The sequence below is a fragment of the Telopea speciosissima genome, chromosome 5, assembly GCF_018873765.1.
Source record: "Telopea speciosissima isolate NSW1024214 ecotype Mountain lineage chromosome 5, Tspe_v1, whole genome shotgun sequence".
Lineage (NCBI taxonomy): Eukaryota > Viridiplantae > Streptophyta > Magnoliopsida > Proteales > Proteaceae > Telopea > Telopea speciosissima.
This window is the reverse complement of record NC_057920.1, coordinates 46259859-46404037: the sequence shown is the minus strand read 5'-3', so window position 1 is coordinate 46404037 and position 144179 is coordinate 46259859. Positions and strand designations below refer to the sequence as shown.

Below are 144179 nucleotides of genomic sequence, written 5' to 3'. Positions count from 1 at the left end.
GGTAATTCTTTTTATGCTCTTTCAACTACCTAGAAGCGTAGGGAACCACCTTGCCCTTTTAAATTAACACACAACCCAAACCCATTTTGCATGCATCTGTGTATACTCCATGCCACCTGTGCCATCTGGGATGGTTAAGACTGGAGCCGTCACCAACCGATTCCTCAACTCTAGAAAGCTTCTTTCACAAGCATCAGACCGTAAAAATTTCTCATCCTTTCTTGTTAATAGGGTCATTGGTGCTGATATGCGGAAAAAATTTTCTATAAAACGCCGGTAGTAACTAGCCAAGCCCAGAAAGCTAAGGATCTTCGTGGCACTCTTTGGAGTGTACCACTCAAGTATTGCCCTTACTTTTCCTGGATCAACTTCAATGTCCTTCTCTATAACTACGTGACCCAATAACCCTATTTAACAGAGCCAAAACTCACATTTACTAAATTTGGGAAATAACTGGTGTTCTCTCAAGCTCTGCAGTACCAATCTCAAGTGTTGGGCATGCTCTTCTTCACTCTTGGAGTGGACTAGGATGTCATCAATGAAGATGATGACATACGTATCTAGCATATCATGGAACACTCTGTTCACCATATCCATGAATGCGGCTGGTGCATTGGTTAAGCCAAAGGATAGTACCAGAAACTCGTAATGTCCGTATCTGGTCTTGAGTGTCGTCTTGTGGATGTCACTGTCTTTGATCTTCAGCTAGTAATAACCAGATCTAAGATCAATCTTGGAGAATACTCTTGCACCTTACAATTGATCGAATAGATTATCAATGTGTGGCAATGGATATCGATTTTTTATTGTAAGCTTATTCAGCTCCCAATAATCAATGCACTTATGCATGCTTTCATCCTTCTTCTTCACAAAGAGCACAGGTGCTCCCCACGGAGATACATTGGGCCGGATGAAACTTTCTTTCACAAGTCTTGCAATTGAGTTTGCAACTCCTTCAATTTTGTAGGTCCCATTCTATATGGTGCCTTTGACACTGAAGCTGCCCTAGGATCAAGTCTATCATGAACTCTGTTTCCCGATCTGGAGGTAGTTGAGTTAGGTCCTTGGGAAACACATCCAAAAATTCCCTGACTACATCCAACTCTGCCAATGGTCTGATCTTCGCCTCAATGTCTGTTACTGTCGCCAAGTATCCTTGACATCCTTCATCTTTCAACTTCTTCTCTTGAAGGGCTGATATTGTTATCTTCTTGTGCTTCTTTAGCTATTCACTCTTATAAATAAACTCATCATCATCCTTTAGCTTGACTAAAATCTTCTTTTCTGCAAACATAACATTGGATCCATTGGTGGACAACCAATCCATGCCCAGGATCACGTTGAAATCTTTCATGTCAAACTTGATCAGATGTGCTATTAAGTTTCGCCCATAGATTTCAATTGGACAAGGTTCATATATATCATTCAAACTCACAATGCTTCCAGATGGAGTGCTAACCACTAACTTGTGCCCTATGTTCTTCAGGGGTACATTCATCTTGACAACAAATGCAGTTGAAACAAATGAATGAGATGCTCCAGAATTGAATAATACTCAAGCAGGTGAGGATGATATAACTAAGGTACCTAACGATTTAGTACAAGATAATGATTCAGTCAAATCTCTCACATGCTAGAGTTATAATACAATCATGTATGCTATGCGATAAATTACTAATTAGGTACTTGTCATCACTTATGGGTTTGGCTCAGCTTCTTCTTCAGTCAAGGCATATACTTTCCCTTGAACTCTATTATCCTGGGACTAAAATGGCCGGGCAGCAGATTGGTATTGTGGAGGCGTACCGAATCCACGACAAGTACAATCTTTAGCCATTTGTCCAGGTAGGTTACACATGAACCATCGGAGGTCCAAAGGGTCAAAGAGTAGGCGTGGGATGAATAGGCAGAGAAGAGGCTTGACTTGCTTGACTTGTTGCTGGTCGAGGAAGCTGAGCACTTGATGCAACTTGACTTGGAGCTGAGTGGGTGTACTAAGTAGACTAATTGAATACTTGGCGGAAGAGTTGAGAAGCTTGTCCAATTTCTTGCTTACGGTATTGTGCGGGGATAGTGCTGAAGTTAGGTACCCTGAAAGACTTGTTGGGCCACCTATAATCTTGGAATGTTTTAAGCCTCTTGCCAAACCCTTACTATACAATAGTTTTCTCCTTCAGTCGATCTTCAACCGTCTTGGCTTTCTGAACCATCTAAGCATTTGTTTGAAAATCATGAGCTGCTAGCATGGTTCCGAGCTCAGGTTTAAGACCTTGTCCTCAAACTTCTTGGCTTTGCTTGCATCATCTCTCATATGTTAAGGTGTAAAGTAGAACATGTCTTCAAAATAGTGCTGGTAATCCAACACTGACTTAGTTCCTTGTGTGAGAGCCAAGAACTCTGCTTCTTTCTTTCTTCTTAAGCTCTCGGAAAAATAGTTTCCAAAGTAGATTTCCTTGAATTGTTCCCAATTAGGGTTGGGATGTGTTGCTTCCAGGATAGACTTTGTTGACTGCCACCAGGTATATGCTTCATTTTGTAATTGATAACCAACACAAATCAACTTCTATGCATCAGTGCATTCTAGAACCTCAAATGCCTTCTACATTGCGCTAATCCACCTTTTAGGTTGTAGTTGATCTATGTCAATCTTAGAGAAAGAAGGTGGTGTTGAGGAAAAGACCTCATACACTCCAAGTCATCCATCATGATGACATAAAGGTTTTGATGATAACAAATAAAACCACTTTTGGACTAACTCTTATTTAAGTTGTTTAGATAAAAGCGTAGCACCAAGTGAGGGGGAGTAAGCACTCAATTGGAGCACGCACACAATTCAAGTGATTGATGCTCAAAGTTAATTTCAAGGACATGAAATGAAGAATTAAGTCTTGAAGATAAAGACCAAGTCAAAATAGAAGTGTCTACATTGAAGACTGTTAAGTTTAAGTCTTGAAGATTTTTTAAGTTGTACTACTTTGTAAAATTATTTGTTTAAAGTCACAATTAATATAATGCATACACACACGCATACATTCATATAGAATGACTTTAGGAGGTTAAAACAACCCCAATTCATGTGATTTGATTTAGAAACCCCCAAGGTGGTCAAAGGACTTAGTTTATTTCAGTAGAAATCAACTAATCCGGCATACTAGATCCTTAAACGGCATACCAGATCAGTATGGATCTCAGGAAATAGCCTACAATAGCTTTCAAGCCCACGCTGGATAGTGATCCAGCATACCGGATAAAAGCTGGCTATATTTTACCTTGAACCGGCATACCGGATTATGATCCAGCATACCGGATCAGTTATGACTATTGGAATTTAACCGTTATACCTTAGATCATATAAGGAAATTTGGTGAATCGGCATATCGGATTAGGAATCGATATACCGGACTATTACTGTCTAATTCAATCTGATCTTAAGACAGTTTCTATAATTATTAGAGCTATCTAGCCTATAAATAGACTCTTGTTCAAGGCTCTAATCACTACTACTAATCACAATTAAGAGCCTTCATCACAAGATCCATTGCAATAGCATCAAGTGAGCTATTTATTGATTGTAAGTATCAATTCATCATAAAGCTCACACATTCAAGCTCCTCTACCTCACTTAACTTCAAGCTCCAAGGGTGGAAGGTAGCTTACACACGGGGGGGACATATCTACCTTACCCTAACCCAACGTATAAAGTACTCTCCTCTCCTCTCTTCTCTATCCCACCCTTACAATGATTTGGAACTGACAAAAAAACCCAAAGAAAAGGCAAGACAGACCTAAAAATGTAGAATTGGGAAACCCAATCTATCCTCCCAAAGGATTCTACTAAGCTCCCTGGGGAGCGCACTTTCCTCCTAAAATGTGAAGCTAGAGTAAGTTTGACAAGCCTAGTTAGCGAGATAATCTGCTGCCTTGTTACTTTCCTTGTATGCAAAGCCTATGTTTGCCCTGGCCATTGTGCAATACTGGATGATTTCTTTGAATAAATACCAACCCCTCCATAGGGTGCATTTTCCTTTTGTGGCCATTAAAGCCAACATGGCTGAGTCTGTATTTACCACCACATCAGTCAGACCCAACTCCACACACCATTTTAGACCATCTTACAAGGCTCTCAATTCCGCAATCGAATTAGTACATTCCCCGTAAAAATTAGCTAAAGTCACTATCATCCTCACTTCCTTGTCCCTAAGGATTCCCCCACCCCTCCTCCTATCCCAGGGTTACCCTTGCATGCACCAGCAACATTGAGCTTGACTGAAATAAACGAGGGAACCAATAGACTGGTTGAGGCCTCAAAACTGTAGCTGCGCTGTTTCTAATCTCAAAGCAATCAAGAATCAATTCCTCCCTGGCATTCCTTGAGTGCTTGAGATTAGCAAGGAGACAAAGGCTGTTTACCCATCTTTTAACTGTCCAAATTATAGTCCCTGAGGTTCTTGTTCCTTCATTGTGCCTTCGATTATTTCTTTCATGCCAGAGTTCCCAAATGATTAGAGAGGGGGTCAGCCCCATTATGAAACCGCAAAGTTTGCTTCGGCTTGCCAGCCCCTGCCATTAGCACAACCTGCTTCTAACGTCCTGGGCCTGCACCAAAGTAACATCGAAAACCATAGCAAAGTGAGACCACACCTTTCGTGCCACTACCCCCTCAACCAGACAGTAATCCATCAATTCAACATTGGGACTTCCACGGCACACGCACTTGTAGGCCAATGGGATGCCCAATGACATCAGTGCATCTTCGGTGGGAATTCTTCTACTGAAGACCTACCAAGTAAAGAAGCCGATCTTGGTTGCAAAGCCTGGTTCCATGTCCAGTGAGCATAACAAAATAGAGGAGACCGAGTTCTAATCTCATTCCAAGCTGCCTTAGCAAAAAATTGCCCATCACTGACCGAGGTCCATATCAGCCTAGCCTCCATATTTGTGAATTCTATTTCCCAATTTGCAATGCTTTCCCGATCTCCATGTTGTCAATTCTATTCAAGATGTCCATATTCTAGCCCCCATTATGCAGGGCCACTTCTTTGACTGTCATTGTGGAGTCCACCTATAAGGCATTATCAACCAGATCAATGAGAGGGTACTCATCGAATCAATTATCCAGCAAAAGTTGGCGTTTCCATTGTTTATCCACCACCTTGAATGAGTCAGGAGGAACTCCTTAAAGCTTAGGGTGTTTCTCCAGGACTTCGACCCTACTTTCTTTTGGTCACTTAGAACCCAATGAGAACCTTCAAAAAAGCTTTGCTTTAAAGAAACTGCTCAACAAGGAATTCTCAAAAATAATGCGCCATAGACCTTTTAATCTCAACTATAGGCCTACTTCCTCCAATCTTCTTACACCCAAACCCCCCTCATTCTCTGGCCTGCACACCTTGGCCCAACTTACCCAGTGACAGCGTTTACCCCACTCAGAGTGTCCCCAGAGAAAATCAGCACATGTACTTGAGAAAGCTCTTGTTACGGCTTTAGGTAGAGACAGTGTTGAGATCACATGTAGCAGGATTGAGGCCAACACATGTTTGAGTAAAGTAAGTCTTCCCCCAGTCGAATGCAATTTACCTTTCCAGCCTGCTATTTTAGCCCTGACTTTACCAAGGAGATCATCGAAAAAACTTACCTTGAGTCTTCCTGCAACCAGTGGCTCCCCCAAGTAAGTAAGGGGAAGATGTCTCCTGGAAAAATCAGTTACACTCCCCACCAAAGCAGCCCTAGCCTCAGAGGCCTTGGCGCTTATGACGAAGCAGCTCTTTTGTTTGTTAACCTGCTATCCAGAGAACCTTTCATGTTTGTCAATAAAACCAAGAATCTATTTGAGAGATCTCTTCAGTCCCTTGGTGAAAATAATGGTGTCATCGACAAATAAAGAATGGGACACACCCGGGCAACCTCTAGGAAGCTGGAAAAACTTAGCCCTGCCTTCCATAAAAAGGTTTTTTAAACCTCTATTGAGCACCTCCTCCGCAAGAATGAACAAGGCTGGGGAGAGGGGGTCTCTTTGCCTTAACCCCCTGGTGGATTTAAAGAAACCCATAGGCTGCCCTCCACAAACGACAGAGAACCAACAATTCTCCATAATCTTTTTAATTAACAACACCCACTCTTTAGCAAAGCCAAACTTTTCCAACACTACATACAGGAAGCCCCACTCCATACGATCATAGGCTTTGGCCATGTCTAGTTTCAAGATAACATTTCCCCCTCTTGTGGCTCTATTCAGATCCTGCACAACCTCTTGCACCAAAGCTATGTTGTCATGGATGCTCCTACCTTGGACAAACGCCCCTTGTTCCTCTGCAATCAATTCAGGTAACAGGGTAGCCAATCTATTAGTAATGATTTTTGCAATGATCTTGAAAGAAAAATTACAAAGACTTATAGGTCTGAAGTCAGTCATAGTCTCTGGGTTGTCCTTCTTAGGAATGAGGACCAGGTTTGCAGAAGTATAGCTTTTTGGCAGAAAACCCCCAGTGAAAAAATCTTTAACCGCAACCTAGGTTGTCAAACCCTGCTCTGACTGGTTGGATTTTTGATTGAAGGGCAGGAACCCCTATCCAGGCAACCAGGTTCACTGTGGAGCATCATTCCACTCAATGAGATCAATGAGAATACTTTGAACAGGTTTTCCTATATACCTGTCAGAAGATGGATAGCAGACCCCTGCAACTGTGCAGCTCACAGCTTGATATATGGTTTGGATCCTAGGTAATCTCTCTCCTTTTTATAATGGTGGGACCCACCTCTGAAAAAATGTGTAAAATCCCCTATGTGGCATGTGGGGACAAAGCCCTGACCAAGGGTCAAACCCCTGTGCAAGCCCCATTGAATTTCAGCTTGTTGGAATTCTCTGGGCAATGGCACTGGGCGATAGAACAAGGCCCAGTGACATCGCCCAGTGGCTGTTTCTGTATATTTTATTGATTTTTAATTATGGAGACCACTCCACATGGACATGGGTACCCTCCACTGATAGAGGGAAGTCTGAGGGACCACCTCATACCCTTGGTTCACTGTGGACCCCACCAGTGTGCCCAGAATCAGTCAGAATCAATTTAAAAACTGATTTTTAAAAGAGGCCTTCCCAGGCAAACAAGCCTCAGCAAGGGCTGAGCCTATAAATAGCTGGCCTTGGGCTCATTTTAGAGCCCTTGACAAATCTGAAATCCATGGGAGAGAAGAGAGGAAAGAAAGGAGAAAAGAAGGAGAAAAAGAAGAGAGGAAGAAGAGGAAGGAAGGGGAAAGAAGGAGGGAAGCTTGGCTGCCATCCATCTCAGCTGGAACCGAGCTTCTTCAAACCATTTTAGGTATAAAAATACCTATGCACCTCTGCTGTCCCCATCTCTCCTCTACATTTGATATGATTCTGCTCCCTGGGCATCCCTGAACAGCTAGGGTTTGCCCAGAACCGCTCTAGATCTGCCATGCTAGCCTTAAGCATGGAAGATCTGTGATTTTTGAACAAAAATATAATTCTGATTTGTTGTTCTTGTGAGCCGATTCTGGCTATGCACAGCTGCACTGCCCAGAATCCCTCCTGGTTGACTGATTGAAGCCCTGGATGCAAGCCATGGCTGCAGAGATCAAACCCTAGGTGGTTGCAGCCTTGAACCACTATCTTACATCCATTTCCAGCCCTGCATGTGGCTGGAATCGAATTCCAAGTTTAGAGAAAACCCTATGACACTATTCACTAGGCTGTCTGGGCAGCCTCTGGCAGCCTGATGGATGATCCATTTGGATCAAGAGGTAGGTCACCCCAGGGGCTACCTGATCCCCCAAACATGTAGAGGATCAGGTTTGGGCATAACCTGAAAAGCCCAGCCTTGGAATCTCAACCCATTATCGATTTGCAGCCTCTAAGCGATGCACTGGGCGATGCAGACATCGCCCAGAGCCAACGCTTAGTGAATGGAAAGTTGTTGTATTGCTGATCTGACTTTGGGGAATCTCACCCTTTGGCTTTTGGACACTGTGGGAGGTTGGGAAATGACCAAAAATCCCTTCCCCACATCTGTCCTTAATTGGAGAATGCTTGGGAACCTTAGTGGGTCCTGCAGGTGAAAGAAACCCTGCTGTGCTTGGTTCTACAACACAGACAAGCTGTGGACAGCACTGTGGACTTGATCTGACCTAGGGTCAGGTACAACCATTGAAATGACTATTTTACCCTTTGTGCCACTAACACTGGTTGAGGCACTGGGACATGAGCCTAAGGCCCAGTGATCCCAAATGAGTACCAACCAAGTACCGGGTCAACCCAGTAAGATTAGGTTAACCCTAGGAGTACCAGTGATAGACTGAAACCCTAATATAACAACTTTTGATTTACATCTAGGAATTGATCCCGTGCTCGAGGACAACAATCAAACTGCTGTTGGAACTGAGTTTGCTAACGAGTATCTAGAACCCAACTCAGGTGAGTGAATAATACTATCATATGTGCATGTGTAATTATGATTCTATGCCTGCTAATAAGAATTGAATTATATATGTTGTGTTATTTACTTCTGTTCAAATTACTCAAATCACTACATAATGACTGTCTGTTGATCAACACTGTGAATTCTTATATGATGATTTTGATTGTTAGACTAGATGTCGTAGTCGGCTTGGAAATGAGGCCTGTGGTAGCCCATAGAATGGGATGCGGTTGACACCACCTGACTCATACAATGCCATATAGACATGGGGCTAGAGTTTCATCACCCGTGCTATGCACCTTTGCCAATAGGGGTTTAGGTGTTGGATGCTTGTGGGGGCGACCATCAGAAAATGAGAAAAGAGAAAAATGAATGAAAGAACACCGGAATGGTGCATGAATGAAAGAACACTGGAATGGTGATATTGAGCTATATGCCAGGCTATAAGCCATAAAAGAAAAGAAAAGAGAAAAGAAATGGATTGTCCCACAGGTTAATCACAGAGGGCTGGTCGGGCTGACCTTGGTGATTGATGGGGGAGCTGACTGGTCCTCTCCGACAACTCAATGAGTGTATAGCGAGAAGGGGTTAGAAGCCCACACCAGGGATACATGTATTGGGGATTGTAGTAGCACAGACCTGACTTAGTTGTATTGTTAGGTGGCTAATAAATAATCTAGACTTGCACATCATGTAGGATCATATGAACTATGAATTATGATTGCATGTGCATGCATGATTGATGTTATTTGCTCACGAGCTCGGTAGGGCTCACACTCTGTTGTATAATGCTTTTCTTAGATGATTTTGCAAACCGATGCCAGTATGGCATGGAGGCTTATCTCGAGGAGGAGAATCCTGGTTGTTACGATGATATTGGTGTGGACCCCGACGGAGGCCATACCGATCCTGCATACCTTATCGGTGGTCGTGGATGAAGACCATTGAGGAGTGCTTCTGATGTTTTGTTGTGGGAACTCCTTTTTGTTTTGCTAGGAGTTTTCCCCATTCTGACTATGGATCAGTTGTAGTTTCTTTTTACTTCTTTTTGGGGTTGAGTATGCTCACCCTGTATATGTCTATGTATGTAGTTCTGTACTTATTAGTTTGGTTTCTTTGTTTATGGGTGGAGGGAAATGTACAAACTATCTTATGTATATATTATCACCATTTCCCCGTATCGCTATGCTTCCTTTTATTATTGAATTGTAGTTTATTCTGCTGCACTCTGATCTTGCCTATGGTAAAGTGATGGTTGTGGTTCCATGATCGTAAGCACAGCTTCTTGATCCGTGGGATTTGGCGGATTGTTGTTATGCAATTTGGGTCACCTACCCAATCCTCCTAGGGGTGGTTTGGGGTGTGACATAGGTATCCCCTCCAACCATCTCCCAACATGATGTGAAAAAATATCCTGAAAAACCATCCGGTCCAGGGGCGCTGTCACAAAACAAGGAGAAAACTGCATCTTTCACCTTTTCTAGAGTGGGTACCATAAGTAGCCTTAAGTTGGCCTCCGGGGCCTCCAGCTGAGGAATGCAGTCAAGCAAGGATTCATCCACTTCACTTCCTTGGGAAGCAAACAGGTTGGCAAAGTGTCGAACTACCTCTCCCCTAATCTCTTCGGGTTCTTCCAACCACACCCCCTCTGCTGATTATATTCTGTTGATTACTGCCTTTTGTCTTCGGACCTGTACCATGGAGTGAAAAAAATTTATGTTTCGATCTCCCTCTTTTAACCAGGTTATCCTTGATTTCTGTTTCCAAAAGATCTCCTCCTGTAAAAGAACCTCTCTGAGCCTTTCCTTAGCCTCCTGTAGATTGACCTTGTTATGGGGGTTGGGAAGTTGGTCAAAAGCTGCCTCTGCTCTACTGACCTCGTATTCTGCATTCCTCACATTTTGGTGTATGTTGCCAAACACCTCTCTGTTCCAAGTGCGCAAGCCTGACCGGAGATCCTTCAGTTTCAAGTGGAGCACCAGGCACGGAGACCCATCAACCTATTTTCTCCAAATCTCCTTAACTTTGGCATGAAACCCAGGGTGATGTAGCCACATCTATTGCAATTTAAAAGGGACTGCAAAGGAGGCACCAGCTAAAGAGGAACTGAAAAAAAAAGGGGAGTGATCCGAACAGTCTCTGTTTAAGTGACTAACCTAGACTGATTGGACCGCCGCCATCCAAGTTATGTTGACCAAGAATCTATCTAGCTGTGCCATGATTTTGGCAGCCCCCTCCTGCTGGTTGGACCACGTATATATGTTGCCCACATACCCCGCATCCATGAGGGCCATATGATTGACACAATCTCCAAACTCCCAGAGTGATAGGGAGCATGCAGGCATACCCCCCACTTTCTCTGTAGGTGACAATATAGCATTAAAATCTCCTCCCACTGCCCAGGGTAGGGTGCAGGAGCTAGAAAACCTTTCTAATTTCTCCCACAACTCCATCCTTATAGCTAGCTGACAGTCTCCATGTACAAAGGTGAAAAAGCATAAAGGACTTGGCGGCATCAATGCATTCAGCTATAATAAATTGATGGTGTGTTTCAATCACCACCACTTGGATTTCACTCTTCCAACACACCCACACCCTATCCCCAAAATCTGCACCATTAGAGCATACACAACCATGCCTAACCTCCTCATCATTTTTGTAGCTTTGACAAACCCAACTTTTAGTTCTGCAATCCCCACCAGTTTGACCTTATGTGAGAGCACAAGAGCTTTCAAACACTTAGAAGAAGGCATGTTCCCTATGCCGTGGGCGTTCCAAAATAAACAATTCATTTGGGAACAGCTTTAGCAGTTCTTTTAGGATCCATTGATCTAGTGAAGGGCCGCTGCTTTCCCTATTTCTGCCTATAACCCATCAAGGTTTGCTTCTGGTTTCCATCTTCCTAACCAAGTCCTTCACCCCAAACGTCTACAGAATTCTCTCTACAAGGGTTCCATGGAAATCCTTGAGATGTTCCTTACATGCATTAAACTCCAATTCCTCCTCAGCCCTAATAAGGCTACTATCATCCATAGCTCTGTAACCAAAAGAGGATGGCTGAAAATATGGCTTTGGCGAGCCTCCTACCGATCATGCGCCCATCTCCAACCTAGCTAATCTCTGTCTAAACTCTTCTTCACCCAAGCATGACCCCGAGACTCCCCTCGAACTCATTACAGTGGGCAACCCCACCAGTTCTACCATTATCGTATGTGATGGAGACTGAAGGTCCCCCTCCTCGGCTTCCAAGTCAACGTCCTTGCCCCCCTCATGGAGCCCTGCAATCATCAAACTCATCCTTGCAGCGCTTGGATCAATCTCGACTGCCTCTTTCTCCAAGGCAGCTTCCACTTCTATGATCGCATGTGGGTGCACCTCACCTGCTTCTTGTGCAGCATGGTGCTCTCTCAGAGCATTGCCCTCTCGTGCTACCTGTGTTGCATGGTGCTCTATCAAAATGTTGCCCTCTTCTGGGTTTGAAACAATAGCCTGGGCGTCACCTAGTTCCTGTCTGCGACGTGCCTGCGTCCAACGTCCTCCCCTTCTTCGGCCATGAATCACGGGGTGCCAAGTAGCGTCGCTCCCCTCCATAGTTGTGCCTTCAATACTATGATCCTGTGATCTAGTTAAGCCCCCCCCCCTCTGAGTGTAGCCTTACCCTACCAGCCTTCTCCACGATCCCCTCCTACGGTTGTACTGTCTTCCCTAGGGCCTTCTTGCAGGCCTCAATGGTGTGCCCTAATTTGGAGTAATAAATGCAGTAGACAGGGAGCCTTTCATACACAGCCTTTTGATAGAAACCCTCTCCCCCGCATTCTATCCAAACCTTAGAGGGAGGGTGATCTCAAATGTCCAACTCCACGTAAACTCTTGCCACTGTAGTACGAGTGCAGTTTAAAGTCACTCCATCAACACGTAAAACCCTTCCAATGGCCCCTACTATGGACAGCAACAGGTTTCCCTGATAAAAATTCACTGGGAGGCCTGGGAAGGATACCCAAATAGGAGCGAATGGGGATTCCCAACCAGGCTTAAAACCCGAGGTCCACTTCATGAACCGAAATAGAAATCCTTGAATATACACCTGGTCCCTCATCCAAACCCCAACATAGTCTTCATGGGATGCAAACCTGAGGAGAACGTGCCTTTGATCGTGGGTGGAGACCACAACCTCTCCCTAGATGAATAACCGCTTCTGAAGGTAAGTCTTGATATCGAAGAGGGAAGGCCTTCCATAACTACACTTTGCTATGAGGCACGATCTGAAAACCTCTTCTGACTTCGCTATGTCCTCCTTGGTGAAAAAAACTTCCGGATCACCAAAGAAGGACGAAGGCTTTTTGAGCTCAACCTCGACTTTATCCAACCCTAGAGAAGATGCTCCAGAGACTACCGTAGCAAAAGATCGAGGCAAGGCAGACCCACCTGCCGACGGCAGGTCCAGCGGCTTCGATCCTCCTAGGGGTTCCTCTATGAACCCGAAACCAAGGAAACCCTAGCAGGTTGCTAACATGCACCTCTAGAGCACTGCGCTGCTAACATGCACCCACCGTAGATCTTGATAACAACCACGACCCACAAAAGGAAAATGCTTGAGGTAATCCTTTTCTTAGTAAATTTTCATTATATATGTTAATTGAGTCCTCTTGCTCGGAATCAAGATTGGTTGAATCCTCTTGCTCCAAATCAAGAGTAGTTATTAATGTTGAGTTCTCTTGCTCTCAATCAAGATTTGTACAAGTTCTCTTGCTCATTCTCAAGATTCTTTTTAGTGGAATTCTCTCTAAGGTGAGAGGAGTGGACGTAGGTAAGTTTTGGCCGAACCACTATAAATCTTTATATTATCTTTGTAATTTACGTGTCTTTTATTGATAACATTTTTATTTTCGTAATATTTTTTATATTCCACTACCTTCACCTATTCACCCCCCCTCTAGGTGATTTCACATTTGATATCAAAGCAGGAGCTCAAGACCTTGATTGTTTTTAGTCTAATTAAGAGCTAAAGATCATGAGATCCTCTGTCAATCGAAAGATTGAAGGATACAATATTACCCGATCACCCTTCTTTGAAGGTGAAGGATTTTCTTATTGGAAAAATCATTTCAAAAAATTTGTTTCTGCCAATAACATTGATGCTTGGGAAGTTATTGAGAATGGACCAAATACCATAGACAAACCCAAAGAAGAATGGACTACTGCTGATAAAGCAAAAATTCAACTTAACTATGTAGCAATAAGTTACATTTCATGTGCTTTTGGAGAAAAAGAGTACAATAGAACTTGTATGTATGACTCAGCTAAGGAGATGCTTGACAAACTCGTTATAACCTATTAAGGTACCTCGGAGGTCAAACAATCCAAGATAGATATGCTTGTTAATGAATATGAATTGTTTAAAATGAAGAATGATGAGGATATATATGCTATGTTTATACGTTTCACTAACATTGTAAACAAGTTGAAAGATTTAGGTAAGATCTATTCAAACGGAGAAAACGTACAAAAGATCTTGAGATCTCTATCAAAGAAATGGAGACCCAAAACTACGACAATCAATGAATCAAAAGACATCAACAAGTTGAGCCTAGATGAGCTTTTGGGATCACTCCAAACCCATGAAATGGAACTCAAACTGGACACCAAGAAAGATGAACCAAAAAAACCTAAGAAGAAGATCGTAGCTTTCAAATTATGCTACGAAATCAGTGATGATGAAGAAGAACTTTCTAATGACGAGATCGCCTATCTCTTCAAGAAGTTTTCAAGATTCCTGAAGAACAAGGGCAAAACCTCATTCAGTAAAAGGAGAATCTCTAAGGACCAGAAAGGTAAGAGCATTTTCAAAGATAATACTGATTCCTCTTCAAAAGACGTTATTTGCTTTGAGATTAGGAAACCAGGACACTATAAGGGAGACTATCCAAAAATGATGAAATATAAAAAAGCATACAAAGTCGAACATTCATTCGATTCAAGTAATGAAGAAGAGGAAGATGAAGAATCGCAAGAAGAAGAGCAAACCAACCTTGCACTTATGGCTCTTGAAGATGAAGAAAATCAAAATGAGGTAACCCCCACATCTCCATCTCATAAGGATAAAGATTTTTTAGAATTAGAAGAAGCATTTGAAGACTTTTATCAAAGTAGCATAGAATTAGCAACCACTAAAAAGAATCTCTTAAAAGAGATCAATATCCTTAAAGACCAAAATATGACTTTAACCTCTCAAGTTAACGATTTGGAAGAAGAGAAAGAAAAATAGTGTAAAGCTTTAGAATCTTTTACTAATGGTAAAAAGACTCTTGACATTTTACTTAGATCTTCATCCAAAGCACATTTTAACAAGGAAGGGCTAGGCTATGATGTGAACAAAAGTTCAAATCAAAACAAAGAGCCAAGTACAAGTAAAATGGCAAGTAAGAAAGTGAAGAAGAACAAATACTATAATTATTGTAGGAAGAAAGGACATTCTATTGAGGAATGCTATTCCAAGAAAAAAAATTCCTCAAGTTAACAACCCCAATCCCAAAGGGAAGACTCAAAACCTAAATACCCCTCAAATTATTGTATGCAATAACTATAACAAAAAGGGACATACAATTTGAGAATGCTATCATATAAACCAAGCATTCTATCATCCTAGAAGACCTTATAATGGTCAAAATAGGAGAAGTCTTCCAAAAATTCAAAGACCAACTAGAATTCCTCTAAAGGAGCAAAGACCACCAAAGAACCAAAGATCATATAGAGTACCCCAAAACAAAAGACGTTGGAATCCCCAATTATACACAAATTGGTATGGCAACCAAAAGATAAATGGTAGCCAAATGGTTTAGAGACCAAGAGGAATGTATGATATTAACAATGACGGACCCAACACACAATGGGGACCAAAATTTTATTAAGTGTTATTGTTTTGTAGGTGCACAAGAGTAACATGGAATGGTACATCGATAGTGGCTGCTCAAAACACATGACATCCAATCCAAAGCTGTTTTTTGAGCTCAAGAAACAAAAAGGAGGATGGGTATCCTTTGGAGACAACAGCAAAGGAAGAATCATTGGAAATGGATCAATCAAATTTGGAGGTACAGTAATCTCTAATGTTAGCCTTGTTGATAACCTTAAGTATAATCTACTTAGTGCAAGTCAACTATGCAACAATGGATATTTTGTAAATTTTAATGCCTCTAAATGTATAATTAAAGATTTTGATGATAATGTGATTCTTGAAGGAAGTAGAAGAAATAATGTTTATACTTGCATATTTAGTGTAAACTAACATAATGCATGCCTTATTTCAAAATTTGATGATGTTATCTTATGGCATAGGAAATTGAGACATATAAATACTAAAATAATTAGATCCCTATCCTCAAAGAATTTGGTGAGAAATCTACCTAAGTTGAACTTCGATAAGCAACACACTTGTGGAGCATGTAAAAGAAGTAAACTTATAAATGTTTCTCACAAGGCCATAAACTCTGTTGCTAATTCTAGATCTTTGCAACTAATCCACCTTGACTTATTTGGACCTATCCAATCCATAAGCTTAGGAGAAAAAAAATACACATTTATTATTGTAGATGACTACTCCCAATTCACTTGGACCCTCTTTCTCAAGCATAAAATGATGTATTTGAGGAATTTGTATCTCTTTGTAAGAGAATACAAAATCAGAAGGGTTATTTGATCACTTCTATCAAAAGTGACCATGGTGGTAAATTTGACAACATAGATGAATTTGGAGACTTTTGCAAAAAATAAGGTATAACCCATAACTTTTCGGCTCCTAAAACATCACAATCAAATGGTGTGGTTGAAAGAAAAAATAGAACCATCTAAGAAACTGCAAGGACAATGCTCAATGAGTACTCTTTGCCAAAGTATTTTTGGGTCGAAGCTGTTCATACGGCATGTTATGTGTTGAACCGGATTTTGATAAGACCTATACTTTTGAAAACTCCTTATGAACTTTTTCATAATAAGCTTCCTAAAGTTGATTACTTTAAAGTCTTTGATTGTGCATGTTTTATTCTTAACACAAATGACAACTTAGGAAAGTTTGAAGAAAAGTCTGATGATGGTATATTTCTAGGCTACTCCAGAAATAATAGAGCTTATAGAGTATTTAATAAAAGAACACTAGTTGTGGAAGAGTCTATGAATGTCAAATTTGATGAATCTATGGCCAAGGATAAATATAAAGATTTAGAATAAGAAGATGAAGATGAAGTACTTTAAATTAGGAAAAGAGTTGAAAACGTCTCTTTAGAAGAACCTAATGAGCATGTGCATCAACTTCCAAAGGAAATAAGAACTATTAAAGGTCACCCTCTTAACCTTGTGATTGGAAACCAAGAGAAAGACATACAAACTAGAAGTAAGATTCAAAATGTTTGTTCTAATGTAGCCTTTATCTCTATCATTGAACCTAAGAATATAAAAGAAGCCCTTTTGGATAGTAATTGGATAATTGCTATGCAAGAAGAGTTTAATCAGTTTAAAAGAAATCAAGTTTGGGACTTAGTGCCAAAACCCTCGAACACCAAAATTATTGAAACTAGATGGGTATTTAGAAATAAACTTGATGAAGATGGAAACATAACTAAAAACAGGGCCAGATTGGTTTCTCAAGGCTACAACCAATAAGAAGGCATTGACTTTGATGAAACATATGCACCTGTAGCTAGACTTGAATCCATTAGAATGTTACTTGCATTTGCATGTCATAAGAATTTCAAGTTACATCAAATGGATTTAAAAAGTGCATTTTTAAATGGTTTCATTAATGAAGAAGTACATGTTTTCCAACCCCCTGGATTTGAAGACTCAAAGTACCCTAACCCTGTCTACAAACTGAAGAATGCCCTTTATGGCTTGAAACAAGACCCAAGAGCTTGGTATGACAGGTTAAGTAAGTTTCTTGTTGATAATCGCTTTTCAATAGGTAAGATTGATACTACTTTATTTGTTAAGCATAAGAAAGATGATTTAATTATTCTTTAAATTTATGTTGATGATATTATTTTTGGTTCAACTAATGAATCGGTTTGTCATGAATTTAGTAAAAACATGAGTAGTGAGTTTGAAATGAGTCTAATGATAGAATTAAACTTCTTTCTAGGACTTCAAATAAAACAAACCCCTAATGGGATTTTCATCAGTCAAACTAAATACCTTAACGAAGTTTTGAAGAAGTTTGACATCAATGAACAAAAATCTTCTAGTACTCCAATGAGTACATCTGTAACCTTGTCCAAAGATGAAGATGGAACTCCTGTTAACCCTACTAAATATAGAGGCATGATAGGTAGTTTACTTTACCTAACAGATAGTAGACCGGACACAATGTTTAGTGTCTGTGCTTGTGCTAGGTTTCAAGCCCAACCTATACAATCCCATTTGAGTACTGTAAAGAGAATCTTTAAGTACTTAAAAGGAACTCCAAACATTGGCCTCTGTTACCCTATGGACAATGACTTTGACCTTATAAGCTTCTCTAACACCGACTTTGCCGGGTGTCATGTTGATCGGAAGAGCACAAGTGGACCTTGTCACTTCCTAGGATCATGTTTGGTTTCGTGGTTTAGTAAGAAGCAAAATTCTGTTGCTTTATCTACCATCGAGGCAGAATACATCGCAGCCGAACGGTGTTGTGTACAAGTTCTATGGATGAGGCAAACTCTCCAAGATTATGGAGTTCAGTTTGACATTGCCTTTATCCAGTGTGATAACACAAGTGTAATAAACCTAAGCAAGATCCCGATTTTACACTCAAGAGCTAAGCACATTGATATTCGTCATCACTTCCTACGTGATACAGCTCAAAGAGGTGAAATCCGACTTGACTTTATTGAGACCGAGAAGCAACTCACGGATATCTTCACAAAACCCTTAAGTGAAGAAAGGTTCTGCCCACTTAGAAGAGACTTAGGCTTATGTGACCCTTTTTGAGTAAGTAAATATGCTATTAAAACTAGTTTTTCCTGTTGTTTCTGCTGAAATGGTATACCGAATTACCAAACGGTATACCGGTTCAACAAATATAACGGTTTATTGACCGTTGGACTAGAAACGGTATACCGAATCACCAAACGGTATTACCGGATTGGTCTTTTTGACCATTTTTTAGCTGTTTGAACACTTAATTAAGCCTATATAAACCCCTCTTTTTGTCATTTTCTTAATTACTATTCACTCTACTTTCACTCTCAACTCAAAATAGATCGTTAAGCTATATCTCTCTCTTCTCTTTCATCTCTCTTTCTCAACTCTCTCCTTCACCATGAGTAGAAGAGGCAAGGAGGCTATGGTTGAAAGATAACAACCACCTAAAAGAGGAAGAATGGGAGGAACATCGGTTTCCATTAGAGGTGGCTTCTCAAGGCAACCTTATTCAGAAGATGAAGACTGACTCTTTCGCTCACCCGAATGTCGTGAAAATTGGCTTCTTTACCTTGCCCAGAAGATTGAAGAAGGACGTGAACTTGACGTTTTCTCATTCAATAGCATTCGCCTTGAAGAAAGATTTAAGGATATTGGATGGGAACCTCTTCTTGATATGTCGGAGCCATATTATCCAAACTTGGTAAAATACTTCTATGCAAATCTCTACTTTAGCGGATTGGAATGAGGTTTGACACTCCACTCCTATGTGAAAAGTGTTCACATAGAGCTCTCTGTTGACGACCTTGCCCGACTCCTTCAAATTTCAAGTGATGGACCTTGTATCTTTTGGACTTCGAAGAACACCAACTTTGGAGATCTTATCAACCTTGTATCCTCAAGCAATTTGATCCAAATGCAACAACCATTGTGACCGGAAGACACAAGCTTATCCCTCATGTTATCTCATACATCATCCAACACAATTTCATCCCTAGGGGAGGATATAGAAGTAAGTGTCTAACACCCCAAGCCTATCTCACCTTTTATGTTTACACAAACACCCCTACTTGCCTTCCATACTTCATCATGAGGTACATGGAATCGTGTGCTCACCCTTGTAAGAACACTAATCTTCCCTATGGCCATCTTCTCATTCGCCTTTTTCGGACTTTTGATATTGACCTTGATCATGAAGAGGCATCTACATTGTCTTTTCAACATATCACCCGAAATAGCTTTCACACCATTGGCATCCCTCCTCCTTCCGATGTCTTTGTCTAAGCCGATGAGATCTTGAATGATGATGTGCCCCCTCCTCGTCAAGCACAAGAAGGGATACCGGCAAATCTACAAGAATGGGTTTCAAGTATTGATGAATACATGGACGAGGCCAACACTCGGATCATGGAACTTGAATTTGGACAACAAAGAATTCAAGAAGATGTGACCTCTCTTAGCCAAGAAGTGAAATTCGGCTTTGATTCCATTAATTCTCGTCAAGATGGGATCCTCAATGCAATCCACAATCTATCTTTCAATCTTGGTCATCTCACTTTTGACACACCAGGAGCTACACCTCAAGGCTTTACTCCTTGAGGGTTTCGACCACCTTTTTGAGTACCCTTCTCCGGTGATTCAAGCTCCATCCCTCCTATTCCACCATTTGACCCAAATCCTTGATTACTCTCTACCCACTTTTTGACAATGACAAAGGGGGAGAAATATATGGCAATGGAAATGGAATAAAATGATTGTATTAGAATGAATTGAAATGTTTTGAATATTGTAATCTCACCTTGATATCAATGATATGTGCAATTTCTTTGAATTTTATCAATGATATACGCAATTTCTTTGAATTTCTATATATTACTTCAATTTAAAGTTGCTTCATTCTTATTTTTGTTGGATTATTTGTCATTATCAAAAAAGGGGAGATTGTTGTGGAAAAGACCTTGATAAGGCATGGAATCACCTCACCAATCAGATGCTGCCATCTAGCCGACTCGAGGTCAATCCGAGGATCGACCTGAATCGAGGGAAGTCAGGCCGACCTGGTCCCCGATAGATCACATGGCCGAGCTGAGCACCACGGCTCAGCCTGTAAAGCACTCCCAAATCAGCCATCGACCCCGAGCCGACCTCACGCCAGTCAACCGAGACCTAGACCAAACTCTGAGGCCGAGCCCTTCACAAAAGCCTTTGTAATTACTCGTCGGGAATCGCGGAGCCACGTCAGCACAATCCGAGAATCGCGGGTTAAGGATCGAGCCACAATCCTATCACAATACCGAATCACACTCCCATTAGGACTCTTACCTTAATAAGAGTCCGACCCCAAAAATAACTCTCCACTTCGCTCTACGCGAGAGAGCCTTCCAAGAGAAGAACTCCTACCATACTAGGACTCTCCCAACCACCTCACCTCACTCTATAAATGCTCAGGTATGAAGCACAAATGCTCATCTCACTTTTTACTAGTTGTTACGTTGTTGCACTGGAGACCTGACTTGAACGTCAGAGATTCCTAGGCCAGAGCCACACCGGCTCTCTTGCACTCACTCCTCTTTTTACAGGCTCATCCGTGGGCGAACCGGGCGATGGAGGTTTTCACATGCAATAGATTTGGTGCCGTCTGTGGGAACGATGTCAGCAAGCCATCGTCATTTCTACCAACTTCAAGAGCAGGAACAATGGTGCATACGAGATCAGGATAACATGGCTCGACTTCCCGCGGAGATGAGCTACAGCCGGTTGGACAGGCGAGGAGATCACCGTCCCCTGAAGCATCACTGCAAGGCATGACCAGAAGACCCCCTCGGGCAGGAGGTGTGCAGCCCAGGATAGGCACCGCGGCCAATCCAACTCCCCCGTCGGAGGGTGGGAATGGTGGAAGTGTGTTGGACACAGCAGCGGCTGAACGGACACAGGTCGAGCCAAACTTGAACGGGCTGAGCCTACCACCGCCGCTACCCTTATCGGAGAATTTAGATCCTGAAGCCCCAGTGAATAACTGGCAAGTTATGGATTTATAGCTGCAGATGCTCCACACCAACGAGCTGTTGCTTACTTTCATGACCCAGATGGCCCGGGGTGGGCTAATGGTGGGTCAACCACTGGTCGCGCCCCCTCCAGCCCCGGTGTACGAAGAGGGAAAATTACAGCAGAATGGTAGCCGGGATGAGCAGGAACATCGTTACATCCGCCTCATCAGAAAACTCCTCCGCGTCCTAATAGGAGCACTCGACGGGATGAGTAGGAACATCGTTAGAGCCGAGGACTGGGCAAGAGATCAAACCAGCAGCATCGGTAGTGAGAAGGTCAGTATTTTTCAGACGGCTTGGAGAGGACGGACAGCCGAGGGGGAACCAAGAACAAGTGGACGAGCTAAATGGGAGATGTGTTGTGAGGCAAGGAGAAAGAGCTCGCCATTGCCCCGGGCGTCAAAGCCCGCCTCTCCGAGAAGAGCAATAGAGAAGCCCCCGTGGGTCCAATTTCCAGGTGGAAAGAAGAATAAGGAGGGGTGATGCTGACCGAGCTGACCAGAATGGTCGACCTCAACAGGACGATCGAGAGAGCCGATCCCAAGCTAAAGGACAAAATGGCCGACCTCGGCCGAATGAACGGGATAATTTGAATCAGGTGGATGAGCCGAACGGCCGAGCACTTGAAATTGAGCTGGAAAAGCGGCTACGAGACTTGGCCGAGCAGGTGGAGGGATTAAAGAAATAGACGACCCCGGATGCCTATTCCCTGGTCGGATGATACCCTTATCCTCCCGAGATCATGATCGCGCCACTACCGGCTGGGTTCAAGCCACTTCCCTTCAACCGGTATGACGGGATGACCGACCCGACGGATCATATCAACTACTTCAACCCGATGATGACCATGTACGGGGGAACCGAGATTGTCTCTTGTCGGGCTTTCCCCTCATCTCTCAAGGGTGCGACAACCTCATGGTTCTCCTAGTTGCCACCGAACTCCATAACGAGCTTTGCTCAGCTCTGTCGAGCCTTCGTCACGTGCTTCTAGAGTAGCATGAAACACAAGAAGACAAAGGTCAACCTCCTCAGTGTGAAGCAATGATTTGATGAGTAGATTCGAGCGTTCGTCTCACGTTTCAACAAAGAATCCTTAGATATCAAGGATTTGGATGAGGCCACGGCCCATACTGCGATGAGCAACGGGCTCGCTGACATGGACCTCATCAAAGACTTGGCCCGAAAGCCTACCAAAAATATGGCCGAGCTCTTAGAGAGGTGCAAGGATTTTATAAATATGGTCGAGGTGCTCCAAGCCCGAAAGGGAAACGAAGGCCGAGCCGAGAAGAAAAGGCCGACGACTGATGACCGTAAGGAGGAAAAGCGGCCCAAGACTGATCGCCGAGCTGAGAGATCAGACCAAACTCAAAGTCCCGACTACACCCCCTTGAACACGACGCGGAAAGAAATCTTGATACAAATACAGGACGGCGGATACATCCGCCGACCCCGACCGATGGAAGCCGGGTCATCTCGGAATCCCAACAAGTATTGTCAATTCCACAAGGACACCAGTCATGACACCAAGGATTGTTATCAGTTGAAAAGAGAAATCAAAGAGCTGATCAAGGTAGGGCACTTGAAGCAGTACATTAAGGGAGGCCGAAAAGACCATAGAGGCCAGAGGTCCAAAGGCTGCGACCAGAAAAGGGCTGAGCCGAGGTCTGGGATAGGACAAGCCGAGCATGACGAGGATAAATCTAAGCTGAGAAGAAAGACGACGGATTTGGGCTGAGCAATGACAAAGGAGCTCCCATATACACTATCCTTGGAGGGCTCGGACAAGAGTCTACTCGGAAGGCCAAGGCAAATGCATGATTCGTCAGGGTCATCGAGATGCCAAGCGAAAGGTCAAAGTCGGAGGCGACGATCTCCTTCACTAAGGCCGATCTGGAAGGTATAAGTTTACCTCACGATGATGCTTTGGTAGTGTAGTTGGAAATTGCGAAGAGACCCATCCATCGGGTATTGGTCGACACCGGCGCAACCGTGGACCTTATGTCGCTAGACATGTACCGACAATTTGGCTTCAGGATGAAGTGCTCAAGTCGGAGGGCACCTCACTTCACGGGTTCTCGGGAGCCGCCGCCACCATCAAGGGCTCAATCAACCTGCTGGTCAAGATCGGACAAGCTCCATATCAAGCGACGGTCCAGGTTAAATTCATGGTAGTACGGTCGGTGGTGGCTTTTAACGCCATACTCGACTGCCCATCATTGACCGCTCTCTAAGCCATCATCTCGCTGATGCACTTGAAGATGAAGTTCCCTATCGAGAACGGCATCGGTGAAGTCCAAGACGACCAGAAGAATGCACGGGAGTACTATGCTACTTTTGTCTAACAAAATAAAGGCAACGTCTGAGGGATGGCGATGTGTGTCGAGCACTTCCCAGAAGACTAGCGGGATGAACTTATCGAAAGAAGAGGACGACCTATGGAAGACCTGAGCCCGTTTCCCCTCAGCGACGAAGACCCAACAAAGATGGTACAACTCGGATCACTACTGAGCAAGGAACAAAGGAATCAGTTCGAAAACTTCTTGAAGGCAAATGCCGACGTCTTTGCCTGGTCAGCCGCTAACATGCCCAGTATACCTCGACATATAGCCGAGCATCGACTACACATAGATCAGAGTCGAAAGCCAGTTCAATAGAAGAGAAGGAACTATGCCCTTGATCGCCAAGCCACCATCAAGGAAGAAGTAGAGAAGCTAAGCCGATCAAGGTTCATCCGAGAAGAAAAATTCCCGACTTGGCTGGCGAACGTCGTTATGGGTCCCAAGCCAAATGGGAAATGGAGGATGTGCGTCGACTACACCAACCTTAACGAAGCCTTCCCAAAGGACGAGTACCCGCTACCTCGGATTGATCTCTTGATTGACACCACGGCGGGGCATAAAATGCTGAGCTTCATGGACGCGTACTCTAGCTACAACCAAATCATGATGCATGAGGAGGATGAGTCGTACACGGCATTCCGAATTGACCAAGAAAATTTTTGTTACAAGGTTATCCCGTTCGGGTTGAAGAACGCTGGAGCAACATATCAATGGTTGGTGAACTATATATTCCACGGGCAAATCGAAAGAAACATGGAAGTCTACGTGGACGACATGTAAGTGAAGAGCTTAAAGGCTGAGCACCACTTGGCCGACCTGGAAGAAGCCTTCTGCATGCTAAGGAAGAACCAAATGAAACTGAAACCCGCCAAGTGTGCATTCGACGTGACCTCGGGAAAGTTCCTCGGCTTCATGGTCTCCGTCAGAGGCATCGAGGCCAATCCAGCAAAAATCAAGGCCATCCAAGAGATGAGCCCTCCAAGGACGATCCGAAAAGTACAAAGGCTAAACGGGGGAGTGGCAGCGTTGGCACGATTCATGTCAAGGTCAGGCGACAATTGCCTGCCGTTCTTCAAGGCCCTAAAGAACATCCGAAACCCAAAGGACTTCATTTGGTCGGACGAATATCAACAAGCTTTTGAAGAGCTGAAGAAATACTTGGAGAGCCCGCCTCTTCTCGGCCGACCCGAGCCAAAAGAAGAGCTTCAAGTTTACTTAGCCGCTACCCCGGTGGCAGTCGGTGCGGTATTGGGTAGGGACGAAGGCCAAGCTCAGAAGCCCATATACTACATCAGCCATGTTCTTGTCGATGCCGAGATGAGATACTCCAAGTTCGAGAAGGTAGCATTCGCTCTTATCACGGCTGTAAGAAAGCTAAGGACATACTTTCAAGCTCATCCAATCGCGATGCTGACCGACCAGCCTCTCAAGAAGATATTGCACAAGCCCAACATATCAGGTCGACTGATCACCTGGGCAGTCGAGCTCAGTGAGTACGATATAAGCTATCGCCCGAGGACCATGATAAAAGGGCAAGCACTTGCCGACTTCATCGCCAAGTGCACAATGCCCGACCTTGAGGTCAAGGAAGAGAAGACAGCAGAAGAAGTCGATGCGGGGGCTAAGATCGACCCAACCTGGACCATGAACATTGACGGCTCGAGCAACCCCAGGGGGAGCGAGGTCGGGATGATCTTAGTCAGCCCCGAGGGCTTTCGCATATAATATGCCCTAAGATTCAAGTTCCCAGCCTTAAATAATGAGGCCAAGTACGAAGTCCTCCTAGCCGGGCTCCGAGTGAGCAAGGTTGTGGGCGTCAAGCAATTGAGGGTACGAGGAGACTCACAACTTGTGGTCAACCAGGTCAACGGAGACTATGAGGTGAAAGATGCAAGAATGATAGCGTACTTAAACCGAGCACGGGAGATGATTTTTGAGCTCTAGCACTTTGAAATGACCCAAGTACCGAGGAAAGAGAACGTCGTGGTCGACATCCTGTCTAGGTTGGCCGAGGCCGACCTCCCAAATCTGAGCCAATCAGTATACATTGAGATTCTGGAGAAGCCTTCCTTGCAAGAAGAAAGCGTCAAACACATCGAGGAGGACAAATTGACCTGGATGGACCCCATTGTAAACTACTTGGAGAATGACCAACTCCCGGAGAGTTGGGAAGAAGCAAGAAAATTCAAAATCTGAGCTGCCAAGTACACCATGATCGACAGAGTGCTCTATAAGAAAGCCAACTTAGCGCCCCTTCTCCGATGCCTCAGACCAAATGGAGCCGAGTACGCCCTGCCCGAGGTGCACGAAGGAATATGCGGGAGCCACATGGGCAGCCGAGCCCTAGCATATAAGATACTTCGACAAGGGTTCTATTGGTCGATAATGCAAGAAGAGGCATGAAGTATGTGAAGACATGCGAGAAGTGTCAGCTCTTCGCTCCAGTGCCAAGCCAACCTGCAACAAAGCTGACCTCTATGCTGAGCCTGATCCCTTTTGCTATGTGGGGGATGGACATTCTCGGAGATTTCACCCTGACATTGGGAAACCGAAAGTATGTGGTCGTGGTGATCGATTACTTCACCAAGTGGGTCGAGGCTGAGCCCCTGGCGACCATCACCGAGAAGAGCATGGAGAAGTTCTTCCAGGATAAGGTCATCTCCCGGTTCGGACTACCAAAAGTGCTCATCACGGATAATGGCACGTAATTCAATAACCTGACCTTCCGAGAGTTCTACAAGCACTTCTATATTGACTTTCGATTGGTCTTAGTATCTCATCCACAAGCCAATGGACAAGTAGAGATGTCAAACTGAACACTACTTGCGGGGATCAAAAGAAGATTGGATGAAGCCAAAGGTAGATGGGTGGAAGAGCTGCCGAACGTCCTATGGGCATATCGGACAACCATGAGAACACCGACTGGGGAGAGTCCTTTTTGGCTAGCATATGGAACCGAAGCCCTCACTCCCGTCGAGGTCAAAGCGTCATCATACCGAGTGCTCAGCTTCAATGAGAAGACCTAAGAGGATGGGCTTAGAGCCAACCTCAACTTTCTCAACGAAGTTCTAGAGAATGCCTTGCTTCGGAACACAGCTTACAAACAAAAGATGGCAAAGTACCATGACTCGAGTGTGAAGGAGCGACATTTTTGCTAAGGAGATCTCGTCCTCAGAAAGCTCAGGGCGTCCCAGCCAAGGCAGCAAGGAAAGTTGGCACCAAATTGGGAAGGCCCATACATAGTCTCCAAGCAAATTCACCCAGGAAAGCAGACTCCGGGAGGCAAGAAGGTACCGAGGCCGTGGAACTCAAAAAATTTGAAGAAATTTTTTCAGTAGTCTTCTTAGATGTCCTGCTCCACACGGTCTATGATGAGCATATTTTGTACCCCACTTCGACCTCGACGTTGACGATTTAATAAAACAAAGTCTTTCAAACTCCAAGCATGCTGTGTCATAAGAACAGTCCACATAGACCTAGCCGACGTCAAAGACCGACCCTCATAGGTTGGCAACCAAGTCGTAAGACCGGTCGTCATAGACCTAGCCGACCAAAAAAAGATCGACCCTCATAGGTCGGTAACCAAGTTGTATGACTGGTCCTCATAGACTTGGCCGACGTCAAGGACCGACCCTTATAGGTCGACAACCAAGTTGTAAGATCGGTCCTCATAGACCTGGCCGACCTCCAAGACCAACCCTCATAGATCGACAACCAAGTCATAAGACCGGTCCTCATAGACCTGGCCGACCTCAAAGACCGACCCTCATAGGCCGGCTAAGTCAGAAGACCGACCCACATAGTTCGACGACTAGACCAACAAGCACAAATTCTCGCCACAGCCGAGCCGAACGAAAGCCAAAAAGTAAGTAAAAATATCCAAGGCATTGTGCTGGCCATAGAGTCAACTCGGCCGCACAACCAATCAAGTGGTAGCTGGACCAAGCTGACCGGTGAAAATGATAAGTTAATAAAGATGGGTGACAACATGACCTCGGCCCATCGCAGATGTTTCATGACCAAGCGGTCAGGCCTACCTGACAGACCCAGCACAGCATAGCTAAAAAATAACCAAGTCCTGGAAATCAGCTAAGAGGCCGGGTCAACAGATCGGCCACGATACACAGATAATTAAGAACAACACATGCAAGGAAAGAAAGGCAAATGAGTGCCGAGCTCAAACACTTAGACAATTTTTAAAAAGAAAGTTTTCTATTCATTAAAGGCCGATAGCCCGGCATGGTTACAAAAAGTGGGCAGCTCGGCCCAGTACATACAAAAAAAAAAAAAAAAGAGGTTATCCTAAACCCCGCGCAGGGGGATGTGTACATCAAAAGAAGAAAAGGGAGCCTAGAGCTCGGCGGTGTGGAGGGGGTCCTCAGTAGTAGGGTCCTCGACGATGACCTCTTTGACAGCAGAGTCCTCGGTGACCTCGTCCTGGGGAACGGTCACAACTAGGCCGGCCTGGTCAACCTCCACCCCAGCATCGACTCCCAAATCCTCGACCACGGTGGTCACGTCATCGTCAAATTGGGAAAGATTGAGGGTGGGGTAGGCGGCCTTTATCTCTTTCAAGAGGTCGGCCCGACCAGCCTCATAACCCTTGCCAAACGGTGGCTTCCTCATTTCATGGCACACCTCGGCGTATTCCTCCGACATGAGGTACTCGGTAACAGCCTCGGCTCGAGCCCGTGCCAGGTCGTCCTTGGCCTTCTTCTTGGCTTGGTCGAGCTGAGCCTTCAAGGCCTCAATCTCTTCCCCCCGCTTCGCTGCCACTTCCTTCAAGCTCTTGACCTTGGCCTTGGCTTCATCGAGCTTTGTTGCAGTCTCCCGACGCCTCAGGATGGCCTCGCGAGTGTCCTTGTTGGCCAACTTGACCTGAGCCTCAAGAAAGGAGTTCACAGTTAGAAGCCGTTCAAATAGGAGGAGGGACTCGACGGCCTTGGAAAACCCCTAAAAAAGACAATCGAACATTAGCAAGGCCGAGCACAATAGATCGGACCACTCAATAAAAGCCGAATAGAAAGCTTACCATATTAAAGTCTTGAAATAGGGAGAAGAGGAGCTCAGGATCGTTTAACTTCTTGAGCATTTCCCTTTCCCGAGGAAGCCGACTTGCGTCGAGCCATTCCTTTACATGCGCCGCCAACGCCAAGGCTGAGTCCCCTGGGAAGAGGCGCAAGTTCGACCTCAGTGGGACATTATTGGCCGAGGCCCTCCCCAAGACATAGCGGGAGACGTTGGTCGGTGAGGCCATGGGTGGAGGACCACCACCCGTTAGATTGACTGAGAGCTTCTGGAATTTGATGTCCCTCGACGGGCTTAGCTCGTCCTTTTGACCCTTCCCTCTTCAGAAGGGGCTCAGCGGGGCTCTGCTCTTCTCGACCTCAAGGTCGACCACCGTGTTAGTTGGGCTCGGCAGCACAGCCTTGCCCTTTAACGTCTTGGATGACTCGCCTTAAGACTTCTTCTCGGCATTTTTTCTCCTCCTATCCGTGATGGTCTCAACCCTGAGCTGAGCCGTGTCCATTGGGGGAATGTGACCGGCCACTGCAAGAGAAATAGCATGTTAGAAATATGCCAAAAGAAAGAAAAGACCAAGTAAACAGGTTGGCTCGGATGCCCCAGGCGACCACAGCAGACTGAAAACAGATCAGCTCAGACTCCTACCAGGGGTTATATGCCACCTTTGAAGGAACCCATCGTCCAGGAGCTGGAGGACATTGAAAGGCCAATATTGGTGGATCAGGTCGAGTGAGGTCAGCTCGTTCTCGGTCAGGGGCAAGGTCCTAGTGATGTAACTGAAGTGGATCACCTTCCACTAGGCCCGGAAGGGGCAGTTCGGGATGGAAGCAAAGAAGAATCGAGGCTTCTAGTTGTTATTTGAGGACGGCGTTCTGACCAAAAACTTGTGGCAGCTCAACGCCGTGTTCTTCCTAGTACGGTGGGTGAAGTAATTCCACCCCTTCTCTGGTGACTTCTTCAGGAAAAAGAGTCGAGAAAAAAGATCCTCGCTCGCAGCTCAGCTCGTCTCACCGAAAAGAACGTGGAAGCCGTACATGGACAACCATGAGTTTGACATTAGCTGACCTAGAGACAGGTGGAAATGGACCAAGATCTGATCCACTAGGTCATGCACGGGAAGCCTAAAGGCCTACCTGAAGGGCATCTCATACAAGGTCACCTCGCTAGGCCGAATGAAGCAGGCCATCTCCCCAGGGTTAGGAGCTCGGAGCTCGACATCCTCGGGGATGGCGTAAGTCACCCTGAGGCGTTGGAGGTCGGCATCAGTAACTGTACTCTGGACAGTGTTGACACTTCCTTCTTCAAGCTCGGGAACGTCAGCAGACGAGTTGATCGAGCTAACCCCATCTCGGGAAGAACCTTCCTCACCCGACTCCTCATCGTCGGTCGAAGATGATCCCGAGCCCTCGGATCGGTCTTCAGGAATTGGCTGGGCCTCAAGGTCGGACTCCATGGGTAGGGGAAGCTCGATGATGTCGGCTTGATGTGGCTCTGCTATGGTAGGCTCGTCCGAGGTTGAGCCCAATAGGTCTATTGTGGGGAGCGAGCAGGGAGCTCTCAGCTCGGACTCATACCCTCAACTACCCCAAAGAACACCTCACCCGCATGACTACTACCAACTGACATAATGGATAGAGGGGACTTACTGGTTGAAGAAGCTTCAGAGATGAGCTAAGCACGAACTAGAAGGCTGAGAATGCCGAGCACCGAATGAGCTGAAGAATCCGAGCTAGCCGAGCAGTCAAAAACTTGAAACAGTGAAGAATGAATGAAGAAGGGTTGCCTACTTATAGCCACTAAGTAGAGAAGATCCAACGGCCGAGAAGAACTCAACAAGATCTAACGGCCCAGATCAAAGGACAATTCGACTTCCCAAGCACAGTTAAGGGGGCGGATGATGTGGCACTGCCCCCACTATTAGACCATACAACATCATATCATCGATAGGATGAGCTCGGCTCGATCGCAAGGAGAGCCAGCCGAGCAAGCTAGAAAATTTCACTCATCAGGGCCGAGCCGACCCCAGATGATTGGGGGGCCTATGATAAGGCATGGAATCACCTCACCAATCAGAAGCTGCCATTTGGCCCACCCGAGGTCAATCCGAGGACCGACCTGAACCTAGGGAAGTCAGGCCGACCCAGTCCGTGAGAGATCACATGGGCCGAGCTGAGCACCACGGCTCAGCCCATAAAACACTCCCAAATCAACCAACGACCCCGAGCCGACCTCACGCCAGTCAACCGAGATCGAGACCGAACTATGAGGCCGACCTCTGAGGCCAACCTCTGAGGCCGACCACTGAGGCCGAGCCCTCCACAAAAGCCTTTGTAACGGCTCACCGGGAATCGAGGAGCCATGTCAGCACAATCCAAAAATCACGAGTTAAGGATCGAGCCACAATCCTATCACGATACCGAATCATACTCCCATTAGGACTCTTACCTTTATAAGAGTCCGACCCCAAAAATAACTCTCCACTTCGCTCAACACGAGAGAGCCTTCCAAGAGAAGAACTCCTACCATACTAAGACTCTCCCAATCGCCTCACCTCACTCTATAAATACTCAGGTATGGAGCACAAACGCTCATCTCACTTTTTACTAGCTGTTACGCTGTTGCACTGGAGACCTGACTTGAGCGTCGGAGATTCCTAGGCCGAAGCCACACCGGCTCTCTTGTGCTCACTCGTCTTTTTGTAGGCTCTTCCGTGGTCGAATCGGGCAACGGAGGTTTTCACACGTAACAAACCTCATACACTCCAAGTCATCCTTCATGATGACATAAAGGTTTTGATGATAACAAATAAAACCACTTTTGGACTAACTCTTGTTTAAGTTGTTTAGATAAGAGCGTAGCACCAAGTGAGGGGGAGTAAGCACTCAATTGGAGCATGCACACAATTCAAGTGATTGATGCTCAAAGTTAATTTCAAAGACATGAAATGAAGAATTAAGTCTTGAAGATAAAGACCAAGTCAAAATAGAAGTATCTACATTGAACACTGTCAAGTTTAAGTCTTGAAGATTTTTAAAGTTGTACTACTTTGTAAAATTGTTTATTTAAAGTCACAATTAATGTAATGCACACACACACACGCATACATTCATATAGAATGACTTTAGGAGGTTAAAACAACCCCAATTCATGTGACCACTTAGATTTAGAAACCCTCAAGGTAGCCCCTCAAAGGACTTAGTTTATTTCAGCATAAATCAACTAATCCGGCATACCGGATCCTTAAACGGCATAACGGATCATTATGGATCTCAGGAAATAGTCTATAGTAGCTTTCCAGCCCACGTTGGATAGTGATCCAGCATACCGGATCAAAGCTGGCTATATTTTACCCTGAACCGTCATACCGGATTATGATCCAGCATACCAGATCAGTTATGATTGTTGGAATTTGACCGTTGTAACTTAGATCATATGAGGAAATTTGGTGAACCGGCATACCGGATTAGGAATCGGTATACTGGATTATTACTATCTAATTCAATCCGATCTTAAGACAATTTCTATAATCATTAAAACTACCTAGCCTATAAATAGCCTCTTGTTCAAGGCTCTAATTACTACTACTAATCACAATTAAGAGCCTTCATCACAAGATTCATTGCAATAGCATCAAGAGAGCCATTTATTGATTGTAAGCAAATTCATCACAAAGCTCACACACTCAAGCTCCTCTACCTTACTTAGCTTCAAGCTCCAAGGGTGGAAGGTGGCTTACACACTTACTAAGGTTGAGGTATTTCTTTTCTTAGTAAATTTTTATTATATATGTTAATTGAGTCCTCTTGCTCGGAATCAAGATTGGTTCCTCTTGCTCGAAATCAAGAGTAGTTATTAGTGTTGAATACTCTTGCTCTCAATTAAGATTTGTACGAGTTCTCTTGCTTATTCTCAAGATTTTTTTTAGTGAAATTCTCTCTAAGGTGAGAGGAGTGGACGTAGGCAAGTTTTGGCCGAACCACTATAAATCTCTGTGTTATCTTTGCTATTTACGTGTCTTTCATTGATAACATTTTTATTTTCGTAATATTTTTTATATTCCACTACCTTCACCTATTCACCCCCCCTCTAGGTGATTTCATAGGTGGTTGGAGCTTCTTGAATATTTCCATTAGCCTAGAGGTAGAGGTGTTTTGTGTAATTGGAGGCATAGGAGGAGGAAAATTTTGCGGGACAATTGGGTCACTGTGCTGCTCTTCCTTGTAATGCTGTCACCAAATAGGTGTTCATGTTAGCTAGTTTCTCTTGCTGTTGCTGCTGGATTTGCAATTGGATTTGTTGCTATTGTTGCATGGACTGCATCATATTGGCCATGATGGCAATCACTTCCCCAGCAGTGATAATCGGGGGAGGTGCAGGTGCATGAGTCGGAGGGATGACTAGAGGGACCTCAGGCATAGGTGTAGGAGGAACTTCAGGTATGCTAGTAGAAGAGGCAGTAGCTTCTATGTTCTGGGCTACAAATCCTCATAGAGGTTGAGGTGGAGGAATGATAGGTGGACATGCTCCACGAGGGACATATCTGTTTGATCTGGTTCTAACCATGATCTCTTTCTGAAATGAATTGGAAAGATAAAATTGTTTGGATACAACAGGGAGATCAACATATTCCATATATATATATAAATATTGGGACAAAATTTATGTACTTTAATATTGGAATGGAATCAATCAAAGATATACGCATAAAGTTTATAATTTAAGACTTAAATCTTAAAGTTGGAATGCCTGGATGTAATGATCATGAGTCAGGGTTAAGCAAAATGTGTACCTACGTATTCTAGTTTAAACACTGAATTTTTTCTGACCATCGATTGAGCATGTTCTCTATTTGGATAGTTTGGTTTTGGAGGTAATCTATTCTTCTTTCGATTACATAGAAGTTCCTGGCTATCAAGGCTCGGTTATGGTATAGTTGGGTCTATAGGTACCTACGATCGTTGATTATCGACTCAATCCTGTTGTTCAACTCATGTATGTCATTATTGTCACAAAGGTATTCCTCAATCGACCTTAAGGTATAACTCATTTGAAATTCTCCTTGAGGCGTTAATTCACCAATGAGGTGCATCATCGCGCTGCTTGCTGCTCTCGACTCCTAAGGAAAAGCATTCAATTTGGATTCTCTACAGGCAGATAACAAACTTCTTATGTATTGGAATGGATTGGTGAGAGCAAAAAAACCTTGCTGAAAAGAAAAAAGAAAGGTTCTCACCGGAATCTCTACCTATTCTGATCAGTTTTGATGTTGGGGAAAAGATTCAAAGCAGAGGTCCATTTATTCCATTGAGTTTTGCGATTTTGGTTCTCCAGGGGTCCCTCACCCTTGCAGAAATATACCCATTTTTGTTGTGTTTGGTTCGTTGGAAATTCGCTCTAAGCAGAAAATCACCATATGTGGACCCACCTGAACTTACTAAAGAACCTGGGAAGATGGAAGAGAGAAAAGAAGAAGTTGACAGGACTGGATCGATGGAGAGGGTACTACGATGCCATCGACCACGTCAAGTCCGGGCATCTAATGGCTTTCCAATGACGGTTCTATCATGGAGTGCCATCGAATACAGTGAACAGTTCGCTACAGTTTGGGGATAAAATATAAATGGATATTGAGGAAAGGACATGTTTCACAAGCGTTAACCTCCCTCCTGAGGATAACAGCTTCTCTTTCCAGCCAGCCACCCTCTTACTCACCTTAGTCAGGAACTCATACCAAAAAAAAAAAAAAAAAATTTGAGTCTTCTTAAAAATAAAGGAGCACCCAAATAGGTAGTCCTTTATGAGTATTCGGTAATGGAAAAAATTTGGCTACAACCCATGTTCATGTTGCCCCCGATCATAGACTCAAACTTGGAATAATCCTTTTCCCCCCTTTAGGTTCAAAACTACCCCCTTAGGTTTTAGTATTTTCCATAATACCCTTCTGAATTTTATATGGGTGCCTACAATTGGGGCAGCAAGAACATAGCTGCAACCCGAACAGCAGCCAATTTTTGTCCACCGATAATCCTTGACTTCTCACTTGACCAAGGCCTTGAAATGGTGTTGAGAGTGTATCGAACAATATTTCCATTTGAGAATGCAACGACCCACAAATCTTCATGGGTCAAGATGGGAAGGAAGTCTCCAGCCGATTGTCGAGCTTGGTTCACATCATTAACTTTATTTGTCTCTAGGGTCTGACGACCTCATATTGGTTGATTTTATATTCTTTAATCAACTTCAATGAAGTGAAATGACTATGATTGTGTTGGTGGAAAAAAGTATCCAACACTCATAAGATGACGTGGATTATGATGAATGCAGGGCGTGCCAGAACCTTTGATGCAGGATCAAATGGACTGGGGTTTGCGTCCTATCTGACTACCAACCAGGGATGTAAGGTTCCCTCATGCCTGAGTTATGTCCAAGGACCTTTGGCTTAGACTATATAGGTTACGGACTCAATGGGGCTCACCAAAAGCTTGTAAAGATCGATTGAGAAAAGGAGCTGACCTTTGCACAAAATGAAATTACTAAATTAATTAATAAGAGAAATACACTGACCAGTTACAAACAAGCTAAATCCACAAGAACAGAACTTCTCCAATGATTGGCTCGATGAGGTGGCAAGTACACTCTTCCAACTACTAAGAAAAGCTAAAATAAAACTAATAAGCAAGAAAATAGTAAAGATATTGCCAGGGAGTTTGATTTGTGTGTCCCCTCTCTGCCGCAGCCATCGTCCCTTTTATAGTGATCCTTTAGATAGTGGCGGAGGATCCCCCCTTGGCTTTAAACCCTACCTTTCCACCTCTATGTGGCCAAATTTGTCGCACCCTTCCTGGGCCCCACCTTGGAGCTGAACGTGGCCTGCCTCCTTAGAAGTAGGGGACTCCTTCCTCGTGGGAGCGATCCTCTCAACTGCCTTTGATGAAGTCCTCCTCACTTCCCTTAGGCTGCTGACATGGCCCCTCTCTCAACGGTCTCTTGATAGCGCACAATATTGTGGGACCCATCCAAAAATGGGTCCAACAATCGCCCCTCACAACTTCCTGAGGCAGTGCCACGTGGCCTACCTAGCATTAGGAAGTTGTGCGCCTTCCATGTCACCTCCTGGATTTTCACCGCCCTAATTATGATGCAACACCCTATTTTACCTTGGAACGCTGCCCCTTCAATCAGTGCGACCCCCCCGATGTAACCGCCGACCTTCCAACCAACGTCTGAAATAACCACGCTCCTTTTGAATTTTGAATTCTCCCAGACTGGCGCCATAAATTCCCTCCATTTCCTTTTTTAAGGTGCCATTCTCCCTGGTTTTCCTTTCGTTCTCATTTTCTTCCAATCATCCATCTTCCGACCCTACGCCATGGACAACCTTCCTCCCTACCCCGTGATTTCTCAGAGGGAGCGAGAACTCGAGAAGACTTTGAAGGCGAAACAAGCACAGCTCCCTCCTTCATCGCATTTTGAGTTACTCATCCCTTCTCCTGATCCTCCCTAGTTTACGTTAGGACCTGCTCAGCCTGATGTATCGGCTCCTATTCCCAACTTCCCACGACACACGGATGAAGCCATTCTCCTTTGCTTCTCCACCCCTTTCAGTGTCAAGCCTAAGCCCTTTAGCCGTCTCTGGCCGTCCTTCCTCCCGGATTGGGAGGCGTGGGTGGGCCACGTTGCGGCGATAGAGCATGACTGCCTCACAGCCCTAGGGATTCTCGACCCCCTAGATATGTCTAGCACTGCCATCCCCCCAGACATCCCCCTCCTATAGGCTGTGTTACGGTTCTAGTCGAGTTCCAGCAACGCTTTCCTTTTTCCCTGCGAGCCTATGACCCCCACCCTTCTTGACATTGGGGCCCTTACCGGCCTCAAGGCTATTGGCCTCGAGTTTCATGGGGCTTCTCGTGGCTATATAGATTTCAGAGGATTTGAGATACAACACGGCCTAGATTTCACCAAAAAGGCCAGCTATAGCATGTACATGTCTTTCGTTTGGGGAACCAAAGGGCCAGTTTCTGAGGTTGAGTTCGTAGCTTTCCTGCTCTTTTGGATTTTCCATTACCTAGTGTGTGTAAAATCTAACAAGATCGCCAAGACCTACCTATGTCTAGTAAACGCCCTTGCCCAAGGGCGTCTAGTGGATATGGCTTCTTTCATCCTGTCCTCCCTCTACAGGGATTGTAGCAATATAGTTAGCACTAACTTTGAGTTAGGGGGTGGCCCTTTCTGGCTGCTCCAAGTCTGGTTACGGGCTTATTTCCCTTCCTTTTACACTCCCTCCCCCATCCTTGAGTGCCGCTCCATCGGCCTCTATTTCGTGCCAGAGTTGGCGGAGGAGGAATGTCCTTCTCTGCAGGATTATCATACCTTCTTTCTTGATCTTGGGGAGTCCCGTTCCCCCATACTATTTATGCCCTTTCATCTTCATCTAGATCTCCCTCCTTGGTTATTGGATGCTTTGTCCAACCCCCGGGCTGCCCCTGAGCTATGGCGCAAGTTCCTAGTCTACAGGGACCTACACTTTGGGGTCACCTCAGAACCTTCTGGCAATAATACGTGTGGGGGAGTATAATCCCCAATGTTATGCCCATTAGTTCGGCCTACTGTAATCTGTCCCTCTTCCGTGTTATTTCTCCGAAAACATGGATTGACCCACTCGGCCTGTCCTGAGAGTGACAGGTCAGATCGAGCTCACCGCCAGCATGGGTGACCTTGTCATGTCCCATTTCTTCCCTAAGCCGCTCGACCCAGAGCCTTCCTCTACGCCAGAGTTTTTGGCCTGGTGGTCCATGTACTCCACTAACCTGTCCGCCGAAGCGCTTCCTCCCATTACTGACGACACTGACTCTGAATCCGAATTGCAGATGGAGGATGTCTCTGGCAAGGGCAAAGCATCGGCCTCCCACGTCTCAATTAAGTCACTTCTGAACTCTATCCTTCGATACGAAGAGGCTTTCAGAGTCAAGTACCATCCAGATCGCATCATTATGCAGCGACGCCACGACCTAGCTGTAGATCGTATCCGTCGTGAGATGCGTGAAGCATTCTTAGCCCTACCAGCAAATGCCCACAAAGTGGGTAGGAGCGCCTAAGTGGATATGAGCAGCTTTGACCTCTCATTTAAAGCCTTCATGGACCGGCAGCCTGCTCTTCCCGACGTCGGCTTGGGCGTGGCCAAGCTTGTCAACCCCCACCTCTGGATGTGGTCCGGTGGGGTTGAATTCACCGGCTCCTATGTCGATGACTATGAGGTCACTTGTATGGGGCATACTGTCCAGGCCATCAACCCTGCCCGACACGGTACCCCTGTAACCTTACAGTCTCTAATTCATTATTATCTTTGTAACTAATGGCCTGTTATCTAGTGTCCAGAGGCTCGCCCTGCCCGGTCTGTGCCTTCCCAGATAGCTGGTGCTGATACTTCCCAGAAGCGGAGGACCCCGTCATCAGCCCCCACTAGTCCGTTGTCCAAAGGTCATCTCTAGAAAACCAAAGTAAGCAGTGAAGAAGCCCCCCAAGCAGCAGCAGTCCCACAAGGAGGCTCCCCCCAACGAAGATGTTTCCGAAGCGCCATCTGGTCTGAGACGCTCCCGACATTATCTTGTGAAAGCTCATGTAACATCCTCCCCAACCCTCCTGGATGTTGCTTCAGGTTCAGAAGAGGAGGACACCCCAGTTGTAGGTTCCCATGATGAAGCGATCTCCAAAACGCCTGCTCCCGTTGTTGCATCACTCTTCTCGAAAGTCGTCAGCACCGGGGAGTAAGTAGGCACTTCTAGTCCTGTTCCTACTCCAGTTCGGAGTCCTTCACCTAATTTAGTGGTACGTCCTGACGATGGTTTCTTTGTGCGTCGGTCTGGCTAGGCATCCTCTGACCGATCTCCTCTTTTTGATAGGATTTTGATTTTGACTCGGTCCTGGCTGGCTGCCTCACCCCCCTTAGGGAAGCCCTTCCTATGGGCACACCAACCCAACTCCCTTTAGCTATTGAGGAGGCGAAGTGCGCCTTTGTTGAGTTTATAGAACAACAGCTCCCCGCCAAGGAAGGTCTTGACCAATACCGTTTTCTCACGCTCAACCAGCCACTTCAGACTCTGTCATCCTACACCACCCTCCCGGACTCAGCCAAGTTATGGGTTAACAAAGCCGCTACCATCATCCCAGATCTGACTGCTAACACACCGCAGGCTCTTAAGGCAGTCCGTGACCTGAAAGCAGTCATCAAGGAAGGGAATGGCCTATGTACTGAGTAGGAACAGACCATAGCGAAGCTCTAGGAATTGGGTACAACCAACAAACGTTTTAAGGATGAGATCAATGCCCTGGGCTCTAAGATCACTCGCCTGGAGGCCGAACTTCTTGTAGCCTGACGAGCCAAAAAAGAGAAGGAGGAACTGGCGAAGCCCTCCTTCGCCAGTTTCAAAGCTCTTGTCAAAACTGTAGAGGCTCTTTGGGCCTCCACTGCTGAGGCCGCTAACTTGAAGGGCGACTGGACTGCCCAATTGGCGACTGCCAACCAAGATGGTGCAAACCTTGAGTCCCAATGGAACAACCTGTGGGGGTCATTCCCCAAAGAAGACTTTTCTTAGGCCTACGTGCCTGGAAAAATCTAGGGCAGATGTCCCCTAGTCTTGAACACTTCCTTTTGTTGCAGTAATACTTTAATTCTTCTTGCTCTGTGGCCTGACCTTCTGGGTCGGTCTCTCTTTTTCTTTTGAACACACTTACCGGCCTAACCATTGGGTCGGCCTCAGATTGGCTTTGTATTAATGCCCCTACCCCAGATCCCACATAGTGGGGTGGAACCTTTTTAAGAATTTCCCATTTATGGGTTTTAAGTGCACGCCTCCTTCCATTTCTCTTAGCCTATATGCTCCCCCTCTTAGCACTTGATGGACCACGAACGGTCCCTCCCACGTGGGGGACCACTTGCCATAAGTGGGATCCTTAGTCCCTACCGGAAGGATAGCCTTTAGTACCACTTCGCCCTCCTAGAAACTCTTGGGCACCACCTTTCTATTATACACGGCCGCTACCTTTACTTTCTGGGCCAAAACTCGATCAAGGGCCCTGAAGCGCTCCTCGTCCAGATCTTCCAGTTCAGTCAGCATGGCCTCACTATAAGTGGTGGGCATAAACCCCTGTTGGCACGCCACCCTTGCAAACCTGATACTTATTTCCAGGGGAAGGACTGCATCATGCCCATAGGTAAGGGCGAATGGTGTAGTCCCAGTGCTTGTTCGCTGCGACGTCCTGAACGCCCATAGAACTTTAGACAATAGCTCAGCCCATCTTCTAAGGTTTTCTTCTACCACCTTCGCTAAGCAATTCTTCAGCACTTTGTTGCTTGCCTCGGCCTACCCATTCCCTTGAGGGTAGTAGGGTGTGGAATGAGTTATGGTGATCCCATGACTCGTGGCAAACTCAAGGACTTGGTCCCCAGTGAAGATTGACCCGTTGTCGCATGTGATAGTCTCAGGTAACCCAAACCTATGAATTATTTGAGTTTTTAGAAATCGGATAACCTCGGTCTGAGTGACCATCTTCATGGGAATGGCCTCAGCCCACTTGGTGAAGTAGTCTGTTGCAACGATTATGAAACAATGACCCCTCGTAGCTGGCGGCGTCACCTTCCCAATTAAGTCCATTGCCCATCCCCTAAACGGCCATGGTTTCACCACTGGGTTGAGCTCCATCGCAGGGGCCTGCTGCACCGGACCATGCCGTAGACAAGCCTGACATCCCTTGGCGCACCTTACATAGTTCGCCAGGATGGTCGACTAATAATAGCCATGTCTCCTGATTAGCCACCTCATCTTAGGACCGGCCTGATGTGACCCACAGATTCCATCATTCACCTCAGCCATAACAACCATAGACTCATTGAGGCTGACGCACTTGAGTAGCAGACCGTCCTTCCCTTTCTTGAACAGGTCATCCCCCAACAGGTTATAACTTAATGCCCTATACTTGGTTCTCCTATCTATGCTAAGGCTTGAGTCCCTTAGGTACTGGATTATTGGGGTTCTCCAATCCGACTGAGTGTCCTCTATCTGGTTCACTTCTACCTGGTCCATGTCAAGGATCGACGAGACCGACTGCTTTCGTATGATGATGGTTCGGTCTACACAGTCTTCTGTGGGGTGCAAGCCTGATGCTACCTGTACCAAGGCATTGGCAGTCTGATTCTCTACCCGAGGGATGTGTTTTATTGACACATCATCAAACCAAACCATCAGGCTATTTGCCAGCAGGTGGTGATGGACCAAATGCTCGCTTTCGCAATGGTATTCCCCTGCCACCTGCTTAACCACAAGCTGAGAGTCCCCGCTTATCTCAACAGTCCTAGCCCCCATAGCGAGGAGAATCTTCATCCCAATGATGAGGGCCTCGTATTCGCCTTGATTGTTTGAACAGGCGAACCCCAAGTGCACTGCTAACTGGGTTTCTACCCCTGTGGGGATTGGACTACTATCCCTGCCCCGGCTGACTAGCTGGTTCTCGACCCATCAAATGACAGGAACCAAGGGGTGATGCCAATGTGTGCGGTTTCCTTTGTTTTTTCTTGCCCTTCATCCCCATCGTTCTGTATAGGGTGGTGGTCTGCGAGGAAATTGGCCAAGGCCTGGTCTTTCATGGCCTTCTAAGGAAAGTACTGGAGGGTAAATTCTACCAGTGCTAGGGCCCACTTCCCCACTTGGCCTCTAGAGATTGGCCGTGTGAGCATGTATTTAATACCATCGGTCTAACATATGACCTCGACCGTGGTTGGTAACAAATAATATCGTAGCTTGGAACAGGACGAGAATAACGCTAGGCATAGCCTCTCCATTGGCGTGTAATGCTGCTCGGCCTCAACCAGAGCTCGACTGAGGTAAAACACTGCCTGTTCTATCCCTGCCTCATTGTCCTGGGCCAGCAGACCCCCAACTGAAGATTCCATAGCTGCGATGTACAATTTTAACGGCACTCCCGCTAGCGGTAGCACCAATACCGAGGGTCTGACTAGGTAGTCTTTGATTGCATCGAACGCCTTTTGATGCTCGGTAGTCCAACGGAAGTCTTCCCCCGGTTTCAACTTTAGCAGGGAGGAAAACCCCTTAGTTCATCCTGCTGAGTTTGATATAAACCGTCGGAGGAAGTTGACCTGCCTGAGAAACCTCTGGAGGTCCCTCTTGTTCATTGGGGGCCTGGCCTCCCTAATGACCTTGGTCTTATTTTGGTCTACCTCTATCCCCTTCTTGTGGACGAGGAAACCCAAGAAATTCCCAGCTGCTACCCCAAATGCACATTTGAGAGGATTCATTTTAAGGCCGTGGGATCTCATCCTTTCGAATACCCTTTCTAGGTGGCCTAGGTATTCCTCCTCAGCTTTGGACTTTATCGCCACATCATCAATATAGACTTCACCGAATTTGACGATCATGTCGTGGAAGATGGCGTTCATAGCCCTTTGGTAAGTGGCTCTAGCGTTCTTTAAGATAAAAGGCATCACAACCCACTCGTAGGTCCCTAATGCTCCAAGACAATGGAAGGCCATTTTCGGCTCGTCGTCCTCAGCTATGAATATTTGGTTGTAGCCCGCATGCCCGTCCATGAAAGACATTATCTGGTTCCTAGACGTAGAGTCCACTAACATGTCTACTATGGGCATTGGTATTCGTCCTTCGGGGTGGCCTTATTAAGGTCCCAAAAATCGATACATACTCTCAATTTCCCATTTTTCTTAACCACAGGAACAATGTTAGGCAACCACTCCACATATTGGGTAGGCCTTATAAACCCGGCCTTGAGCAATCGCTCTATCTCATCCTTTACTTTCAAGACGACATCCGGCACCATGGAACTGGGCAACTGTTTCACTGGTCTGAAGTTATCCTTAATGGGCAGCCGATGTTCGACCAGTTTTTGGTCTAGACCTGGCATCTCAGAATAATCCCAAGCAAAACACTCTTTATATTTCTTCAATAGAGCTACAAGCTTTTCCCAAAATACATCACTAAGCAGACTACTAACAAAGATAGGACGTTTATCGTCCTTGCTTCCTAAGTTAACCTCCATCAATGGGTCTTGTACCTCAGCCGGTGTCTCTTCAATCTTCGATGGCGCCGACTGTAAGTCCTCCATCCTGATTTTGGCCTTAAGTTCTTTTAATTCCCTGGCCGTTACTTCGGCCACTAAACCTTCCTCAACAGACATCCTCCTTTCCAGGCCTGAGACTGTCAGCCTCCGAAGGATGTTTGTTACTGCTTCGCTGCTTGTCTTAATCATAACTACTGGTGATGTTTAATTGTCCATCCTGAATGGACGGTAATCCTAGCTGCTCCAGTGTTTTCTTGGCCTGAAGTACTGGTTGCATTATGGTAGCTGTTGTGACTAGAGACGTCGATCGCCCGTACTCATCTGATCTTATAAATTTGATGGGGCCAACACGTCCCCCCATAAAGAATGGCATCAGCATGACTTGCTTCTACCACGAATGGCCTGCTGTCTGCTGTGACTACCCTGACGTCACCCTCACCGTGCCAAAAAATGAGGATCTGGTGGAGGGATGAGGGCACACACGCATTGGCATGTATCCAGTCTCGCCCTAGGAGGGCATTGTAATGGGCTGATGTGTCCATGACAAAGAATGTTGTCATAGAGACGCACTCCCCGACCTTTAGTTCTATGGCCAGCACACCCTTGGGCTTCGTGGCACCTCCCAGAAAGTTTGTTACAGACACCTCTGCAGGAATAAGATCGAGCTCATCCTTTTCTAGCCGCTTCATCATCCTAGCTGGGAGGATGTTGATGGCCACCCCATTGTCAACCAATACTCTTGAACTAGGGTTGCCCTCCATATGTGTCTGGACGTACAAAGGCTTCAAGTGTTGGCACATCTCTTTCGAGGGCTTGCCCAAGACGTCAGGCACCCGCCCCCTAACTATCAGGGTATCGACCGTTCGTTCGATCTCTCTGGTAATCACTGTCTAAACGTTCTTCGGCTGTTCCTCTTTGTCTCCCAGGGGAACTATTTCAATGTCCATCACACCAGATGTTATCTCTTCCAGAACGTCGCCTTCCAGCTGGTTCGCCTGTCCTGGTTGATACTCAAACATCTGGGGAAGAACGTAAACCATGGAGATTTGAACCTGTGTTTCCACAGAGCCAAACATCATATTTACGAATTCGGCGAAGTCAGTCTCCTCTTCTGGTATATCACCCTATGTGGCGGAATGGCAAACGTCCCCTAGTTTGGCCCACCCAACGACTTCAACCGCCTGACCGTCTTCCTGATTTGGGGATTGATTCACCAGGACTTTGAAGTCACTTTCTTCGGTCTTATAATCTGACATTTCAGACTCCGGAGCCTGCCCTTTGTCAACAGGGTCCCTATCATTCTGCTGCGGCCGAAGGATTTTAAGCACAAGCTGCCCCTGGCTGCTTCTAAGTCAACTAGCGTCGTCATTGCCTAAGCCCGTCTCAGGGTGGCTTGCTTCCGTTCCCACCTCCTCCTTTGGGTCCTGATCATTTCCATTCTTCTGGACTCGGCGGGGAACTTGAGATGGCGGGCCATAGTCCACTCGTCCGTCCTGACGGGCTTGGGACAAATAGTCCTTAGCCTGGTCTTTGGCTAACACAGGTCTTCATCGAAGTCCGAGCCTGCCACATCGTATGCCAAGCGTCGCTTCACTGGCATCCTGCCTAGACGGTCTCTGACCAAAGGTCACGAAATAGCTCCTTGCCTACTCGTCCTATTAGATCGTGTCGTGCGTGGCCAGCTCACAGCCTTCCTTCCCTTGATCCTTTGCCCAAGGGGGTTCGTTTCCTGAACAGGTGCAAACCTTTCCCTGGTAGGGTCTTGGTCTTCAATCAGTCTCTTGTAGTGAGTGCACACCCCCCATTGAAAAGCATGTGCCTCTTTGGGCGGTGATTGAACAGGACCACTACTCCATTCTCTAAACGAACTGAAGGGTTTTGGCTGCGGGGCATCCTCCCTTGCACCGGCCACCTAGTAATCCCCCTGATGTTCAATGGGTGATCTGTCCCATCTGGAACTCTTGTGAGCAGTCCAAAGCATCCCGATCGTAGGTCTATGTCTCCCCACCATCGCCGGTGCTTTCCCTGGTGCGGCGGACCTTACTGCTTCTCTTACGGGCGCAACCTGTGGATCGCAGCTATCTGCCTGGGTTACCTTTCCTCGTTCCTCAGATCCTGCCTCTCTCGACCTGGTGGGGCTGGCCGTGATCCAGCTTGCAGTGCTAGCTATCTTTGACAAATCAGCTGTGACTATGTTGATCGGGAAAGGATTTTTGTCGATCAGCATTACTGCTTTCTCCTTCTCAAGGAATTTGATTCGCCCTTCTGTGATGGCCTTCTACAAAGCATTGCGCAACACAACACAGTTAATAGTCATATACGTACGGGTATTGTGCCATTTACAATACTTCTGGTCCTTTAAATCTGCACTTGCTGGGATCTGATGTCCCGACGGCAGCTTGATCTACTTTTCTTTTAGAAGCTGATCAAAAATAAGCACGGCCATAGAGATGTCGAAGGAGTACTTTACCCCAGCATCGAAAGTCCGCTGGGGGTTCAGCCTATCGGTCATTCGTGGCCTGCTTATCTAGGGCCTTACAAACGTAGGGTTTTCCCTCGGCTATTTCTGTCGCGTCAACCTCACAATCCAGGAAGCTGACCGTTTTGGAATCTCCTGCCCCTAAGAGCGGGTAACTACCTGACGCGGCCTCTCTGTAATATGTCCCACTGGAGGAAGCCTTCTTTTGCCCTTCCTCTTTTAGCAGGGCCTCGTAAGGTGCTGCCTGTACCACTAATTGGCCCAGGTCCATGAAGTTTTAGTCGGCAAAGTGTTTCCTAAGCTCTAGGCTTAGCCCGCCGAGGGCCATTTTTGCATACTCACCCTCATGTAAAAGGGTCAGACACTTGTACTTGGCCACCTTAAACCGGTTGATAAATTTGTCCACAGTCTCCCTTGGCTCCTGGCGCATGCGTGCTAAATCCCCAATTGTGATCTCGGCTTCAGTCTTATAGAACTGCGTATGGAACAACTCTTCCATCACCTGCCAATTCTATACCGAATTGGTTGGTAAGTGAAAATACCATGTGAAAGCCGCACCTGTCAAGGAGTTGGGGAAAAGCCTGAGCTTTATGGCATCATTTGCCCCCAGGCTCCCACATTGTATGATAAATCGGATAATGTGCTCGATGGTGGACATATTGTCCTCCCCTGAAAACTTTGTAAACTCCAGTATCTTCCAATTCCTCCCTAGATCAATGTTGTCTAGGTATTCTAGGTACGGCTTTCGATAGACCGGTCGAGCAGATGATCGGTAGGCAGGGTCTATGCTGTTCTGTATCAGAATTGATGAATTCTTCATAATCGAGTATCAGCCTGTTCCCCATGGCCAGTTCTGGGTTCACGATCTAATTGGGTGCTGTCGCCCATGGCCCCGTAGAGGGCCACGTTGGCGTGTATCCTATTCCCCTACGATCAGGGATTCCAATCGTAGCTTGGCTTTGGTATCCTCCCACAGGGATTGCATTCGCCCCCGTTGCCACGGGGGATGATCGTGTGTTCGCCCCTGACTGGCCGGCCTCAGTTCTGAAACCTTGTTATGCTGCCGGAGGCATATAGGCCGATCCGGCCTGGGTTCCATTCGCCCTTATGGAGTTAGCGAATGCCAGAGTGGGAGCATTGCTCGCCCCGATCCCAGATTAGTTCAACGGGTTAGCATAAGCCATTGGTTGGTCCCCTAATACAGGGGCCTAGCTGGAACTCCCGGTGAACGTGGACTGCTGCCTGCGGCCTATTTGGCTTGTGTCTGGTTCGGCTCCTATCATTTGGGATACTACCGCCTCCGGTGGTGTGAACCCTAGAGGCTGGACCAGTCCGTGAGGGGCGATCTACCTCTGGGTGGTCAAGACCATGATGAGCTGGTCTAGACGCGATTCCTGACCATTGATGAAGCGATCAAAACAGGCCTGCTGACTTTCAGCGGCCTGGTTCTGAGTCTGAATCAAGTTACGGATATCCTCGGCAACCGGCCTGATGGCGGTCACCAAGTGTCTCATGTCTGAGGTCATGGGTTCTAGGGCATCATGTATAGCTACAGCGAATTGATGCGACAATTCACCATTGCTACCTGTGTCCTGAGAGTCAGAACCCTCGGTTTCTTGGCCGTCTATAGCAGCCAAGGGGTTAACCATTTCGTCGGCTATATCTCTCCTAGTCTGAGCCTTATTTGCTTTCTTCTTTGGTCCCATTGCGAAACCTAAGTCTATGAGGGTCCCACCGGGCGTGCCAAAATGTGTTGGTGGAAAAAAATATCCAACACTCACAAGATGACGTGGATTATGATGAATGCAGGGCGTGCCAGAACCTTTGATGCAGGTTTAAACGGACTAGGGTTTACTGCCTATCTGACTACCAACCAGAGATGTAAGGTTCCCTCGTGCCTGAGTTATCTCAAAGGACCTTTGGGTTAGACTATATAGGTTACGGACTCAATGGGGCTCACCAAAAGCTTGTAAAGATCGATTGAGAAAAGGAGCTGACCTTTGCATGAAATGAAATTACTAAATTAATTAACAAGAGAAATACACTGACCAGTTACAAACAAGCCAAATCCATAAGAACAGAACTTCTCCAATGATTGGCTCGATGAGGTGGCAAGTACACTCTTCCAACTACTAAGAAAAGCTAAAATAAAACTGATAAGCAAGAAAACAGTAAAGATATGCCAGAGAGTTTGATTTGTGTGTCCCTTCTCTGCAACAGCCATCGTTCCTTTTATAGAGATCCTTTAGATAGTGGCGGTGGATCCCCCCTTGGCTTCAAACCCTACCTTTCCACCTCTACGTGGCCGAGTTTGTCGCACCCTTCCTGGGCCCCACCATGGAGGTGAACGTGGCCTGCCTCCTTAGAAGTAGGGGACTCCTTCCTTGTGGGAGCGATCCTCTCAACTGCCTTTGACGAAGTCCTCCTCACTTCCCTTGGGCTGCTGACGTGGCCCCTCTCTCAACGGTCTCTTGATGGGGCACAATATTGTGGGACCCATCCGAAAACGGCTCCAACAAATCGGGAATGGAGTCATTAGAATGCAGTTGCCTTGACACAAGTTGGAGAGAGCGTGGTTTTAAATATCAGTATTTGTTTGGGTCTCCCTCAATATTGTGCCAATACTGATACTGATTGACCACTGTGAGGAAAAGGATTTTATCCAGCCGTGGCGGGAGCTGGAGCATCTAATTCGACTAAATGACATCAAAAACAAAGATGTGGTGGTCACTTCACAGGTGGGTCCCACCTGGGCCCCACATGTGAAATGATCACCCCACCCCTAGTTTTAGGGTGGTTTTCAAGCACTGGACCGTCGAGCTCCCGCGATGGCTTGTAAGGAGGAGCCAGGTTCTCAATACGAACGAACTAATACTGAATTACTGATATTAGAAACCATGAGAGAAGCTCGATTGGCGGGCCAGTCAAAGAATGCGTTGACACAAGGAATTTAGTGGTTTTGGGAAAACGTGGGATCGGAATCGGTCTGATCTGATTGGCGGGGTTTTTCAATTCCATTATTCCTCTATTACTGAGTTTTAACGTTTAAAGCCAAACAAGGTCATAGCACCCGGATCAGACTCGGTTCCATCATTGAACAATAGAACTCTAAATTCTTCTTCTATTAAATTTTTGGAACACCATCCACGCATTGGACTCAGTCTGACCAGATTAGATTGGCCTTCATTTTTTTCTCGTTCTAGTTCTTCAATTTGAAAGAATTAGGAATCCCACAATGTCACCACGAAGAATCAATTCTCTTTCTCTTTTTTATTTATTTATTTATTTATTTATTTAGAGGAGGCGGGTTGGAGGACGAAAAAGGCATTCTGATCGGTCAATCTTTATGAAGTAGTTAATACGTCACAAACTTCAGAGTTAATGAAACATGGAAACTTCGACTATTTAACCTGTTGCGGGCAGGCTTGGGCTAATCAAATCTAGTTCCTACCCCTTAACACTTGCTAGATTCATTACATCAGCTTTGGGATTCTTCTTCGTTCGTTCCAAAATTGTCTCCTCCACTTCAATCCGTCTCCTCTTCTACTTGACAACTTTATTAATTATTTAATATGTATTACAATTGCTTGACCTCAGACGATGAAGACGCCAAGTAAATATAGATTACAGTGACTTGGTTGCCAAGGATAAGAAGAAAGTTTACAACTTCGCAGTAGAGACCTAATAGGAAACAAATATAAACTATTGTAATGAAGCACAACTCAATCCTAAAGAGAAGATCTCAATGGATATGCATGAGATCGCCCAATACACCCCTCAAGTTGGAGGGTCGCGAGATCGGATCTTCAACTTGTACTTTAAGAATTAGAATGTGAAGATGAAAGCCTTTTCTTCATAATGTCAACAAGTTGGTCATTGGTAGAGATGTACTGAACAGAAAACTCGTGTTTGGCAACCTTGTCACAAACAAAGTGAAAATCAATTTCAATATATTTGGTAAGAGCATGGAAAATTAGATTAGCAGAGAGATACGTAGCACCAATGTTATCACACCATAAGATGGGAGGTTGTTGGAGTACAAGGCCGAGTTCTTTAAAAAGAGATTAAATTCATGTGAACTCAATTGAGGCATCAGCAAGAGCTTTATATATGGCCTTAGTAGAGGATCTTGCAACTATTTTTTGCTTCCGTGAGGTCCTAAAGATTAGATTATTTCCAAGAAAAATTGCAGTCTCCTTTGGATTTACAATCATCAGAATCACCTGCCCATGATCTTGTTAATATACATTGGTTGTAATTTCTAACTTTCTGTACATTGGTTGCAACTGTAATGTTGACTTTCTTTCCACTTGTTATGTATACTCTTGTATAAATAACCTTGATATACCCAATTTGGCACCTCCCATCACATTTGGCCATGTGTCCTTGAAAATCTAACACGGCCGAGCCGAACTAAAACCAAGCCAATGCCGAACTAAAACTAGAAAATACAGATTAGAATTAAACAGCAAAAGAAAGCCTTTATGATGACCTGCCTATCTCTAATCAGATCGGTCATGACATAACCTATCACGTCCCAAACCATCCCCTGGGAGGATTCGACTAATGACCCGGATATCCTACGATATTTGCCAATCCTCCAGGATCCAAAATCAGTACTTACATGTCACAAACCACATAATGAGGGCACAAAGATAATAAATGTATATCAGAGTACAACGGAAGACTTGACATATATGATTTATATCATTTATAGTAAAATCCCAAATATCTATGTTATACCAAATACATATCTCTTTATGCTCAAAATTATAATATTTTGATTTGAAAGAAAGAAACTTAAATATTCACAAAATCGGCGCAGAACAACAAGATGAGTAAGATCTACAGTTCCATCGATAGCGTCATCACCCAAAAGTAAACCAATACCTGCAAAATCACCTATAAGAAAGATTCCACAATTGTGAGCTCCACCGAGCCCGTGAATGAAATATAAACCATGCATGCACATGTAAACACAACCATGAGCCTATATGCATGAAATTCATGTATATTATTTAATCCACCTAACAACAAAACTAAGGCAGGTAAAGGTACCACTATAATCCCCAATACATGTATCCCTGGTACGTGTTTTTAACCCCTTTCTGTGATACACCCATTAAGTTATCGGAGAAGACCAGCAAGCCCTAGCATACCATTCCTTGGACAGCCCGACCAGCACTCTAGGTTACCACTGTACTACCACCAGCTTAATTGACTGGTGGGTCTACCGACCAAGCAATGCCTCCTTGAGACGTTAGCCTCACACATTTATGTGCTACCACCACGTCCTAATAACCATGATGGGTCTACCGACTAGGAAATGCCTCCTTGAGACATTGGCCTCACACAATTTTGGTATCCAACACCTTAACCCCTATCGGCAAGGGTTCATAGTACGGGTGGTGACAACGTAACCATATGTATTCTACATGTTATCGTATAAGTCTGGTGGTGCCCCGCATCCCATTCTATGGGCCATCACCAGCCTCATTTCCAAGCTGGCTACAAAATCTAGACTAGCAATTATATGCAAGCATTCCATCAACAGTTCTCAATATAATTTCAATAAGAAATAAGAATCTAAATAAGAAAGCAACATAAGGATTTAATAAGAAAGCAAAGTAATTTATTCTTCTTATCATAAACCCATAAGTATGTTGCACCTACACGTATGGTGTATTTCCACTCACCTTGTCCCGTATCTAATTGTTCAACTAGTTGCCGGTTCATGATCGTACTCCAATACTCTTCATTGAGCGTAGTGCTATATCCTAAGATTGATTACATCAAAAGCAAGTATTAATTAGTGTTTAAGTGGACATGGAGTCCAGAGGTACCCTTGGTCTTAAGTCTAAACCAAGGCCAGACTCAAAACAGAGAAGATAGTAACACTAGTTGATTAGAGTGGTCGATCCAATCGACCAGAGTGGAAAGACTAGTCATGCTGGGTGCAGCAAAATTGAAGGGGAGGTTTGTTGGATTCATATATGGACTCACACCATAGGGCCCCAGGTGACAAATTGAGAGTTCCTATATGGTTTGGTCAGGGTTTCATTCAAGTGCTCCTTACTGGTTGATTGAAGTGGTTGATCCAATCAACCCGAGTGAATCAACTTGTTACCAAAAGTAGCAATAAGGCTGGAAGGTCATGGGTTCCTAGTTGGTTTACACAAATGGCCCTCTAAAGGATTTCCCAGGGCATAGGGTGGTTTGGGTTCAGATCTAGCTCAAAGTTCTAGTAGTGGTCGATTGGAGTGGTTGATCCAATAGACCAGTAGGAATCGACCTGACATTGTTCCGCACAAAGATTTTGTATGGTTTCAGTGGTTTTAACTTGATCCTACACAAGGGAGTTGGGATTTATGATCAGCAAGCATAGGCATGTTATATTTAAGTTAGATTTCATAGTTAAGTAGAAAAGTCAGGAGGTTTTGGGCTCATGGCTCATAGAGGTGGCCATACATGGTTGTCAATGAGTTTCTCACATGAGAGATTATAGAATCCAAACATGAAAGGGTTAACTTACTCCCTAACATCTGGTTTAGGTATTTGGTCATGGATTCAACATGCAATAAGGGAAAACAAGTCTTACTTCATGGAACCACCACCCAAGCTTACTATATGGCATGATAGATGGCCATTCTTAGGCTGGAATAGGTAATTACAAAAGTCTGAGCACAGGATGGAACATATGAAAGGTCTAGAAAGGTATATTTCAACATGCATGTGAAGATCCTAGAACCTAAGTAGGTAAACTCATGAATTACACCACATAGATATGGTGGATCATGGCTAGATAAAAGGAATCAGTAGAATGATCAAGATCTGATCAAGAGCACAACATAAACAACAGAGCAAAAGAACCTATAGAGTGTTACCCGATGATCAAAGTGCAAGGAAGAAAATCCAAGCTCCTTCTCCTTCCTAATCTCTTCTTCCTCTCCTCTCTTCTCTTCTCTTTTCTCTCCTCTCCTCTTAATGAATTGAATTTGAATGATTTCAGGAGGTTAAGTTAGTTTATATAGGCAGCAGACTTAAGGTCTATTTGGCTAGGTTAGGTTTCATGAAAAACACATTCTTTTTTCCTATTCTATGTATATAGTCTTAGAAGTGGGCCCCACATGGTCACATTGTCGGGGTAATATTTCCACGAGTTAGTTGGAGTACGGGGAGGTGATTCATGGTGCGAGACACCGGGTATCACACACCAGAAGTGAAAAATACACACTGGTCGATTGAAGTAGTGGATCCAATCAACCAGTCGGTGATTTCCTACTGTTTTTGCAACAATTCATTCCAAAGGCTCATGCCCTCGGGTGAACACTAATCCTAGCATGATTCTTGGGTTACCAGTAATGCCTCAAGGTATAGGTTCCTAATTTAAAGGAAAGGGGTATTACCCCAAACTGAACATTAGGTGATGCACAGATCAACGACAAGGGGATGGTGTTTGCCTCCAGATTGGTAACTAAGATGCCACCACCGGACTTCCTTCTTCCCAAATGATCACCCAGTTAGTGCACCATAAGTTACCGGTGGGCATGACCTTGGATTCCCCGGGTTCTGGTCCTACATTCAAAGTTTGGGTTAGGGTTCGGGTGTAGATATATCATAACCGAGCCGAGCTTATCACATCTCCAGATCAGATAATAAGTCAAGGATACAATCACTTCACCCAGATCATGCATTCCGCATGATTTAAGGTCACACCTTCTGCGTGACTTTCCAAGACAGGTGTCCATAGCGGGAGAGCTCCACCTATACCTCTTGGGGACCAAAGCGATGGTCTATCACCGATGAAAAGCCCATGATGATCTATGATCTTAATCCTATAAATAGAAAAGCATCACATAAGGGAAGGGCCAATTCACTTCACACTCTTCTCTACTTTGAGATTATCTGGTGTGCAAGGTCTAATTTAGGCATCAGAGCTAACTCCGCCAGCTCAAACCGGTACTCCACAGCCAAATTTTCTCTTCTATGCAGGATGGTTCGGTTTCAGAAGGATGGTTTGGTTCCAGAGGAGCTCAAGCAGATCTCATCACAATAGATTGGCACCATTTGTGGGAAACCGAATCAAAAAGCCAACATGGTGACAGAAAGATCAGAGACATCTTGACAGAGGTTCAGCAAGGGATTAGTAAATTCCATTTGTCAAAGTCTTCCCCTTTGACGCACCACACCCTTCTTCAATTTACTGGAGACCCTACTTCTTCGTCACCGCTTCTTCCTTCGTCTTCTTAAGGGATAGGCTGAATGAAGTCTGTTGGGTCTGTTTCATCATCATCAGCTCCGATGCTTTTTATCCACTGTAGGGTTTCAATGGAGAATTCATCTTCAGATTGTGGCTCAAAGTTTTCTTCTTCACTATCGTCGGTCCCTCCTCTCATTTGGATAAGGAAAGTGTCTCCAAATAGAGTTTCACCAATGGCTAGTGCAGATACAGCTTGGATCAGACTAGGTGTGACCTCTTCAATTGTTCTCATGTTGTCTTTAGATAATCCCTCCTCAATGGGTTGAATGTGAACTATGAAATCTTCTTCATCTTTCGAATTCTCCACATATGTCATGTGACTGATCTCATAGTTAGTGAACCCAATTGCTCTCAGTTGCACATTAGGTCCCAAGCTATCAAGTCCATTCTCTAAAAATTCAAGCTTCATGATCCGATGGTTCAAGGCTAGGCCTTTCCCTTGGCCACAACGTTGTCCGCCTCCTCTGAACTTTCCATTGTAGTTTGTCCTTGCATAGTAAACACATACCATCATTCTCCTCGCTCTCCATTTTTGAATGTACATGCTCCGGCCACAAAATGGCGTTGGCTGACTTTTGATCATCGCTTCTTTGTACATTTCCTTCAAGAAGTTGCTGATATTAGTTCTTGCTTCTGCAAGGAGATCCATCTGCCACATGAGGCAGACTTTGTCCCTCCAAACTATTCTCAATTCCCTCAAAGGTGCCTTCACAGGCCAGATTAGAGTGGTTGGGTCCAAACCTGTTATCCCTTCTTCCAAAGCATTCACAGATCCCATGGACAATCTTGGGGAGTTGAGTTCATCTTCATCAAGAAAACCATTCAGGGTGGCAAATTTTTCTAGTATCTCAAGCCATTGAGGGTATAGATACTCATTATACACTCCATGTAGATTCTCTAGGATTATCACTTATTGCTCTTCCTCTGTTAGAGGGGGTTGCATCCTTTTGGCTTCTTTATGGAGCCTTTTGACGAAGTCGGAGAACCCTTCATTCAGCTCTTGCTTTAGTGCCTCCAATTCTTTCTTTTCTTGCTCTCCTCAGTTTGGGCTGCTAGGATAGCCCTATAGGTTCGAGGGTCCATCAGCTTTTGCTCTCGCTTCACAGGTTAAATCAGGACCGTCGGGTCCTTATAGGGAACATCCTCTTATAACATGTTCAATCCATGATCTGACAGAGGGTTGGTAGTCACATTGGGCTGTTGACCTATCTTCAATTCAATTTTCCCTGCATCTATCAAGTCTTGTATTGCATGCTTGAGGTGTATGCACCTATCTGTCTGATGACCCTTCTGATTGTGGTAATAACAGTGCCACTCTGACTTATATCCTAGAGGTGGATTGGCCGTATTTATGGGCCGCGGTGCTACAACATCCAACATCCCTTCCCTCTTGAGTTTGATGAAAAGGCGAGTGGGTGTCATATTTTCAAAGGTAAACTATCTGGGAGTGGTTGACTGCTCAGCTTGGATTACCAAAGGAGGAGCAACTATTGGTGAAATTTGCTTCTCGGTGTACTGAATGATAGTAATTGCATTCACTTTGGGGCCTTTCCCTCTTCCCCCTTTGTTGTTCTTGCCAGAATAAGATCTATAAGCCTCCTTGGCTGCAGTCTGGGCTTGTTTCCCTTTGAAGAACTTGTCCTCAATGTGCTTCCCAATGGCTATGAGTGCTTCGAAGGTCTTGATGTGCTGACAGTAGAGGCGATCATGGTATTCTTTATGTTTGTTTTCCAATATGATTTCAACCTGTTCTGATTCATTTGGGCAATTCCACATCATGGATGCCTTTTCACGGAACATCATGATGAAGTTAGAAAATCCCTCATCGGCTCCTTGCCTCAGGGTTTCCAACTCACGCCGGGTGATGTCCACTTTGGTGTTGTAAGAACACTGTTTAGTGAATGCCTTCATAATTGCCGACCAAGTTTAAGTCTGAGTTTGGTCCAATTAGGTTAGCCACCTCAGAGCCGATCCTGCTAACGAGTAAAGTAATGCTTGTCCCATTTGATTTTCTGTGAGATTCCACGACTTAGCTACTATAATAAAAATCTTCAAGTGATCTCCGAGATCTCTTGTTCCGTCGAACTTGTCGAGCTTCCATTTGAAATCTTTGGCTATTCTTTCTCCAATGAAGCAGACCATGTCTTCTTCTGTTTCTCAACAGCATTTCCTTTCATTGCCACTTCGAGCTTCTCAACTTTCTCCCTCTTCTGCTTCTCCCTTTCCGTTTTTGGTGTGTCTTGGTGTGGATTGATGGCTATATCCTCTTCTTCTATTATGATCCTGGGGTGTACCCTAGACATCTTTGGGACCACTCTTGGCTCCTCAGGGGTCGGTACATTATCTGCTCAAGATTGACCTTGCATTGACTAGACCAACTGCGTAACTAGCTGTTTCATCTCTATCATGTCCCTCCGCGTGCTAACCATTTCCTGACTCAGTGCTTCATCTGAAGAATTGGCCTTTGGCAGATCCATGGTGCTCGTAACAGGGGGTGACCTTGTTGGACTTTATGTCGGGGGACTAGAAGTCAAGGGAGGTGAACCAAAATTTTTAACAAGCTTAGAAGGTGGGAACTGGTGGAGATTGGCCTGGTTCAATCGACTGCCATGACGGTTCCACACGGGTAATGAGGATTTTCTTTATCGCGGAATTATGCCTTGCAAAGGTAAGAGGGGACCAATTTAAAACTCAAGTGATTCATTTTTAATCTTGTTTTAATATTTTATATTTTTTTGTTTACAAGAAAATATATACACACATATATACAAACAAAGTGACAATTCGCTTTTACTCTCTTGATTCTATTTTACTCGGGTAGTCGATGGTAAGATTTAGATCTACGTTCAAGACTGCTCGGGCATAACCCCTGGAATCTTATGATATGATCCAAGCTTGTCATAGATCCTTCATCGTTTAATAGTTCTTGGAGATCAAATTTGAATCATTACAAGGAGATCTAATCAAGGACTTCTCAACGATCTACCATTTCCTAATACAGAGTACCTCTCATCAGAATTCTATCATTGTTGCATTACTTAGACTGTGTATCTTTCTTTGTGGGACAATCCAGGCTGCATTTTTTGATACACTGACCTAAATGGGTATGCGACATGCATCGAGGGACATTTGAGGGACATTCGAGGGACAAATAGAATTCTTCCCCTGATTGGTATTCTGCATTAAGAAAAAGTATGCTGCTGAGATTTCCACTTTTGATCTCATAAATTTACGAGGTTAGTTTGTGGCGTATCCTAGTCGTATATGGTCTAATTTCCTACATAATGCATGCAATAGAGAGGCTGATAGGATAGAACAAGGTCACCCTTGACAGGACCGATATACCTATCGCTCATGATAGCGAATTGAGGGTACGTGGTTCTTTTGATATACCTGGGGAATAGATCATGCGATCTCAAAATAATCAAACTAGTGCCCTTTTTGAGTAGCGGAGTACCCCATGGCACACTAGTGAATACCCTCATCGGTAATTTTAGACCCGTACAGTAAATATCAAGGGTTGTGGCTTCGACGGTGAATTACCCATGACTACACATGGGGTTCAATGACTAACCACGGGGCTGTGTGTTCCCATGAAGTGTTGTGTGTGCAGGATAGTGGTGCAGGAAGCGGGTAACATCCGATCTCAGAGTACTTAGTATGATGTGCCCCACCTCCCTGGGGGTGGAGGCACAACAGGGAGTACCCTCTTCGTTTGATTTCACTTCAAAGACGATGCATGTTGCAGTTAATACAAAAAAGGGGTTAACCAAACATGTTTCAATCGATCAGTGCAAAAGGGAGAAAATTCTTGCATTCAACGGTAGCATTTAGTATTGAAAGCTTGACCATAATCCCCAGTGGAGTCGCCACTATGTGGATCCGAGTTTTTTTTTCTTCCACTGGGGCGCTCGATGCGCGCAACATCGGGGGTTTTATATATGGTCCTCTAGTATAAGGGAGAAGGAATGCGTCTTCTCAGGAGTATGGTGCCAATTTATCGAGGGATGGGATTCATGCAATAAAATGAAATGGAGTTGCCACCTAGGGTTAGGACCTAGGACCCATTGGTGTAGCCCTAGAAGGGCTATGAGACATCGGTTGGTCTGCTCAGATATTCGGGGTAAGTAGACTGGTTACGAGAGTAGGAAGGAGTTAGGCACCCACCTCGCCCAGATGAACCGGTCTTTCTACTAGATGTTTGTTTTCGAATATTCCCCATTTATGAATGTCCTATTTCCACATGTATGGCTAAATAATGATGCACAAACTATTTAATTCAATTAAACTATATTACACTAACTACTGTACACTACATGAGAGTATTTGAAAGGACTATATCGTACTGAAATTAAAAAGTTGACGGAAGAAATGTATACTTATACACTTTAAATAAATGCAATTATGCAAGACGGACCACATTCCCAACTTAGGTGGAGACAAAATACTAGCTTTGTCCCTTCGTCAAATAGAGTAACGGCTTACAGGTGTTGGATCTTAAGATCTCGGACAGAATAATGGTGTTCCGAGGCTTTGGAAACTAGGGGCCCAAAGGCCAGACAAAGTGGCTACGCTACGTGAAGTTTCCCAGATTCGGGTAAGAAATGGTCGAGGAAGCCAGACTCGGATAGCCCGGACTTCGAGCAGCTGGACGAGGCTCGAAGACTCGAAGTCCGATTGGGGAAAAGCCCCGAAACAAGGAAACAAGAAAAAAAACTGGAAAATTAGAGCTCTGGGGGTGCCCCCTCTCCCACAAACTTGGATTATGCAAATGAGGGGGATGACCCCCTTTTTATAGGCAAATTTAGGGTTTGTCGGCACCATGGAAAATGTGCGGGGCCACATGGCGGGGCAGCGACAGAGCAAAAAAATGGGAAAAATTTGGATCTAGGCGCATGCAGGGCCACACGACAGGGCCCCACAAGCACGCGCCACCTGGCAAGGCCGCACAGGCACACGCCGTGTGGCAGGGCCGCACAGGCACACGCCGCGTGGCGGGGCCTTGCATTGTAGGGCACTGCCTTGTGGGGCTACGATCGTGACGCTGCCTCGTGGGGTTGCGTGGGCTGTCTAGGGCGTCTTAGGGGGGTCACACTCACGATGTACGCATTACGGAACGAGTGGAGATGTTTTCTGATACAGTATTGGTTTTTGGGACATTGCCAATCATCTGCATCTGATCGTCATCATCGTTGGGGGTGACAAAATTCAGCATCTACAAGTGGCTGTACATGATAGAAAATTTAATAAAATAGTAAAAAAGTCCAAAATACCCTTCATGGTATTCTGTCCCATGCATACAATCTAACACTCCCCCTCAAGTTGTTACATATATATCATGCATGCCCAACTTGACTAAAATATGATGAAACACTTTGCCACTCAACCCGTTAGTGAACACAATGGCTAACTGATCAGTAGACTTCAAAAAATAAAAACAAATGAGTCTGGCTTCAAGCTTACTGATTAGTTAGCCGATGTGTTCACTAAGGGGTTGAGTGGCAAAGTGTTTCATCCTATTTTAGTCAAGTTAGGCATGCATGATATATATGCAACAACTTGAGGGGGAGTGTTAGATAGTATGCATGGGACAGAATACCATGGGGCTATTCTAGACTTTTTTAGTATTTTCTTATATTTTCTATCATGTACAACCACTCTATATTAGAGTCGGCTATATTAGGGGCACTTTTGTCCATGTAATCTTCATTATTCATTATAAATGCAAAGGCTTGGGGTTAGTATTTGATCATCCAAGCATTATTTACTAATTCAGATATGCTAACATGGTATCAGAGCAGGCAGAGATTATGGTATCAAGTACTCCTGGGAGCGGGCAGGTGTTGAAATTATTTAACCACCAGTGTCCCCCTTTGGATAGTCCACCGTGTTAGAGCTCCTATATGATATACATATTGTTTCCTTCCTTTCCTACAAGGTCGGCCTTTTAGAGGAAGCGGTTCCAACAATGTATTTGGTGCAGCTCAAGACAATGAATCAGTAGAGGCATCAACCTAATCCAGTGGATTCTTCACCTTCTGAGGGGAGAACGGCTCAGCGGTCCATAGGCCCAACAGGTTCAAACGTAGGGCAGCATATCTTGCACCGAAGAGAGGCTTAGTAGGAAATCCTCCCAGAAGAGAATAGAGCAACACGAGATAACTCGAAGCAATCGCGTCTGAGATGGGAAAGCCCTCCAGTCGATAAAGGAAAGAAGATCATCGAAGCTGAGGTCAGTGAATCAAAGTCAAAGATCCTAGATAATACCTCGAAGAAAGTCTGGGAGAAGAGATTGCAAGAGTTGGATGACAATAAAAAATCTCGACAAAAAGGCATCGGGACCCCTCTCACTATCTCGGCACCACTCCTACACAGAAGAAATCATGAACACTGATCTTCCTAAAAGTTTCAAGTTGCCCAACTTTATAATGTATGAAGGGAAGACTGACCCGATTGATCATATCAGCTATTACAACCCTATCATGATGATCTACATAGGTATCGATGTTGTGTTGTGCCAAACTTTTTTGGCATCCTTGAAGGGAGCAGCGACACTCTGGTTCTCAAAACTGAAGCTAAAACCAATCAATAGCTGGTCCAAGCTTGCTGAGGCTTTTGTCGCTAGGTTTTAGAGCAGTATGCGATAGAAGAAGATAGTGGCCAATCTTTCTGCACTGAAACAATGGAACGATGAGCCGATCCGTGACTTTTTCACTCAATTCATGAACAAATCATTGGAAATAGAAGACCTTGATAAATCGATGGCGTTCAATGCATTGCACAGTAGTGTGACTGACATAGAATTGGTCAAGTCGTTGGTCCTAAACCAAGTAACTAACATACCCGAACAGATGGACCGATGCAATCAGTATGCAAAGAAGTACTTACAGCCCGGAGAGAGACCTTTGGTGGACAAGACAAGAAAAGGAGCCATGATAGAGAAGATCAAAAAGATAGGTGTGATGATAGAAAAGCTGATAAGAGATCCAGTTCGGATCCGCAAGAAAGACCTCGAAGCCCAGAATACACGCCGCTTAATACATGAAGATCAAAAATTCTTATGCGAATCCAGAGTGGCGGCTTGCTCCACTGGCCTGACCCCATGTACTCTGAAGCAAAGGATTGAAATCTGAACAAGTACTGCAAGTTCCACAAGGACACCGGGCATGAAACTGATGGCTACAGGCAGCTGAAGAGAGAGATTGAAAATTTAATCAGTGAAGGTCATCTCGCTCGTTACGTAGATAAGGGGAGGATGGACAAAGAGTCGGCCGACCTGATCAAAAAGGAAGAAAGAAGAGATAGAAGAGATGATAGAAGAAATGAGCGAAAAGAAGACGAAAGAGACGATCAAAGAGATGGAAGAAGGATAGATTGGGGTATAGTTCAAATAGGTGAAAAGCAATCCGACGAGCAAAGAGAAGATGGACTGAGTCAAACTTCTCTAGGAGCCCCTATTTTTACAATTCTAGGAGGACCCGGGCAAGAGTCTGTGAGAAAGGCGAAAGCTTGTGCTAGGTTCGTGGGGTTGAAGAAGTAACAAATAAGCAAGCAGAGAAAGAGCCAGTTATCAGTTTCTCTGATGTCAACATGGAGAATGTTAGTTGGCCCCATGACAATGCGGTGGTGATACAAGCCGTGATCGATAGTCGACCCGTTCACCAAATTCTAGTCGACATAGGCGCATTGGTAGATATGATGTCATATGATGCTTTCTGATAATTTGGATTCAGAGATAACAGCTTAAAACCAAACAAGACGAACTTATATGGCTTTTCATGGGTGTCAGCAACAATAGAAGGAACCATCAAGATGACCCCGACAGTGGGATCTATCCTAATGAGAAAACCTTTAAAGTGAATTTCATGGTGGTGAATGTCGTGTCAGCCTTTAACGTCATAATGGGGCCCTCGAAGCTGTTGTGTCTATAAAACACCTGAAGATGATATTCCCAATGGAGAATAGCATCAGAGAGTGCCGAGCTGATCCAAAGAGATCTAGAGAATGCTATACTGCCTTTGTGAAGCAGATAAAAGGCAATTGCCAAGCTATGGCTTACAATGTAGAAGTAACGGACTAGAGAGATGAACAAACTGAGCAATGAGGGAAACTTGTCGAAGAACTCAACCCGGTGCAATTAGAAGAGGGTTCTGACAAGACCGTTCAGATCGGCAGTCAGCTAGATTTACAGCAGAAGAAGAACCTGGTTGATTTCTTAAAGGTGAATGTGGATGTTTTTGTGTGGTTGGCAGCGGATATGACAGGAATCCCTCACGACATTGCTGAACATAAAATATGGATTGACCCGAGCAGAAGACCCATCCTGCAGAAGCAGCAAAATTTTGCTAAAGAGGCTTGATGCTATTCAAGAAGAAATAGAAAAATTGAAGAGATCGGGCTTCATCCGACCCATTGAATTTTTAACCTGGCTAGCGAATGTGGTCATGGTCCCCAAAGCAAACGGAAATTGAAGGATGTGCCTGGACTATACCAACCTAAACAAAGCCTGTCCGAAAGATAATTATCCGTTACCTCGGATCGACCAACTAATTTACTCCATGACAGGATATGATATGCTATCTTTTATGGATGCCTATTCCGGCTATAATCAATTCGGATGAGAGAAGAGGATGAGCCGCAGATAGCTAGGGATGTAAACGGATCATATTCGGCTTGAATAGTGCTATATCCGCTTCTGCATCCGATTAGCTTTCAGATAGATTCAGATAGTTCTAAATGGATACGGACACAAATAAGGATCAGATAATTTATCCGTTTACATGTAAATATAGCTTTTCAGATAGCAATAGCCTATCTGTATCTGCATCTGTTTAGCTTTCAGACAGATTCGGATAGTGCTAAATGGATACAGACATAGATACGGAAATGAATTTTGGCTATTCATCTACGTCCCTACACACAGCCTTCCAAACCAAGCAAGGGAATTTTTGCTACCGAGTTATGCCCTTTGGGCTGAAGAATGTAGGAGCAACCTATCAGAGAATGGTAAATACGACATTCAAAGATCAGATCGGCAGAAATATGGAGGCTTACGTTGATGATATGCTGGTCAAGAGCAAAAAAGCTGAGCATCATATTGCCGACCACGAAGAAGTTTTCAAGTATAGAGGAAGAACCAGATGAAGCTCAACCCCGTAAAATGTGCATTTTGGGTTAGTTCACGACTTCATGGTGTTGAAGCAAGGTATTGAGGCCAATCCTTCCAAAATTAAAGCAATTAAATAAATGCAACCACCCCAAATAGAGAGAGAAGTACAACATCTGACGGGCAAGGTTGTTGCACTGAACAGGTTCATGTCCCGAGCGAGGGATAAATGCCATTTGTTCTTTAAAACTTTGAAAGGCTTAAGAAGTCTGCGAGATTTTAGCTAGACTAAGGAATGCCAGGAGGCCTTCAAAGTGCTGAAGAAGTATTTGGAAAGCCCACCACTTTTAGCCCGATCTAACCTTGGTGAGAATCTGCTGATGTACCTAACTTCATTTGTTGTTGCAGTAAGTGTTGTACTCATAAAGGAGGAATAAGATACACAACTTCAAAAGTCGATCTATTATATTAGCCATGTCCTAGTAAACGCAAAGGTCAGTTATTCTTAGATTGAGATACTAGCCTTTGCATTGGTCATCGCAGTGAGAAGATTGCTACCTTATTTCTAGGCTCATGCAATCATTGTTCTGATAAACCACCCATTGAAGAATATCTTGCACAAGCCTGACCTCTCTGGCCAACTCATCGGATGGGAGGTGGAGTTAAGCAAGCATCACATTAACTTCCAACCTCGGACGGCCATCAAAGCTCAGGCAGGATCGAGCTAACCACATGAAGACACTTGGATCCTATTCATCGATGGTTTGAGTAACTCAGATGGAAGCGGGGCCAGCCTAATCCTTACTAGTTCAGAGGGGTTTAAAATCCAATATGCATTGCACTTCAATTTCCTTGCGTAAAATAATGAAGCCGAGTAAGAAGTGCTCCTGGTCGGACTAAGGGTCTCTCGAGTCATTCTTGCATCCTAAATTCTGGTCTATAGTGACTCGCAGCTAATCGTGAACCAAGTGTGAGGAGACTATGAAGCCAAAGAAAAGCGGATGGCTAAATATTTGGCAAGAGCAAAGGAGATGATTGTTAGTTCGAGAGCTTTGATATTCAACAAATTCTCAGAAAAGAAAATAGCTCGGCCGATGCCCTATTGAGACTGGCCACAGTGAAGCATTCCACCTTGGAAAGAATCGTGTACATTGAAGAGCTGAGTCAACCTTCCTACAGTCAGGAAAAAGTCAACATCGTTGAAGAAGGGACGAGCTAGATGGACCCAATCATTAGTTACTTAACAGAAGAGATTTTATTAGGAGATCAAGTCAAGACGAGAACTGTTCGGCGATGAGCGGCGAACTATATATATATAGATGGCGCATTGTATAAGAGGTCAATCTCCAACCCACTGCTATGTTGTCTAGGTCCAAATGGAACTCAGTACGCACTAGCTGAAGTACACGAGGGTATTTATGGAAGTCATATGGGCGATCGGGCCCTAGCATATAAAATACTTTGGTAGGGGTTTTACTGGCCGAGGATGTAGAATGATGCTATAGATTATGTCAAACGATGTGAGAAATGTCAACTGCACGGCTCGGTGTCGCACCGACCTTCAACTCCATTGGCCTCGGTTCTCAGCCCTATCCCTTTTGTATGTGGGGAATGGATTTGCTTGGCAACTTCACTCTAGCTTTGGGAAATCAAAGATTTTTTGTCGTAGCAATTGACTACTTCACGAAGTGGGTCGAGGTTGAACCCTTGCCGTCAATCACTGAGAAGAACATGGATAAATTCTTTAGAGATAAGATCATTTATAGGTTCGGCCTGCCTCGAGTCCTCCTCATTGATAATGGGAAGCAATTTTACAATAGGGCATTCTAATCTTTTTGTGACATCTATCGAATTGAGTTTCGCAACACCTCGGTTGTATATCCCTAGTGCAATGGCCAAGTAGAAGTGACAAACCGCACTATTAAAGATGGCATTAAGAAGCGGCTACTTGTAGCAAAAGCAAAATGGGTTGGTAAGCTCCCAAGTGTGGTGTGGTCATACGGAACCATGATTCAAACACCAACAAGAGAGACCCCCTTCAGATTAGCTTAATGAACCAAGGCATTGCCCCTGGTAGAAGACGTGGCTCCTTCACATCAGGTCATGTCTTTTGATGAACAGCTGAATGAGGATGGATTTCGAGCCAACTTGGGTTTCTTAGGAGAAGTACGAAAGAGAATACACTGATGAGCAATGCCGAATATCAGCAAAGAACGGCTCGGTATTATAATACTAGGGTCCGGCCACGAGTTTCCTAGCCCGGAGTTCTTGTCTTGCAAAAAGCTAGTGCTTCTGATCTAAGGAAAATGTGATCCGCCTGCATGGCGTGCCCGTCAGCATCGTGTCCGATAGGGACCCCCAATTCACATCAAGATTCTGGAAGAGCCTACAACGGGCCTTGGGTTCCCAGTTAAATCTTAGCATAGCCTTCCCACCCCAGATAGATGGACAATCCAAAAGGACCATTCAGACTCTGGAAGACATGCTCAGAGCCTGCATATTAGAAATGAAGGATAGTTGGGAAGCCCACATCTCCTTTGTGGAATTTACCTACAATAATAGTTACCACTCCACCATTGGCATGGTGCCATAAAGTCCTATATGACCAAAAATGCCACACACCGTTATACTGGGATGAAGTCGGGGAACGAAAGTATCTAGGTCCTGAGATGATATAAGCAACTTGTGAGAAAGTGGATGTGATCAGAGAAAAGACCAAAGCGGTTTAGTCCAGACAAAAGAGCTATGCCGACAATCGGAGGAAGGACATTGAGTTTGGAGTTGACGAGAAGGTATTTCTCCTAGTTTCTCTAATAAAGGGGCTCTTATGATTCAACAAGAAGGGAAAGCTGAGAGAGTTACATCGGCTTGTATGAAATTCTGAAAAGGTTGGACCAGTAGTGTATTGACTAGCCCTACCGCCATCTTTGGAAGGCGTTCATGATGTATTCCACGTGTCGATGCTAAAGAAATATATAAATAACCTGACACATGTACTCTCGATCGCACTGGAGTAGTTGGATACTGATATGACCTATGAGGAATAGCCGATGAAGATATTAGACAGAAAAGAGCATAACCTCCGTAACCGCACGGTCGTATTCATTAAAATTCGATGGGGGGAATCGCCCACCAAAGGAAGCATCATGGGAGCGTGAGGAAATGTGTGTTAAATATCCTCAACTCTTTGGACCACAAGGTATACCAATTTTGAGGACGAAATTTCTGTTAGGTGGGGAGAATGTTAAACCTGCCCTAATCTGACCAAGACTCTGCTTAAAGAATAGGAATCTATAGTCACCCACATCAATGAACTGTGGTGTGTCAGCTCAGTGGTTATAAATAGTAGGGAGGCCCCGCAAATGACATCCACCATACTTATAAGAAGGTGGGTTGCAACACCCTACAGCTGCTCAGCCCATCACCTGCTGTACAACATAGAGTACAGGTATTTTCTCTCTCCTTGATAACAAGGGGTCGTGTCCTTAAATATGTTCTTTTTTGTATTGGTAGTAGGGTGTAGAAAAGGTACCATGTGGAAGATCCAACCCCTGTGGAAGCCACAGCAAAAACTCAGCAGAGCTGCATTCTGTGGACGATACACTAGACGATTGGCCCAAAGGTCCAGTGTAAGCTCCAGAGAAGCTGAAACCTGTATTTTCCACTCCAAACTTATGGGAACTGAGTACATTGCTTGCAACCACTTCTTATATGAACTTTTGAATTTTAGGAACCATCCCTTACCTTTGGGTCCATGTGGGCCCCACCCATATGGCTAAAATGGGCAAGAATCCAACTAAAAATGCATTTTGTGTTAGGGGAAGGCCAAGCCAAATAGACCCTAGTACCATAAGATCTATAAATAGGGGGCCCAGCTTCAATATTAGAATTCCTACTATTTCTAACATTGGAGAGTAATAGAGAAAGAAAGTAAGAGAAGGAGGAGAGAAGTTGGGATCAAGCTTGGAAAGCCTTGGCCAAATTTACCAGAGCTTGAAGGTAATCAGACCTGAGCCCATGCCATCTCTCTCACCATAAGTTGTACTCTGTTCTTGGTGTTTGAGTTCAGATCCATAAGCCTTCTAGCCATGTTTTTATATACATGTTGTAAAATCATCACCTAGAGAACTAGGACAGCCATGGATCATCCATGCATGCTTAGATTTCACATGATATATTTACTACCTGCACTAAATATGACATGTTAGTTCATAAATTTAGTTCCAGCCTTGTTAAATAGATGAATATGATAAAATATGTACCTATATCATATAAATGATAGGCTAGAGGTGTAGATCTTGGCATGCATGATGTGTTTAGTGTATTTTAGTTTAGGGTAGATGCTGTAATGGTTATGTATGATCCATTCCTATATGAATTACAGTAAATGAAGTAGTTACATACCTGATTACAGTCTTGCATGCTTAGTTCTTTTGATGCTTGGACCCAACCCATCAACCCATTAATAAACCATGATTAGGAATCCTTTATGCTATTGTAAAAGCTTGATTATGAGTGATCCTTCCCCCCCTGGAATCATCCCAAGTTGAGTTGGGATAGCCAAAACCAGATTTTAAATCCAAAATCCCGTGTTCAACAGGGATTGGACGATGCACTAGGCGTTACACCCAAACGTCCAGTGAAATGCCTAGTGAGGCTGTTTGAGGTTTGATTTGATTCCAGCCATTGGGATCATCACCACAGGCTTAGGGAAGTTTAAGGAACCTTGTCACTATCTCCATTGTTTGTGGGGACCCTACATGTGTAAGCCATGTGATGGAATTCATGAGATATAATGTTTTATATCTCTGGGCGATGCACTGGGCGTTTGACCCAGAGACCTAGTGCAAGTCCCAGAGAATTACAACTCAATGTTGGGTACTCAGATCTGTTTCCAATCAAACCTAGACCAACCCTAGGACTTTAACCCATTCTAAACCATATTTGACATGCTCTGATGGTCCGGTTATAACCCCGAACACGAGGTGCAGTGTCAAATACCGACTGGGACCGAGCTGACTAAAGAGCAAGCGAGACTAGTACAAGGTGAGTAGAATTACACCATGGGTGTAGGTGTAACATGATTGATGAGTCATGACAACAATAACAACAATATTTTCTATCTTTACTTATTTAAATTGCTTCATATTCCTATTTAATTCTGATTCATATCTAGTGGATATTGGAAATGAATGTTAATGTTATACATGAGAAAATGCTAGTTTAGATGCCATAGTCAGCTTGGAAATGAAGGGTACGAGGTGCCGTAGTATAGGATGCGGGAGCCCTGTACCCTTCATACTATGCCATATAGAATGCATATGGTTAAGATATCATCTCCTGTGCTACGAACCCTTGCCAACAGGGGTTAACATGTTGGATGTCTGTGAGAGAACTTATACCAGAGAGTATTTGCTCGGCTGGGTGCCCATCTTCAAGAAATGTGGTATCACAGGCTAATCTTAGAGGGCTAGTCAGGCTGACCATGGAGAGAATGCTGGAGCCGATCGGTCTTCTCTGATAACTTAATATTATTGCTACCTAGTACGGAATGCGATTCTGTACCAGGACTACAGTTATTGGGGAACCTCATTTCATATAGGATTCATTTGGTTGTGCTTGCATGTGCATGCATGATTTATATTTCATTCACGGGCTCGGTGGAGCTCACAGTCTTGTATATTTCTTTTTAGATGATATTACAGGTGGACATCATGATGGCTGGGAGGCTCATCTCAAGTAGGAGGGTGATGCTGATTATGACTGTGTGGGTGTGGACCCGGTCAAAGGTTATCCTTCTGGTACGGGTGATTACTGTGATGGTTTAGGATGGCCCATGAAGGGCAGGCAGCTTATTTCTTCTAACCTAGGGATTCTTTTGATGTAGATAGGAATCTATTAAATTTTCCTTTTTGTATAGCTTTGTGTGGGGCTTATGTTATCTTGCCCCTTTTGTTGTTTTATGAAGCTATTGTATGGAGGTGTAATGACTGCCAGGTTGGTGGTATGTGAGAACAAGAACAATGTGGTGTATATCTTAACTTGAATGATTAATGTAAATATTAGCTTTCGCGGCACTCTATATTTAAATTCTTATCCATCATTATGGGTGTGTGTGTTTGTGAATGATATTAACAGCTTCTGGATCCTTGGGATTTAGCAGATTGCTACCGTGCAATTCGGCTCACCTACCTAATCCTCCCAGGGGGTGGTTTGGGGTGTCACAGATAACCCCAGATGATCTCTATCTGCCGTCTGCATGCTAGTTAGATTTCCCTTGCACCAACAACATTGCAAAGTATGAAGCATGTGCAATCAGTCTCAAAGCCGTCATGGCATTAGAGATCAAGAAGCTGAGAGTCTATGGAGATTCATCGATCGTGATTTGTCAAACTCAAGAAAAATGGAAGACAAAGGATGAAAAGATGAAACCTTACCAAGAACATTTGGAGAACTTGATCAACAGCTTCGATAAATCACCTTCGAATATTTGTCGAGGGACAATAACAGATTCACTGATGCCCTAGCTACTTTGGCTTCAACGGTTGAATGCACTCCAGACACTCAAGTTCACCCATTCTTGGTAGATAAAAGGCATGGACTAGCATATGAAGAGTCAGTAAATGCTTTGACAACTGATGAAAGGTCGTGGTCTACACCCATCATTGATTTCATCAGAGAAAGGAAATATCCTTCGAATTCTACAGTTGGTGAACAGAAGAGGTTGTGAAAGCACGCCACATAGTTTGTACTTAACGGCGACCAGCTATATAAGAGGTCCTACGATGGTATACAACTACTATGCGTAGACGAGGAATAGGCCCAAGTCATCATGGAAGAAATCCATCAAAGAACCTGCGGGCCGCACATGAATGCCAGGATGCTCGCCAAGAAAATCCTCAGAATGGGATATTATTGGACAACCATGGAAATTGATTGCATGTCATTCATGCGGAGATGTAACAAATGTCAAATATTTGCCAATATCATTCACATTCCTCTAACGGAGCTGCATTCATTAAATGCTCCCTGACCATTTTCAACATGAGGCATTCATATAATTAGGAAAGTCACGCCAAAGGCATCCAATGGACATGAATTCATCCATGTGGCCATAGACTATTTCACCAAATGGGTGGAGGCACAGTCCTATGCCGTCTTGACAACTGCAAAGGTAGTAAAGTTCATCAAAGAGAACCTCATATGTAGATATGGAGTGTCACATGCCCTCATATCCGATCAAGGGGCACATTTCTGGGGTAAGGCGGACAAGTTCTACACCAAATTTGGTATCCAAAGGCATCGGTCTTCGACTCGTAGACCACATAGACTAATGGGGCAGTGGAAGCAGTCAACAAGAATGTTAAAGTCATATTGCAAAAAATGGCTGATACCCATAAGGATCGGGCAGAAAAGCTCCTGAACGTGTTATGGGTCTATCGAACCTCTATTAGGGCAACCCCTTTTCCTTGGTCTATGGGAAGGAGGCAGTATTACTCGTAGAATCCAAGTGTCGTCTCTTAGAGTATTGATGGAAAGCAAATTGCCTGAAAGAGAATGGATGCAAGCAAGGCATGATGAACTTAGCCTCCTTGATGAAAAGAGGATGAAAGTTATGAATCACCTCAAGAAATACCGACTCAGGATGGCAAGGGCATTCAATAAAGGAATTTCGCCCACGCAACATCAAAGAAGGAGATTTGGTACTTCGAGAACAAAGAGCACCAATTCATGACCCAAGGGGCAAGTTCAGGCCTAATTGGAGCGGACCTTATTATGTGAAGGAAATCTTGGTTGGGCAAGCAGTTCATCTCACTGACTTGGATGGAGAGGATCTAAAGGGCCTCATCAATATGGACCAATTTAAAAGATATTTCGTGTAGCCATTTGGTCTACATGAACTACGTTTGACCTAATTCCAGCCCAAAGGATGCGTAGGCAACTTGGCATGCTCAAGTGCAGTCACAACCACCAGTTCCCACCAGGGACATCCCTCTAATTCTTCCACCCGGCATCTCTATCATTCAAGAACCCTTTCCATCAATTTTGTCACTCGGTACTTCTATCTGTTATATAAAAAAAATCTGCCATATGGCATTCTCTCATGTGTTTCTAATAGGAGCTGACTAATCCTTAAGTCTAAAAAAAAAAAAAGAGACTTGTCCCAGTTTATCAAGGAAGCTCTTAGATTGAGTGCAAGTAACATGCGTCATCCACAGAAGGTAACCTCCCTCGACGAGATCTTGCAAATATGGACCCTTAACATGAATTCTGACGATCCAACTTTTCTGGAAGACGTCCAATTACTAGGTCCTAGGAAGGATTATGTGTGTGTGTTCTGTGAGTTGTGTCAGCTTCTAGATCTTGGAGATGTAGCGGATGTTGTTTGACATCTGGGTTACCCGCTCAATCCTCCTAGGGGGTGGTTTGAGGTGTGACATTTTTTGTCTCAAGCAGAGTATGCTTTTGACTTACTGTCTCGTGCAGCGTTGACTGATAACAAAACTGTTGAAACTCCTATAGAACTCAATACCAAGTTGTGTGCCACTGATGGAGAACCTTTACCTGATGCTACCCTCTATCGATAGCTTGTCAATAATTTTGTATGTTTGACCGTCACTCGCCTTAATATTGTCTATGTTGTCCACATTATTAGTCAGTTTATGACTAATTCACGCTCCACTCATTTTGCTACAGTTCTTCGCATTCTCTGGTACATCAAGGGCACTCTACTTCGTGGCTTACTGTATTCTTCCAGCTCTTCTCTTGATTTGAGAGCCTACTATGATGCTGATTAGGCCAGAGATGTTACTGATCGTCGTTCCACCTCAGAGTATTGTTTCTATCTTGGTGATTCTCTTATCTTTTGGTGCAGTAAGAAACAAAGTGTTATTGCTCGTTCTAGCACTAAAGCCGAGTACCGTGCTCTTGCTGATGCCACTTCTGAACTTATCTAGCTTCGATGGTTACTACAGGATATGGGTGTCTCTCCCTACTCCAACTCATATCTACTGCGGCAACAAGAGTGCTGCTCAAATTGGTCACAATGACGTCTTTCATGAGCGTGCCAAGCACATTGAGATTGATTGTCACTTTGTTCAACATCATTTACTTCATGGCACACTCGCTCTTCCCTTTGTTCCCTCCACGCAACTACTCACAGATCTGTTTACCAAAACACATAAAGTTGGTTTTCTCCAATCCACCTTGAGTTTGAGGGGGGGGGTTAATATACATTGGAGTAATTTTTGACTTTATGTACATTAGTGTTAATGCTAGCATGGTAGTTGCAACCGTAATGTTGACCTTCTTTCCAATTGGTATGTATACTCTTGTATAAATAACCCATTCTACAATAATGAAATATACTGAGATTCACAGTTTATAACAGATCTATTACACAAAGAGGGTATGATGAACCAGTGTTTTAAAGGCATGTTTGAAATTTTTGTGACTCGCACAAACACAAAAATCTTTTGCATAATAGCCAAAAATCTTTTTTCGGAATGAAGGAGATCTTCATTCGACGGATCGGTTCCTTCTCATAATTACCTTTTGCATAATAGCCATAGAATTAAGGAGATCTTTGTTCTATAAAATGCATCCTTTCTCATTACATAGAAAGAAATTTTAGTAAGAGTGTTATTCAATAGCACATTTTCTTTATCATCAGTTAATCAGTAATGTTTAAGAAAGTGAGAGAGGGTTTCCGTCAAATTCATGTGAGACTTGAGAAAGTTTTGCAAATCTTCAACCAAAACTTTCGATCCGACTCGGAAATCTCGATTTCACATGCTTAGCAAACTCCTTTTGCATGTGAATTTTAAGAGTAAAATGTTTTGTGCTTGTGTTTTGTGATTTTTGTTTTTCAGATGTTGTTTGACAAGAGTGCACTGGAGATACATTGGGAATGATTGTTTTTATGCAATCACTGATTCACCCCCTCTAAGTGATACATTGGGTATAACACAACACACCCGTCATGCCCGTGTCATTGCACAAATATGGATGTTGGGGCAGGTCCATATTTTTTTGCTGATTGGATAGTAATGGTGATATGACAACCAAAAAATGGGATGGGTGGTGTTGGTGGCATTCTGAGAAATTGTTATGGTAGATACCATGGTAGTTTTTCGCATTGTATTGGTGGCAATTAATTTTTCTGTTGAGTTTACATCCATTTACATTGGTTTACAGTTGGCCAAAAGCAAAAACATTGAATTTCTTTGGATTGAGTGCGACTTTGAAGGGGTTATTAAATGCATTAACCAGAATTCCATCCCAGTGTCTTTTGAGCAACAATGGAGATACCTCAAGAGATACTTAGAAGCAATTTCTTGGATTTTGTCACGTACTTATAAAGAGGGTAACTATGTAGCGGATATATTGGCAAAGAAAGCTGCGGAGGAGCGTTGGGACAACTCGTGGGATGAATGTCCCGAAGTCATCCAAAGAGAAGTTCTTTGGGACTGTCAAGGAAGACCTCGATTTAGGTTTTCAATTGTTTAATTGGCTTTCCCTTGCTGATGACAATGACAAAGGTAACAGTTGAAGTCAATTTTGATTTGAGGTGGCTGCTGATGGCTATGCCGAAGATGGTCCCTTAGATCAATGGTTTTCTTTACAAGTTTCTTGGTCAAGGAATGCCTAGACTAATCTCTGTACATTATTCTATTTTTAATATATCCTTTGCTGATCTTTGGCTAGAAATGATGATATGATTACTAGCAAAGGAGAGTGATTTCTACTATGATTTGATAGCAAAGGAGAGTGATTGCTACTATGATTTTATAGCAATTTTGTTGGAATATGGTCCATATTTTGCATGATCTTTCATATGGTTATGAATAATAACTATTGTCATTGTGAAGGGATTGGAAGTTCTGAGAGGGATTAGCGAAGAAAATGCTAGGTTTGCTCATGATGGGGAGGATGATGTTGATGACGAGAATTAGGAGGACATTGATCGGGGTCCAAGATCAGCAGATGGTCAAGCCAAGCCTTCTCCCCCTGCTGCAGAAGTGGTTCACGGCGTTGAAAGAGTTGAGGCGGCCGGTGGCTAAGAAGTCGTATGATGCCCTTCCAGAATACATTCATGAAGGCAACATAACTCGTATTATTATTCCTCAAGAGGATTACATACAAAACTTATCTGTAGAAGTTCCACTTAGCATATTGGACAGATCAATTTCTAGTTAGCGTCTCTGGATGATTTAAGGAGGGATGCAAGAGAGAAGTGGAACTTGGAGAAGAGGGTGGTGATGGCTCTTTTGGGAAAAGGTTTTGTCATTTTCCAATTCTTGGTAGAAATTGATATGGCTGCAGGGTGGAACAGAAGCCCATCGAGGTTTGGTGGGAAGGTTATTAGGCTTCAACAGTGGAAGCCTAATTTTAACTTCAATAAGAAATAGGTTTCAACAAGACTCGTTTGGGTGATTGTTTCCCTAAATTTTCTTCGGTCTGGAGACCGTTGCTAATCAAGGAAATTTTACTTTAATTTGTCTTAGGTGATGGCGGATTCTCCTCCTGCTTTGGTAATCCAAGGACTTCTCGACCAACGAGAACAAAGAGAAAGTAAAAAAGACAAAAAGCCAAATGGAAATGATGACTGAAAAGAATTTGTTCTGGATCACTCGAATGGAGCGGCTCATAGTACAATATAGGATGTTCTTAAAAGCAAACAACTTAAGACTACACCGGTCACACCTTACTTCCCACGACCAAGGTAGTGTGACTAGGATGCACGTATACGCACCCCATCATACCCAGGATCATAGAAGTAGTAGATAGTCCTCCCAATCCCTAACCCAACACATCTAACATTAAGCAGAGGAAATAAAATATATATGAGTAAATCAGAGTGCGGAAGCTAATTATGATATTATATACATAACCATGTGTTTCTTATCCATATAAACAACCAAAATGTCTCAAGCAGACGTAATTGTAAATATGCCAAAGTTATTACATCCAAGGTATAAACCAAATGTAAGTTGGGGCCAAGTCCACCGAATACATTTTAGCCTAACCATCATGCATCTAACATGTAATAAGTCGCATGCATGCATATATGTATAGGGGCCGAGATCATTATAACGGTATTCTCGTCGACCACACCATCCTCCCGTCTCCCCTAACATAGACATATGCATACAAGAGTACGATAACTACAGTACCGGAATTCCTGTCGGCCACAATGTAATCCCATTTCCAACTTAACCTAATGCAATATGCAAATCTAATAATCTCATAGCAATCACGGGCCTAGCATGGCAGCATTACCTTTGGCTCTCGGATTCCATTCCACATGCATGATTCCTTACTATCAATGATGCCATCAAACAATACGCAAACAACCAACTAAAATCTTCCATATGCCTTGAACAAGAATTTAAAATAAAGTACAGCAATGATATACAGAGATTGTATGAAGCCTATTTAAACTAATAACCTAGATATACATGCTAAGACATTTAACCGAACACAATGCAAGCATGTAACATTCGAAACTAAAATAGACATAAATACTCCATAAATTAAATCAATATCTAACCCACTTACTATCTTCTTAGCTTTGGAGACTTAATCCCATACTTCACTTCCCAAATGTACCTGCAAGGCCTCACCGGAAGTTGGATCAAATCCTAGATAATAATTGTATAGGAACACATTAATTTGCAACATCCCAATGAAATAACCCAAGGAACATGCCCAAGAAGTACCAAAATCGATCAATGGTTTGATCCCCAAGGAGTGGAGGTAACCAAGGGCACAAGAGGTTTCACATAGGTGTAGCTATGCACCATAAATTGGGGGGGTGGGAGGGGAGGGGACTGATGCTCATCTGCCTCCCAGAACCATACTACTACCCTGGCCAGCCTTGTATTTTCATCTTGGCTTGGTTGCAAGCCTTCCCAAGCTCCATGGTAGCTCAAATAATGATCCCCACATCTTCTATTGGGTCTAATTACCTTAGGGATCTAAACCAAATAATGGGAAAGGGTTTAGATGATGGTTCTAAGGCTTAGAAGCCCAAATTGAATTAAAAATCATAATTGGTTTATAGATGAGGCATAGCTATAACTAAAGGATGAAGAATGGAGTCTAAAACTTCAATCAGAATACTAAATAGATCAGCTATAGAAGTAATATATCAAGGTTTTTCCCAATCAAATCCCCAATTGAAAACCCCAAATCAAGAGGTAACAATGGAAGAATTGAATGGATTAGGAAGGATTTAGCAAAACCTACAACCCAAATTTCGCATGTTCTTGTGGGAATTATTGAATGGTGAGATTACTACTAGAGGAAATATGAATCGATTTCTTATTGTTGAAGATACATGGATGTGTTGCTCCATGGAAAAAGAAGTCGATTGGCATTTATTTTATCTAGTCTTTTTGTTTTTGTTTTTGAAAGGATCTGGGCAACAAGTATGTTACGATTAAGATCTGAGTATCTCCATACTCTTTCTCTATATGATCTTATGAATAATCTCTTGAGATCCAATTCATCTCCCATTAAGGATAAGTGTTTCTTCATTTCAGCATTCTTTATTATTGTTATTTCTTATGGAATGCCAGGAACCAATTTGTTATTTCCCATTCTCAATCTAACCCTTATGAGTAATATCAACTGTTGGATAACTGATTTGATATCTTTTATTCCATGAAGAGGTATCATGTTCAGCTTCCCCTTTATCATTAACAGCTTATCTTGAGCTTACTCAACCTGCGACTGCTACTATCGTTTGTGCTAAGAGTTTTGTTCAGGAGACCAATGAAGCAAGCTGGGCTTCAGTTATCATATTTAATAAAAAAAATTACTGCTGCTTCTATAGATTTTGGCGGGAGTGCTAAGGAAGCAAAAGCAAGGGGATTGCAAAAAACAAGATCATTGGGAGACACATACGTCAACAACTGGATTGATCGCCAAGAGTTAATAATGTGGGTGGAGCAAAGTAAATCTCAGTCATTCATCCAAAAAAATAAAAAAGTAATTTTCAGTGGCCTTGAGAGATTTTCAGAGTTTCAAGGCATTAAATAGAAGTGGGGTGTTATGACTTTTCTAACTCCTTGTGAGAGGGGACACGATCGTGCATGCTTGCACAGCCATGTATGAAATCTTTGACCTTAAAACTATTATTAAATGTTTTTATAAGGTCTGTAATATTAAGAACAGAAACTGTATTGGAGTAGACCAGAAGTTAGTTGTGCATGCTAGGATTTCTAAAATAAAGAATGATGTAACTGATAATCTTAACACTTTCCTTTTAAAAAAATTTTAGGGAAAGAGAACATCCAGTCGTGCAGCACATGCCACCCCTGCTCCCAGACACGGGGACGTGAAATGACTACCATACCCCTAGTCATTTCCATCTTTCCAAGGGTGTAGCGGTCATTATGCGCATGCCTATATCTAGGCACAGGGGCAGTGTGCGCTGCCCAACCAGGTGGCATTCTTTCTCCCTTTTTTTTTTTTTTTTTTCTTTTCTTACCCCCCAAAAAACCTAATGGTTAAGAGCTTCTCAACAAGAAGCATCGAAAGGATTTATTTAAGACACATTGCTACTTTTATCACCAAATCAGTGTTTTCCAGACAATGTTGGAAAGCTCAATTTGAGAGGATCACACAACTGGGCATTAGATGTAAACTTTCTAATCTTGTGCATTATAATTGAGATTCAATGTACTAACAGTCGCATTACCATGATTCATTCCTTAAAGCGAGTCAACTCAGTCAATCTTCATGAGATTTGAAAATTCTTTTTTAACCCCTACATTAAACAACTATAATGTAGGGGTTAAAAGTTATCACTTCACCAATTTTGGTGACAAGAAGATGAATAGGGGAAAACAATAGATGTTCTTTATTAAATTTGTCCTGCTAAACAACAATGGTTTGTGTTGAGTATGTCTATTGCCATCCAATCTTTGCTACTAAAACTCTTCTTTCACATTACCCATGTTTTTGATCCACCTATCTCAAAGTCGACAGGAAAAATACTACTCTTCCCCAACCATTGCAGCGAAACTTCAGGAGCTATTATAAAAGCTTTCTATGCAGTCCCCTTGTATTTCCGTTATCTTGGATTTACACAACCATCTAAGATATTACTGTTCTCCCTGAGCTAAAACAAACGTCGAAGTCTTAACTGGCTTGCAAGTATCATCTCCTACATTGCGAACACATGCTCTACATTATGTACAGTGGTAAGCGTTCAGTTGCAAACATAAAGCTTGTTGGTACAGTAGGAATTTCCAAACCATGCATTGCACACAGCCGAAAATTTGGTTTACATGACATGAATTACTCACCTTTAAAAACATGATCAGAAAATGACTTTGGATAGCTTATCACCTGAGAAGTTGGTTTACAAGCCTTTCCTGTCAAACAACTGAACTAGCAATGTTAAATTGCTAGCATACCTTAAATCAATACACAACTGTATTTACAAAATTATGAGAAATAATTATAATGCTACAAAGGGGTATTCATCTGCACCAAATGCATACCTAAAAGCCTAAACATTTGAAAGGGGGTCGAGGCAATCGATAAATACCCACAGAAATACATTATATTGAATTACAGATTTGAAAGATTACATGTGGGTGGAAAGGAAGCTCCTGATGCATCCCCGCAGATACGTTTTCCGGCTTTGAATGGGCAACTTTACAACCTTTGCTCCAAGTTGCGGAGTTTGGATGAGGTGGTACAAATAAATTTTTTTTTTTTTTAAAATGTATCTGGAATAACCCTGAAAATTGCAATAAATAGAAATTTTAGCTTTCAATGACAACTTTATATGATCATCCCGGAAGGGGGGGAAAAGGACATTTATGAAGATAAATTAAACAAAACAAAACAAAATAATTGAGAAACAAAAAGGACAAAATTAAAGTGTCATGCATTTATCAGTTCTTTTCATCATTTGCCCCCCCCCCCAACACCCATTAAAAAATACACACAGACCTATACGGAATACTGGAACTATTTCATCAGTTTATAGAAGGAAATTTCAAATACAATTATCAGCCTCACTGCATCATTCCTACCTAATGAACAGTGGATTCTTTATGGACTAATAAACTGAAAATCAACTCAAAAATATAAAATAAATTCTTCTACAGGATTGATTATGGTCATCTGAGCAACCAAGATCATCCCTAGGCTCATGGGGCAGGACGCATGACATCAATATCACCAGAAGGTCTAGAACTAACCAAATACTTTACTCTCCAACCCAACTTAAAAAAGCTTTATACCAAGTTCACAAATATGCGGGCAGAGCTACAAAGACCCTGTTTCATGATTCTGCTCCCGATCTAGAAAGCTTTATCCCAAGTTCACAAATATGCGGGCAGAGCTACAAAGACCCTGTTTCATGATTCTGCTCCCGATCTAGAAAGCTTTATCCCAAGTTCACAAATATGCGGGCAGAGCTAAAAAAAACCCTGTTTCATGATTCTGCTCCCGATCTAGAGCCATTTCTGAGACATTACTTCTTCCCCAGTGGAAGAAAAATTTAACCCTACGCCACTTTTATCCTCGAGGTCTGGAGAAAGGCCTATATAAAATTGCTAGCTAAACAAAGAGGCTATCTGAACAGGAAAAGAACAAAAAAAACCAAATATGAACAGTGGCCCCTTGCTATCAATTTTTTCAAAAGAATAAGAGAGCATTGGGGAGAAACATCTCCCACATAAAAGGTGAGATTCAACGGAAGGAGTTTAAACCGTAATATCTGATGAGCACATTTATGTGTGAAATCTTAGGGCATAAAGCATATATTTTACCACATTGGACAGAGTTACTTTGGTGCTTTCTTGTGCTTTTCAGGTTTTGGGCTATTTTGGGCTATTTTGAACTATCGGGAGCTGCATGTCGCAAGTTACCATTTTTCTTTCCATGACTACAAAGAGGATTAAATTTGGAGCAAGATGGACGTGACGAAACGCAAGTACGCATTTGTTTAGGCCTCCATGCAGTTGATTATTCTTTTCAGCCCAAGAAAGGATAATGGATCAAAAAGGAATTGTAGTGCAAGCCCATAGTCATTCTACCACTGCCCAAAGACATTTTTGACATTATAGAAGATATTTCTAAGCAATGGTGGAGATCTACTGCAAGTACAGGACCATTACGGCAATTTCTCATTTTTGAAGAGAGAGGACTGATATCCACATGGAGGGATCCACACTGCCACTAGATTCCATTATTTTTAAGGCCCATTACTGTCCACGATTTTTATTGGGCTGCACCCAGTGCTCCACGATTTTACTTGAGGACATGATGGGCATTGTATTATTTGATTGAGTGGAAATCCTAGTCATCACCCTTTCTCTCTCTCTCCTTCAACTTTCCAAGGGCACTTTTGGAATTCTACTTGGGATAGATTTATTTTGAAAGATATTCTCTCACCTATGGAAAGTTGAAAAATCAAAGATGCCTTGATCTCATTGCTTGGAGAAGATATCTACAAAGAAAAGGAAGCACAAGTTAGAATTAGAAAGTTACTTTTTAATAAATAGAAGGTTTATGTATCTAGGATTCTTTTCTCTCCATCTTTTTATTTTTTTCTTTTTTCTTGGGATTCAAGGCAATGTAAAGGAGGAAGGAGAAGAGAATATTCTCTTTTCTTAGGGAATATTTCTCCAACCACTTCCCTCTTCTCTCTTCTCCCTTCCCCCTATAAATACCCCTTGCCCTTTGGGTTGTAAGAAGTTAGTTTTTTTAGTTCAGTTTTTAGTTAGTTTCTAGTTCAATTTTAATTCAATTTTTAGTGTAGTTTTTAGTTCAATTAAATAGTGAAATTTCTTCTTCTCTTCTTCTAGTTTTTGACTTTCTAAGTTCTAGTTTGATTTTATGATTTCAATTTCATGGTTGTGATGCTTTTGATTCATGCTTTAATTTTATGTCTTCAATATGGTTGTAATAATTCTAGTTTAGTTTCAAGCTTTCTAGTCTAAGTTTCTAAGTTGATGACAAGACTTGGAGATTTAGAAGAGGAAGCAATTTCAGTCCAGTTCAAGCACATCCAAGTTTTCATTCTCTAAACCCTTAATCTCATTCTCCCTCTCCTCTATCTCTCTCTATCTTCTTCTTCTTCTCCCTCTATTTCTTTTATTTTTTTTTATATGGTTGTGGTTTGTGGATGCACTTTTAATCCCTTATTCCTTTTTATGTGGTTATTATGTGTGGCTGCATTTTTATTCTTTTCAATTTGCGTTCGTTTAATAGTTAGATGCTAATGTATTAGGACGCCAATTTAATCCCTTAATTTTGATAGATGCCTATGAGTTAGGTTGCATTAATTTTCATTAGTTTAATTTAACACTTTAATTTGGTTCACTTTGTATTACTTTTAAGTTAGTTAAATAGAGTGGCGTATATCTCCTCGTGTTCGACCCATAGCTACGATTGACCCGTACGCTTGCGGTATTATTTTAACTCAAACAATATCATCCCAAAAGGACAAAAGAAAGAATAACCTAATCCGATGAATCCAATGAAAGTCCTCGTCATTGAGAAAAAAGTACTTATCAAGTTAGTTTTAAATCTAAATGGGTGGTTTTCCTGAGATTCATGATGGGATGTTTTCAAGGAAAGCTAGGGAGGGGCATCAAGGTTAGGATTGGTGAGATGGGAACATGGTTACTAAAACTGGACAGGACTGAACTGACGATCAAAATGGAATAAACGGGAAGCAACCCCATCTGGACATTGGTCCGTACAATGTATAAACCGCAAGCAAACCATCCAGCTTTCAGATAACCAGCAGATTTGGTTCGGCAGTTCCTATAGTTAAAAATAAAGTAGTGTTCAGATGCATGTAAGGACACATAAAACTGCAACCAACTAATTACAGGAGCACAAACCACTATACCACTTAACATTGTTGCCATTCAACCTTTCCCCAATTTTCCTTTATTCAACTTCTTTTATTATCCTTTTCAAATTTTAATTATCTTTTTCTCAGACTGTGGTTTGACCAATTAAAACTGAATCAGGCCTCTTCAGTTCAATTTATAGTCTGGTTTGGGAAAAAACAGTGCGTCGGACGTCATGAGCAGGAAATTTCACTGTGTAGTTGCCTTAATGGGAGATCCATGGATTTTTTAACCATTACTCTGATTTATAGATAAATGGGTTTTAGTCCAAATATCCAAAGATACATCTCTGCCTACACTTCTGTGCATAGACTAGGAAGTGGGTAGGTGCCCTTATGTTCTCTTTCGGGTCCATGTTGGAGGCATTTTGAGTTCTTCAAAGGGGAAGTCAAAGATTTGTTCTAAGGAACTTCTTGATGCCTCGTCTTTCTTCATCTACTCAACAAAAAGGATATACGTTCATCGCAAATATGGTCTTATGCCAACTCTCTGGCTACTTGGAATGTTCAATATATAAAAATTCACGAAAACAATTCATGGTAGGAGCATCTCGGTATGGTGAGAGGGTCAATATGGCATCAACTTAGAACATTAACTTCTAAAGCAATGCCTTGTTCGTTTTCCCAGTTCATGGTAGGAGCATCTCGATATGGCAAGAGGGTTAATATGGTATCACCTTAGAGCATTACCTTTCTAAATTACAGCCTTATTTGTTTTCCATGATAGAGTTTTGATCATAGTTGATGATATGGCAAATGAAGGTGAATTGCCAGAATCCAAAAGTCCTTCAAAGTGGTGTCTGCATCATCAGGATTGGGTCCATCCCACCAGTGAATCTCTGATCATCCTCAGTAACAGTATCCCCAGTGCCATACGGCTAGTGATAATGGTTGGCACTCGTTCAGTCAACAAAAGCATCCAAGAATCACTGCGGTCTGAAATAACCCAATGCCTCAGGTAGGTCAATCTCCCTGGAGATGAGACAGATCCTCCAGGATTATAACTGAATTTGGATTATAACTGAATTTGTGGGCTTAAACTTCTCTTCTTTCTTATTTTTTTTCCCCATTTTTGGAGGGGTAGAAGGGAGGAGGTTAGTGATGGGACAGCATTGATCCAACCCTCAATCCCATGTCGCCTTCACGATCTAGGAGCATGTGAGCAAGGCCCAAATAAACTTTAAGAAACAAGCCCCAAAGGAAGGGGGGTTTAGTGATGTGATAGTGTTGGTCCAATAAAAAAATGCAGTCCGCGGCTGGAGAGTCCTTTTTAGTCTGTTTTTGTTCATATTCTTTTCTGTTTTGAGTCTTATTTAAATATATAAAGGCTGGAAGCCTAACAGATGAAGAGGAAGCTTTTGGCTCAGCTGGCCTGTGGATTTCAGACTTGCACTTGTGGATTCAGGAGCGATCCTTCCTGTGGATTCGGCAGCAAACCCTGTCGGATTCTAGGTGGATCAGGTTGATTCCTGATCAATTTATCTCCCCTTATCTCGATTCAATTTTCCCCATTTAACTACCAGGTCAGATCTGGATTTTAATTCAACCTGCGAATGTAAATTCTCAACTTTTCGTTAGTTCTGTTTGGTCTGCTGTTACTTCATTCGATTGGTATGTTTCTGTTCTTAACAATCTTAGTAATTCCTAGTTGAATTTCTCAGTTATCCTTCTAAATTCAGTTCTGCTTCAGAAATCCCACTGCAATCATGGTTCTCTTAGATCTTAATTTTCTGAACTCTGATTTCTGTTTCTATTTTGGGATTTCTCATATCAATTGACTGATGATTATTGCTCAAATCTTCAATTGATTTCTCTTTCTGAAATAAGGATCATTCTCTGTTTGAAACCATAACATTGATATTGATTTCAGGTTTCCTACTGGAACTATACTTCTTCCAATTCTCAGTTTTCTGGTCTAAATTTCTATCTGATTTCAGAATACTGTTATGGTTTCTGTCCTTTGTTTAATCTAAAAGTCAGTTCGTTAGTTGGTTCTGTTTTGAATCCCATCAATCCTGCTTCGATTTCCCTGCAATTCTGTCTGGGTTTTGGAATCCTAATTAGAGTGAAATCCTTCTATAACCTTAAATCTGACCATTAGATTGACTTCAAACTTTGCTGAAATCTTCTCTAGGATGCTCAGACCTGTTGGAACTAGAAGGTTCCATTTATATATTGAGAGTTTTGGATATGAAACCCATTATGTGATGTGTGTTTTGGGTAGACGTGCTAAATGTGCTAAGAGATAAAATTTACCCAAGCTGCTGAAGAGGTACAGTTGAAGATAGAACACAGCATGTTGATTGGAAGAAGAACTATTGAAGACGGTTTACCGTCCACCCTTCAAGTCAAGACATTAGGATTTGATTATAATTGGAATATCTTTGTAATCCTAATGTAGATGATCAACAAGATGTGAAAAGCCCAGAAATCACATAAAAATAGACATAAATGGAAAAACCAAGAAGGTGGCTTGACTTAGAAGCAAGTCTTAAGTCTGTTGTCCACGATCTTCCGTGAACAGGGCATGTTGATAGGAAGAAGAACTATTGAAGACGGTTTTCCGTCCTCCCTTCAAGTCAAGACATTAGGATTTGATTATAATTGGAATACCTGTAATCCTAATACAGATGATCAACAAGAAATGAAAAGCCCAGAAATCACATAAAAATGGACTTACATGGAAAAACCAAGAAGGTGAATTGACTTACAAGAAAGTCTTAAGTCCGTTATCCATGGTCTTCCGTGAATAGGGATAGACGACCGAACTTGATTTTGGTAAATCTCAAGAATTCTAAGTCTGAACTCACAGACAACTGAGCTTTTAATGTTAAGTGTCCACAAGCGACCACTACGATTTTCCGTGTGATCTTCTGTGAATGTCTGAGAGTTTGTGAGATTAAGTCATCTCAGACAGACAATGTCGCTTCCTACATTACGTGAGCTATAGTATGCTCTGTCAGGTGCCCTTTAATCCCTGAAAAGTGGATGTTGAAAGGACTCTAATGAAACTGAACGCTGGGACATCTAGAATGTCATCGACTGTAGCTTGCATGTGTTATGCATCTCGCTATATGCTTCCTTGGGACCCTTCCAGTCTTCCATGACCATCTTTCATGCATGTTGAGAGTGACCATCTCAAGTCCCTACAGCTGCAGTCTTCCGTGACGGTTGGGAAGTCTTCCATGCAACAGTATTTAATGTTGCATGGTCAAGAAGTTGGAAAGTAATTGACTATTTATTTATGACCACTTGGACTATAACCACTGGAGTGGAATTCTTAAACATCTTCACTGATGTTGAGGAACTCTATTAGCTAGTTTTTCTTGAAAATCATAAGTTGAATATTGAAGACCAAAAGGATTAAATGCTTCTAACCATTTTTTATGTTTTAGTGGTTCTCCAGCAGCTAGTTTCTCTTGGAAATGAAAGTGCATTCAAATGTTCAAGGGAAAAGCTAAACCTGACCCTAACGGCTAGTTCAACAGCTAGTTTGTTTGCCTATAAAAGGATGGAGTCACTTGATGTCATGTATCAATCAAAAACATGACACAACAAGAACAAAGAGCATAATTCGATCATCTTCTTGAGAAAAGCTACCGTGCTTCATCGATAACATCATTTTGAGAGATTGTTATTGTGAGATTGTGCTCAAGTGTTACATCATCTTGAGAAGGGCTAGAACTGACCAACAACGTGTTCAAGTTGTATAGAAAGCATCTTGTATTGATCAAAAAGTATGCTTAAAAGGTTACAGTTATCAGGCTTGAAAGAAGAAGCCAATTTGTATTGTAAAAATAAGTCTGTGTGGCTGAAGAGAAATCCTTGGTCTGTATGACCTGGGTAGAAAATCCTTTGAGCCTATGTGGCTTGGGTACTCACCCCGTGGTTGAGTGTGTAAGGGCTTGATTCTTGCCTAGGAAAAGAATCAGATAATGGAGAAATCCTTCGTCCATGATCAAGATTGTGGACGTAGGACAGGTTGGTCCAAACCACTCTAAATTGCATGTGTCTTCTATTTGTCTCTTAATCTCTCTTTTTTCCCTTTCACTTGTAAATTGTTGAGGTTCTGTTTTAAGTGAAAGAAAAAGTCATCACCCAATTCACCCCCCCCCCCCCCGCTCTTGGGTGGAGCCATTCAATCCTACCAAGACCATTCGTCCAGAATTTCTTGCCTATCTGTGCTGTTCTGATTGTATTTTATGGAATTTCCTTTTACTGGTTTGGGTTCTTTATTCCTGTGATTCTGGCTAAACTTTAGGTTACTTATTCCCAAGTCCCTAGGAGCCTAGAAACCCCATCAATTTGGTATCAGAGCTATGGCCTACAGTGATTCAAGGAACCCTACTGAATCCAGCCTTCAAGATATGCTTAATCAATTGGCTGCAGCAGTCAGATGAACTCGCTGTCATAAAACAGCAGAGGGGTGAGTCTTTGCATTCCCCCAGACCTGAAAACCCTGATCTGCACATAGTTGAGGGATTGCCATCTTATTCCACACCAAATAACCATTCTAAATTTTACGGACGGCAGCATACAAACCCCCTACACTACAGGGTTCTCTTGAAGATACCCCGCACATACAGGTTGAAACTGGTTTTCCAAACCAGAGAAGCCAACAGGTCACAGAAAATCAAGCCTAAACTCGAAGAATACAACGGGAAACTCAATCCCCATGTATTCCATGATTGTCTTACTTCTTTGGATGATTACTTTGATCCGTATGACTAGTTAGAACCCATGAAATTAAAGCTTGCACAAGCCTTGTTGATTGGACCAGCCAAGGAGTCACAGCGGTTGAATGAAGAGAGGCTTTTGAATTCGTGGTACAGAACCTACTACCTGGGAGAAAATGAAAGAAGAATGAAAGGCCAAGTATCATCCCCCTACGCGTCGCGCCCAGCATGATCAGCTCAATACCCTATAGCAAGACACACTTCCAGTTGCGGACTACATGGAGCAGTTCAACACATTGGTTTCACACACAAGAATCAATGAGGATGACCTCTATTTTGCGATTTAAGTCAGGACTGAATCCTGAGATCAGAAAGGAAATCAACGTCTATGACTTTAATGATTTGCAAGACTGTTTCCATAAGGCTCTACAGGCGGAGGAAAATCTAAAGTTTCCCTCCAGGATGGTTGGTCCTCGAGCTGGGGACTACGGAAAGATACCAACAGCTGATACTATCACAAGAAGATCTCTGGACGTCACCAAGGACAAACAGCTATGGACAGCCGCAACAATGTTCAGTGCTACTACTGTTGCAAGATGGGACATACTGCCAACTTCTGCCCCAAGAAGAAGGTTACTGCAGCTGTAATGACAGTTGAGACAGATGACAAATGTGAGGAATATGAACCTTTGCCATCGAGCAAAGGAGAAGAGCTCCAGAGGATGAAGAGGAATCATGTGGAGTACACGTGTTAACTCAAGTTCCATTGGCTGAAACCAAAAACCATAACTATGAAGAATTGAAAGAAGACAAGGTTGAGTCCACAGTAAAAGAAGAGGTTATGGTTGAGGAAGAGTTCAACAGCACTCCACATGAAGTTGTGACTAAAAAAAGGGCGTACCCAGTGCATGGGACTCCCGCCACAGCAAGGTCTGGGGAGGGTCATAATGTACTCCACATGAAGTTGTGACTACTCCAGACAATATTCTTGATGTTGAAGTCCTTGAATTTGTGATTCAACCATGTGTCTTTGAAGAGAGAACGGCCAAGCTCGAGGAATTTATTCCTAACATCCCTACATCACCAGAACTTTGTTTTGGGGACTGGTCAAGGATGCAACTCACATGCTGTTACCCCCTCGTCACTGAAAAAATTGTGGTTGAGTTTTTCCAAGCCGAGGAGAATTTATGTAGTATCCAGCTGTTGGAAGAAAGAAGAGCAAATGACCTTGCGGTTTTAGTTTGGGTAAGTTTGGTTCAGTTCTCAACCAAACCTGGCTTGCGGTCCAGATCATTCACCCAAAAATTTTCAAATCATGGGGGTTCTTTCTAGAGTTTATTTTTTTATTAATTATTATTAAAATGTAGTAGTTTAGCTGGATTCAGGGAATTAAGTATTGGTACATATTGGGCCAATATGCCAAATACGTATCAGCATCGGAAAGCACAGATACAACCAATAAAGATATTTGGGTTTCTTCTGCATTTGGCTTGTGGAGATTTGTGGTTTAAGATATTTTAGGCAGATCAATTGTGTTTGTATTTCATTTCACTTTTTCTCTCCATCTTTAACAAAAAAAAATTCTCCTGTTGATGATCCCCACAAAAAAAAATGTTTTGCATAATATCTCCCTTCTTTCAGTAGCAAAGATAGAGATGTTTCCTCGACATAAATAGATGACAGAAGAGTATAAGAAAGGAAAAGGAAACCAAGTGGTTATTTAAGATGGCATGTTTTCCAGTATAAAAGAAAAGAGAAGGATAGAATATTAATATTCATAACAATAATAATAACAACAACAATTATTATTATTAATAAGAAAATGAAGAAGAATCAATGTGCTTACAAGATAACTCAATGGAAGGAAAAGTTTTCCCACTCAGTAGAGGCCCAACATTCTTAGCTCTGTTATGTGGGAAGGATCAAGCTCAGGGTGATTCTTATTACCTTCTCGATCTTCCACGACATACTCCTGATGTTACACCAAAAATCAGATTGACAGAAACATATGTCCAATAAAATCAGCCATTTAATGAAACCTAAAATCCTCATATTACTGATATCCAGATTTGGATGATATCTAGATTTGGAAAGGCCACAGATGGAAAAGGAAATTATAGGAAACTTTATAATCAATAATAATGAGTTCAATATTCATTTCAATGAAATATTAATTTTTATTCAACAGTCAAGTATCCCTCAACTGCTCAATTCATCCACAGTATTTTGCAGCTTGGGAATACATGGGATGCAGAAGTATCTCAAGGTTCAAATAGCAGTGTTTCGTCTTTCAAAAGTACATAGTATAATCAAGGTAAGTCATGTATGCATTGGATTGGATTAAATTAATAAAATAGTTACTTGAGAGACTGCTATAAACTGGCGGGATGGGGAGCCAGCCAATGGGGAGGAGAAGAAAGAGGAGAGCTAGGGAGACGGTTCGTCAGTAGGGTGCAGAGAGGAGAATAAAGAGTGTCAGGAGGAGAGCTAAGGAGAGATTAATAATAACAATAACAATAACAATAATAATAATAATAATAATAATAATAATAATAATAATAATAATAATAATAATAATAATAATGATAATAATGATAATCATTATATTATTAGACTTTGGATCATCTCAGTTATTTCCATCACTTTTCTTTTGAGTTGATTCTTTAAGGGGCATTACCCAGTTGCTGGCTGAGAGGGATGAGTTTGGAGATGGTACTAATCTTCGGCTTTTCTTGGACAAAGTGAATGCTCTCAACATTCGAACCTGGACATTTTCCCTGGCAGTACAAATTTTTACCATTACTCCAAGCAATGGCCCTTTTTTATTAGATTCTTCGAAGGTCAAAATCTAAAATACATATTTTGATGATGTTTGAAAAAGCTTTTTCAATTACCTTTCCAACAAGAGCAGTGTTTTGCAAATACAACCAGATTTTATTAAAGTTATAGCTAATTTCACTGAAGAAGTGTCAAGCCAAATCATTCACATTTGTCCTCAGGCAGGCAGGACAAAAAAGTATTTACCTTTATAATATTCCGGAATGTATCACAGCCCTATTTATTCAGCTTTTTTCTTTCAAAAAAAACAGAGAATTCGGCATCACTCCAGGGCCTGGTGAATAAATTAGCATGCGGAAGAGGGAAAAGGGAGGGGGGTTATGAGTCCTCTCCCGTTTCTGTTCCCGGACCACCCACCCCTTCGATCCCCTTCACCGCCAAGTGAGGTCCCTCTGAATTGAATTTTCTATTAGTGAATTTTAATTTTAGAAGAAGTTTTACTCACTCTTATTTTTAAGTTAATCCTTTTTTGTTCACTTTTGGTAAAGAGATCAAGCAAACATTGGAGTAGCACATGAAAAGCGCTCGTTTTTTGGGAATCAAAGGTTTTAGCTGTTCCCTACTCATAATAGAAGTAAATAGTGGGTGCTTGAGGAAGATCATACCAATGAATGAAAGAATGCATTTGACAGAAATTGGATATTTTGCTAGATGTACCTATGAGATAGTATAGTAAATGTAATGTGGATAATCACTTAAGTTTCTGTTATGTTAGTAGAGGGGCAGTATTGTAAGTTGTAATCTCCTTTTCCTAATGTTAATGAATCCTCTCCTCTAATCTCTCTTGACTACAACTTCTCCTGTAACATATTATCAAACTTAGTATCAGAACTTTAGGTTTGAGAATCGACCACGGACCTTGAAACTTAGTCTCTCTAGCTTTGAAACCCAACAATAATAGAGGGTTCCAGAGCAGGGAACATGTTGTACAAATCATAGTGATGACTCAATACTCTCCACAGAAGCCGCTGGTGGTGAAGATGGGAGCAGTCAACACACCACCAATGGAAAACTCAACCTTGACTACTGTTCTGTGAACAGTACTGCGAGATCTGAAACAGCCTTTGTTCTCCCTCATCAGGGAATTGTTGCAGTAGGGACCAAACCCATCGGAGTCGCCCAAGGGTCTCCTATTCAAGCCTTCAAACCTTGGTTGCAAAGGAGGAAAGCCCATGGTCTGCAACTTTTTTTTTTCTGCCACTGCTACAGTACCACCAGTTCTGGAAATCTCTTCTTGTTTCTCATTCATCGGGAGCTGTATTGGAGTAGGAATTATGTTCCTTGGAGTCACACTGGAGTCTATTGTCAAAGCCCCATGCTCTCAGCTGGTGATATCTAATCTTTTTTTCTGCAACTCAAATGACTATGGACTGTTCTGCCAGTAAACTGGTATTTAATCGGCTGCCTTGTTGATAAAAGCACTTTATCTTGCTGAAACATGTTATCTTGGTCAGTGTGTGATCCCACTATCTGGACATGCCTTCATGATTGAAAGATCTGCATGAATGTGTTCTGTTCTTTAACTGATATTAAGAATTCTGTTGTTGGAAAGAAGATTTGGTAGAGTGTGGACTCCCCACCTGGTTAGGGTATCCAACAAGCTTCTTGTGAGGGTTTATGAACCTTGTCTGAGGTTAGTGGACCAAGTGGTGTTACTCCCAGCCCCGTCATTTTGGAGAACATCAAGGCTGGGATATCTATAATCAAATTGGATAATACAAACCAGAAACGGGAGTCATTTAACCAAGTCTTTAAACTGTTGTATTACCTTCTTTCCTCCTCAATGTCTGTTTCAGGATTTGGTGATGAAGAGGATTATTGGCAGTGGACGTGAGGAGAACGGGCACCACCTTCTTGATCACAAACCATCTGTTTTGAAAGGAGCACAATCATTTGTTTGTGGGCATAGTGCCAGTAGTTCTATTGATACTATTGGGACATTCCTTCTATTCTATTATGAAAAAACAATTGCCCCACCTATTTTCTTCTGTATCTAGTTCTCATATATTTTACTGTGAACCATGTTTATTTGCCAAATATTGTCGATCTTTTATCCTTCTCTTGGTCATCGGTCTACTACTCATTTCCACATTGTACACACTGATGTTTGGGGACCTTTTCCCACCACCTCCTTGTTTGGCTATCGCTATTTGTCTTTTTTGATGATGATTACTCTCGTACCACTCGGGTATTCCTGTTGAACCAAAAAGTGATGTCTATGAGACTTTAAAAAATTTTTACCATATGGTGTGCACCCAATTTGACACTAAGGTCAAGATTGTCCGATCCGATAGGGGGTGAGTACATGTATGGGGGACTCCAAACCTTTTCCACTGAAAATGGTATTATTCATCAGCTTGCATGTGTTGATACCCCCCCCCAACAGAATGGAGTGGTTGAGGAAAAAAAATCGCCATTGTTGTTAGAAATGACAAGAAGTTCGTTGTTTTGCATGCATGTCCCTAAAATTTTTGTCAGATACTCTTCTTGCTGCCACCACCTTGACTAATCCTACGCCTTCCTCTATTCTTGGCTTTAAATCCCCTTTGAAAACACCTTCCTCTTTTTCTCTCCCTCCCAAAGTGTTTGGATGTGAGTGTTATGCTCATAATAACAAATCTATACGTATTAAGCTTGATTCAAAGGCTCTCAAATGTGTCTTTCTTGGCTACTCTCCTACCACAAAAAGCTACAAATGTTATCATCCCTCTTCACGGAAGAGGCTCGTCTCCAGTGATGTTACCTTCTATGAGTCCTTTCCTTTTCTCTCCCTCCAAACTACCTCTTCAGACGGAGAGTGGGTGTAACAGTGAAGAGGTAGTTGATCATCACCCATTGTCTATTCCTTCATTTCATTCCATCCCTACATTTCTCTGTGATGTTGGGAGACCCAAGGAGGTGGATGTTGATGTGCCCTCGTCAAAACCAGGGGAACTGGTATAGAAGGGGAAGCTAGTTCTGGGAGGTGGGAAGCAGGAGGTACAAGTATACAAAAGTAGAGAAAACAAGACCTGCCAACAGTCCTCTCCAGATCCAAATCCACTTCCTTCTGAGTTAGATCTCCCCACTGATGTTCGGAAAGGAAAAAGAGATTGTGCTAACCTTATAGCCAAGTTTGTTTATTATAATGTAATCTCTCCTGCAAGTCTTGCTTCTTTGGGTGTCCTTCCCTCAATTCCTATTCCGAAGAATGTTAGTGAGGCCATTACTAGTCCCGAGTGAAAGGAATCTATGTGTGAGGAGATGAGGGCTCTTGAGAAGAATTGTACCTAGGATCTTGTTGATCTTCCAAAAGGAAGAGTGTCAATAGGTTGTAGATGGATCCACTCAGATGGCACCATTGAAAGATATAAGGCTAGGTTGGTAGCCAAGGGATATAGTCGAGTATATGGAATTCACTATCAAGAAGCATTTGCTCCAATGGCTAAGCACAACTCAATAAGAGCTCTATTATCAATAGCTACCAATCAGGATAGGTTATTGTATCAGTTGGATGTGAAGAATGAATTTCTCCATGGGAACTTGGTGGAGGAAGTGTTAATGCAAGTTCCCCAGGCCTCAAGTGTCCAACAGCTGAAGGTAAACTATGTCGCCTTAAAATAGCCCTCTACGGTCTTAAACAGTCTCTGAAGGCCTGATTTGAGCGGTTCAGACTAGCTATTCTGAAGAATGGATACACCCAGAGTCAGGTTGATCATACAATGTTCATCCGTCAAGGTGGTGGTAATATTACAACCTTATGTGTCTATGTGGATGATATTGTAGTAATTGGGAGTGACCAAGAGGAAATAAAGAGGCTCAAATCCTACATAGCTCAGCAATTTGAGATTAAAGACATTGGTCCCTTGAAATACTACTTGGGAATTGAAGTGTCAATGTCAAAAAAAAGCATTAACATCTATCAGAGGAAGTTTGTGTTGAACCTTCTGCATGAGACTGGAATGATGGGTTGTAAACCCGCTGACTCACCTATTGATCAGAATCATAAACTACGTGGTGACGGTGGACATCCTGTAGTAGATGCAAGGAAGCATCAGAGATTGGTAGGGAAGTTGATCTACCTCTCGCTTAAACATCCGGATATTGCTTATGTTGTTGGGGTAGTAAGTCAATTCATGCATGTGCCTGAGAGTGGACATTTAAACATAGTGTGTTGTATTCTTAGGTACTTGAAGTCCAGTCCAGGAGAAGGACTATTGTTCTCTAGACATGACCATATGAAAATTAAGGGGTACATCTTGTAGTTGATGCAAGGAAGTATGAGAGATTGGTAAGGAAATTGATCTACCTCTACCTTAAACGTTCGGATATTGCTTATGTTGTTGGGGTAGTAAGTCAGTTCATGCATGTGCCTAAGAGTGGGCATTTAAACACAGTGTATCGTATTCTCAGGTACTTGAAGTCCAGTCTAGGAGAAGGACTATTGTTCTCTAGACATGACCATATGAAAATTAAGGGGTACACTATTGCTGATTGGGCAAGCTCTATTATACTACTCCATTGTAGATGAGAACCTGGAAACCTTGAGAAGTAAGAAGTAATTTGTGGTGGCTAGATCAAGTGCAGAGGCAGAATTTAGAGCCATGGCACATGGAGTCGGTGAACTCCTACGGTTGAAGAAACTAGTCCAAGAGATGGGGTTTGAGGCAGAAGGCCCCATGCGGTTGTATTGTGACAAAACAAGTTGAGGTTGATCATCACTTCATCAAGGAAAAGATTGACTCCGATTGCATTTGCACTCCCTTTGTGAAGACGGGGAATCAGCTAGCCAAAGGAATCAACTCATTGCAATTCTATACCCTCTAAAGCAAGCTGGACATGTATGAAATTTATTCTCCAGCTTGAGGGGGAGTGTTGGATGTACATATTGTGAGGGTAGTATAGTAAATGTAATTAGGATAATCACTTGTGTGTATGTTATATTAGTAGAGGAGCAGTCCTGTAATTTACTTTTCCTAATGTCAATGAATAAATATAGAAGAGAGGAATCGATCCTCTCTAATCTCTCTTGACTGCAACTGTCCTTTATTTCCACCACTGCTGTAACATATTATCAAACTTATCTTCCTACCACCCCTTATTGTTGAGCCTACATGCTCTGAGTTTCAAATTTCACTTGATCCTGGCATCATTTAAGATATTTAATTGAATTTCACATTTAAAAGACCACATCAAAACAACAAACTCACACCATCCTTTGTTTCTGTATCATTATTTCAATTTGTTTTTTTATAACAATCTTTTTATATATTTACCATGTGACCTACTGCTCAACACTAGTCATTGGAGGACATGATTAATTGATTATCCCTAATTTGTGAGTCTATACTCAAAAGCAATGAAGATAGCATAGATTGAGCTTGTTAGCCACAAAAATAGGATCTGTAACTGTGCTACCTCATAATACTCAAATCTTTAGTTGCAAGACACCTCTCATCAATGTGTAGCTCCATTTTCTAAGTTTTCATACTCAGTTATCAATACTATGATACCACCATATTTTGAAGTTGATCAATTAAATAATTTTACTTAACAGAAAGCAAATTATTTTTACTTTACATCACTCAGATTCATTGGCATGAGGTTGTCTTCTCTAGCTCTTAATTTCATTCATTACTTCATTAACTCAAGTTCAGAAAAAGCATTTGAAGAGTAGAGTCACTGAGAGAGAAAGAGAAGAAAAAGGAGTGGAGAGGGCCGTCCAGAAAAATCTTCATTACAAATAGGAATGCCTCTAATTTTTTTCCATGAGATAGAAGTACTACCTTTGTTAGTTCTTGTTTTGCCAGAACATGGTAGTGCCGTTCGTTGATCCTCTGCCCGCAGATTATGGCTATGAAGAACCCATAGAGCAATCCCACCAAAACAATAGCTGAGACTGAACAATTTGAGGGGAAGAGGGAGAGAGGGGGGAGAGGGGAGATTAGATTCCCAATCCTTCGTTTTTCTTTTTGGGAGATGAGACTAGACTTTCAAATAATTTAATAATATTAGCAATCACAGAAATAAATCATTGAAATTACACTGTATTTTAAATCAAACTGTATGACAGCTCAAGAAAATTCTTCCTATGCTTCCAGTTAATTGAAGGGTATTATTATAAATTTGTAGCATCAAATATTTACTAATGCAAACAAGCAACATCTGCTTGTTTTTATCACAGAACCTTTTTGAAACTGTAAGACAACAAAAGCATAGGCAATTAAGATTAAGAAACAAAAATCATGCTCATATTTTACCAATCACCACACAATAAAACTGATCTGTCAAGTATATAATACAAACTAATGTCTCCAATCAGGAGATCAAGCATGTTAAATACCACAAAAGTTGGACAAGGACAGGGAGCAAGCCATGAAATTTGTACTATGGTCAACTTAATAAACAATTTGTTCTCAATGTATCACAAGAAAACAATTTGTTCTAGGGTTGGTATTCGGTCGTGGAGAGATACCAATCAAATAGCTGATGAAATTTCAGCCCAATTGTTCTGAATAGAACCTGACACAGGTTTATTGGGTTAGTCTGAAATTTTATATGCAATCACTTCTTTAAGATCATATGCTCAAATCCGAAAATCACAGACTGAGAAGAGTCATGGTTCGTTTTTATTTTACTTCTGAAAAATCCTAAAACCTGACACTATTTTTTTTTTGGTGAAAACTGCTGTGTTTTCTGTTTGGAGATGCTGTACAGCTCTGCTGATTGTTCTCATCGACTTAGAGTTAATAACAAGGTTCTAAATCCCGGTTTCGACCAGCCAGGAAACCGAGATTTCCCAGGTTTCAGTCAAAACCTGGTATTTTTTTGCCAAAACTCGACATGTCATGGGCTGGTCAAAACTGGTCGAAACTACCAAAATGGTCGAAACTGGGCTGGTTGAAATTGGTCGAAACTGGTCGAAATTATCAAAATTTCCGAAATATTGTCGAAACCTGATCGATACAGTATTACATATGTGTTTTGTCTAGGAAACTTGGGGAACCGAGATATCTCGGTCGAAACTTCAAGTTTCAACCAAGATCTTGAACCATTGTTAATAATACTCAAGTGTATTTTCTCATACTGATGTTTCAGTGCAGTTGAAAACCTTTTAGTTCACAAGGCAGGTCTTTGCTTGCTGGTCTGTACTGATTTTACAAGCTTAATTATTTAGAGTCATGGAATTATTTGTATTTTAAATTGATAGGTATTGTGGACCAATCCCAAGGTAGTCATGTTACAAAGGCAAACATAGGCACTGGCCAGGCACCTAGACAACTAAAGCATGCATATACCAAGGGGAGGTTTTAAATGTAAATATATTTCTTTCCTTTAAGATGCAATTTTGAGGGTTAGTTTATATGTAAAATGAAAATTTAATTACTTTTATTTCTGAATATGAGGGGTAATGTATAAAATAAAAATAAATAAATAAATTATATATATATATATATTCTTCAAAGATGTAATTCAACAATTGAAACCTATTTGGTCATAGTTGTTACCTAGGCGATGAAGCATTTTTTCAGGGGCTAGGCGTCGGAACGCCTTGCTTGTATTTGTGTATGTTGTTGTATATAGTGTGATGCATGGGATCAATCCTTTGTATTATAAAAAAAAAAGGGTTTTTGTCAAATGCCCCCCTGGAAATGCCCGTTTGTCCAAATGCCCCCTTGAAACTTTTCTAATCCTAAACTCCCCCCTATTTTCAATAAATTGTAGCATTTTGGTCCTGTCTGTTAATTTGGGACATTAAACGTTAGTTTTAGGGTATGTAATGACCAAAATGCCCTTGTGATAAAAACTAACAATAATTAAAATGTAAAGTGACCAAATTGCCCTCATCTTCCCCAAATGGTTTAGGGTTTGAAACTGAAAATCAAACCCTAAACCATTTGGGGAAGATGAACCCCAAAATCAAACCTCCAAAATTGAAGTTGCAGTGAAGAAAGTTTCCAAAAAAAAATCTCCAGAAGAAAACAAAAAGAGTTTCAATTTCTTTTTCCCTTTCTTCTTTACTTTGTTAGCCCGATTTCAGTACCAAAATCCTGCAAGAATTACAGTAACTTCATATGGCATATACAATCGGATTTAGGAAATCCAGCAGGGTATTTTTGTGTCGGTGCCGATTAAAGTCAAAAAGGCTCAAATCCCAATCGAGAAATCCATCAAAACCCTCATAGAAAGCTAACGCAAACCCTTTAATGGTTAATAAGAAGTGTTCAATGGAAAAAGAAAGGCCTTTCAATCTTCCATACCCTTCGATGGACCAACTGCTGGCAACTTTTCCGCCTCCTTGGTTCTGTCATAATATCACCATCGCCACTGGCGGCAGCTGAACCACCGTAAAAGTCGCGCCTCGACATTGAATGCTAAGATATCCCAAAATAGATAAGAGGCATGGTGAAGTGGCGAACCACATCCCTTCCCTTTGTAAGATGTAAATCAAACAGAGAAGGTCCATGCGAAGACTGACTTTCAAAGTTTTTTTTCTTAAATTTTCATCTTATATATTCAAAGTGGGAGAGCCTTTCCAAGAACAAGGGCAGAGATTTGGGGCAATCTTAGTTCTTATGGTTTTTCTTCTAATAAAGTTAAGTTTGATTTCAGGTTTAGCTTTTAAGCTCGATTTGGGTGAGCATTTTGCTAGGAGAAACTCTTTTGCTATTGATTTCTGAAACTTCGGATTGAGAAGATAGTGGATTTCTTCACTGCAACTTCAATTTTGGAGGTTTGATTTAGGGTTCATGTTCCCCAAATGGTTTAGGGTCTGATTTTCAGTTTCAAACCCTAAACCATTTGGGGAAGATGAGGGCAATTTGGTCACTTTACATTTTTATTTTTTTTAGTTTTTGCCACAAGGGCATTTTGGTCATTACATACCCTAAAACTAACGTTTAACGTCCCAAATTAACAGACAGGACCAAAATGCTACAATTTATTGAAAATAGGGGGGAGTTTAGGATTAGAAAAGTTTCAAGGGGGCATTTGGACAAATGGGCATTTCCAAGGGGGCATTTGACAAAAACCCAACCAAAAAAAAAAAAAAAACTAAAGAAAGACAGGAAGAAGAAGAAGACAAATCATGGAATCTGTGAGGAAGGAAACAACAGATCCAAAATCCAAACTGTGATAAAGGAACCTCTTCTATCATCGATGGTGACTCTCCGATCACCTTAGCAAGTGTTCGGTTTTTTTCTCTTCTTTGCTCCATCTGCCCTCAAGTCCCGACCTTCTCTCATCCACCGGTTCTCTCTGCCAACCATAATGCCTTCAATTCTGATATGCTTGTCAATGGCCTCACCTGGTGTATCGCTGCCATCAAGGCCTTACCCCTTCCAAATCCTCCTTGTTTTTCTTCTTCTCCGCCCCCCCCCTCTTTGCTTCAATTTCTTCCTTTTCCTATCAAGTCGGTAATAAGATGCTGGGGGGAGAGGGAGAGAGTATGCACGCTAATCAAAAAGTAAAAACGTGAAGTGCCCTCTTTCATCTTTTGCATAGACGCTTCGAATCAGAAATCACACATGTCCCCTTGAGATCTATGGTTTTGGATCGTCTACCAAGTGTTTGGTCTTCCTCTATGCATCATGGACCCTACTCCTGTAGTAGCGAATCCTTTTCACACTTGTTTATGGATTTGGAGCCCTCCTATTAGTTCTAGTTAGGATTTCACGGGTGTCTTATAATGATCAGACAGTTGGACAACATGTAAACCACATCCATAGTTATCAAGGCGACGCCATGGCGTCCATGCTCCTTGGTCGCCTTGGACGCCTTGGGCGCCTTGCCGCCATGGCGGTGTCGCCTTGAATTTTGCCCCTCTAAAACGCCATGGTCGCTTTCCCGCCTTGATAACTATGACCACATCTAAAGAAAATGTACTTATATGAAATAACCATCCATGCTTTTAGATCATTCATACACGCTTAGGGCGCCTAATCGGGTGTCGTGTCACCTAGGCTCCCCTCCATCGTCTTGAGTCGCCCAGCTCCTTGACACCTATGTATTTGGTGTCGACGGCGGAAGAGGTGGTGGTTGCAGCATGAGTTTCAGGTACATACTTCCTCCTCTTCTTCTCCCCTTTTACTTATCTCTAGTTTTTCTCCCCATTTCCCCTCTTTTACTTCTTATGACGAAAGCCTGATGTTAGGATTAAGAGGAACTGTACCATGGCCAGTAACTCATGTAGAGGTGCCACTTGCAAGAATGACAGGTGTAGAGTAGGAATTAGAAGAAAAGGAATTAAACAATGATGACTTGCCAGTCATATGGGCGGAAACCCCCGAATCAATAATCCAAGATGTAGTAGTAGTAAAGAAAGCAGGTGTACCTGCGTAAGCTAAAGTGCCAGCGGAATTGGAAGCCCCAGTAGATGTCTCAAGACTCTGTAATCGGTGCATCAATTGATCAACCTCTTCGCGGAGATTGGAGGATGAATCACCTAAAGACGGACCAGGCTTAGTAGCACTGGGAATCACCATATCAGAACCATCATCAGACACTGCATGATTGGCCAACTGTTGAGCCCATTCTAGCTTCCCATGCTTGGCCCAACAAGTCTCAATCGTATGATTGGGCTTCCCACAATAAGAATACTGTCTACTAGAACGAACATGTTGTTGCCCACCAGAACCACGGCCATGGCCATAACTAGCAATGAAAGCGGAGTTATCTTTGGTTGAAGAATCTGATTTGGCAGGGGATGCAATACATTGAAGTCAGGAATAGGTGTCATTCAGAGTAGGAACTGACTCACCAGCAAGTAAATGACCCTTCACAGCCTTCAAATTAGAATTCAGACCAAAAAAGGAACTTCGAGACAAAGAATTCATTTTGTTAAGCTTTAAGCTTCTCAATATCTGTAGTAAGGGGCTGAAACACATTCAGCTCTTCAACCATACCCTTGAAAGTACTATAGTTTGCTGTAGAGACTTGTCAGATTGCTGAAATTGAAACAACTTCTCATACAAGTCAAAGATACGAGTCATACTCTTCTCCTGAGAATATGTTTCTTTCAAATTATCTCACACCTCCTTTGCAATAGTATGGAACATCACAATATCACATTGGCAGCAATGTCTGGCTCCATACTGCTCCATAACCAAATCAGAATAACAGCATTGTCCTTGACCCACTCATTATAGTCTTTAGAATCTGATACAGGAGGATCAGAAATAATAAACCGGAGCTTATCCTTAGCCACAATATAAACTTTACCAGCCTGAACCCATAGCAAGTAATTGGAGCTCCCTTTGAGCTTAATAGATGTGATTCGGACATTAACCAGGTCTGTAGTAGTCTTGGTCTCAGCCATGACACAAAAAATAGAAGACCAAAAAATATCGATAACAATCAAGGTTCAAGAAAACCCAAGAAATCGATTGAACAGATAGAGTAACCAAGTAGGGCTGGAATACACAACCAGCAGTAGGAAAGGCTTCACCAACAGAAAAACAAAAAAATTAGAGAACCAACCAGTAATGAGATCAAGTTGTCAGGGTTTTGGTGAAGCAGCCAAATCGATGTAGATGTAAAGTAGATACACCAAAGACTGAAGCAGAATCAATAACCAGCAGCAACCACGAGCCAAAAATCCATAGTCTTCAGATAGAAATCACCAGAGTAAGCAGAACATGAAAACCGACTTTATCAGCCCATCCTTGAAAATTTGATATGTCAGAATTGTGCTTGAAATCGATGAAGTCTTCAGAGTAGCAGCATTAGATAAGTATAGAATCGGGTGAAGGACACTCCATTGATGAGAGGAGTGTTACTTCATAATAGATGCAGCAATAGGTGGCTGCACACCACAAGGTGAGAACCGAAAGAAAAAACCAGAGGAGAAGGATAAAAAAACCAATCGCAGACCTGATAAGAAGAGCTCTGATACCATGTTACAATACCAGGATCCTGTAACCAGGTTAGAGAGAAAGAGGAAGAGAATAGAAGAAACAAACTATCTACGAAGGGGGGACAGCCTTCGGCAAGAGAGTTCAATAACTCTGTCGCAGACTCTCACCTTATATTTATAATACCTCTTCACTAGAATAAAAAAGGATACAAAGACAGAAATACCCCTGTACCCACGACACTCTACTAAACCAAGTAAATAGAACCAAGAATAGCCTTAGAGGCTGAAATAAACTGAAGTACCCCTAGAACTTAACACAGCTACCTTTATGGATAATGAAGTAAAATTTTGCAGCCAAGAACTGTACCCCCCAAGCCAAGTGACTTCATGGTGCTAGTAGGTAGATTACAAAAGAATCCTCTTGCCCTCTCTATTCCTTTTTCTTTGTCAAGTTTCTTGGTAGATATTTACAATTATATCTTCTGATTCTGTCCAACACTAAACCTACCAGTTGAACCCAATTGCTGAAAGCCAGCCTTAATTATTCAATTTGTCACACCAAGATTTCATAACTCAAATAAAACCCATCCATATTCAACTTTTCACCATACAATACCAATCACCAAACACCTAGCTTATCCCTGACTGGTTTATGAAATCAGAAAAACTGATTTTTATCCATCACCCCTACCCTCTAAACTGCACCACTTGGGATTTGGGAAGTCAAAGAGAACACCTTATCAACCAGTTATTATATCCAGTCATTTCAAATTTCATTGAAATTCAATATCTCTAGCCCTGTTTTCTTTCATTTCTCCCACTGAACCAAATTGTGAACCCACATTTCATTCAATAACCTAACAATTACCTTTCTTTTTTTTTTTTTGATAAGCAATTACCTTTCTTTCTTCACCCCTTAAAACCTGACCTAGTGTTCCCTTATATCCTAGTTGGAGAAAATGTGGGAATCACATTCCTGCATCATATTGGTTATCGTTCAACCTTGAAAAATGGAATGAGATAAACCGATGAATCTGTTCAATAGTTCATAGGGCGGTTTCAAACATTAAAGTCGATAAGTTCTTTTCGCTGCTTAATGTGAATAATTAGTGATGACTGTGTAAAGCAAAGTCAATAGACTTGGCAGAATCTTTTGTTCGGTTTCTCTGCTTTCTAATGGCATGGTAGCGGTTTTTCAGTTTTATAGGTTTTGAGAGGCTTAATTTTCCTCTTAATAAAACCAGCTTGACTTATCCCAAAAAATTAGATAGAGCAAAATTTATAGGCAATCAATAGGTAATAATATAGTTAGGTAAACATACAAAGAATTTTTGTTTTTCAAGAAACTGAGGATATTACAAGTACAAATAAGCTTTTAAGGACAGTTCCCATCTTCAGAAACAATTCTTTTTAAACAATTTCTACATTAAAAATGTGAATGACCATCAAACTCTATTAAAACTCTTTGTTAATGATTATATTGGATTATAGATTAACGGGGCAATTGGGTGTCAAATCAAGACCAAAAGGACCAACCAATAATATCTAACTGTGCCTTCTCAACCTAAATCTGTGGCTTCTTTATGACTTTCTTCCTTCATTCAATTTTTTTATTATTCTTCTCAATCTATGGTTAAGCATTTGAATGCTTTTTATTTGAACAAATTTCTTTTTTAAAATAAAAAGTAGTTATGTGTTGAGGTCTGAGAGAGGATATAGGTTTAGGGGTTCAGAAGATATACTTAGCATTGAATAAAAAATCAAATAAATGTGAATTAAGTGAGATCTTTCTAAAAAAACAGCCAGGAAAAGTAATTTGTTGAATATATTATGCATTTCTAATTGACTTGAGAAAGTGTAGTTGAGATGAGAATGCTAAGATTAATGAGTGGTAAAACTAGAAACACAAAATAAGGAATGCACACATTAGAGGTAATCTAAGAGTAGCTCTAATACATGATAAATTGAGGAAAAGTCATTTGAGGTGGCATGTTCATGTGCAATGAAGATATTTGAATGCACCAAAAAAGAGTAGTGATATGATTCAAAGGATAGGCAAAAGCAAGACAAAGGCCTAAAATGACTTTGGTAGAAGTAGTGAGTAAAAGCATGCATGGAATTGGATTGAAAAGAAGTATGGCTCTAAATACAGTAGAAAAGCAAAAAAGGATCCACATAGGATACCCCAGTTAGTTGGGAAACGCGTAGTTGAGTTATATTGATTTAACAAAAGCAAGTGTTTATAAATCATAATGATATGTACAGTGTACATTTTGCTCGGAAATTCCCCGGCGAGTCCAGGGGTACCGTTGAGCTCCTCGCTCACTCCGACGGCCCCATCGCTCCATCAGTGAGCCATTTCCCAGGTTTATGAGGCCTGGTTGTCTGGTGAAACTCAAGGACGATACCCCCAGACCAGGTAAGTATCACTACACCCCTACCCCTGGTTATCTTTACCTCCTCCCACAGTTCTCTCTCTAACCTGCGATTACACCTGCTCCAAACCCTCGATTACACCTTCTCCAAACCCCTTTCCTACCCACGATTCCTCTCCAAATCCACGATCCCTCTCCACAGCCTAGTCCAAACCAATTCTACCCCATAACCTCGCCCTAGACTAGCTCACCTCCAAACCCATGACTTACCTCCCCAATCTCGAGTCTCCCATAAGGCTGATAACACCTACACCATTATCTCTTAACCTTGATTCTGCCTCAACCCCACGCTCGATTATCGCCATCAAACCTAAGCGCCACTTCTCCATTCTAGTTTATCTCTCACATTCCTATCCCTGAGCTCGGTATTTTCCATCTGGTTTCTTCAACTCTGATTCCGTCGAACAGATTATCTCTCTGATTTCTGCTACCTCACACCCAAGCACACCTCCCGGATTATCCCACAACCATCCATAGCTCCTGAGGATCCCTCTTTCTCCTCCACCACTCACTTAAACGTGATTTCTTGATTTCTCAATTTCCGCTGTGTTCTTCCCAAGCCCTGATTTCTTCTTCTCTCGGCCACTAGCTATATCGACAGCGTTTTTCTCAACCCACGATTTCCTCTCATCCACTCCAATCCACTCCCCCACCACACCCCCACTCTCAGCCTGAACATAGGGTATCACCCTTAGCTGACGTGCTTCAGAATTCACTACAGTATACTACACTACTACGCTGTAGTGTTTAGTCTGATTTTAAATTGTGGCTTGCCTTTCCTGCAAACCTGGTAAACCATATTCTACTCTATACTGGGTAGTTGAACTCTGAAAAATGTTGGCCCTGTTACAGCTGTGAAGGGTCTTTGTTACTTTACCCTGTTTTGCTATATATTACCTTGCTCCGATATATATTGTCCTATTACATTGTTGCTTATTCTATTATCCTGTTCTCTTGCATATTTTGCTGTACAATATTTTTACATTGTTGCTATATATTATTCTTTATATTGTTCTACCAAAAAAAAAATTTCTATTGTCGCTTCTAATTCCACCTGTGTGCTTTATATTATTCTAACACCCTGGTTGTTGTTTACTGTTTATTGCTTCTATTGCCCTGTTTTATTATATATTTTACTATACATTGTTTTTACATTGTTGCCATAAACTATTCTTTCCATTGTTGCTTCTAAATTCCACTGTGTGCTTTATATTATTCTAACACCCTGTTTGCTGTTTACTGTTTATCCCTCATATTCGTTTTTTTTTTTTCAATTGATTCTTGGGCTTATGCCGTGCTTATCTCACTTTGCTTTGATTTATCACTTTACCCTATTAACCATATTTCTTTTTAAATTACACCTTTATAATATACAATAGCTATCAAATATACTAGTGCGTCAGGTAGGCAGCCGGCACTATATTCTATACAGCTGCATGGATCCTACTATCTTTTGATTATCCCTGTTGGTTGAACCGTGGGTCAGAGAGAGGGAATAAAATAATGGAATTGATTGTATTAATGAGAGAAAAGCCCCTCTATTTATAATAGAAAGAAAGTTACAAATAATAGAAGCTAGGCGATGTGGGACTAAAACCCACATAGCCGACATAAGCTAATAACACTTAATAACATAAGAATAACCCCAAAAGGACCAGAATACCCCCACAGTATTCTGGTGTACATTATTCTAACACTCCCCCTCACGCTGGATTATACAAATATGAAAGAAGGAAGATCCAGCGTGGACTAAAGAAAAAAAAACTCTCTACTAAAGAAAAACTCTCTCCATAACAATGCTAACACTCCCCCTCAAGTTGGCGCATACAAGGTACTAATGCCCAACTTGAATGAAAAATGGGAAAAATAAGTTGTAGCAGAATCCAGCTCCAAAAAGAATGCAGCTCCCAAATAGACCTTCAAGAACTTGAAAAAAAATAGACCTTCAAACTTGGGCAGACTTGATCAATTGTTACCAATCTTCAACAATTGTCTAGGGATGAATCTTTGACTGATAATCTTGAAGGTAAGTAACTAGGGTAGCAAGCAGATGAGTCAGGCAGCAATAAAGATCAAGCAGCGGAAACAACCAAACTGTAGGACCTCATATGGGCAGGCAATAACCAAACATCTTCAAAACTTTTAACACCAGCCTCCCCCTTACGGCAAACGTAACCCAATAACAAGGTAGATACAATAACAAGGTAGATACTTATTGGCAATGGTGAAACCTCTGACCTTCTATGTTTTGCACCAAGTGTCCCTGCATGTTCTGCTCTCTGCAATGGCTGCAGGTATACTGTATATAATCCCCCCCTCACGTGTAGTACACATGGACATAAGAGAGATTAGGTTAGAGATAGGGCAAAACATAACATTCTAGAATGGTTAAGTGGCTGCCAAGTGTAATTGAAAAAAGAAGAAATGGTAAAGAAGGGAATACCATTAGCTTCCAAGGGTGTTATGGGTAATGCCAAAGGTATGTTTTGGGAGGTGGTGAAGGAAAAACAGCAGGGGGTTAATGGAGTAGGATTAACTTGGGTAACATAGAAAGCTCCAACATTCTTCCATCAATCAAACAAACACTTTGAATGGAAACCCCTACAGGGGAGAAATTCCTAACCCCAATATTCAGATCTGAAAAAGATACAAATCTGATTCGAAGTAAGGAAATGCTCCAATTGTCAAGGCTTGTTCAATCTTCAAACAGGGAGGAGCAATTGTGCAAAAGTGTCCATGGTAGAAACTCCCACATGCTAGACAGTACTAAGAAGATATCCGGACAGCAATGAATGGAAGTAGCCTCAACAAAACTGGATCAGATCTGAATCTATAACAATGCTAGTATGCAAGCTCCAAAGTATGCCGGATATTAACCAGAAAAGCTTCACATAACTGAATAGGTTCGTAGGTGCAGCCAAAAAATCGTGGAACACACTCTGGTAATCCCAAATAGGCTGATCTCTAGGGTAGTAGATTCGAGTCTTCAATAATGAGAGAAATTCGATCTCCAATAAGAGGAAACACAGTCACAATTATAGGGCAGCAGTATTCCACATGAAGGCAGCAGTAACACATCAACCAGTCATGCTTACAGAAGCCAATCAATAACACCAGCCAGGTAGGTAGTGAAGCTCATAATAACCAGCCAAATAAGATAAATAACCAGACAAATCCATAGGTAGTTGAAGCAGCCAGCCATATAGGAACAAGAAAAACAGCTTGATAATTGAAGAAACCAAGCCAACAAAATGAACTGGAATTTTTTTACTAAAAAACCTGATGTAAGATGCTGAATAATGGGCTGTATACTCCTCTGATGTTGATAAAACTCTCCTCAAAAAATTAGCAACTGTGGACTGCCCTACCCCATAGATTGATTATAGTCAGGGTTTTGTAAAAAACCCTGAAAGTGAATATCGATTGTAGGGAAGGGGTCTTCAACAAAGGTGAGGCTGACATGTCAAAGGTGCTTGCTTATTGTAATACTTGCTGACCAAAAACTGGTGAAATGGATCTCCAGTTCGAATGACCAATCTCCTTGGTAATGGAGACTTGATCTTCACATGGGAGAAGTACCTAAAAATCGCAGATAATGAGGGCAACAGCTATCTTGGGTAGTAGACCTTCTTCAAGCCATAAATAGTTGAAGTAGAATGTCCTTCGTGATGGTAGAAACACCAACAAAAAAAATTCCAAATAGCAACAAACAACCCTAACCCAAAATCGATATGGGCAGGGTTTTGAAAAAAACCCTGAAAAGAAGGATCGATTGGGGTTAGGGGTCTTCAAATTCTTGGAAAGAGGCAAAAACTGTGGTCGAGTGTTTTCTGTAGGTAGAGTAATCATCCCTCAAAAAAAGGTAGCAAGCATTCAAACCTGCACCCCTAAGGTCGATTTCAATTAGGGTTTTAACAGGGAACCATCAAAGGTAGGGTGAGAAGATTTTGCTGTAGGGACAGATCCAACCATCAGATTGTGTTCAAACTGAGGTCGATTAAGGCTTGGATCAAGTGGGAAATATCCATGAAATATTGGCTGCATCTGACAAAGGAAACCCCAACATTGATTGGAGTCAGGGTTTTTCAAAACCTTGACAAGGTGAAATCGATTTGGGGATCTAGGCTGGAAAAAATAATAATTGATGGAGAGAAAGAAAAGAGGAAGTTAGGTGTAGGAATAGGGTAACATAGGGCTGAAAAAAGGCTGCATAGGGTGTTCCTCTATTAGAGGATCAGGTTTATCGAGATCTGATCTCAAAGAAGGAGGAACCCTAAAATCACAGAAGAGGCTTCCAACTGTTTTTTTTAATAAAAAACGATAGGAGAGAAAGGGGGCAGCACTAAATCATCGATATGATGTTTACCTCATTAGTGCTGCCCCTGTTTTTGTGCCGAAAAGGAGAAAAACAGGAGCAGGAAAAAACGAGAAAAAGGGAGAAGAAGAAGAGAGATCGATTGGAAGGAAAGGAGGGAAAAATTAGGGTTAGTCTCTCTAACCTAGATCAGACTAGCTTTGATACCATGTTGGTTAAACCGTGGGTCAGAGAGAGGGAATAAAATAATGGAATTGATTGTATTAATGAGAGAAAAGCCCCTCTATTTATAATAGAAAGAAAGTTACAAATAATAGAAGCTAGGCGATGTGGGACTAAAACCCACATAGCCGACATAAGCTAATAACACTTAATAATATAAGAATAACCCCAAAAGGACCAGAATACCCCCACGGTATTCTGGTGTACATTATTCTAACAATCCCTTATCGTGTTTTATATCATGTCTTTTAGGACTAATCGTGTTCATAAGCATAGGATTAGATTTGCATCCTAGAACATCAGATCTTTGACGGGTAAGAGTATGGAGCTAATTGATGTTATGCGGCGAAGAAGGATTAATGTTGCATGCATTTAAGAAACTAGATGGAAGTGTCACAAAGCCAAGGCATTAGATGACTTCAAACTATGGTACTTGGGAGACGAAAGTGGGAGAGGTGGAGTGGGCATAGTTGTGCACAAAGACCTTATGAACGAAGTAGTGGATGCTAAAAGATTTGGAGATAGGATCATATCTATCAAGCTGGTGCTAGACAACGAGGTTATCAACATTGTTAGTGCGTACGCACCCCAGGCAAGTTTGGATGATTGTGTTAAAATACAATTTTGAGAGCACATGAATGGATTAGTACAAGGTTTTGGTTTAGGAGAGAAAATTATTATCGGAGGGGACCTTAATGGACATGTGGGCAGGGATCGTAGAGGCTTTGAAGAGGTTCATAGAGGATACGGAGTTAGAGAGAGGAATGAAGAGGGAATCTTAGTGTTAGACTTTGCGATAGCGTTTCATCTGTGCATTGCAAATACCTTTTTCAAAAAAAGAGATGAACATTTAGTTACCTACAAGAGTGGGCACCATGCAAGCCAAAAAGTTTTTTTCTTAACAAGAAGGTCTGACAGACTTTTATGTAAGGACTGTAAGATTATACTAGGAGAGAGCTTAACCGCCCAACATAGACTGATGGTCTTGGATATGTACCTCAATACGAGGCAACGTAAGAAGGCGAAACAGGTTTGCCCTAAGATAAGATGGGGGCGACTCCAAGGAGTTCTCTTAGAGTCATTTTCCAGTAAATTAGCTCTACAAGGAAAGTGGGATTTAAGGGAGATACCAACGAGATGTCAACTGAGATGACGACTTGTATTAAGAAGGTTGCTAAAGAAGTCCTAGGGATTTCAAAAGGTATGTGTCTGGCCCCTAAAGAGACTTGGTGGTGGGATGACAAAGTTCAAGCAGCCATTAAGACTAAGAAAGCTCATTTTAAGACTTGGCAAAGGACTAACGAGGCAGAGGATAAGGTGAGATATTATGTGGCCAGAAAAGAAGCTCGGAAGATTGTGGGGAAAGCAAGAGTGAAGAAATATGATGACCTCTATGAAAAACTTAATACAAAGGAAGGGGAAAATACAATTTATCGGATAGCCAAAGTAAGAGAAAGGAAGAGCAGAGATTTGGATCATGTTAGATGCATTAAGAGTGAGGAAGGTCGAGTACTAATATGAGATGAGGACATTATGGAGAGATGGGGTGAATATTTTTACAACCTACTTAATGGAGCTACCTTGACCGATAGGATGGATTTGGAAGTGGAGAGGAATAGTTTTGAAGCCAACACACGTCATGGACATCTACAACGAGTAGGTGAGGCCGAAGTTAAAGAGGCCCTACGAAAGATGAAGGTTGGAAAATCACCGAGACCAGATGAGATGCCAATTGAAGTGTGGAAGAGCTCAGGAGCACAGGGGATATCTTGGCTAACTAAGCTGTTTAACAAGATTTTGAGTACAAAGAAAATGCCAGATGAGTGGAGGAGAAGCACTGTAATCCCAATTTATAAGAATAAAAGTGATATCCAAAACTGCAATAACTATAGGGGCATAAAACTAATGAGTCATACCATGAAACTTTGGGAAAAAATCATTGAAGTTCACTTAAGAAGAGAAACTGTTATATCGGAGAACCAATTTGGTTTTATGCTAGGGAGATCCACGACAAAAGCTATTTACCTTTTAAGGAGACTTATGGAAATATTTAGAGCTTACAAAAGGAACCTCCATATGATCTTTTTTGACCGAGAAAAGGCCTATGATAGAGTCCCTAGAGAGCTCATTTGACATGTCCAAGAGAAGAGAAGGAGCTCAAGTAACTATGTGGATATAATCAAGGATATGCATGAGGGCATGGTGACGAGTGTCAAAACTGCAGAGGACCAAAGTAGTGAATTCCTTATTACAATTGGATTAAATCAAGGATCAGCTCTAAGCCCTTATTTGTTTGCACTCATAATGGATGATTTAACCAGGCACATTCAACATGAGGTCCCTTGGTCTATGCTTTTTGTTGATGATATTGTTTTGATAGATGAGACAGTGGAAGGGATTAATGCAAAGTTGGAGTTATGGAGATCAAGCTTGGAATCACAAGGCTTTAAGTTAAGCAGAACAAAAACAGGGTATTTGATGTGTAACTTCAGTCAAACCAGGAGAGGTGATGAAGTGGTGAAACTTGAGGAGCGAGAGCTACCACAAAGTGAATGGCTTTAGATACTTAGGGTCAACCATTAATAAAGAGGGTAATATAGAGGATGATGTTTCCCACAGAATTAAAGTAGGATGGATGAAGTGGAGAGGTGCATCGGGAGTGTTATGTGACAAACACATGCCTATTAAGCTTACAGGGAAATTCTATAGGACAGCCATAAGACCAACTATGACTTATGGAGCGGAATGTTGGGCAGTTAAGAAGAGTAATATAGATAAGATGAGTGTAGCGGAGATGAGGATGTGTGGCAAGACCAGGAGAGATAGAGTAAGGAATGATTGTATTAGAACCAAATTGGGAGTTGCACCAATCCAGGACAAGCTTCTTAAGAGCCGCTTGAGGTGGAATGGTCATGTCCAACGGAGACCTATGGATGCACCGGTAAGGAAGAGTGACCAGATTCAGTTTGACGGAGCTAAAAGAGGTAGGGGCAGGCCTAAGATGACTACTGGAGAAGTGGTAAGAAAGGATATGCATGTGGTAGGGCTCGATCCTAGTATCACCGCAGATAGAGTTGTTTGGAGGACTAGGACCCGTGTAGCTGACCCCTTGTAGGGGAATGTTCCTGGGATGTTGTTTTGACTTTTTTCCTTTACTTATTTTCTATTATTCTTTCTTTTACTTCCTGTACTTCTTTTTACTTCTCTTATTTCTTTTACTGTCATAGCCTCTTCGGATCCATGTAGCCGACCCCATTTAGTTGGGATAAGGTTATGGTTGTTGTTGTTGTTCTCGTTGTTGTATGTACAGTGTACACTGTACGTATGCAAGGAGCATAAAGAACACCTATGATAAGAACATGGTATGAAGAAAACACTACTGTGCAATGTTAATGAATGATTACAATCTACTTTGACAAATAAACAATGTTAACCACTCTCTCAAAAGCATGTAAACACAATATTATTATACAGGATTTACAAATGTATTTATAGATACACTAGTAGACGGCTAGAGGCAGCATACCTGCCATTGCATAAAATCCATAAGGGTGTTCCTCATAACCAAACATTTCCCTCAATTCCTCCCCATAAAATTTGTACACCAGCATACCCAAGAATGCCACAACCTGTTAAAATCATTACCTCAATTTGAAGCCATCAAAACACATTTAAAGGTATTTCAAGATATAGTTCCAATTGTAGATAGGCTTTTTTTATGACAACTAAATATTATTGGCCAAAACGGCAATCAAACTGAACAGATGCTGAAACAAATGCAGTGCACTAGCAGCTAGTAAGAGAGAGTTCTGTTTGGACTTTACCTTTCTATTGATATTTACAGATTCTTAGCAAGGTACAGTTCCAATATTTGTCTGATCAATAATTGGCATGAGTCTGGGTACATTATTGCAAAAAAGAGCAATACTTTTAGCACAGGGCCAGCAGATTGGTTAAAATAACCCTCTGAAACACCTTGGTACCTACATAGAATACATAGGCATAGAATAGCTTCATCTGGTTAATCATAACATCTTACTGGTGCATTAGGTGTTTTCAAGTAATATAAGGTGATTTGCCAACCTGTTGGGCACTCTTCTTCAATTAAAATTATTCGAGTCTAAGATTAGTGTAAGAGAGATTTGTTGGTTTTCATGACTGTAAACCCATTTTCAATTAGACAGTTTATTTATTGGCGACTTTATGTTATGATATAACTGCATTCATCTAATATATCTATTAAGTGATTATTCTTTAATAAATTAACAATTTGCAAAGAAAGAAGAATAGTAACTACAGTTCAAAACAGCCAGTTGGACAAAGTGACAGTTGAGTTCTGTTGTATAAAACAGAACAAAGCCTGGGATGGAAAGTTGCAACAGTATGCATGTTATATAAAAAGGAGGAAAGGGTTGAGAACATAGTTGTCAAGACACCTAAACAACCAAGTCGTTGGAGGACCACCTAAGCGCTTAGGCGACAAGGAGCCCTAGGTGCTCTAGTACTTTTTATATATTTCTGTTAGATCTGTCGTCTTCTCATGGAAAAAGGTTCATTTATATCGTAACTCAAAATGTCCAGAAAGACTTTGGAAGCCTTACTTGGATTACTTTTACTCCTTTTCGTTTTGGTTATAGTAAAATAAAATATTACTATAAAATAAGATAAATAAATAATTAAAGGTGGGGGTTGAGGATATTCTCGATGGATTCTAGAAGCAGGTTCCTTACTCCTTAAAAACAGACTGGAGGGGGAATAGCAGAACAAAAACCATTCTTGTTCTCTTGTAAATGTTCTCTATTCACAACATCATTGCTTTCATGATTCAAACACCTCCGGGGGTTTTGGTATCGTGACGCTGGTTATCTGACTCTATTCCTGACTTCTTGTGAGTTGCAGAGTAGAGTTTTTAAGGCTGACTGTTTTCAACGAAGCTGCAACAGCATTGAAGGGAGTGGCAGCAGCGCTGGAACTTGAACAGGTACGCTCCCTTCCTCTTTCTTCTGGTGTGGCGGTGACCGCTGCAATCTTTTCTTTGTCAGTGGTGATTGTTGTTGCCGCTACTGCTGCTATGGCACTGGCGGTGACAGCGGCAGTATTGCTGTCGCTGCTTCCTTCTCATCGGGGGTGGGGGGGAGTGAGTCGCTGGGTAGAGCATCTCCTGCTGGTCAAGATTTCTAAGCATTAGGTTTCGTGATCTCAGGGTCTCAGCAACTGCGTCCTTTTTATTTTCCTTTTTTTTTGGGAAATTTACGAAACACCCCCTGAAAATGGGCCGATACTCAGATCACTCCCTCATATTTGAAAATACTCAGATCACCCCCTCTACACTAACGGTGTTAGTCTGCTGTTAGTTATTGGTGTAAAAGGACTATTTTACCCTTGTACTAAATCATTAGAATTAAATTTACAATACTACCCTTTCCTTCATCTTCAACCTAAAATACCCCACTGCCTCTGCTTCGCCCAGGCAGCACCGCCGCTGCTGCCTCTGCTTCCCTGAGGAGGTCCAAAAACGCCGCTGCCGCCTCCGCTCCAACCCTGCCAGTGTTGATTATCATCCAACCATTCGTCTGTTATCTTAATTCTTAACCTATGGTCTGTCTCATCCCTTCCCTCTGTAATTCTATCTTTTAAGTGCTAAAAGAGAAACAGAGAGAGTGAAGCCAACCATGGCTTCCTCGTCATTTTTGGCTCTCTCCGACCCTAAACTCCTCATTTCCCCCACTGTTTCAGTCCCTGAAAATCTCAAAAATCCTCAAAAGAAGCAACTCGAGGTTGAATCTGATTAAGAGCATAATGCGCAATCTCCTTTTGGGTCTCGGGTTCCAACCTTCCCAAATCCTGCGCAAAAGTCTGCAGCAGTTGTCGGGACACCACCAGGGGAACGTCATCGGATACCACTGTCACCCAATGAATATTACCGTGAATAAACTAGTGAGAAACTTGAAAATAATAAACTGAACCAAAACTGAAAACCAACTCCAAAGGGCTATTGAAAGTATAACTGTGATCGACAAACTTCTTTGCTTGTTTGATGTCGTTGGATGCGAGAACAGACGATAGTATAAGCTTGTACTGTTCGATCTTTTGCCTCTGGTCACTGATGGCAGAGGCGCTCGCGAGGGCACTCTCCATGGCTTGCCGAGTGATCGTCGTTGAGCTCGTACAACTCGAAACCCTAGATTTTGTACCCATCGGTTGTTGCGACGCTTTTGCCTCAAAACCTCAAGTGAAGCTGTAGAGTCCCTATTAATTCTCTATAATTTCCGGCCTTCCTCTCTCTGCCTTCCAGAAAGAACCTAAAAGTTGTGTTTGGTGCAAGACCCTTTTGGAATTTTACCTGCAATCACCCTCTCTTCTTCTTCTCCTTTCTCTTCCTCACCATGTCGAGTTCTTCAGAAATCTGTTCCATTGGCTGCTTCAGTTGCAATTCTTCTCTGGTCAAATCCAGGTAAACCCAGCTTCATAAATATGTTCCTTTGGTATATGAGTTTTGTTTTAAAACCAATAAATAAGGTTATAGCTGTTGCAGCAAATGCCGGATCTCCGGTCAAATCCAGGTTACTGCATTCGGTTTGGCAATTTGGGGAAGAAGGAGAGGGAATATTCCCTCTCCGATTCCTTATTTTAATTAAGAAAAAAAAAAGAGTATATGTTGGGTTTTTAGAACTAAGGGTAAAATAGTAATTATACTCTTCTCAAGGGTAGTTTAGGGTTTTCAAAAATTTAACTAGCTGACTTCATCAGTTAACTAACGGTAGGGTCTAATTTGAGTATAGGGCTCTAATGCAAGGGGTGATCTGAGTATTTTCAAATATGAGGGGGTGATCTGAGTATCGGCCCATTTTCAGGGGGTGTTTCGTAAATTTTCCTTTTTTTTTTTGGATTCTGAAAGTATGATTCCATGTAGCACTGTGTACAAGATCTATGTATACAAACACATAGAATTGTCAGAAATGGAATAAAAACAAAAGAATTAAATTAAATAAAGGCACGCACACCTTGGACAATAAGGCAACAGCTCACCATGGCCCAGATTTTCCGCACTGACACCTTGACAACTATGGTTGAGAAGAAGACGACGAATGTGAAAGAGAGGGAAGATTGGTCAGTGCACTACTGCCATTCTTCCTCACATATTACTTGCCATAAAAGACTGAAATTAGAACATTACCCCCATACATTATCTCAAATTCCTATTCCATACACAAGTATTCCCAAAATCCCATGTTATTCCAATGCTCCCCCTCAAATTGGGGCATAAACGTTATGCATCCCCAACTTTCCTAACAAAACATTAAAACATGTGGAGACAAGTCCTTCGGTCAACATATTTGCCACTTGCTCCCGAGTCTTCAGAATGGTATACATAGGGATCCATATTGAAGTTTTTCCTTGATAAAGTGCCGATCAACTTCAATATGTTTGGTATGGTCATGTTGAACTGGATTGTGTGCTATGCTGATAGTTGCTTTGTTGTCATAATATAAAACCCCAACTCCTAGATCAACTTCCCCAGCCACAGAAGTTCACATACCCCATGAGCCATAGCTCTACCCTCTGTTTTTGCAATAGATCTGGCTGCTACAGATTATTTCTTGCTTTTGCAAGTTACCAGAATCCCAGCAACAAAGGTGCAATATTCTGAAGCTGAGCTTTGGTAAGTGACTGATCAAAGCCCACTCTGCTTAAGTATATACCTCAATCCTTTGGTGATTGTTTTTCTTGAAAAATTAACCTTTCCCTGGATCTAACTTCAAATACCTAAAAATCCAGTAAACAGCTTACTCATGACCAGTTCTAGGAACATGCATGAACTGGCTGACTACACTGTCAGAGTATGCTATGTCTGGACGAGGGAGAGAGAGAAAGAGATAAATGAGCTTGCCAAACAAGTCTCTGGTATCTCCCAGCATCACTGGGCTGCCCACTCTAAAAAAGGCCATACCCAGTGCACAAGGCTCCCGCATTTAGCAGGGTCTGGGGAGGGTCAAATGTACGCAGCCTTACCTCTGTTTCCAATTCCAGAGAGGCTGTTTCCAGGACTTGAACCCATGACCAAGCGTCCAGCAAGTGAGCACTTGACCAACACGCCAAGCACGACCTTCTCAGCTGCCCACTCTCCTCACCCAATTTATGATTTTAATCAATGGATAAGTCACTAGTCTTGCAGCCTAACATCCCTGTTTCACTAAGGAGATCCAAAACATATTTTCTCGGGCAAATATAGATATTCTTGGCTGACGTTGATACTTCAATTTCTAAGAAGTATTTCAAGGTACCCACGTCCTTGATCTCAAATTATTGGGCTAGATACTTCTCTTCCTCCTCATTATTACTAGTTACCACCATAACATCAACGTATACAACAAGTGTTGTTGGTTTACAATTTTCCCTTTTTTGTGAATAGGGTGAGATCTATTTGGCTTTGGATGTATAAATCTTTTACCATGGTTTGTCTGAATAATTCAAACCAAGCTCTTGGTGATTGTTTCAAACCATAGTGAATCAATCAAACCAAGCCCTTGGTGATTGTTTCAAACCATAGAGTGCCTTCTTGAGATGACATATCTTGCCTTCAGCCTTGGGAGACTTGAATCCTAGAGGAGTTTGCATGTGCACCTCCTCTTCCTAATTACCATGCAGATTCCTAATTACAATACAGAAAGGCATTTTTCATCAAATAGATATAGGGGAAATTCTTGATTTGCAGCCAAAGACATGAAAGCTCTTATAGAATTCAACTTGGCTACAAGTGCAAATGTTTCTAGATAATCAACCCCATAAACCCGACCATACCCCTTCGCCACTAGTTTGGGCCGTCTGGCCTTACCTTATATCTTTCAACTGTGCCATCTAACTAATACTTAACTGTAAAAATACCCATCAGCATCCCACTGGATTCCAACCCTTTGGAAGGTCCACCAATTCCCATGTACCATTTTGCTCTAATGCCCTCATTTCCTCGTGCATAGCTTCCCTCCACTTTGGATTGGCCATAGCTTCTGACCCATTCTGGGAATTGAAATAGATGATAAAGCAACCGAATATGCTTGACCTGTGGAAGAATGGTAATCATAGGAATAAACTCGGCAATGAGATAGATAGTCAAGTTCTTAGCAGGGCTGAAGCGGGAGGAAATGATGATGGAATATTACATGTACTTAACGGATGAGTGGTGGAGGACCGGTTAGGAGAAGAGAGGAAGCTGGGAAAAATCAGAGTTGGAGGAGTAGAAAAGAATGCATAAGAAGAAGAAGAAGAAGGGGGGGGGGGGGGAAGAAGAGTGCACAAACACCGCATGCCACGCAGGCACAACCAAACTTGATTTCAATTCATCTTTTCAATCTATTCAACAATGGGGAGTTACACCATATATAAAAAGAAGTAAAAGACTCCTAAAAATAAAGACTAACTTTCTAACTAGGAAACTAATTCAAATAAAGAAACTAAGAACAATTGGGAAACCAAATATCCTACGTTGTTAACTTCTAAATAAAGAGAATAAAATAAACTAAAAGACATTATTCCCCCAAATAACATAAATTCTTAAATTCCTAGGAGATCCAAAATCTCAAACTGAACCCGGTTCATCTTCGTCTGGATACTCAACTGGGTATGGGTCGGTTCAAGGTAGTGTGTCTACATCAATTCCCCCGGTGTTGAGAAAAACTCGTCCACAAGTTTTGTAAAATGGTAGAAATAAAAGATCACGAGTGGGGGCTATAGGTTCCATGTCTGCAACTTGAAAAAATCTAAAATATGAAGCTTTGGGGTTGCATCCATGTCAGGGAAATCATGGGGAAGAACAAACTCAGGATAGGGAATGGCTTTCTCTACACTGGATTCCGTCGTCACCTGATCCACGATCTTCTTGTTTTCCATTGCCACTATTGGCTGCTCTGGTTGAGGCTGTATCACTGGTGCTGCCTCTTTTGGCTTGGAACAAACGTCTTCAACTAACCCATGAAGAATGAATGTCTTGGGCATGTGAAAAGAATGTAGGGTGCACAAGCCTCCGTCATGATCAATGATGCCTTTTCGGTCTTCTAGCCATTCGCGACCCAATGTAATAACACGCCGAGGAGAATCAAACTTCACAATGAGCTCCATCACAAGAATAAGAAACAGAGAATTCGACGAATACATAATCCTCAGAGTGAATAATGATCTGGTCGTTCTTGGATATCATCTCTACCACAGATCGTGAGACGAAATTGTTGCTTTGCCCTTTATCTATTAACAACATAGCAAGTTTGCTTAGCTCAGTTGGTGAGCCGTGGTGCGCTTCATGCCCATGCTCACCAAGAGGTCTCGAGTTCGAGTCTCTTGGCTGGTATCTTATCCCCTCCCCGGTTCGATCCCCCCCCCCCTTCTATCAACTATATATGTAAAAAAGCTCCCAATCAACCAAAAAAAACATACCAAGTTTTCCATTGGGCAAACGAACCTTAAACTTGAACACAAAAGAGTCCATGGCTTGCAAAGAAGAGAATACTCAAATCAAAGAGTTAATGGCAATCCCATAAATAAACTGAAACCTATAACAATAGTGGCTGAATTGAAATTTTGGGAAACACAAGAGGAACATCAAGATAGAGGAAGGGGTAAACTTGGAAACTAAGAAAAAAATTAGGATAGGGTGGAAATAAGGGACATCAGAGGGGTAATAGTGTAAAAAAAAACTAACACCTTAAAGCAAGTAAGGCATTAAGTGGGGGGTATTATGGGAAAAGTGGGTTTAAAATGGAAGGAAAGACTTATCCAAGGGGCAGGTTGTGGAAGACGTGTTGCAATCGTCTTCTTCCTCTAGCAGTTGGAGATGGCGGAAGCAAGGGAACCTTTGGCAGAATCGAAGAGAACCAGTGTGCGACTTCGACTCCAAGGGGAAGACGGTGACTGCGATTGAGGGTGTCGAGTCGCAACAGGAAGTCGGAACAGCAAACTTTCTCTCTCCCTCTCTCCCTCCCTCCCTCCCTCCCTCCCTCTCTCTCTCTCTCTCTGCTTTCTTTTTTGTTTTTGGCGAAACACGAGGACGAGAGTGTGAGGGTCGACGAAGTTGCAGAAAAAAGGAAAGAGGAGGTGGGGAAAGGTTAGCGCTCGGAATCGAAGGGAGGATTGGGGTTGGATTTTCGTTCGATACGGACAGCTGGTGTGAAGATTAACTGTTGAATGTTGGTGGAATATTGTATTAAAAGTTGCTATTAACTTAGTTTCTATTTTTATAATAATTTCTTGGTTATTAAGTCTAGGAATCTAGTAGTTACTAATTTTGTTTCTTTTTTTTTAGCAGTCACTATATTTACTAGTTTCTAATTTTGTTCCTTGCATGTTGGCTGAACTATAAAGCCTAGTTTCTATTTTCATTAGGTTTCTATTTTCAGAAGTTACTATTTCTTAAGTTTCTAATTTTGTAAACTGACCAATTCCATTAAATAGGCAGCCCCCTCTTGTAATAGAAACAGATTTTGGAGAATATAATTTTTAGGCCATGTTGCCATCGTTTATGGGAGAATATCCTTGTTTCAAAAGCTGGGATATCTGTGGGTGAGAGACCCATGCTGAGAAAGCCATCCCCTACCCCCTTCTTCTTCTATCTTCTCTATATCCTTTTCTTCTTGTTCTTATCATTTTCTATGTTCTTCTTTCATATGTAAACAGGAAGAAAGAAAAAAAAAACAATAAAAGTTTCAGTTATTCAATTTGTTCATCCTTATTGTGTTGATCCTAGCTGCAATCGATCTCCCGCTGGTTTCCCTGTTTCGAGATCGACTTTTGCATTAATAGGTTAAGGATTGGATTAGGCCTTTCCTTTTTACTGTAGGAGTTTATTTTTGAGTCTTTGATATAAGATTGCAAGGGGGGCAAGTATTGAACACGAATTTTGATATTAATGAAAAAAATTTGCTGCTCTTCTTCTCCATTGAAGATTTTTGTCTTGTGTTTGATCAAGGCTGGTGGATTGGTGTTTGATCCAATCGACACCTTGCAAGGTGAAGCCCGAGTGGATTGTTTGAAGGAATCAGTGTTTGATCCGATTGACACCTTGCTGTGTGAAACCCAGGTGGTTCTTTTAAAGATTTCTTTTGGTGTTCTTCGTGCAAGATTCCATTTTTATTAAAGTTTCTCCATTCAAAAAAGCCGGTGCCAAGGATTCTCAGCAACAACAGTAAGTTTGAATCATCCCATCCCCAACCTTTCTTCTTCTAATCCTCTCACAGCCCAAAGCCCCAAACCCTAGATTTCCCCCTTGTTATTTTCAAGTTTCCCATAACCTAAAACCTGCATAGACCAATCCACCCATCAAAACCACACCAAACCCGAACCGAATTACAATCTCTGCCTCTATAGCACTCGATCCAAACCCTAACTCCATCCTCCCACTCTAAACCATAGATTCCCTTCTTTTCCTCTTTTCCAAAACCCAAAACCCTAAACCTAAGTTGCTGCCAATTCAAGTTTACAAACTTCCATCCATTAAAACATCTCAGGACCTTCACTGATAGACTCCCCTACCTCCACTTGACATAACCCATATATATCAAACCCTAACCCTAATTTTACCAAAAAACCTACTTTTTACCTAGCCAATTCCCCTGTTCATATCAGATCCTGGTTGATTGGTTCCTAATTGGTCATTATTGGCATAATTATATGATTTATATCACATTTTATTGATATGACTTCTTTGTTGCATATAAAATTATCATTACTAATATAATATAGTAATAGTATGCATGCCTAGGCGGGTCTAGGCTGCTCCAACACCTTGGGTCACCTAGTCGCCTTGTCCACTATGCTAGTTCAAATAAATTGGTCAAGGAAGAACCAAAACAACAATATGAAACAAGAAAGTTAATTATCTTACCAACTGAACAACAACAAAAATGAATGCATGGTCCCTAACGACAAGAAGTTGAAATTTCAATCTCAACCACCAGCGGTCTGGCGGCACATTTGCTCGTAAAATAAATACTGCTCTGCACTCTGTACAGTGGGCAAAAGCAAAGCCCTCCTGGCATAAGAAAAAATAGCAGTTTAGAAATTAATTTACATTTTCAAACGCCTGGACAAAAAATATTAATGATGATGCATATGCAAAATAATGTCAACAAACAAGAGTATCTATTTCAACTTGATAGCTTCTGTATTGCCTAAGATGACAGTACAAAAAAGCTAAAACTGATGGTCAAACAACAATGTTGTTACTTCTTTTGGGAATTGGGACAGATACAAGTACAGAATTTCAAAAAAGCAGATCTCAGTAACCCAACATCTTGAGAAATACCGATATCCACTTTGTCCTGGGTTGATTACAACCCTATCCTTCTGATAAAAATCACACGTCATGACTTTCTTAGCAATCTTTCATCCCAGTTCCCACTGATTTAAATTTAGAAGGAATCTTCCAAAAGTTTGAATGTAAAATATTGAAAATTTTGCAGAAAATAGGTTTTATAATATCCTGGATATTACTATCAGTTCTACAGATAAGATAAAATTTTGAAGCTAAAAGATATTAGTCTCTACTAATCTTGTGGAAGATGATATATTTAACAATTATGAGTCAATTCCAGAAAAAAATATATATCTTGGATAAGTTCAAATATTCAGCTAAATCAAGAATGTTAAATAAGCGAAGAATAATGTTAGATAAGAAATAAGTCCATCTAGTTGTCACTGAATGACTAATTTTCTGGAAAATAATTTCGGTGATTTATAATAAAGAATTTACTGAAATTATCCAAATGAAAAAGAAAAAAAAAAACATACTGTTGATAGACAAAAAAAATTTACTCTCCCTACATGAGATCGTGGAAGTTTTGAGAAGATAATCTACTTTCATTAAGTGATTTATTAGATAAACGAAAACAGAGGATCGCATAAAGTAGAGAACAAGCATCTAACATTAGATATGCATAACTATTACCAAAATACTAAGGGAGTCAATTGTCCATGTGCATGAAGTACCCTTATTACGTGGCCAGTTTCTAGAAAATCAACAACATGCAAGAATTCTCTTGTTATACCTTAGTTGATCTCCAATGATCAAGACATGATCGGTGAACGTACTTCTGTGTTCCTCTGCAATAGCAGGGTGCTATCAGATCTTCGCCTATGCATGGAAAGATAACAACTTCAATACAACCATATAAAATAAATACCAATTTCATGCAAAATAATCTTTCACTTTCATCTTTCTTTCTCTCTCAAAATTCATGCAACTGAAATCATCCACGACCACAAGTTCCCTAAGTCATGCCAGACAGTGTACTTCTCTTCAAAGAAACAAGATGCACCATCTTAACTAGAGATGGGGCTCCTATGAGGGGAAAAAGATACCGATCACAGTAGGTAGTAAGGACCTCCATTATCAAGGCAAATCCGACATTGTGGCTGGTCCGCGTTCACTAGATTGCAACGTTCGTCAGTATCAAGACTCGGCCGATCATCACCAGCCGCAGAACAATCACCAACCACTAGTCTGATTTCACATGATGATGAGGATTTCTTGGATGTGCATACAATGTCAGATTGATTAAGAATGGGTTCTGTTTCTGCAACATCTTCGGTTTGACCATAATTTGACACCAACTGCATTGGGAAAACTTGTGCTAAAGATGAAACTGCACCAAACATCACCATATTAGAGAAACCCTTTCTATGGAAAGCACAAATCCGGCCAAATGCGGCTGAAATCACACCACTCAGCTATCATATTTAGCAAAAAAGGTGTCTTGAGAAGAATCTTAACTACAAATTCATAAGCCATAACACTAACAAAACAGCCAAATAAGAAGGATTGTTGCCTAAGCTGCAGAGCATAAGATTCCCATGATATGCTTTCACTTGACAACTCAACTAGAAGACCTACTAAAACAATATTAAGTCACCTAACCAGGTGACAGAGAAATCTTGAACCGTCAGAGTAGTTGACAGCTCAAGAGGCACTGTCACTTTCCCAGACTGCAAAATAACTCCTTTGCTGGGCATTTCTAATTAAAGACTTGGAACTTTAAAAGCTGGAATAACAACAAAAGAGTCCACATAGTAGTGGACCATGCATCCAAGGCAGACAGGACAATACAACACAGGGAAACCTAATCCAGATCAGTGTCAGAGTACTTTTGTGCATAAATCTATGTTGGGAATGAACTAGATTTTCAGATATTATATTCTGTTATTATTCCTAATTATTTTAACCATTAGAACTAGATTCATATCTGGCCATATCAATCGTTAGGTCAAAATCTGACCATTATATCTGAAATCAGATCTGAACCATTTATAGCCATCAAATCAGGATCTCTCCATACCATTAGTGGGCCCATTACCCGCAGGCCAATCAGATCCATTAGATCTGATCGATCTGCATCAACAATGTCTTTTAGAAATTTATTTTTTTTTTTTAAAAACAATTTACAAGAAGCCCCAGTTTTTTAGTCATTTGATCCAGTCTTACAGACCTCTGATACACCTAAGGGAAGATACGTGGTCAGTTAAGTTTTTATCTCAAATAAAAAAAAGTTAAGTAGCACCTTGTATCCAACTTGTGAATACTGGCACAATCTTTCAAAGTCTTGGTAAGACTTTCCCTTAAAGTTAAATGCTACATTATCACTAAGAAATGGCTAAATTAGGTAATATACCCCAATATGCAACACATTGTAATAGCACGTAATACACTGCCACGTAGGCTCAAGTCCCATCACCATAATGGAAGAATGAAGTAAACTACCGAGATCAACAGAATCAGATTGTTTTCAATCGTTAATATAGAAACTTTGAGAAGGTAAAACACAGGTTGGCTATACAATGAAAAAGGAAGAGACTAAATATATTTACAAAACTAAGTTATCAGTTAACATTTCATTTCACATAGACACTATAGTTGTGAGAGAGAGAGAGGGGGAGAAGCAAAAGAGATTAAAGAGTAATATCTTGACAGAGAGAAGAATACTAAAAATGTACGGGAACAGGTAGATAAACATCTAACTAGATAAAACTATGGATGTCAAATAACAGATGTCATACAATGATTAATCTAGCATGCTTTTAAGAGAGGAAATAACTATGTTACTGCAAATGCTCCTAAAGTACAGAAGTAGGACTGAAGAATAGAGGAACGCATCCATGCAACTTTGCAAAGCAAACGATGAATTAAACAAGAAAGACCAGGCAGAGAGAATATTTATTTATTTTCTAATTAGTAACAGCAATTTATTTTGTTAAATTAGTTTTCCCCATCAAGCATCAGTGGTAGTTATGAGAAGAAGACGAATGATATCACAAAAGGATACCCAATGCAGTAGGAACCCAACCATACTCTTTAACTCCATCCCATTAAAACATGTCCAGACCAAATACAACGCCAAAATACGAAAGAGCATACTAAACACCAAACTGCAATGACATTGAAGGCCAATGTTTCCCCACTAAAAGAATGATTACCTGCTAGATATGACGTTCTTTGCCTACTAAATCAGCATGATACTCATATGTTGTCAAAAAGGCCTCTTCAGTGTTTCCACCTACAGCAACCAAATCCTTTGTTAGCAAGGATAAGAAAAGAAACTACAAAACAGCAAAAACTCCTAAAGGATGGGAATTTCAAGATTAGAACCACAAATTGAGTTCCAAGGCTGAAGTTCAAGAAACCAGTAACCATCAAAAAGAGAAGCCACAAAGTTTTAACATGTTGACCACAGCAAGTTAAGGCTGGGGCCTGGGCTCAATTACTTGTCAAGTTTGTACAGCAGCTCATCGTACCCCACCCAAAATGAGAATACATCCAACAGCCATACAGGTGGGGACATAGATGCTCACAAGTGTTGAACGAAGATCTAATGCCAATACCACAAGGTTGTGCAAGATCTTTGATGCAGAAGCATCAATAACTCATGTAGTTATGGGGTGTGAAACAAGCCCCACACGGTTCCCACATTTTCCTTCCCATTGTGGGATGAGGAATTTAACTGTTGGAATTTACTATTTCGATATTCATTTTTTAGCTTTTTGTCCTTCACAAAGAAAAGTACTTTGATGCTTTATTACCATAGTACTCATGTGTATTGCCAGCTTTACTATTTATAGTAAGCACCATTTCTTTTTTTCCCTATCAACAGATTGTACTTTTAGGGTGGAGATTTTTATAATTTAAGGATATTTTGGTCTAATTATTTCACTTTGTGTCATGTGAATACATGGCAGTTATGTCAGACTTAAATTTGATATTGATGTGGCAGCCCTTCATTGGCTTGAAAAGCATGACCATTTGGAGGCCCAAGCCCACACAAGCCCAGTTCAAGGCCTTCAATTTTGGGTCCACATAAGAGATCATTAGGACAATATTTTCGATAAGAACATAATTGTAAGTAAAATTATGAGAGGTATTTCTGTAATTTTGGACAGGGGCAAGATTGTCATTGATTGTATTATATGAGGGTAATTTCATAATTTTGTTATGAATGAAGTTTCTAGTTACATTATGGATAAGATTTTGTTGAAATTGGTCGTTTGGAAATTTACCAAAAAGCTAGGCATAGGTTCTTCTCTCCATCAGAACAAGGCCGTTATGCTCATAACTATACTTGTTGAAGAGATGAACTATAACCAAGGTACATCTTTTTTATTAGAGGTTGAATCGATCATCAGAAGAAGAATTAGACCAAACACTAGGATACATTCTAGGAAAATGAAACTTCCATAGAAGAAAAGCAAATGAAATGCTTTCATAAAATTTTCGTAGAATCGAGAATAAATTTTCATTTTGTACATGCCAGATCATGAATAGTAACTGCATCTAATCTCCAAAAAAGTCCCAATTGTTTCGAACTTTCGATTTTTGGAATGGGATATTTAAGGAATCCCCATAAATAGGATCAAACCTTATTCCCTGATATTTACATGAGATTCCTCTTTCTTATTCTTAAGCAAGCCCTCGAGAGGGCTTACTTGATCCATGATTTATGTTTTAACTTTCGTTTCCTTTTCATTTGTTTCGAGAAAGATATCAATCAATTCCGATTCTTTCTTTCTATTGATTCTTTTCCGATTGAGATGTATGGATCTATGGATCTATGTGTCTCTATAGATCCTGTTCATGGATTAACAAAAATGTGCAAAAGCTCAATTTGCCTCTGCCATTCTATGAGTCTCTTCCCTTTTATGTATGGCATCACCACTCCCTTTGGCAGCATCCACTAATTTGGAACTTAATTTGAAAGCCATATTTCGACCCGGACATTTTACACAAGCAACTGGTATATGTAACTAACAATGAAAATACCTATGTATTGCTCCTTTTTTTGAGAGAGTATGGAATGAGAAGTTTTTATTTAGCCAGAAAATTCTCACATAAGCCTGTAGGGAGATGATCACTTATTTTACAGAATGAGAAACTGTCATCCCATTCAATCCAATTGGGAAGCCCTGACTCTGACATGTCTTGGGAGTACCATGAAGCCCAGAATCGTGGTGTATTCAATACTCCGAATATAAGGGAATGGATCTATGATCGATTCCATAAGAGATAAATAGGAATTGCTAGTTGTACCTCGTGAAAAGACTTCTTTCTTAGAATTAACCATTCCATTTCTTTTAGAAAGAAATTATAATATGGCATAGTTAGAGAAGTGCTATCACCGCATTTTCGTCTCTCCCCTCCTCTCTCTCTCTCTCCATCTAAATTATTGTTCACGGCTTTTTACTGCTCACAGCACCCCAATAGTACCCATCTCTCTCTTCCCCTCCTATTCTCCTTTCTCTTCAACTTCAAAATCAGCTTTGTAGATCAAGTCAGCACCAGACATCAAGTCAACAGGTCAGTTCGAGTAGTTAATTTCTTTCATCATCGTTAAGATTTATAGCGTGTTATAGCATGAGAGCTTTAGTGTTAATCTTTATTTATAGTTAGTAGTTAACCATAATAGGGGGGTGTCTCTATCGTGGTATATCTTAAAGTCTCTTTTCTAAGCTATCTTCTTTCCTACTTAGACTTCTATTTCTGCAAAGTTTCTAGTCCTTTCTCTCTTACAATTGGCTGAATATATGTATATATATATACATATATATATACGATGGAGGGAGACTATTGTATCTATCGACTACTCTTCTCTTCCAGCAGTCCTCTCTACCCTCCCGCAATTCTTCTCCTCTTCTTCTCACATATTCTTCTTCCAGAAGTCGTCTCTCTCTCTCTCTCACATTCTTCCAGGGTATGTTGCTCAGGGGAGCTTTCTCACAAAGTTGGTAAGCTACACATGGCCATCTATGGTTTGAAACAGTTGCCTAGGGCTTGGTTTGACAAGTTCAGCTCGATTATCACTCAGTGTGGTTTTTCACAATGTTACTCTGATAACTCTGTGTAATCCTAAATGCATCAAATACAGAGTGATCAAAGTAACACTGTGAAAAACCACATTGAATGACAATAAAGCTGAATCTCTCAAACCAAGCCCTAGGCAACTGTTTCAAATCACAGATGGCCTTGTGTACAAAGTTTAAAGTTGTAACACCCCGAAATGCAGGTCATGAATATTTTATTATTATATTAGGTGTCCTAGAATATTCTAATGGTTTTATGAATATTTTAACAGTATTTGAATAATTGAGAGTATTTTATCGTTTGATATTCTGTTTTAGTATTATATTAATGGATTGTATACTGTTTTATATTATTATAATGTGAAGAGAATTATTTCATTAATTTTAATATAAGTTATATGAATTAAGTGAGTATTATATTATATAATACACTATGGTATATGTATGTGTATATATATGATTGATATAACATACAGTTTGTAATTGCATAATACACTAAGTGAATAGTGAAGCAGGTGTGAATAGCCAAGTAGAAGGTGGTTTGGCTTGGCTTGACTTGGCTTGGCTTGGTCTGGTCTGGTCTGGTCTGGTTTGGTTTGGCTTGGCATGGCTTGGCATGGCTTGGCATGGCTTGGCTTGGCTTGGCTGAACTAAGTGGTTCAAATATGGATAGCTATTGGTTTGTTTGGATCATGGAGATTCAAAAAGGAGCAGCCACATGGTAAAGTCAAAAGGAGGTGGTGATAAAGCTAGGACTGCCACATACATGCTTAGAGAGAGTATGCGGCGGATTGTCACATGGTGCTGAGAAGAAATTAGGTGGCACCATTATCTTTAAGTGGGGATTGTAGTGTCATGATAGGAATAAGCCACCTACCAACTTCTGTTGAGGTGTCTCTTATGCTAAGTAATTAGGGACTAGTGATGATTTGATTATATTATCGTGGTTTATGACATAATAAGTGATCAGCTCTCATTAAGCTATTTGGATTAAATTATAATAGTATTAATGAGTGAGTAATTAGGATATTTATATATAAGCTAAATTAGAATTAGGAAATAGATTTACTATTCCTGCTCTTGAGCTCAATCAAGAATCGGTCCTGTGGTAGTCATTCTGGACTTAGAGGAGGAAAAGAAGAAGAAAAAGAAGAAAAGAGGAAGGAGGAGCTGGTGCTCTGGTTTTGCTAAATTAAGAATTTAATCCATGACTTGAAATGAAATATATTGCTGGAATTCTGGATCTGAGAGAAAAAGAAGAGGAAGAAGAAGAAAATGAAGCTGGGAATTGTTAATTAAAGCAATTAGTGGATGAACCATTGGAGATTTGGAACGAAATAAAAGTTTGGAAAGGGTAGCTGGAAGTTGGACCAGGGACTGCAAGAGAGATATTACACAGCAGCAAGGACTTATTAAGATTGTTTAATTGAGGAAGGAGTTGGTTTTATGAATTGGCTGGAGTATCAAATTTGAAGAAGGAATTTAAAAAGAGTTGTAAGAGAAGAAAGAAGTTGAAATTGGTTCTTTTGTTGTCTTTCCTGTTATGATTTTCATCTTGTAACATCTTCTTTTCATTCCATAATCAATACATTGCTGACCTTTAGCAGAAAGAAAAAAAAAAAAAAAGAAGTTGAAATTGGTAAGTTAATTATCTCTTTTGATTGATAAGTTGAGGTGTTGCACCATCATCACTGTTAACTGCAGGAAAAGTTGAATTAAGAGAAGGAATTAAGATTGGAGGCTGCTGATAATAAGCTTTCCAAAGGATTCTATGTAAGAAGGAAATTCAGATTGGGTTCAGCAAGGAAATCAAGAAGAATTGAATAGAGGACCTGAGATTTTTGAACCTGGAACTGTGTTTTAAAGGGGGGTTATCTTATCAATTGGGATCTGGAATTGAGTGTAGAAGATCTGGAGTTCCACTTGGAAGAAAAACAGAGGAGAATTGAAGAAGAAGAGAAGCTGAATTCCTAGGAGTGATGTGGGGCTGCTGTATTTCTGTGAAATCAAATGAACATCTGCGAATTGGGGTGCTGACACGGTGTAAATTGAGAAGGAATTGGAGCTGAAGGAAGGTTTCCAAAAGGGTTCCAGAATTAGGAAGAAGTATTTGTAAGGAAACTGATTTGGGTCCAAAAAATTGAAAGGAGAAGATAGGAGCTGAAATCAAAACTGTTTTGGGTTATAAGGAGTTACATCGATTTGAAACTTGGATTGGGTGTATGAGCTGCTGAAACCTTGAGTTGCAGACGTATTTTATGAATTACAGTGGAACAAGGTGTGAAATAGCTATATTGGTACTGCTATTGTTGGGAGATACGCACACAATATTCGAACACACTAGCATCAAGGTGAGGGATCCGTGACTATGTACTATAATACAATGTATGCCTGTTGTGTGAGGAAAGCATGGGTATGAATTGTATGATGTGATGTGTTTATTGAACTGATGCTTGATTTATATATTGTTATATGAATGAATGCCATGCGAATGCTTAAAGTGTTTACTTGATATTACTTGAATGTAAAATTAAGTATGACAAGAAATGTTTATACAGGATGATATGCATATGGTTTATGAATGTGATATGAAATCTGATATATACCATGCAATGAAATATGTATGGAAATGATTTCCCATGTTATGCCAACTGCCAAGAGAAAGTAATGAATGATTATGAAATGAAAAGGGTAAGAAAGAGATGAAGTAAATGAATGAAAGAAAAGTATGTATGTATGGTTAATGATAACTTTGCATTAAATTCCCTCGTGGCTACCATCCCTTTCTAGTAGGGGGTTATGTACTGGATGAGGGTCTTAAAAGAGAAAGAGAATAGAAGAGGGGTCCTCCCCCAGGGCTACGGTGCCTAGATACATGGGAGTAGAGCACGTCTATTATGATGTTTGAATAGACGAGGGGTCCCCCCCCAGGGCTACGGTGCCTGGACACATGGGAGTAGAGCGCGTCTAATATGATGTTTTTATAGATGAGGATCCTCCCCCAGGGCTACGGTGCCTGGACACATGGGAGTAGAGCGCGTCTAATATGATGTTTTTATAGATGAGGATCCTCCCCCAAGGCTACGGTGCCTGGATACATGGGAGTAGAGCGCGTCTAATATGATGTTTTTATAGATGAGGATCCTCCCCCAAGGCTACGGTGCCTGGATACATGGGAGTAGAGCGCATCTATAATGCTGGGCTACAGTGCCTGGGAATGTTTGTAGTCGACTACACCCTAACTGTTTATGCACTATGGTAGTTCACTAATTGGTCAAGACCTGACCTAATTAAATAAAAAGTGAAGTTTTATGAGGTGCTATGTATGTCTCCATTCCATTTATTGTTCTTTTGAATGCTTGTATGTATAAGATCATGTGTACCTCACTGGGCGTAAGCTCATCCCTATATATATTGATGTTTTTCAGATGATGAGTCAGGTGTGGAGTCTTATACAGCTCCGGAGTATTTGAACTATGGGTAATGTTAGAAGATCAGAGAGAAATATTTTATGAACAAAGTTATTTCAAAATATTTAATGTTGATGAATGAATGAACAAGATTTTAGTTGTACGGCATTGTAGATAACTGCCACCAGTGTATACATTTGACTTGAACTAATATCCAATATATAATGCTTCCGCTACGTTGTAAACGAGACTGGGATTTATTTATTACTCTTAATGTAAGTTTGTAACCTAATGGGTTGGCACTTGCAAGAGCAGTGCCTAGAATCCTGTCCGAGTTTGGGACGTTACAAAAGTATTAGTATGTATCGTATCTCAGTACCGACATGATACATACCAAAACATGTCTTTTAAAAAAAAATAGTATGTTTCGATTGGTATCATATTGTATCGGCCGATATGGCCCGATATGATACGATACATACCGATACTAATGATATGTACGTTAAAGAGTTTTGTGAGGGTATCGATATGTATTGGTATGTATTGGCCGATATGACTTGATACAGACCGATACAGCTCAACACAGACTGATACGATAATGATACCTACCAATACACATCGATACGGCCATTAAAGGCCCATGTGACTATTAGACTATGATTTTGTTTTTCAGACCAGATATTGAAGGAGATTCCACAACCAAAAAAAAAAAAGTAGGTTTCAGAAAAATTCGATCTTTTTGTTTAAATCATGATTTTTAATCCTATTTTTGCTATAAATCAATAGATTTAGGTAAAACTAAGTTAATTGATGCATCAAACTTGATCATTTGCAAGGATTTGTACTCAAATCGATGAAAGTCTCTTGTCTTGTTATACATTGTTCTCCATTTTAGTGTTTATGCATGATAAATGCTATATATTACTTATTTATATTGTTTTTTGCTCCAAAAGTGTATTTCCATGTGTATCTTGACCATTTCCATACGTATCTTAACCATTTCCATGCGTATCTGTAGCATACGATACGTCTCTTAAAATCACCCTTCCAATTCGATACCCGATACCGATACTTTAAACCTTGCTTGTGTAGCTAACAAACTTCGTGAGAAAGCTCCCCCTGAGCAATATACCCTGGAAGAATGTGAGAGAAAGAGGACTATTGAAAGAAGAATGTGTAAGAGAAAGAAGAGAAGAATTGCAGAAGAGGAGAGAGGACTGTTGGAAGAGAAGAGCAGTCGATAGTAACACTCAGTGTGATTCTTCCAATTGTCCTCTCTCTCTCTCACACGCATACATTCTAAGGTGGTTGTGCCAGTATGATATATCGATGACATTATCACATCTAGAGATGATGCATTTGGGATTACACAAGTGAAATCTTAACTACATTAGCATTTTCAGATGAAGGACTTGGGTGACCTTAGATATATTCTAGGTATTTAAGTACTTCGTAGTAAGAAAGGAATTAGTCTATCACAGCGAAAATGTGTTAGACCTTCTAACTCTGAGACTAGTGTGCTTGCTTCTAAACCAGTTGATACTCCTATGGATCCACACCAGATGTTTGAGACAAGTGATGGCAAAGATTTTGATGATGCAGATCGGTATAAGTAATTAGTAGGGAAACTTATTTATTTGACTGTTACTCGTCCTGACATATCCTTTGTTGTGAGTATTATTAGCTAATTTATGCAATATCCTAAGAAAGTTCATTAGGAGGCAGCTTGTCATATCCATAGTACAAGATCTCGTAAAAATTTCGATTTCATGAATTCTTGAGATGGTAGGTGATATAGGATTTGTGCAAGATCTTGGTATCTCGCCGAGATCTCGGGTTATATCTCGATCTCAAGTCGAACCAAACCAAACCAAGGCTATAAAAAGGTACTATTTCGGCGAGATTTCAACCTCAACTCGAAATCTTGCCTTAGTCTTGCCTGTCTCACTCTGCTGTGAAGGAAAACCACCTCCAAGTGAGGGTTTTGGTGCTTTTTTTGGGCAAATCTCACATCAACTGAAGATAAAAGCTTGGAGATTCAAGATTGAAGCTTCAACATCAAGAGAGGGAACTGCATTGCATCTCAAGAACAGTTTTAGGTGAAAAAGCAATACTTAAATGGTAGGACTTGTCACGAGCTTGGTTCGACAACAACAACAACATGGTCGTTTTGATGATCCGGCCCAACACTCGATTCAATACTAGCTACTCTCAAATGGTAGAACTTGTTACACACTTACCCTTTTATTTGTTTAACCTATGTCTCTTTCCAAGTTCTAACAATTATTAAGAAACGAGTGTCAGACAGCTTAATCATATTCATAATCACCATGAATAATTATGAATAAGATGCCTAATGCTTATATGGTTTTATAGTTTGATGTTTTTTAATACCTAATGCTTAATTAAGTTGTTTTACATCTCTACTTTAATTATATGTGTTCTAACTATTGTGTGGAAATAGCCTAGGGTGGAGTTCACCTACGCCGTAGACTACCAACCTATAGTTAGAAGTCAAAATACCATTTTGGTTTGAATTTGTAAAAACTAATGTTTCCATTGTGTTTAGAAGGCCTACAATAGAGTGGGGTAAGAAAATTGGACCGTGGGGGTATTTTGGGTTTTTCCCTATCCAACCGACTCTAATTAATAGTCGGTGGTGTGGGGTTATTTATGTAATTTGTCTCATCCTTCTTTTATTATAAATAAAGAGGCTTGGATGCTCATTAATACATCCAAGCATTGAGCTCTAATTCTCTCCTGTTAACATGATATCAGAGCAGGTTTGAGTTTGAATGCTTCTTGAAATCCCTCTCTTTTTTCTCCCACTTCTTCCATCTCTCTCTCTCTCTCTCCTCTTTTTTTGTTTTTCTCCATTGTTACGGGACAGCACTAATGAGGTGATCCATGGATCTAGTTGCTGCCCTTCAATACCTCATTCATTAATGACCTATTTTCCACAAGATCGATAGAAGTTGTGCCTCTTCTACCTGCGATTTTTTAAGACTTCAATTTTGAGGACTGATTCCTTCTCTATCACTGTGGATCAATTCTCCCTTCTTAGAAGATCAAGACCAGCAGGGACTCAGTGGACAAGCTTCTATCTTCATCAACAAATTGCAGCCTCCATCCCTCCATCGATTTCAACACTTTTTAGGTTTTTTTTTAAACCCTGACAACATCGATCTAGGGTTTCTGGCTGGCTGTTTCTGCTGATTTTTGGAGGAGTGTCTTCCCACAATCAAAGGAGAACTCGATCCTATTATTGTCTCTATCTGCATCAGTTTGGTCTATCTTTCATTATAAGCAGCTCTCTGTGATTTGGCTTTTCCAAAACCCTGACTATTGTCGATCTCTTTATTGGCTCAATTTTTTGGGCTGGTTTTTTTAAGATGTTCTGGTCTACACAAGAGGACAACTCGACTCTGGTTTGGTGTATTTCTGCCGGCTGGTTTGTGAGATTTGCTTCCACCTCCATCTGCATCAATTTCTTCAGTCACCATGGCTGGTTCTGATGGACAAGGTCGTAGTGAGTATATTCCTTTTGCTGCTAATACTATAAAATTGGATGGATCCAATTATTTGATGTGGTCTAGGTCTATATACCTTGCTATTGCTGGTAGGGGACTTACGGGACACATTACTGGCACTTCTGAGAAGCCGATTGAAATTGGTTATGCCCAAGATCGATGGATCTCTAAAGATTCCTTGGCCATGTCCTATTTACATGGTTCTATGCAAGCTGATATTGCCAGTGGTTATTTACTCTTGGACACTGCTTCTCAAATATGGCCTGCTGCAAAAGAAACTTATGGACAGCTAGGGAATAATGCCCAAGTGTATGAACTTCGAAAAAAGGTTCATGACACTACTCAGAAGGATCTCTCCATCTCTAAGTACTATGCTGCCCTCCGTAGTTTATGGCAACAGTTGGATCCATAACTGATCATCAGCCCACCACTGCAACTGACATTTGCTGCCTATCGGAACATGTGGATAACATTAGAGTTTATGATTTTTTGGCCGGATTGAATGTTGAAAATGACCAGCTTCAAGTTCAAGATCTGAGCAGAGTTCCTTTTCCTACACTATAACAGTCCTATGCCTTGATCCATTCAGAAGAAAATCGTAGGGCTGCTATGTTGCATACTCCCACTACTGACCGATCTGCTCTACAAACTGCTGCCACTGCTGCTCCCATATCTGATGGGTCTCTTCCTACTAGTGATTCTACTAAAGGGACTGTTAAGTGTGAACACTGTCAGAAGCCCTATCACACCAAAGTCACTTGTTGGAAGCTTCATAGTAAACCGGCTGATTTTGAGGCTAAGCATGTTGCTCATGGGAAGTCCAAAAACAAAGCCAATCATACTGAGACTGTTACCACGGCTCCTCCTACTGACACCGGTCTCTCCCAAGAGGAACTTCGGGCATTCTGTTGTATGTTACAGGCTTCTATTGCATCTACTACATCGACTCTTGCCAATCCTTCTACCACTTCAGGTTCCAATTTTGCCCATTCAGGTATTTCGTTTGCTGGTCATTGAGCATCGAGAGTCTCCACTCCTTGGATCATAGACTCTGGTGCCACTGATCATATGACTTGATCCTCCAACCTCTTTCATCGACATTCTCCCACTTCTGGGAAAGACAAAGTTCGGGTGGTTGATGGTTCCCTCTCCTTTGTCTCTACGAAAGGCTTTATCAGTTGCTCTCCTTCTATCACTTTATCCTCTGTTTTACATATACCTAATTCCACTATTAATCTTCTTTCCATTAGTAGTCTTACTCGTGACTTGAATTGCAAAATGACTTTTTTTCCTTCCCACTGTGTTTTTCAGGATCAGGCAATGGGGGCGACAATTGGATGTGGTAAAGTGCATGGTGGATTTGACAAACCATTTACAATAACTACAGTGCTAACTAAACACTGTGTAGAATTAAAAGGAACTGACCACTTGGGTCCCACTCTAAGAAATTATTCCATCGAACTTAATCTTCCTTGGAGCCAGGAATAACGACATGAACTAAATGCCCTGTCCAAGCCAAGGAACTTACTTCGTTCGTATGTGCCACAAAGTTCAAAATCACCATAAAATCCTACACCCACTCTCTGGTAATCTTCAATTTTAATGTCACTATCCAATTCCATCGGTATACTCCCTGTCAAAATTTACATATTATTCAACAAGAGAGAGACATGGCAAATTCCACCATTACATTTGTCTTGGAATAAGAATGCAGAGCCTCACTCAACCAACCTAGACTTTGCCCAACTACTTCAGGTTTCTACAAATTGTCCACCAATCCAGTCTAAAATATGGCAAACTTCAACTCATAAGCATTCGCGTCTTATTTGAACACTTCAACCCAACCCCATATTAGGCCTTCACCTCCTCCCCCCCCCCCCCCACTCCAATTTGCATATCACTCCTCACCAAACAGAGCAATGCCTTTGCTGAACATGGCCAAACCATTTTAAGTTCTCTATTGACCTTTATCATTTCATCTACCAACTACCAGTTGAACTCCAAGTACTATTCTTCTCACTTAATCAACAAGTGAACCATAGTTGTCACGGCCATGGAACTAAATCTCGATCAAAACTGACCAAAATCTCCGAGTTGTCTTGGTTTTTGGCTTGGTTGAATCGAAACCCAAGTTTTCAACCTTGGGTTTAACCTAGGGAGGCCCAAGGTCAAAACCTTGAAACTAAATCTGGCACGTCTTCGTTTTGGGCCTGACCGAAACAAGGTCCAAAACCAAGGTCTTGATCCTTGGTCATGGCATCTAGGTGAGCTAGAGTGGTGGCAGGGCGCCTAGACGCCTAGGCAAGAAAAATGTTTCCATGTAAGTAGTGAGTAAAGGCCATATGTATAATGTCAAATAGGTACTTTCCTTACTTGCAAAAATGAAGATATAATAATGACTATAGAAAAAAACATTTTTTAAACCCAGTTATAATTTATAAATATAGGTATACAAAAGGGCTTACTTATAAATAAGTAAAATTTACAAATATATATATCACCCACTTCTTCTCAACGAGTTGCATAGAAGAGTTTCTCTGGGCATCTGTTTTCAACGTCGTAGCTATGACAGAGTTGGGAGTGGCAGCAAAAGGTGGAAGTTGAAAAGGTGCAATCCCCTCACTGATGATATAGTCTTGGTAAATGAAACAAAAGCAGGGTTCATTGCCAAGTCAAAATTATGGAGATCACCTTCGAATCAAAAGGTTTTAAGATAAGTAGAACAAAAAAAGAGTATATGGTGAGTAACAAGAGGATCGGAAGTGGAGTAGTGAAATAGGGAGATATCACAAAGTTGTAACTTTAAATACCTAGGTTTAGTGGAGAGGTGTGTCCAAAGTGTTGTGTGATCAACGTGTACTCCTGTAAAACTCAAAGAAAAATTTTTTGAGACAATTATATGACCAACAATGATGCATGAAGCTAAATGTTGGGCAGTAAAGAAACAACATATAAACAAATTTAATGTATAATGAGGATTCTGAAATGGATGAGTGGTAAAACTAGAAGAAAAAAAATAAAGAATGAACAAACTAGGGCTAATTGGAGCAGCTCCAATAAATGATAAGTTGGGAGAATGTTATTTGAGCATTGTACAACGTAGGCCTTTGAATGCTCCAGTAAGGAGTAGTTATATGATTCAGATTAGACGAGGTAAAAGAGCAACAGGTAGGCCTAAAATGACCCTAAGAGTGTTGGATTTGTGTGTCCATCAAACCCGGTTCGGTCCGGTTCAATCTGATTTTACTTTGTATTGAACTTTTATACATTTTGGTTTAATATTATCACATGTGATATAAACTTTTTGAGCACTATGTGTCCGTAAGTTTACTTAAAATGGTAGTCACGACTAAGGTTTAGGCTGGGCACCCTTATCATATGGTCGTCGCATTGGGTATGCCTAGACATGTGATGTCAGGGTACGAATGCGAGTACTCACATGATTGATGTGTGTATTGGCGAAGAATCTACTTTGTCGATTCCCTCATGTCCTACTACCAGATGTAGGAAGGGATAGACATGTGTCACCGACACCCTTTACCTGAGGGAACCCTGTCGCTGCAAAGTGTGATCGCATTCTTTGGTTCATCAATGACTGAGACTCAAGTGAGTCAAAGCTGGTGTTCTAGGAATACGTGAACACTTTGTGAGTGAAGGAGTTACTCAACATGGTCACCACTACCCGATTGGGGAACACCAAGATTGAGATTGTCTGTGTATGGTCGGATTGAAATCTGGATTCAGTGCCGTTTTGAAAATGGTTTTTGCAAAATCTATTTTACATAAAATAATAGATTATATATGATTATTTGAACAAAGTGTTTTATCAAGTTTTGCGGGACCCGATCAGATGCACAGACACTCTTATATGGACATGTACTATGAAATGGGGTTTGGCAATACAAGCGTACATGCCCTAGATTCCATAATGATGGTGTTGATTAGTGGGGGGGTTGTACATGATAATTTATTATCATGTAGGGAGTTATTTGGAATTTGTTATATTAATTAGTTCTTTATTTAATTAATGGATATGGTGCTAATTGTAATTATTCATAAATTTAAATAAAGTAACTACTTAAATCATTCCCTATTAGATTCTGTTTCTTCACCTATTAGAAGCACTTTGAGTTTAAACAAAACTGCCAAACAAGAGAGAGAGAGTCAGACTCTCACGGGGTTTTATCTAAATCCATCTAGGGTTTTAATTAAACCCCATTATTATAAAAGGGGACCAAAACGCGGAGGGGGAGCCAAGTCTCCACGTTTTCTGGCTGCCCCCTCTTGGATGTGTTTTGGTCTCTCTCTCCCTCTTGTGATCTCTTCTTCTTCTTCTTGTTTCTCTCCACTGTGATTGAGAGTTAGGGTTTTAGAAACCCAGATCTGTGCTTGAAGAACTGAAGAGCATCTGGGATTCGCTTGAAGAACCTTAGCTGCACCATTGGAGGTTCAGATTTGTTTACTTGGAGTGCTCATTGGAGGAAGAACCATTGTCTATTGGAGGAGCAACACTTGAGGTCATCAGGTTAGCAATTCTTTGTTAATTCCTCTTGATTTTAATTGTTGATTATTCATGGGATGCAAAAGAAACCCGAATCGATATGTTTCCGCTGCGCATTCGGGTATGGGATGGATCCCTCTTTCCATGTGATGGATTAGAGATGAATTTCTCCATCTTTTTTGGGTTCCATAATTACATGGAACACAAAAGAGAAAGGCAGGGCATTGGTTTATCAGACCAAACCCTAATTGGGATGCACTAGGGTTCCCATGGGCGACCATGGGAAACCCTAAAATTTAAATAGGGCGTCCATGGGCAACCATGGGCTAACCCAGGACGTACAATACCCTAATTGGTTTATAATTGGTTTCCCAAGGGACCTATGACTTGATCCCAGGACCGTAGTTTGACCTACAAAGAGAAGTGAAGAAATACATGTAGTAATAAGTATGTCTTTGAATATAGTTGATCGAAGAAAGAAAATCCATGTAGCAGACCCCATTTAGTTAGGAAAAAGCTGAGTTGTGTTCAGTTGAATTGAGTCCTATTCTTCATAATATCGCCACTCGTCCATCTAAAGATCCCCCAATCCTCATGTTGCCATGTTGGCCATAATCATTTCACATGTCCATGTTCCTTCATTGCCCAGCATTCAGCTCCATAAAAAATTGCATATCTCATATGCATCTAATAGAATTTACCCTTTAGCATTAATAAAATGCACCAATTACAAAAACATTACCTAATCTCTTGCCCCTCCTAATGCATGCTGCTCTAATTATATGGGCAATATCATCAGTTCCACCCCCTTTATTCAAGATAAACCAAGGTAAGAGTGGGTCAGCTGTTCCACAAAATTCCAAATGCCAAATAGAAGTTTATTACACTCTATCCATTCCAACAAACAATCTTCAAGAGTAGAAGCTGAACAATATGGAGACAAAAGGAAACTGGGTCAGGACCTACAGGCCAAGGGACAGTCTCAGGTTATTAACATTATAATGTGGGATCACCATTACCAGATCATGTTTTTGCAGGACAATTCAGACAGCAAATAAATTCCCAAGTGTATTTCTATAAAACCATTAGCATTTCATTGTAAACCTATATTCATTTTTTTTTAACACCTCTCACCACCAAGATAAGAGTAAGAAAAAGAGCAAATAGCAGTTGTTCCTCTGTCCGAAGGTGCATTATGACTGGTCGACAGATCCTAAGCTATCCATATTAGAACCAGCTACTAACTTCATTCTAAATCAATAGCAAATATGAGAACTGTCCAATCTAAAAAATTAAATAGCTCTGGTACAATTCCAAAACAAGGCAATTCTCTCATCACCAAACAAATGAGCTTCCATTTATCAGAGAAAAAAAATAAGCAACCACCAAATAAAGAGATTGAAGCTTTCACTGTCTTCCCAGCCATCAAAAACCTAACACATTCCAAAATCCATGAACTTGGAGGACAAATGAGTCAAACAACACGAATCTACTTACACAATTTTCAAAATAGGAAAGAACAGAACTCGCACAGAAAGTCTCGTTCAAGAAGCACAGAAAGTCAATGAAACAAAGAAAAAAACAATCCAAAATTTAATTCCCCAAGGAAAATAATACGAGGTTCTTGAGATTCATCGACAACTAAATTACCTGTTTCTTGGCATGATTTCAAAGTCTTCCCTAGAATTCCACGATAAGGACATTTGGACCGCATACGATGCGAGACTAGATGCGCGGAATCGGATGGATTTCTAGGGTTTCGTTGATCAGATTTTCAGACAACAGAGAAAGAGAGTGTTTCAGGCTTGGACTTTGGTTACAGACAGAGAGGGGGGTCTGCATACTAAAAAAATGGTAAAAACAATGCTAACCGGTCACGTGGTTAGCGTGGTTTCTGCGCTTCAACACAAATCAGGCCTTTTGTGTGTAAAAAGACCATTCAAATCCCCAATGAAATCGAAATAGTTTCCAAACCAATGCCTCTACCCACTTTCATTGACTGCCAAACTAGTTGCAGGGGCTACAAGACCAAGTAGTGCTTAATATAATATTCAAAACAATTGAGGTTTTCAGTGAGGTAGGGCAAGGGCCAGGCATGTAGGGAATCAACGAGAGCAAATTGCATATCAAGTCAGGATTTTCGCCTTTCATGGGGTGGGGGAGATCATTTTTCCCCATTGTGTCCCTACATATAAAAAACTTTTCTCCTATTAAAAATTTATTTTTTATGTATTTAATTTTATGAAAAATAAACTTATATTTTATTTCTTTAACAAATATGAAAAATTAGATTTTATGGTTTGACCCGGTCTGTCTTGGTGAGTATAAACCACGAGATATAATATTATTTGGAACAGATCGATGGTTGAGATTAAAGTTCTTTTATTGCTTTGTTGTCACATTCAGTAGGACCCACATAAATGGGAAAGACCGGGTTAGATCGATCTTCCTCGTTCCCGATCTAAGGCTAATCCGTTTATATCTTTTTACGTTTTCTTTAGTTGGGACTCGAAATGGGTCTTGATGAATCTTTCTATGTACACGTTTCAGTATCTAATAATCTGTAAATTAAAATAGTTTGTAACTTCCCTTGCTAAGAGGGCCGTATCCCTAACGGATATGATAGTTTGGCCCAACTCCGATCCCTGTGTCTTTTTTGACTGTATTTCAGAGACTAGGAGTGTAATCCGTTCCTTTCAATAGATTTTGTTTCTACCCAACAAAAAAAAATTTTAAATAACTTGTGAAGATCACAAGTGTCCAAACAGTGACACGTACACGAGAAGATTGATGAAAGCTTCAGCAATAGCTATTAACTGCTGCACCTAGCTATAAATCAATCAAGTTCCTATTAGGAGCTTAGGCTATGTTTGGTAATGTTTTCGTTCTGGAAACGTTGTTCTTTGTCAAAAACGTTTTTTCCTGTTTTTTAGTTGTGAATGAGCATTTGATAAATATATTCTAGAACTATTCCCAAAATTAAAAAATAAAAACAAATTAGCATTTCGTAAAACCTGTTCTGGAACAGTTTCATTAAACTGTTATCAATAATTTCTACCCAAAAAAAAAATTTGTTATCAATAATTATCGAAATATCATTATTATCAAAATTAATCAAATTAAAAGTAGTTAAAATTTCTTAGATCCACTAGATAAGAATGGAAATTACAAGATAAGTAGGTTTCAAATTTGTTTTACACCCACTACTTTCAATTTTAAAAAGATTTACTTGATCTCCAAAGTTGGTTACTACTCATGACACGTAAGAAGAATATAAAATCAAACTTTCAAAATTGCCCCAAGCCTCATTTATCGTTTTTGACTGCTGACTTGGATAATCTCATAAATAATTGAGTTTGTACCATATTAAAAGTAAAAAAACTGTTTTATACCGGAAGATTGAGATAATGGGATGAGAAGATAACAAGAAGTGCCCCTTAATTGTAGGAATACAAATAAAATAACATAGGGGAAATATCACCCCCTTCCCCTCTAAGTTTCCTTAATATCAACCCAATCCCAAGTTTTGAAAAATGATAATGCCTCTCTACTTTTGAAAGATTCTATTAACTGTACTAAACGTTAAAAAACGCAATTAAATGATGACGTGGGCATGTCCAATTTTTCTAAAATCCCAGATTACCCTTAATATAATTTAATTCCAATTTTACCCTCTTCAATCCGAAAAAACCCTTTTTTGGTTTCTGCATCTTCTTCCTTGCACGCCCCACACCGTCAGTTCAGGTTAGTTTCTGCAACTTTTATTTCCTGCACCGACTTTGTATGGTTGAATTGACTTCTGAATCAAGATCTTGCTCAGTACTTCTTTCCTTAAATCAGAATTGAGTTTCAGTTATTTGAACTTTAAAATCAAGTCTTTAATCTGGTTTCAGGGTTTTCCTACTCTTAATGGGAATTTCCTGGATCTTGAGTTGTTCTCTTTTTTCAAAAGCGACGAACACCTCGCCCCTGCAACATCTTGTTCTTTCCTCTTCGTCCTCTCCACGTTTCTTCTTCTTCTTCTTCCGCGAACACCACCATCATAGCCACCACTGCCACCGCTGATCTTCTTCTCTTTTGCGAAACCCTTCTGCTACGAATACAGAACCAGTGCGAGAAAGGGTACCGCTTTCCCGTTTCTGCATCGAAAACACGCGGATCAAAGAACATGAACCAGAGGACAAAAAAGGGTACTGCTTTTAGTTCAAATCGTCGAGAAATCTGACCCCTGAGAGAAGAGAATCATCTGTAAGAGGCAATCCTTTCCTTTGAGTTGCATAGAAGTCCAAAAACCAATCATGAACCCTAGATTTATGCTACTGCTGCCTTCTCAATTTTTGAAAGGGGTTGGACCACTTCAATCGCCAAAGGAATCTCCTTTCATTTCTTTGTTTCCCCTTCCTCCCTTTGAATGAGCAAAATTGCCGATGGTCTCTGTGTGCTGTTATTTTGTTCCTTTGTTTCCCCTTTATGATTTGAATCCCAAAGATATTGGTGGCATGTACGCCGTTTGTTGATGGCTCTTGAAATGAGTAGAGCTTGAGATACGCTTCTGAAACAAACGCAATGGTTTGATGTTGGCTCTTGGAAGGAGTAAGGGCGGGAGTGGGTGTGCAAGTGCAGGGGCAGCGGCAGGCTGGGAGTAGTGAGAGGCAACAACACTGTGGTGTCCTTGGACCTGATTGTATGGGTAAAATTGGAAAATGAAAAAGACAACCCAAATTTAGCTACGGCGGTGGACGTGGTGGTGATGGATACAGCCATGGATACAGTCGTGGTGGTAACCATGGTTACATAAGAATAAAGAAGAGGAAAGAAGAAAGAATTGACGTTAGAGACGAGGGTGATATCGTCTTTTGAATTGCTATTTTAACACCGTTAGCCACTTACGGTACGGTTGATAGAATCTTTAAAAAGTAGGGGAGGGTATTATCATTTTTCAAAACTTAGGGATTGACTTGATAGTATGGAAACTTAGAGGGGAGGGGGATGTATTTCCCCATTAAAATAAAATAAAAAAGGCTATGGCGTCATCACCAAAGAGAAGTGCACTTATTGTTTGGATAAAAAAACAATAGAAAAACACACTATCCCAGAAGAACTACCCTTATATGTATATATAAATTCTAGATGAAAATGGACTCCCTTCTCTTATTCAATGGTATAAACTCAAAACTCGTTATGAATTTTTCTTTATCATCCTGGTGTGTTTTTTTCTCTCTCTCCGTTCTAGAGTAAACATCTTCCTAGTTATCTAATGTCTTTGGTCTCATACCTTCTCCTTCAATCTACTGGATTTCGATGGACCGTACTCTTCAAGCCCCACTCCTTCCTCTCCCACCACCTGTTCCAATCCCAGATGTTACACTCGCACCCCAAATATACCCCTATACCCCGGGGCAGTTTAGACCTTTACCAAAGGCAATGCCACGGTGGCACTGGCCAACACCTGTGATCACAGACTTAAAATATTATTATAAAAGACCCTTCGAAGCGCGGGAAGTGTGGGCCAAAGCCCCGCAACTTTCCTTGGA

General features: G+C 41.6%; 1 protein-coding gene across 3 annotated transcripts; it reads right to left on the bottom strand.

Annotated features, from left to right (window-relative positions):
* Positions 1 to 77997: 77997 nt before the first annotated feature.
* On the bottom strand, positions 77998 to 140471 carry LOC122662627 (E3 ubiquitin-protein ligase MARCHF8). Of its 3 annotated transcripts, none has more exons than XM_043858317.1 (9): positions 140296 to 140471; positions 124331 to 124410; positions 122245 to 122505; positions 121909 to 121994; positions 120747 to 120893; positions 111402 to 111504; positions 94836 to 94948; positions 88079 to 88204; positions 77998 to 78424 (listed from the first exon to the last, which is right to left on the bottom strand). In XM_043858317.1, the coding sequence occupies exons 3-8, from the start codon at positions 122477 to 122479 to the stop codon at positions 88112 to 88114; spliced, it is 777 nt and encodes a 258-aa protein (XP_043714252.1). In that variant the 5' UTR covers positions 122480 to 122505; positions 124331 to 124410; positions 140296 to 140471; the 3' UTR covers positions 77998 to 78424; positions 88079 to 88111. The 3 variants fall into 3 exon arrangements, with proteins under 3 accessions (XP_043714252.1, XP_043714250.1, XP_043714251.1); XM_043858315.1 differs by having other exon boundaries at positions 122245 to 122488; XM_043858316.1 differs by lacking the exon at positions 77998 to 78424 and adding an exon at positions 81281 to 81411 and having other exon boundaries at positions 122245 to 122488.
* Positions 140472 to 144179: the final 3708 nt, after the last annotated feature.

Coding starts and splice junctions, on each gene's coding strand:
- LOC122662627 (XM_043858317.1), bottom strand. CDS start 122,479: ATGCAGTTGGTGTCAAATTATGGTCAAACCGAAGATGTTGCAGAAACA. Junction 94,949..111,401: donor TGGATTTTATGCAATGGCAG/GTATGCTGCCTC, acceptor CAAATTGTTCAG/TCTCAGCTATTGTTTTGGTG. Junction 88,205..94,835: donor CAAAACAAGAACTAACAAAG/GTAGTACTTCTA, acceptor GTGTAACATCAG/GAGTATGTCGTGGAAGATCG.